The 118,191-nt window shown below is 37.9% G+C and overlaps 6 protein-coding genes across 16 annotated transcripts; 2 read left to right on the top strand and 4 right to left on the bottom strand.

Annotated features, from left to right (window-relative positions):
* Nucleotides 1–8,360: 8,360 nt before the first annotated feature.
* Nucleotides 8,361–9,197, bottom strand: gig2o (grass carp reovirus (GCRV)-induced gene 2o). Its single transcript, XM_056245002.1, has 2 exons — nt 9,169–9,197; nt 8,361–9,061 (listed from the first exon to the last, which is right to left on the bottom strand). The coding sequence occupies exon 2, from the start codon at nt 9,058–9,060 to the stop codon at nt 8,407–8,409; it is 654 nt and encodes a 217-aa protein (XP_056100977.1). The 5' UTR covers nt 9,061; nt 9,169–9,197; the 3' UTR covers nt 8,361–8,406.
* Nucleotides 9,198–9,862: 665 nt separating this feature from the next.
* Nucleotides 9,863–16,111, top strand: pou2af2 (POU class 2 homeobox associating factor 2). Of its 2 annotated transcripts, none has more exons than XM_056244993.1 (5): nt 9,863–10,197; nt 12,257–12,357; nt 13,486–13,528; nt 13,661–13,971; nt 15,312–16,111. In XM_056244993.1, the coding sequence occupies exons 1-5, from the start codon at nt 10,185–10,187 to the stop codon at nt 15,726–15,728; spliced, it is 885 nt and encodes a 294-aa protein (XP_056100968.1). In that variant the 5' UTR covers nt 9,863–10,184; the 3' UTR covers nt 15,729–16,111. The 2 variants fall into 2 exon arrangements, with proteins under 2 accessions (XP_056100968.1, XP_056100961.1); XM_056244986.1 differs by lacking the exon at nt 9,863–10,197 and adding an exon at nt 10,404–10,747.
* Nucleotides 16,112–16,327: 216 nt separating this feature from the next.
* stk36 (serine/threonine kinase 36 (fused homolog, Drosophila)) lies at nt 16,328–27,462 on the top strand. The gene is made up of 20 exons (XM_056245028.1): nt 16,328–16,957; nt 17,445–17,585; nt 17,945–18,022; nt 19,908–20,038; nt 20,671–20,920; nt 21,112–21,205; nt 21,384–21,550; nt 21,823–21,962; nt 22,211–22,358; nt 22,462–22,581; nt 22,670–22,846; nt 23,034–23,125; nt 23,366–23,429; nt 23,567–23,677; nt 23,845–23,919; nt 24,711–24,828; nt 24,925–25,045; nt 25,172–25,346; nt 25,456–26,820; nt 27,107–27,462. Exons 1-20 carry the CDS (start codon nt 16,871–16,873, stop codon nt 27,224–27,226), a joined length of 3,774 nt encoding a protein of 1,257 aa, XP_056101003.1. The 5' UTR covers nt 16,328–16,870; the 3' UTR covers nt 27,227–27,462.
* Nucleotides 27,463–30,342: 2,880 nt separating this feature from the next.
* atf5a (activating transcription factor 5a) lies at nt 30,343–35,274 on the bottom strand. The gene is made up of 4 exons (XM_056244943.1): nt 34,677–35,274; nt 32,822–33,067; nt 31,293–32,505; nt 30,343–31,031 (listed from the first exon to the last, which is right to left on the bottom strand). The coding sequence occupies exons 2-4, from the start codon at nt 32,961–32,963 to the stop codon at nt 30,845–30,847; spliced, it is 1,542 nt and encodes a 513-aa protein (XP_056100918.1). The 5' UTR covers nt 32,964–33,067; nt 34,677–35,274; the 3' UTR covers nt 30,343–30,844.
* Nucleotides 35,275–39,954: 4,680 nt separating this feature from the next.
* Nucleotides 39,955–84,964, bottom strand: phldb1a (pleckstrin homology-like domain, family B, member 1a). 10 transcript variants are annotated; one of them, XM_056244842.1, is made up of 25 exons: nt 84,807–84,964; nt 75,179–75,283; nt 71,268–71,391; nt 70,133–70,303; nt 66,779–66,904; nt 63,444–64,651; nt 57,974–58,210; nt 56,912–57,049; nt 56,438–56,575; nt 55,684–55,812; nt 53,829–53,984; nt 53,587–53,697; nt 52,567–52,653; nt 51,975–52,094; nt 50,649–50,768; nt 50,179–50,337; nt 49,786–49,929; nt 49,400–49,492; nt 48,574–48,643; nt 48,199–48,418; nt 46,696–46,786; nt 46,195–46,341; nt 42,902–43,121; nt 41,632–41,717; nt 39,955–41,331 (listed from the first exon to the last, which is right to left on the bottom strand). In XM_056244842.1, exons 2-25 carry the CDS (start codon nt 75,236–75,238, stop codon nt 41,191–41,193), a joined length of 4,296 nt encoding a protein of 1,431 aa, XP_056100817.1. In that variant the 5' UTR covers nt 75,239–75,283; nt 84,807–84,964; the 3' UTR covers nt 39,955–41,190. The 10 variants fall into 10 exon arrangements, with proteins under 10 accessions (XP_056100817.1, XP_056100824.1, XP_056100789.1 ...); XM_056244849.1 differs by having other exon boundaries at nt 75,179–75,280; nt 84,807–84,958; XM_056244814.1 differs by lacking the exon at nt 84,807–84,964 and adding an exon at nt 79,303–79,485.
* A 10,243-nt stretch (nt 84,965–95,207) lies between these two features.
* On the bottom strand, nt 95,208–117,896 carry arcn1a (archain 1a). Its single transcript, XM_056244956.1, has 10 exons — nt 117,734–117,896; nt 102,639–102,902; nt 101,975–102,154; nt 101,398–101,597; nt 101,146–101,310; nt 99,678–99,843; nt 99,228–99,375; nt 99,008–99,116; nt 98,651–98,855; nt 95,208–96,732 (listed from the first exon to the last, which is right to left on the bottom strand). Exons 1-10 carry the CDS (start codon nt 117,734–117,736, stop codon nt 96,643–96,645), a joined length of 1,530 nt encoding a protein of 509 aa, XP_056100931.1. The 5' UTR covers nt 117,737–117,896; the 3' UTR covers nt 95,208–96,642.
* Between the last annotated feature and the right edge of the window lie 295 nt (nt 117,897–118,191).

Genomic DNA, 118,191 nt, shown 5'->3' with positions numbered 1-118,191 from the left:
GTTTTAGTGTAGCCTATAAAAATAGTGTGTACAATTTCACAGCAGACCAACAGACACAGTGATAGCTGCCATTTGGCTGAACAATTGAAAACATGTTTTTTTTTCACAATTACATTTTTTGCTGGTCTGGTCATTTCATGGACACACCCTATTTACACTTGACAAAACATGTGTCTGTGTTCCAAAAATAGATACTATTTCTGATAAGGCTTTGATGTAACACTGAATATCTGGTTATTCACAACCAATAAAAGAGTAACATTTCAAATTATTTTTTACATAATATACAGAGGCTGTGGAGCCACCACCAGCATTCTGACTGTTTGAATTGAGTGTGACCAGAAATGGTTACTGAGTTCTGACTAGCCCTGTGTCAAAATTAAGTGTTATAATTCTGTTTGCAAATTTGAAGTAAAACACCTTGTCAATGCCATTGTCATTTGTAGTATTATTCTTGATGTTACCTAAATCAATAAAGAAAAAATGCTTTTTTTGAAGATGGGGAGCACGTTGAAATATAAACTATATTATGCCATCTTTATTTAATTTATCAGGGGTAGCATATTCTGATAGACTAATTATGATTTTTGACGATCAGCCAGTGTCCTGACGGCATGACCAACAGCAAAGTTGCACAGATTTATGGGCAGGGAAATGGACAACGCTTGTGGAACACGCACATGTGCAGAACCCGGGAGCATAAATCGACAGAACACCGAAAAAAGTAATTTGGACAACCTTACTGATAAAAATCTACAAGAAGTAGGCCCTACTAGTGGCAACATTTTTTCTTCATTTGTTGTAAACTGTATAAATTGTTTGCAAAAAGTGTGGTCCTCTCTCGATGGTGATTGTCTAAATGCATGAAATCTCCCGCTGGCCCATCACCAAAAGTGACGTTATGTCATATTTTTAATAAATTACCACTTGTGCATTATTTAACAATGTGCACCCTAGATGCCAATTGCAATCTTATGATATTCAAACATTAACTCACGAGATATTATCGACTTTTTCAGCCTAAAATGCATTATTAAATTGTGCAATTGACAAAAAATGCAACAGTGCCATCATGTGATGAAATAACAAAACAGCAAGACATATTGAATCACTCCACTGAAGAGAACAAATAGGACATATTTTTTCCTCTATATTAGTATAACAGTATTAACAATGCAACATACAGGAATACATATAGTCTATGCTTACAACGCATAAAAATACAAACTGCAAATAGGAAAGATGAAAAAGAGAAGATTTGATGGTTACTTTCTAGAGGGGAGGTTAAAACTATGTAAAAGTGTTTTGCCTCAAGGAGTTCATTGAACAGTGGTCATATTTCTAGAATATTTTCACACTTCCTTTTTAGTTTGATTTACAAAAGAGCCTTTTACAACTTTGGACATAGACATCATATCAACAAAGCTAAAGTAGCCTAGTGTTTTTTTAATAGTACAAACTTCTCAGCTGACATAACTTACAAATTTAAGCTCATTAATATCTTCGAATAAATATCCATTAGATTACCGTCCTTTTAAATTTCTATGTAAAATTAAATTTTACAGCAACACTTTTAATGAAGGCTCAAGGCTGGAGCATGTAGGCCTGTACACACTCCAGTCCAGTTGGTGGCGCTAATGCACCTCTCAGCTAGTTTGCCAACCGACAATAAAAATGAAGAAGAAGTCGAAGTTTGAGAGAGAAAAAAAAAAATCAAGGCTGACGGCGATGGGCTTATCGACGACGTTGTGCACTGACGGAGTACCCTATCCACATCCACACACGTAGCTGTCACACGACAGTCTCCTTTGTTAGGTTATCTGTGGCACTGTCCACTCGCCATATACGTCTTAACGTCTGCACGCCTGCACGTCTGCCCGTCTGCAACGATCTAAGTTTACAAACGTGACTACGTGCGTCTGCCATACGTCTGGAGATATCTATTTTTCCTGATAGATCTTTTTCCTCATAGATTTACTGTTATGAGAAAAATACCAAGTAAAACACACATTTGTAAATATTTATTTTAATGTTTCTGTAATGAGCAGTCTTTAGCTTTTAAAAAAAGAATCATTAGAAAACCAGAATGCCTGTAAATAAACAATATGTTAATGACATTTCATAAAATAAAATAAATAGTTCCAAACAGCACCACAGCAGAACAATTGCAATTGTCTAAAAGGAGTAGTTGTGTGGATATTAAATATATAGCCTCTTTGTGTTTTTGAAAGAATAGGTTGAACATTAACCAGTAATGTCAATAGAACAGTGTCTTGCCGCCATCTACTGGCGGTTTTATATATTTATATTTAGTAGTTTCATATTTGTTTGGCCGAGCTCCTTTCATTTCGGCATTTACAACTCGGTTTAAATGAGCTTGCTAGAAGTTAGAACGATTTTTTATAACATAGAAATTCAGAATATATTTCCATCCACTGCCACTCTACTATACATTTTTTTGTATTATTATTAAATAGCCTATTGCCTATTCCCATGCATGCTCGTGCATAATTGATACAAAACGAAATTCACTTTAAAGAAAGTCTTTCTACAAAACAAAACTTAATGAAGTGGTCAAAATCATGTCTGACCCACTTCGTGTCTCCCGTCATATTTCGCATCCTATGATGTTGCTCTCATGCTGTTCACTGTTCATAATCAACATAAATGAAATAAAATAACAAAACCCAATTATAATATTTAAACAAATGTGAAACTGGCAAAGTGCGGATATTGAGCGGACAGTCACGGTGAAAAGTAGCTAACTTGAAACTTGTTTTTAAATGGGAAGCGCGTCTTGGTTCACCCTCCGCCTGTCAGAAAATTAATATGCTTTATTACACAAAACGAAACGTTGAAACATTATTATATTTATAAATGACTGCTACAGATTGGGGCTGCACGATATTGAAGAAAAATGCGAAATATTATCTTTAAAATAGGCTATATTTAAAATTAGGCTATATAGCCTAACCCATATAGGCCTACGTGTTTCACAATCTTTTTGTGCCAAGAAAACATCGCTATAACTTCTATAAAGTGAACATCGGAGTGTTTTATAATAAGAAGCACTATTTTAACATCAATGTAAACCACGGGGTTTGTTCAGGTTATCCTACATTAGGGATATTTAACAACAGAAACTGAATCAAATGTAAAAAATAAAAATAAAATAAAAAAACACATTAGTTTTCACAATTAAATATAGGCCTATACTGATTATTATTAAAGCTACAAAAAAGTTATTCAGCCAAGAGCAGTGATTTTCTCTTGTCTTTTGCTCATATTGCAAGCCGTTGCGATATGCATATTGCGAAATAGTACATTTGCGATATTTCGATATATTGTGCAGCCCTTCTACATATGTAGGCTTCATATTTAATTGCTATTTGGTTTGTATTGTTTTTATCATTGTGTTGTTGGAGGAATTGAAACGTTTTTGTTACTCATTTTTATGAAGTAGGCATTATGTAGCATGCTATGCAAAAGGATTGTGGTCTAGTTTGTATGATGGACTATCTAGCTACTTCATTAGGCCTAATAATACAGGATCTTATTGTTTTGGTGAGAAGTCTGTTTCTCAGATCATAATAATCATAAATGCTTGCCCCCCTATATGAAAACGAAATGAGTAGCTATACAACATAGTCCTACCAACGATAGAAAACCAGAACCCTTAAGACGGATCGCCATTCAGATCGACAATCTATACGTCTTTCCATCTACTTCATAAGATGGGCTGAACTTTGAAGAAAAGGCTGGGGCTGATTATAATATTATACAAAACGCCGCTTTTTTTTTTTTAGCTTGGGCGCCGCGGACAGACGCCGAATGGCGCCGCCGGTGTGTGTACACTCATAGAGAATAATGTGTTCGAATTTTAAAGACCTGGCGCTGCGCGACGCGGCGCTGCGCTTCTCGTCCGGTGTGCGACCCCCTTTAGTGTAGCATCCCGATGGAAAATGAAGAACTTCACTCAGGGTCTTAAGATTTTTAATTTGTTGCATTATGTGTATTTCATGTGCACATTGTCTTCCTTTGCCATTTCCAGCCACAGTTGTTTAGTAAAGTTTGTTGCTGTTCTGGTGCTTTTGATTGGTTCTCATGTTTGAATATGCAGCACTCAATTAAACTGCCTCTAAAGCTGTGTTTTTAAAATGGTTAACCATTGAAAAACAAAACATTAATGGCAGCATCAAAAATGAGGAAAACATTGATGTAAATAAAACATGTAGCTTGTTGTTTAGCTAGTTTTTAGTTTAAGTTAGAGCTATAGTCTATTAACGAATAAATGTAAAAACACACTCAATGTAATATTTAATTAAGTAAACCCCACAATTAATTGAGTTTTTGAAGTTTCTGTTGTAACGTCTATTGCAGTTTTCATCCACTAGATGGTGCCATTGTCTTTGAATAGGCCTTGTGATGAGTGTTTTTAACCATTTGATGTGTATGTGAGCATGGCAGTGTGTTTGGTTTGTGTCACTGAGTGTGATGTAGTTTTAGTGTAGCCTATAAAAATTGTGTGTACAAGTTCACAGCAGACCAACAGAAACAGTGATAGCTGCCATTTGGCTGAACAATTGCTGCTGCTCATTTTCATGAAACGTTTTTTATTTTTTTATTAGAAATTGTATTAGCATGAAATTAGTATGTGTTCATTTTGAAATATTAAATAATGTTTAACGACATTGCGTGTCTATTTTGAATTTTTTCAAGTCTTCATAGTAAACTTTTGTAGCCCACAATAAAATACGATTTAAATGAGTATAGCTGAATACATAACTATTGATTTAAAATAAAACATGTTTTTTTTTTCACAATTACATTTTTTGCTGGTCTGGTCATTTCATGGACACACCCTATTTACACTTGACAAAACATGTGTCTGTGTTCCAAAAATAGATACTATTTCTGATAAGGCTTTGATGTAACACTGAATATCTGATTATTCACAACCAATAAAAGAGTAACATTTCAAATTATTGTTTTACATAATATACAGAGGCTGTGGAGCCACCACCAGCATTCTGACAGTTTGAATTGAGTGTGACCAGAAATGGTTACTGAGTTCTGACTAGCCCTGTGTCAAAATTAAGTGTTATAATTCTGTTTGCAAATTTGAAGTAAAACACCTTGTCAATGCCATTGTCATTTGTAGTATTATTCTTGATGTTACCTAAATCAATAAAGAAAAAATGCTTTTTTTGAAGATGGGGAGCACGTTGAAATATAAACTATATTATGCCATCTTTATTTAATTTATCAGGGGTAGCATATTCTGATAGACTAATTATGATTTTTGACGATCAGCTAGTGTCCTGACGGCATGACCAACAGCAAAGTTGCACAGATTTATGGGCAGGGAAATGGACAACGCTTGTGGAACACGCACATGCGCAGAACCCGGTAGCATAAATCGACAGAACACCGAACAAAGTAATTTGGACAACCTTACTGATAAAAATCTACAAGAAGTAGGCCCTACTAGTGGCAACATTTTTTCTTCATTTGTTGTAACCGGTATAAATTGTTTGCAAAAAGTGTGGTCCTCTCTCGATGGTGATTGTCTAAATGCATGAAATCTCCCGCTGGCCCATCACCAAAAGTGACGTTATGTCATATTTTTAATAAATTACCACTTGTGCATTATTTAACAATGTGCACCCTAGATGCCAATTGCAATCTTATGATATTCAAACAATAACTCACGAGATATTATCGACTTTTTCAGCCTAAAATGCATTATTAAATTGTGCAATTGACAAAAAATGCAACAGTGCCATCATGTGATGAAATAACAAAACAGCAAGACATATTGAATCACTCCACTGAAGAGAACAAATAGGAAATATTTTTTTCCTCTATATTAGTATAACAGTATTAACAATGCAACATACAGGAATACATATAGTCTATGCTTACAACGCATAAAAATACAAACTGCAAATAGGAAAGATGAAAAAGAGAAGATTTGATGGTTACTTTCTAGAGGGGAGGTTAAAACTATGTAAAAGTGTTTTGCCTCAAGGAGTTCATTGAACAGTGGTCATATTTCTAGAATATTTTCACACTTCCTTTTAGTTTGATTTACAAAAGAGCCTTTTACAAATTTGGACATAGACATCATATCAACAAAGCTAAAGTAGCCTAGTGTTTTTTTAATAGTACAAACTTCTCAGCTGACATAACTTACAAATTTAAGCTCATTAATATCTTCGAATAAATATCCATTAGATTACCGTCCTTTTAAATTTCTATGTAAAATTAAATTTTACAGCAACACTTTTAATGAAGGCTGGAGCATGTAGGCCTGTACACACTCCAGTCCAGTTGGTGGCGCTAATGCACCTCTCAGCTAGTTTGCCAACCGACAATAAAAATGAAGAAGTCGAAGTTTGAGAGAAAAAAAAAAAATCAAGGCTGACGGCGATGGGCTTATCGACGACGTTGTGCACTGACGGAGTACCCTATCCACATCCACACACGTAGCTGTCACACGACAGTCTCCTTTGTTAGGTTATCTGTGGCACTGTCCACTCGCCATAACCCTACCCCAGACCTAAACCTACCCATAACAGTGCGTGTTATATTGACGCTAAAGGATGCCATGTGCGTAAGATTTCGACGAAATGTCATATGGCGTCACCTAGATGACGCCAAAGGATGAGAATGCGTTGGGGTTTTTTTATGTGTTTATTATAGGTTGAATTAATATCAAAATCTGCCAAACTTCCCATACTACTTCTGAATAGGTTGTCTACTTCATAAATTGTATAAAAAATGTGGAATATGGTTCAGATCACTCAAACCACATATGGAAATGGAGGCGCCCTAATATGGGCAGTAATGGAGTCTGGTTGTGACCTAGTGAAAAAGTTTGGTACTGCGCCCAAACAAAATCTTACTGAAAGCTCTTTTTTTAGATATCAACCTAAAATTTGAAATACAACTTGTTCAGATTTTTGGCTTTGATTTTCTTGCAGTTTTAGAGTCGAACATGTTTTGAAAATATAGATTTTATATAAAATATAATTATTTATTTTCATAAACTCAAACTTCTATAACTTTTTTTCTGTTTCAGTTTCTTCATTTATTTAACTTCTACAAGAATCTGCCAAATGCCTTCTTTAAAACAAGACCAGCATTTTTGAATTACAACCATTTAAGTTCGGAATGGGGGGGTTGTTGTCAACTAATAGTGACAACATTTGGAGAAAACTTACCGTTTCAGAGAGGCTGTGTGCAGACTGAGCAGGTCACAGTTCCTGATCATTAAACTATATCCGTGTCCACATTGTTTATCGTCATGTAGATGTGCCCAAAAGCTGTCAATTAGATTGTCATTATAACAATATTATCATTAAATAAAAATGGTGTTTGCCTTGCATGTCGTTGCTATCGACGTTTGCAGTCTGTCTAATCTACTTCACTGTAATTGGATTAACATCTAACAAACTGTCCACCTCAGACTAGACTTCAGTCATTAAAACCCGACTGAACGGCGCCCTCTTACTGCAGGAGCTGTGAAGTTCAACAACAAAAATACTCAAGGACAAAACCATACTTTCTTTCTACTATAGGTGACAAATTATAATAATAATAATAATAATAAAAACAGTTTGTCTTCATTTTAAAATGTTTTGTCTAATCTCCACTAGGGCCTACATTGAACAGAAGGCCTATTTTGGCCATTTAAAAAATGTTAATACATTTTTTGATAATGAAAAATCATAGATTCAGTTTATTTTTAAGAAATAAAATATTTTCTAAAACATTTGAAATGTTAAATATTTAGATATATAGTAGACAAATTGCCGGAATTAAATGATTGATTTTGATAAAATCGGCTGTAACATTAGGATGTAAGATTATTAAAGAATTTATAAGAAATGTACAATTTGATATTACATATATATATTATATATATATACCGTATATAGGCCTAGTCTAGTTTTTATAGGCTAATTAAATAGGCTATATTTTGGATTATAGGCCACTGATATTTTGTTTGTTTTTTTCACAAAGAAAAAAGGCCTATATACAGTCTAAATATCCTTATGAGAAATACTGGCCTAAATAAAATTTAAATCTTAAACAAATAGCCTAGGCAAATAAACAATAAATAGGCTAAAGTTTAGAATGGCTACATTAGATCATTCTAAATTAGCATATTGCATTATTTAACTGATCAATTCATCAAAATAAAGTAAAATACAAGCCTAATGAAACTTTTAATGATAAATGAAACTTTTATTATAGGCCTAAATATGGTTAGGCTACAGAGGGTTAAAAAAAAAAAAAAAAAAAAAAACTCATATGGATATAGGCTACAACCTAAAATACATATGTCAAAAAATCAAGGTGGTCTGGGAACCCCTTCATAATCTGAAGTTAATTTCAGATTCAGTCTCTTTCTCTGAACTTGCTTTTGCACAAGTGTTTTCCCTGAAAAGAGCAGATTTGTTTCTTGCACCCCCAGCACGGCTGAATATCATGGTCTCCATCAGAAGTGTCGCGATGACAAAGATCGCAGTCTGAGCCTTTGTTTTTCATTTTACTGCGAACCAGCCGTCGAAGCTCCCTGCGTTTATCGTTATCCACACAGCACGCCACGTCGATCACCTCGATGCGACTAGGGTCCCAAACGCAGTCCTCCTCGCGACCGGACTTGATGGTGGAGATGTTGCTGTTTGGCGGAACCCACGCGCAGTCGTACCCGTTGCTGTGCCACGATTTCTTGAGAGGATGACTATCACAGTCTATTTTCTTCACTTTTCCAATACGCACCCGCAGTTTGAAAACAACTTTGTCGTTGACGTCAGTCTTGAGCGGGTAACACTTGGCTTTATCAATGTTACGACTGACATAAACCCCGGGGCCTAGCATTCCATCTTTAGAGGGTATAAATCCTTTATTAATGATAGCTGTTGCGTTCTTCAAATGTGCTCCGTGAAACATTGTGTATACACGGCCTGACCTCGGTTCCTGGTTCTCGGACAGAGACTTACTGCGGTCTTTATCAGCTTCCCAGCCAGAGAAAGACACTTCTCTCTCCATTCTAAGATTGAATACGTAGATTGAATTAGTATTTGGAAGCACTAAAACAGACTTTTATGTTTAGCTAAAATCCACGGAAATCATCATCAAATGGGAAAATGTGCTCACCTTCTCCGAGATCGTATAGCCTATAGCCTACACCCGATAACTTTTTACCTTCGATTTCGTTACTTGCAAAATAAAAACCATCGCGAGATTCCAAAACCTTTAATCGTCATTCCCATGACAGCTTTCTATTTTAAATAGGCGTGATATAGGCTATTATATAAAGTAGCCAACGCTACATTGTTTTTATACAGGTAGCCTGTTCCAGCAGCATTTGCCTTTGATGCACTGTAAAAAAAAAAAAAAAAAAAAAAATCTATCTATTTAAATCTATTTCTATCCGTAGGCTGGGCCTAATATTTGTTTCCATCCAATAACTTGACACTTAAAGTTTTGTCAATTTGAGCTCGTAACACTTTGGTTTTGATTAAAAAATTAAGACGGCAATAGTTTTTAAAAACTTATATTCTTTAAATTTAGTGGGTTGATTTTTTTTTTACTGTGATCAAAACATTAATTATCGCTTAATGGGTTTTAAGCCTATACAGTCCTTACACTATCCATAGGTTACCCCATACTATAATCTCCTCTAAAAAATTAAGTTTTTGACGCAGGGCCTCTAAATGAAAAACAGATTTATATACCGTACGTTTAATTTATATATTTTCCCTTGACTTCATCTTTTGTGTTTAAATAAACCATACTGTTAGGTAAATTACTTTTCTCTTTTTTCTTTATCATTTTCCTCGCTATCATATTCAGCTTTTAATGTCACACTCTCCATTTTTTTCAACAGTGCAGCCTTAATAGTGTACTCTGATCTACAGTAGATGCAAATCATTAAGAAACGTCTCCAAGCCAGTTATTTGCATTTAACCAAATGATGAAGGCTTCACAAGCGAAACCATGTGAAGGGTATGATTAGAGGTGCGTGAGCTTGACCATAAGCGACATACTGTATGTCTACTTGGGGTTTTAAATCTTCTTTCTTCCTTGATATAATGAACGTGGTATGAGTTCTGCTGGAATAGGAATCAAAATTGAAGACCTGAGAAACCTGGCAGCACTCGGCTAAAATTATGATGGAGACAGGTGAGAGTTTGTGAAAAGTATTTTAGTATTTTTTAACATAAAATGTGTTCGCTCTTTCTAGGCCAATACCTAAAGCTAACAGTTGTGAACGTCTCACTTTTTTTTAAAAGAACCTGGCTTGACCCTGTTTTAGAACGTAAACAATAAGTGTGCAAAATCTGTATAGGCTAGCCTACTGAAACGTGAAAATTAAGTGCTTTGAAATACGGGCTCTTGTGATAGACGTAATTACTTGTTAAAAGCTAACAGAAATATAAACAAAATATCCAAATGTCTGCACCTCAGCGGGGGTTTTGGCACTAAGAATGATTTAATAATTTGTGCGATAGGTTAAAAGTGCCTGTTATCGACACGTGACTATATCAGATGCCTCAAAATAGTAAATACATACCTAAATATAGTCGTATCTTCTATCAAAAACAGAACAATATTTAAGACCCCTCTTTTCTCTTTCTATGTCAAGTAGCCTACCGCATTATGACTGTTAACGGGTGGATTATGACATCAGGCTATGACTGTGCGTGCACACCCCAGACCACAGATGAGACAGGTGTGTGTCAAAGAGAGAGATAGAGGGAGGGAGAGTAAGAGAGAGAAGATACGAGTCTACCATTGAAAACTGATATTGGCCATATTAGAAGAGAACTGAGGTAAAATTCCACTCCTAAACGAGAAAACAGCTGTTTGCCTATAAGGATCTGAATTTGAAACCTATAAAAGCCCAATAATAGGCTACTTTATGTTAAATTGTTTGTTTAACAATAAGTATTTTGCAATGATTTTTCCTCATGCATTGGTGTGCAACATGGTTCTCAGTTATGGTTAAACAGAGATGTACAGCTGGAGATCTCAATTCCTCAATATGCACATTCCTGCAAAGCTTTTGTTGTTTTCTATTGAAACTGAAGACCATGACTGGACAGTATTTGAATAGAGTTGTATCTCCAGTCACCAGGAGATGAACTCCAGCATTAATATTCTGATTAAATTATGGTGTAAAATTAGTGCATAAAATGTATTTGACTCACAATTCTGTTTCTACCCCTAAACCACATCATCTCTCATTAGGAAAACATAAGGCCATGATGAATAATTTCTTAACTAGTAATACCACAAGTAGGGACTAGTTACTGAGGTACGTTGCGTATATGGTCAGGTATAACAATTCATGATTCATCAATGATTTAAACGATATAACGTATAGACTAAATAATAATTTATCAACTATTCAAATAACAAGGACCGGCTGTGAATGGTATAAAGTAAACAGCGATTTTTTTTACAGAGTCTGCAAAAAAAAAAAAAAAAAAAAAAAACTACATTATCAAATGGCTGTGAAACTTTTAACGGCTGTGAAAACTGGGAAATTATGCAAAAGATACTTAAAGCAACCTATTGTGAATGCAGAATGTATTTAATTTTTTTATTTCTCTTTATGGTTTATTCTATCGATAGATATATGTCCATGTGAAAAAAGACTTGTAAATATCCACAACAAAGCAACAACCGCCAGTGTGGATATTAAGTATTTTTTGTGATAAAACGAAGCACTGTATCTATTGATAAATAAACCATAAAATAAAAAATAAATAAATTCTGCATTCACAATAAGGTTGCTTTAAGTATTTTTTGTATAATTTCCCAGTGGTCACTGGCTGAACAATAATAAACAATAACTAATTTCTTAGTCATATTATAATATCGATTTTGTTTTGCAGTCTCTTCTAAAAAATGATCACTGTTAGGCTATTGTTGCTTTTTTTAACTGTAAAGTCACTGCTCTGAAGTGTAAAGTCACTATCCATGTGGAAAGCTTTTGGGAACATACTTTATTTGCATGTCTATTATGAATGTTCATTTAAATACATGTAGTAAAAAAAAATATCCTTACATTAATTCATGACAGGTTACTCCAGAAACATCAGATTAACCAGGGGATTTTTTTTTTTTTTTTTTTTTTGCTTTGCTAGTGTTTTTTTTTTTTTTTTTTTTTTTTAATGCCAGATATTTATCAAAAAAAGACATAAAACATATTAAATTTATTTATTTCTCCCCACAGAGTATTCCAAGAGAGTATACCAAGGTGTCAGAGTCAAGCACACGGTCAAAGATCTTCTTGCAGAGAAGCGATTACGACAAACAAATGCGCCCCGATACAGTGTAAGCCATCATTCTCACTGTCTTGTTGTCTGATGTTCTTAAATATTAACTTGATCATCCCATATCCATAAGTGTTTTACTTTGTATTTTGTCTATACAGTATCAAAGAAATCATTGACAATATACAAACAAACAGAAGTATGAAGTGTAATATATCTCTCACACAGCAACAGTATTCAGAGCATCCATGCTAGTCATGTCCTTGTTACTTTTAAGAGATAAATATCAGGCACACCTGCCAAAATCAGATCTACCTTCCTGAAAGGGGACAGACAGGCATTGTTACAAGAGACGGTTAAACCCAAGCCTTAACCGAGTCATTACTGAGGGATTTGCTAACAAAATACAAAAGAACAGACAATCCTTGTGCTCAAGTGAACTCCTGCTGCAAGTTGTTGTCTGCTTTTGTGTCCTTTACTGAAACCAATGGACCAGTCGGTTCATGCAAATGCCTCAGACGGGGTGGTTGGCCTCAACATATCTCTGAACAATGGTCTAGCAAAGACATACCCATTACATATTCTACGAGTTAAATAAAAAGCACTGATAAAATATATGAATATAAACTATAAGAATTCCCTTTGTTGAAAAGGGCCTCTATGTATGGCATGTATTGACAGCAAGTCTCTAACAAAGAACGATATCCACTAAACAAATGAACTTAATTCCACTGTGTACTTCCGCGGCACGTCGCGGAGTCAACTGGGATATGATCCCAGTCATCCAATGATTTCTTTAGATCCTTGTGGCAAAATCTCATGAGAAGAGTACACACTCCACCGGAGGCAAGTGTACACACGGAGAGCAAGGGGGGGGGAGCACTGTTGTGACACTGGCAAATCATATTCAAATATCCTCCCGCATGATTTGCCTGGCTTTCAACAGAACAAGCTCTAAAACTTGAGCCTTCCTGTCTTTTTCTCCATATTCTCACTGGCTGCAAGTCAGGCAAAATACAAAGCAGCCCAATGGGGGGTTCTGCTTTTCTCTTTGCCTTTATATTGTAGGGGGATTCATGCGTTTTCATTACACGCTGTCTTCTTAAGTGAAGTTTACGAGAAACACACACACATAGACACAACTGTGTTAGTGTCAATGACAATGACTCTCTAACATTTTTGTTTTCAGACGAGCAGCAGTTCCTCTCAGCCAGCTTTTGTGCCAATGCCCGGTGAGTCCGTCTGGTAAAGCTAATCCACAGCTAGATCTAATTAGATATGTTCAGGTCTAACAGGTGTCCTCAGTGAGAGGCTAATTCATCTTGAATCATGGAGTTAACTGAATTTCCTGCTTCCTCTTGCAGGGTCACACGTGCTTCCTGGTTACTACAGCATGCGAAGATCCTTCCTCCCAGACTCAGACCTCTGCCATCCCATAAAGCAGTACTCATCACCAGACACTTACTCTTCAGCACTGGGAAGCAAGGCCTTTTCGTACGACCACCCCTCCACTTACCCTTCCTTCATTGACAGCTACTACACTCCTGATTCATATGGAGATTACAGAGGGCCAGCGTCTTATACCACCAGCGGAGGGTCACTGTTTCCACCATCTACACTACCAACACTACTACCAACTCTGTCTGGTGGAGAGTCTTCGTCACACTTGCTCTTGGTATTCACACTTCCTACAGATGATATTATTTGGGTCATTGATGTATAAGTGTGTCCATGATAAAGAAAAACACAAATTTTACTCCTTTAGATAAGAACACAATTCTTAGAAATGTTCAAGTTGGTTTCATGTGGTTTTAAAAAACGTTTATAGCATTTTCAATAAAAGTTTTAATTCAGTAACTCTATAAACGTCCATCAAGTCAAAAGCAAAAACATTATTATCAAGCTAATTATAAATACATTTTTCATGGAATTTTTTTTTTATATATATATATCATGAATTTAATAATTAATCTGTAAATATCATTCATGAATATCATACATTTTGGGTGAAGATTTGGATCAGTATGATTAAAAAAGAATAATACTTTTATTCAGCAAGGACATTAAATTGACCAAAAACATTTATAATGTTACAAGAGATTTATATTTCTAATAACTGCTTTTCTTTTGAACATTATGTTAATCAGGATTTCCACAAAAATGCTAAGCAGTACAACCATTTTCAACCTTGATAGTGATAAGAAATGTTTCTTGAGCAGCAAAATCAGCATATTAGAATGATTTCTGAACGATCATGTGATACTGAAGACTGGAGTAATGATGCTGAAAATTAAGCTTTGATATTACAGGAATAAATTGCATTTTAAAATGTATTGCAATAGAAAAGATATTTTAAATTGTAATAATATTTCACAATATTAAAGATTTTACTGTATTTTTTATCAAATAAACGCAGCCATGGTGAGAATAAGAGACTTCTTTCACAACATTGAAATATCTCAAACTTCAAACTTTTAAACAGTAGTGTACAACCTGACATAATAATTGCCGTGTCATAAAAAGAGCGACTTTAAAAAAGGTTGTACAACATGATTTTGTGGACAAACGGTTATTTTATTATTAATAAAAATAAAATTAAAAAAGATTATGCCAAACTACTTAAGTTTTTTTCAAGCAATTTATTCTTTTAATTAGACTTTTCTTCTTCATTATGATATCACCCTGACATTTTCGACACACACACACAAATATATATATCAAAATTAATTTTAATACAGAAATGTATTTTTGAAAGATTAACATAGGACAAAAAAAAAAAACGAGTGTCACGTCATTGTCCCATTTTCTAACCATAATAATGAAAAGATGAATAAGCAATGTTGTTGTTTTTCAATAAGGAGTTGCATTATTTGTTTGTTTTACTGAATTTATTGTTTTGTATCATGTCTGTGTTTCTCTATTTTGTCTCCATTTCCTGTTTTTGTGGCACTTTGGGAATGTGAAAAGTGCATTATAAATAAAATTAATTGTAATAATTATTTCTCTATGCTGCAGAGAGACCCTTGGGATCAGCCATCAGAGGACCCAGTCAGTCAGTCAGAAGTCATATGTCCTGAGGGTCCAGTCCCCGTGGCAGAATCACCATCTCTGGGAGGGCCTGACTCTGGCGGTTCCTCCCCATACCGTCTATCCTCGGGGCGCAGCGGGAGCTCCATCCCATCCAGCTCTCAGCCTTATACTCTACAACCCCTGGAAGATGTCCCGTACCCAGCAGCATCCTACACCTCTGCCTCCAGCTACTCCTGCCCACCGTACATGGTGACACCTGGAGATCTGGCCGTGGTGAAGATGACAGCCGTAACCTCAGAGGAGACTAGTGGTGGAGTGGTGTCTCTCAGTGACACTACATCATGGGCTAAAGATGATGGAACTGGCTCCTGGTTGTCATATGAGACTAGGAGGGCTTTTTGAAAGGCTTAAATGACAATACAGAAACTGTGGACTAATCATTTGCACTTACACAGCCTCTCTAATCTTATACAGAAGGAGATTATATAACTTACATCCATCATAAAGATGACCTCCTCAAGAAATGATGATCACAATTTTTAAACTGGTCATATTGCGTAAGCATACAACAAAAACATGGGCTGATAGTTTAGTTAATTCAGGATTTAATTATGCATTTTACATGTCCAAGCGTTTTAGAATGAATTAGAAGCAATGCTCGCTTTTTTCCCTCTTTCCTACATGTATAATTCGCCAATAATACCAATGAACACTTAAAGACAACGATGTTAGACTTTTGTCAGGAATGCCATTATATAAAAATAAACATGTTTTGGCTTAAAGAAGGTGTGTTGTATTTACAGAATAGAACAGAACAGCTTTTCTAAGGAACTTACCTCTCGACATGAGTACTGTAGTTAGGACGCCACTGCGTTGTTAAGTTAAGGCCCCCTTAGTGACAGGAGTGAATGAGGACACGAACACATCGCCTGTTCAAATTCCTCCCCCTTCGTTTAATTTATCTGTTATAACTTATAAGTCATGCATTTTTCAAGCAATTTAACTATCCCGCTAATAAACAAAATACGAATGTACAGTCAAAAATATACTAGTCAAAATAAGTTATTTAAATTTGCACTAACTTTTATAAGGGCTTCTATTTGTGAGCCACCACGTTGCTAGGCGCTTTTTGTTTTTGTTCTTCTGGAGAGCAGCGCACGTCAAACTTTCGGAAGTTTATTCTTGATGTATCATGTAACCATATTTCTTTTCAGAGACCATTTTTTGATTACAATTACTTGTACTAGTTATAAAGTCAACATTATTCACGGGAGTATGAATCGATTATACTAGGCGTTGTTTCGCAGTTGCCGTAAGGATCAAATGACAAAGTCCATCTAATAAAAACCGTGCTGTAGCTAAGCCTAGTTTGTCCGTGTCGCAAGTCTGTCTTGCTTTCCTTATACTGCAACTCTTACAGTTGCAAAAACAAGCCACGAGGAGAAAACTGCCTAAATGATATGCTTACGTGCGTTGTACTGAGTTTTTACTAGCCTACCTGAAAAGTCTCCGGACTCTTCCTCGTGGTCAAGGCTTCATCGCTGATGATGGATCAGTATCATATTTTGGAGGTTATCGGGGAAGGGTCATTCGGGCGAGTGTACAAAGGCCGCAGGAAGTTTAGCGGCCAGGTGAGCACTACATGTGCACCGCGGTGTCAGAAAATCCTATTCTTTACCCCCCTGGAATTGATTTTAGGGATATGTATACGAGGCCATATATATTTTCTTACCATATAATAACACAGCATTTCCTATATTTAAGTTAAAACTCAGTCTGAACAGTAGAGAGAAAATAAAACCTTAAAACACCAGTCAGCCGATCAGAATCAAGCATTTTATGATATAAATGTGAATAATTTGCTGGTCACTTTGATGGATTATTCAGTTCTGTGTCTACCTTACAGCAAATTGTGATATAATCTGGATGTTTTCATAATTGTCTGTGCTAAAAAAGAAAATAAAAATCCATCAAAAAACATGTCATATTAGCCACACATTCAAAAACCCTCACCTCCAAGACATTAAATACAAAGAAAACAACAAATATAATCTAAACAGACTTTATTGAAGACAGAATCCCTCTCTGTCTGAGTAACATCAACACTTTTTTTCCTAGGTCGTGGCTCTGAAGTTCATTCCCAAAGTTGGCCGCTCAGAGAAGGACCTGCGCAGTTTGAAAAGAGAGATTGACATCATGAGGGGGCTTAAGCATCCCAACATAGTGCTGCTTTTAGACAGCTTTGAGACAGAGAGGGAGGTATGACTGTCACAACCTACTCCCAAGTCATGCTGTGTTTTTCACTGTTCCTACAGTATAACCTGGTGCTTCCAGTGTAACGGCTTGTTGAATGAAATTTAGCTCCCAGGGTTCACAAATTTAACATTCAAATTTCTAGGTAATAGTTCTCGTTGGCAAAGTGTAGAAATTTTTTAAATATTAAGATACTGGTGTGGGTACAAAAGCAGTGAGCTTGTGACTTTGATCGTCCCATAACCTGTGTAAAAGAAAAAAGGATCAGTGAGAAGAAGAAAAACAGGGCTGAATTTGTGTCAGAGGAATAAAACATGGCTGAATTTGTGTCAGAGGAATAATTAGAGCATGTATTCCTCTGACAGGTGGTGGTGGTGACAGAGTATGCAGAGGGTGAGCTGTTTCAAATCCTGGAGGATGATGGCAGTTTACCTGAAAATCAGGTACATCAGTAGTCACACTGTTTTATTGTAACCGCCAACTCAACGTATTAGATAATGAATGTATCATACTGGTGTATGAAGCTAGAACTATCTAAGACCTGGGGGCCGGTTTCACAAAGCTATTTTAGACCGGTCTATAGTGTTAGACAAGTCTAAAATTTGCTCATAGACTAGTCTAATGCAAGTTAGACTGTTTCACAAAAATAAAGACTGACTTTAAAAAAAAAAATTAGACACCTGTGCCCGGTTGCATAAAGTACCTTAAGTTTTTCCCTTAAGTATGATACTTAAGGGGCGATTTACCCTTACCTAAGAGAACAACTTAAGAGTGTTGCATATAATCTCTTAAACGGTTCTCTTAGGTAAGGGAAACATTTAAGTGTTTCACGACAGCGATCCTGGATTCACGTTATAAAAGTCTGTTGTTGCCATAGATACGCAAAACACTAACATGTCGGAATATCACGTGTCAGTCCAGTGACGCTATCATGCAACACCGCGTTAGCTCCGAACGTGGCGGCAGTTTGTGTTGTTCACCGTCTCATGCTTTGGCATTTGTTTAGGTTTTGTGAATGCACTTCTGGCTCTGTGTCTCGAAATACAGCTGAGTATATTTCCATAGCATACCTGTTTTCTTCTGTCATGATTCCTTTTAAAACACAGAATCAGCTCGTTCTCCTGTGATTTTTTTGTCGGCCACACACTCTCCGTGCGCGCACTGACTTAACGTTGTGATAGTTTACATGCGAGTCGCGTGTAATGACAGACAGACAGCCGTCTAGTTTGATAGCGATGTCAAATATTGCGCGTCGATCAAATCGGTATTCTTGCAACAGTTTTTCATGGCTAAATTGGTCCAAAGGGTTCTCCCTATTCCCTATGATCTTCAGCTGGTTTCATAAATTCAGCCATGTCGTCTTATTTTTGTCCGCGTTACTCTTAAGGTTACGATTTCCAAACCTTAAGTTATACTTAGGGAAATTACCGTTAAGGGGTTTTATGCAACACTTAACGATTACTTAAGTGAAAAAACAGCATTTAAGGGAAGTTCTAAGTGTTTATGACGTTTCACTTAAAAAACCTGTTAAGTAACACTTAAGGGTATTTTTCTGCAACACCCTTAGGTTTAAGGGAAACATAAGGGCGACTTTAAGGGAAAATTACACTTAAGGTGCTTTATGCAACCGGGCACTTACCCCCAGGCTAACTTAGGTCTAAGACTCTATGTTACCTTGGCAACCAGCAGTAACAATCAGTTACATTACAAACAGCCAAAAGAAAAGGGAAAATGGCCCTTTCCAAATTTAACATTTCTTCTTGTTACTACATTCTCCGCTAAATCTCCCAAGTAAAATGTCCTTGTGACTGTTATACTCCTCCAACAAACACATATTTTCCGCTGGGGTAAACTGCACTGAGCTGTTGAATGCGCTTACTCGATCCGCCATGTTTTTTGTTTTGAAAAGTGTCTTATTTTACCCAGAATGCATTGCAGTGTAGTCCTACTTAAGATTGTCAGAGTCTTAAGTGCTTTGTGCAACAGTCTGATTTAGATGTCTATCTGAAGTCTGACTATCTACTATATCTAAGCCATAGTCAAAGTCTATCTTTGTGAAACCGGCCCCTGGTTTACATTTAAATCTTTCTAGACTTTAAAAGCTAATAATATCATCAGTGATCAATATAAGAAATTTAAGTATGTCATACAAATTAGAATAAACATTGTATGTAGCCTAAGGTAAATGTATTTTTGGAAAATGCATACCGTTTATCATATAGTTCATCACTTTTATTTCTTTGACTTGATGTTGTGCTGGATTTTCTGCTGCTCAGACCTCTTAACTGGGACACACTCACCTGCTAACCTGTTATCTTACTTGTGTAGGTGTGTGAAATAGCCTGCCAGCTTGTTTCTGCCCTGTATTATCTGCACTCCCATCGTATTTTGCACCGTGACATGAAACCACAAAACATCCTGCTGGGAAAAGGAGGAGTAGTAAAGCTCTGTGACTTTGGGTTAGTATTGCCAATTGGTAGTTCAAACTACTTTAGAAACTGTATATATATATATATATATATATATATATATATATATATACAGTCAAGCCAACATTTATTCAGACACCTTTAACATTTCTCATGTTATCAACATGTTATCACAGTTGATATTTTACTGTGTTTTGGCCATCCTTCTGTTAGACTGTCTCACAAATGAATTAGGTTGAATAGCTGTCAGTTGTCAGCTGTTAAATTTAAGTACACAATTAGATAAAACCAATTTAGGTCAACCAATTACCAAGCAATGCTTAATTTTGTTAATTCTGTGGTGTAAAAAGGTCGCATTGGCAATTATAGAAAAAACACTTTAGCAAAACATGGTCAGGTCAAAGTGTCTGAATAATTTTTGGTCCCAAATCTTTATAAATTTTACTGGTAGTCCACTGTATGAAGAATTTTTGGGTATAAAATGTCACATAAATGAACTATAGTGTCCTGTACCCACTAGTATAAAAAATATTTAAAAAAAATATATATCTGTTGTCTGAATAATTTTTGGTTTGACTATATATATATATATATATAAATATATTCATCTTAATGTGATCTCTAATAGCATAATGGTGTCATATTCTCGTGACTCTTCACAGATTTGCTCGTGCCATGAGTGTGTCCACCTTGGTGTTGACCTCTATTAAGGGGACGCCTCTCTACATGTCTCCAGAATTAGTGGAAGAGAAACCTTATGACCACTCCGCTGACCTTTGGTCTCTGGGCTGCATCCTCTATGAGCTCCACACGGGGGCGCCTCCGTTCTACACCAACTCCATCTTTCAGCTGGTGCAGCTTATAGTGAGAGATCCAGTCAAATGGCCAGAGAACATGAGCCAAGACTGCTTGGTACGGAGTAGTTACTTCCCACATGAAAACCCCTGACTCTGACTTTTAAATCAAATTAGTCTGATTTTGATTAAGTGTTTGACACACAGATAAAAAAAAGTGTTGCTTTATGTCAGTATGCACTGGTTAAATAGTACCAAGTTTAAAACCCTTCTTTTCAATTGCTCTTTCTGTGGGTTCTCTTAATTTAGAGTTTTCTGAAGGGGTTGTTGATGAAAGACCCAGAGAAGAGGCTGTCATGGCCTGACCTGCTTCGTCACCCTTTTGTTGCAGATGGAGTTTTAAGTGAGGACTACTTACATTTTTATCATCCTATGAAATGGTATTTTCTTTGTACACATATCTGCAAAGTTAAATAATTAAAAAAAAAATGTTTTAATTATAGTAATAATGTATTAGAATGAAAATATGTTATTGTTATTGTTACTAAAAGGGTGCCTTGTGCTGCTCATTGCTTTAACAGTGGTGTCAGATGAGGGTTCGAGCAACCCCCTTACAGTCCCACCCAGCCCAGACCGACAGGCCCTGAAACACCAGCAGGCTGCAGAGAAGACGACAGCACGCAATGGAGAGGGCAAACTACTGCGCAAAGCTAGAGAGCTTCGAGAGAAAGAGAAGACTAACAAACGGGTAAACTCATGCTAACAACTAAGACGTTTTCTTCGTTTTCTGTGTTACGAGGTTATGAATCTGTCTTTTAGATGTCTTCCTGTCTGGTTTGTTTTATTTTTGCAGTAAGATGAACTTTATTTAAATTGTTGTTGGTGTGATTTGTGAAAATTCGACTATTTACATTATTATGGAATATGGGGAAAATGTGGAATCAGCTGAGAAGGGCTTTCAAAGTATTCATTTCTGTGGAAGGGGAAATAATACAATTGTGTTGGATGTTGTTTTACTAGAGTCAGACACGCTGTAAAACAGCTTCTGCTGGAGGAGCCCCCACCACTGGCCACTCATTGGGCAGCACCTTTTCAGTGTATCAAAATTCATCTCACCCAGGAACCAATCAGCATCAAGCAAATGACAACAGTGTTACCAGGTAGTATTCCCATCTAGAATTTGAATTTGAAAACCTGCGGGCCTCAACTTAAAAAAAGGGCATATTAACAATGCTGCTGTGACAGTGAAATTGATGTTTTTGACCAGCGTGAAGGAATGAATATATTATAAATCCAAATGTAGAGAAGAGAAATAGTCGAAAAGCCTGTTTAATCCAAGGGTAAAAGATATGGTGAGGAATCAGATTTTTCAAATATAAATTGTTCCCGTGTTCCCTTTTGTTTTTAGGGTTCGCTCAGCTCCACACAAAGGCCAGATCAGTAGAGACTACGAGAGGGAGTTCCCTTCTGTAGAGGTGGGACCCCGGCAAGTTATGAAGCGGCCTGGGCCTGGACATGTGCGGACCAGTCTGGCTTCTGTCAGGATGGACAGTGAGGTTGTTATTTGAATCATTTAAAATTATATTGTGGATTTAGTTGGAGCACACTACTAATGTCAGATCCGTCACACAAGGTTTTTCCACTAAATATGTTCTGCAGGAACAAGATATCGACAGTGATTCTGAGTGGCAACAATTGATTGAATTAAGTGATCAGGGCCCTGTGAACACCTCTATCCTTCCGAGGTTAAAAACAAAACTGCTCTTAGCCAAAAAACAGGTAACGTTCTGTTAAATGTCACAAGAGCAGCTATTTGAACTGGGTAAGTGAGTGATTTAGTGTATTAAAGACTCACTGATCTGTCTAGCTATTGGTCAGGAAAGGTGAAGAGGCCTCTTCAATTCTACAGCCACTAAAGATCCTCAGGAACATTGTTCAGAGCTGTCAGTCCGGGGATGTTGAAACAGTGAGCAAGGAGTTGGAACTGCCTCATCTACTGTTCAGCCTGATTGAGGACATCCTGAACATTCCAGATCTAATGCAGGTCAGACACAAAAATGAATATGTATCTTCTATTCATCTGATTATTGTTTTAAACATATATTTTAATAATATTTTATTTGTTGTTTTAAACGATTTTATTTATTTATTTGTAAATGGAAATGGAAATTTCTTCTTTTAATAGTTTCATTAATCATACTTGATTTCTGACTGATTATTATTTGCTAAAGGAATCCCAGGGTGAGATAATATTAGAAGATCTGATGAGTGTTCTCATAATGTACCTGGAAAAGAGCCCGGGCTGGGAGATAAAGGGCAGGAGGTACGGATTTATGAATCGTTTTTAATGTACAGAGTTACAGTACAGTTTTTTTCTCTCCACTGAAATTGTTTTTACTTTCATTACTTCAGTAAATTTATTGTTCCTTTTTTAAAATGAAAGAATATTTAGTGTTAATTGCAGAACTCTTTGTTAGGCTGTCGTTATCTCTACTGCTGCTGGGCTTTTAGTGAAATTTTAATCTTAGTGTTATTTTATGAAAAATATTTTTTTTCTCATCAGAGCTGAGGATCTCTGTCAGCTATTTATTTCGGTATTTCTCTGTCGTGTCCAGAAGCATTCAGCGGTAAGTGCCTCTATATGAACGATTTTCTCCCTAGTTTGTGTCAAATGCAATTTTAATCTGGAAAAATGAAGTACAGTAATTGTAGCATGTCTGGTTTCATTTGCATTACGCTTGTGATTTTGTGGTCTCTCCTACAGCTTTTGGCAACAGCAGTCTTAACCTTGTTCACTCACCGTGGTATAGCTGTGAATGTTGGTATAGAAAGGCTTACAAGCTTTTTGGGGAATATTTTGACAGACACGGCAGAGGTATAGTTCCATTATTTACACTGTGAATAAGGGTTAACCCTGTTTGGAGTAATTCATGTCATTGATGTGATGAAATCCAGTGTAGTCATTCCCCACTCTTTCTCTCTTTCTTTCTTTTCCTCTCCCCCTCCCACCATCTGTCTGTTCTCTCTTTTTCTTTCGCATAGGCACACAACCCCTTACCTGCAGGTTGGGGAACATGTGACGGCCTTCTGTCACTGATTCTCCACAGACTGTCCGAGGTAATTCCTCTCACATTAATTCCCCTAAAATCTGTGCTGTGTTAATTAGAGATAGACCAATAATCGGTTTGACTGAATAATTGCTTTTCAATAGTTTAATATTGGATCTATAATAAATAACACCATTTGAAGTCTCTTAGGAGCAGCACCCATTAACGGTATTTACAGATAAAGAAGCTAATGTATTACTTAACTTTTTTTATATTATTATAATATTACATAAATATAACAGAATGTGATTGTCATTGATAAGTACTAATATCACATATTGTCCTATTTGTTATTGTTGTAATGTAATGATCATTGAATTATTATTAGTTATTTAGTTAAGCCAGAAATAAATCAACAATTAAAACCAGTTTGGCATATTGTTTATGGGACTCTAAAAAAATTACTATTGGTCATATGTGTTAATGTCTAAATGATATGCAAGTAGGGACACATTTTTTCTTCCATATTGTGACATACATCCGAGTGTAGTGGATTAAAGAAGAAAAAATTTAGGGAGGGGACTTGGTTCTTTCCATCGATTGTTTATTTTGAGATGTGGGCATTGTACTCGAAAATGAAAGCGAGTTTACTGTCGATTGCGGAGGGGCATATGTTACCACAAAGAAAATCGAGTTATGAGATTTTGGTTACAAGGTCGAAATTAAAAAAGAAAAATGAAACGCATCCTCAGAATCATGATCCATAATATGCATTTACAAAATAGATGAATTTTAGGGTGAAAAAGGTGAATTTTCCGGATAAAGAAATAAAATGATTTATTTTTCCTTCACTGATGAAAGAGTGAAAGCAGCTCACTGCTCGACTTTCAGGACTCAGAGCTTTGGCCCTGCTTGTGGGCTAAAGTGAACACCACACTGGAAAACACAACATCCCAGAGATGCCATTTCTCTCCTAATGGTACTGAACACCAAGAGAACATTCACTTATTTCTTTATTGTAGCTTTAATATACCAGTAATTTAATAACATACATTTGCGTCTGTTTTTCTCACAGGTCTGTATGTGTTCCTCTCTCTCGCTTTATTGGTTTTCTCCAGCGATCCATACAACTGTGTGGCTCTCCTGTCAGATAACTCCTGCTCTTCTGCCCTCAGCCACCTTCTCACCACCAGTTGGTGAGCACCAAACATCACCTTAAAGCCTTACTATGGTGTCAAACAGTTTCTTTTTTTAATATTAGTGCTCATTTGAAGTGCATCTCTCAGTAGTTTAAAGTATATTTCTCATTTTATTCCTCACAGCAGCGCTGCATTGCTTGAGCACGGTCTTTTCTGGGGTGACTCAGAAATAAACAGCATATCAGTGATGAGCTGTCATCTTCTCTGCATCCCCTTCTCTTTGGAGTTATCCTTAGAAAAACTTCTGTCTGTTCTCCGATCGTATCAAAGCGCAAATATTGTGGCCGGTCTAGTGCAGGTATGGTTTAAAAAAATACTAGTATTTTCAGATGGCGGATGTCTATTGGAATATCGGAAATGGAATTTTTGTATTTATTATTTTTCTGCTGACTTGTCTTCTTGTTCAGATGATTCAAACTCTTCCCGTTGCCCTGGTGGAGCTTCCGCTGTGTCTTCTGAATCGTCTACTGCTATCTGACCCACAGCACACCGCTCCATGCCTTATCACTGCAGCCCAGGCCTCCGCTTTCCTCCCTCACAGCACAGAAAGCCCAGACAATGGAGCAGACCACACTCAGTATCAACTTAACCACTTCGGGAATGGTGTGGAGCAATTTAAGAGCAATAGAATTGCAAAGAAAACCAAGATGGATCAAATCAAAGGTGACATCAATTCGAAGAAGAGCTTACCGCGGCTCAAAGGCTATGTAGATGCATCTAAGGAAAAAAATGATTCCCTAAAGGCTCAACACCAGCCATCCAAAAGCAAGACTGAAAAGTTCAGGGAGGTGCAACCAAAAACCAAAATATATCCGCAGAAGACCATGGAACATCTAAGAGAGAAAATCAAGCAGCAGAGCGGTTGTAAAGAGGAGCTCATGGACAGTTTGGAGATCCATGGCAGTTCTGCAGGACGTCTCCAAGATCTCTCAGCTCAGCAAGGGTGCAGCATCAGCTGGCTTATGGACAGTCTGGAGGAGTTAAGGAGAAGTGGCGATCACCCCAAGGTCTCCACGGCTAAAATTCGATCCTCACCAGAAGAGGTCAGAACAGCAAGTTCTCTGTTGGCTGTGCTGCTACAAAGTGAAGTTCTCTGTGGGTGTGCAGTGGAACTTCTTATCCTTCTCTCCCAACTAACACTTCATCTCACCCATCAATCTTCCTTCTTTATTCCCGTAAAAATCACCCAACTTCAGCTTGCGTTGCGCCACCAAGATGATGGAATCCGAGCCGCATGCTGTGGCTTGCTGGGCCGCCTGGGCTCAGGTGTCCGGCAGGTCATTAATGAATCAAAGTTTGACCTATTCCTGGACCTGTTAGGTTGCCTGTGCGATCCTGCTTCATCCGTTCGTAGGACGGCCTCCAAGGCGGTGGGAAACTGGCTAAGTGTAACGGGAAGCGATCTAAATATTTCCAGTAAAGGTTTCAAGAATACAACTGACATAAATGCCTTGTCGGCACAAGACAAATCAAGGAGGACACCAGCAATGGAAGGCGTCAGACATAGTGAGGAAGACGTATGGATGGAGCTCATCATAGGAGCCGCCCCTCCCCTCGTGTCACTGCTGTCAGATGCTGATAATGTCATTCGACAGCACTGCTGTGGGGCCTTGGGTAACCTGGCTGCTTTCAGCGGAGGGGATGGAGCACTTCTTAATGTAGATGCTCCAGGCTTGATTCTCCAAACTGCCTGTAATGATTCCCATCATGCAGTGCGACGGGCAGCTCTGGCCACTCTGCGTGTGTTTAGCCAACAAAACACATTGCTACAGGTAAGAGCAGTGTGAATCGGTTTTGACTAACACATTTAGATGTTTTCTATACCCTCCAAGAGAATTAAGAGAGTAATGGGATTCATTGCACTCCTGTATAGTCAGACAAAGAGTTCAGTTCTTGTTGAATTGTATTTAAACACTGAAGCAAAATTAATATAGAGCTGCTTGTGTGCTGTATTGCATCATTTTGACAATTGTGCAAAAAAAATTGAAAGACAGACAAAGCTGGTTGGGGAAAAAATCCTTACTGTCATTTTCACATTTTCTCCTTCCCTTCCTCAAGGCTCTGAGGTCTCTAGATGCAGGAAGAAAACTCTGTCGCACATCCCAAAGCTCTTTATTTCAGAGGGATTATCAATGGCTTGTCAGCAAGTTGGACGGGTCAGTTGAAGGAAAAACATAAATGTCAGCCTCATAGTTTGTGTGTAAGAGAGAGGATGTAATTTCACATTATCTAAAAATGGGTTGCTGGCTGCTTCTGTGGCTGGGATAGCTTTCTTTTTGTCTGTATTTATTTGATCTGTGATCAAAAGATTTTGACGGAATTTGAATCTGTTATGTATTTTGAGAAAATGGCAGTGACTCAGAAACACCTTCAAAATAAATTAAAATGTATTTAAAATATAAGGGTTTTTTATTATTATTCAGCAAATGTTTGCATTTTTGATTCACATAGCCTACGTTATTTAAAAATGTTGCGATGGTGATTGTTTGGTCTTTTTTTTCTGTTTATAATAACAAAACTTAACTTCCATTTTTATGTTTACTAATTTGCCAGCCTTACTTGTATTTATTATTTCAAACTGTTTTATATAAATTTACCTCAGCTCAAAGTTAATTGTCTGTATCGAAAATCCGATATATATTTCGGGCTATCGAAAGGCTATCCAAATGTAATCTGTACGGGGGAAATATTGTGAAATCCATTTAGTCAGCTTAAATGAATAAATTGATAGAATTTCCTAAAATTGTGTCCGTCTTGTCTGTTTTATGTGTGATTTTTAGTTTAGTTTTTTTTTTTGTTAGTTTTTTTGTCTTCACTGGATAGGTCTCACCATGTCAAAATTTGTTTTGTTTTCAAGATGGCTATTTTATCGGAGATTTATCTGAGACGACTTGAAACTTTTTCACTCTTCATACGTGTTTGTCACAAGAAAAGCCTTTTGACTCGTAAAAAAACCTGTTTCCAGTAATTTCCAGTATCCTGACCATATATATATATATATATATATATATATATATATATAGCCTATATTGTTTGTTTTTTTGATGCACACAAATACAAAAGTAACTTACCAGTGAAAAATCAGGCTGTTTGACAGGCGTGAGAAAAGACAACGAACACTAGAGTAAAATATTAAATAGCGCGCAGATTTGTTTTGATTAACCTAACTTACCCGTTGTAAGAACACTTAAAAAAAATTGAATAAATTTAATTAGGCTATTTTTTTATATTGTGTGATTATTTAAATGCTTGTTTAGGCTACTTTAATTTAGTAGCCTAGCTATCGGATGATTTGTGATCGATGTGATTTTATTTGGAGAGATATTGAACAATAAACGAGACTGATCGGTGTTCAGAAACTATAGCCTACATTTCCTGTGAACCGTATAGCCTACCCGTTAAAACGGATATTACATAAATATTAATTAATTGCGCTACACAGAAATAAGACTTTTGACGGGACGAACAAATATGATTTCCCTATTTTCTGCTCTTTGTACATTTGGTTCTGTCGGGGTTTTATAATAATAATTATTCAATAAAAAACCTGGGTGTTTAGGACTTTCGGGATACAAAAGGCAGGAGTGAACACTACGGTTAATAATAAAAATAAAAAAGTAAATATTTTAGACATCCTATGTTGCTATTAGAATTGTACTAGGCTATTTTTTTCTCCTTCTCTCTCTCTTACTCTCACACACACACACACACACAAGTAACTGACACTGTCTATGAGTTTTCTATGTCATTTGAGTTTCTTTTCCCTCCACATCGTGCATTAGTGAGGCTATGGGAATAGCTCTACTCCATGGTTTGCAGAGCTGTTAACAATTTTCCGGCCAAACAAGGGATCAACTCCGTTTATCCGTTAAACTCAAGATCTACATATTAAGCTCTAAAAAATCTCTTATGAAGCCATCATCGCCAACATGCAAAGTTGCTGACATAAATCACTTTATTTGAATTCAATGGAATAACAGGAAACACAAAGAATTAATCGGAGACGATACATCGAAATGCCTGGTACAAAATGACTAGTCTTAGTATTATAGCTGGTGTAAACTCTTGGAAATCTTGTGCCTTAATTTTGGGTTGTAAAAAAAATCTCAACTTCACAAAATGACCGTATAACACAGCGCATAATTAGCTATATTTCATAAACATGATTGTATACCGCCAAGGAAAGCATATTTCGATATGCTATGCTCTCTCAGTATCTAGGTTGCTTAGAGGACTTAAATGATATTTGTAATATTGCTACTTAGTATTAAGGTACACACGACACTTCGGTAAAAATGCCCTCAAAGGAATAAATAGGAAGAATAAAGAGTAACTAATCAAAGCCTGATTTGCAGTTGATTTCTTTTCGTTATTGTTGTAATTATGATAAATGCATGTCTCCTATTTGAGCAAGTAGAAAATCAGTCCCTAAACAGGTTTACCAGAATAAACTCCTGAAATTGACTAAATTGTAAACATGAAAATCATAACATTTGTCAAGGATTGTGTATGATCGCAATTGCAAAAAATTCATAACTTGAGTCATTTACATTGTTGATGAAATATTGCTAAGACGCTGGGAAGTCTGCAATTCTAACGCCACCACAATCATTTCAGTGATTATATAAAAAAAAAAGCTGTATCACTACAAAGATTTTACTTTCTGTCCCCCAACACACACTTGTACATTAGAGCAAACAAGCTTTATAAAAATCACAAACCCTGATTGTAGTCGCAATAACAGCAGAGACATTGAGCCAAACAGTAGTTTGTGAATCAAATGCAACTCATTCATCTCTAATGAAATGTGTTAGCCAAGAGAATATAAAATTGGGCTTCTTAAGCAAGAAAGACTTTTGCAGTAACATGTCATTCAGATGAAAGAAAAACAAACGTTCTTTGTAAAGAGCCATGAAATCTTCTGCATGCAAGAATCAAAATACAAGAAATCAACACACATAACATTATTAGGCAGTGCCATATCTTCAGCAGTTACAAACTGACATACCTCCATGACTTTGGACATAAATCGTATATACCTGAGCTGCAGGACTAATCTAAAATTGGGAATTCAAAAACACATCTTCAGGTTCATTATTCCTGAGGGAAATTCGTTTTGATAAGTGCTTCCCCTGAAACTCAATATATAAGAAACAGATTGCTTTTAATATCAGTGCTCATTCCTTATTTAATATACGGAAAAAAAGGATAATATAAAGGAAAAAAAGGAACTACCAATGTTGTACTAATTGTGCATCATTAGTATAGTACCATAAATGTTGAAACTGCTAATAAATACATTTAACAAAAAAACTCTGTATAAATTAAGATCAATGCAGGTCATATGCGGAACTTGTGATATTACCTTACAGCCTTTTCTAAATAAATGAAGATGCGTTCAAGTCTATCTTGCGTTATTCTGTGTTTATTTCTGTCAATCGTAAATGCTCTGTTGTTAAAGCTCATTCATGAAACCGAGAGGATGAGTCGTCTAGCCACTCTTGAGAAAAGCAAGAGAAAAGAAAAAACGGCTGTCATTACAGTCAAAGACATAATCACAGTGCATATTAACTGATTTGGAGTTATTTCTGAGAAAGTGGATGTCTATGCTGCAGCTGTTAATGGACTTTGTCAGTTTGTAACGAAAATGAAATGATTGAGTAACGTGCAATAGTACAACCTCCACCACATCCTAAAAACATTCAGTCAGAAAACATTCCAACTCAAATCTCCATTGCCTATCAGACTGCTTACAATTCTACTTGCAGGACCATCGTCAGGTGGTCGAGCTTTTGGTCAGGCGCTGGTTTCCTGCTTGAGGCGTTGGCTGCGGGCCTTGTACACCTCAATCAGGAGGTCTTTCACGTACTGGATCTCCCGTTCCACCGATTCTGCCTTGTCCCGTAGCTCACGGTTTCTACCCTCCAGACCATGAAGCTGTTCCTCCAACGTGTCCAACTCTGCTCGCTTCCTTTGACGATACCTGTTCAAAATGATTAATACAGAGGAAAGTCAGAAATTGTCACACTTTTCCTGTTTACTTACATACGTAATTGTGGGCTTTTTTTAAATCCCACAAGCAGCTACATTGTAATGTTCGCAGGCATTGTAGTCTGAAGCATAATACAATTCTGTTAAGGATTTTGTACTTTCACAACTAAGTGTCACTTCAAAAAGCCACCAACTTTTCTATATTTGCTCATGTAGAATACATTTGAGATCATTATGACTGAAAATACTATACCTGTGAGCTGCAGTCTTGTTCTGGTCTCTCTTCTTCTGTTTGCGTTGACCGTGGTTCCCTTCGATTAGTGGCTCCTCAAGGTCTGGTTTCACAATGCAGGGGTCGTCTTTCAGCACACAGACTCCTCTGGCACACGGGGACCCCATTTCAGGTCCGTGGCGGTCACCGCTCAGGCAGTCGGGGCCTTGGCCTTCAAGAAAGCTGCAGTGGAAGTTATGTTGCCGGTGAATCTCTACGCTCTCCGCCTTTACTGGGTCACTGATGGCCCCGAGGAAGCTGTGGTAGGCCTCTTCTTGGGATGTACTTTGGATGAAAGAGCTTTCATTGGGTTCGGACTTCCAGGGGATGTCGGCCTTCTCGTCGCTAGCACCATTCTTCACTTCGCCCATCATCTCCATCTCTGCGCTTCCTCCTATGCCGCTTAAATTGACTTCTCTGACACCATACATCATCATTTCGTCTTTCTTGTGGGGAATTTGAACGGGTCCGCTAAAGTTGTACCCGCCGCCACCGGCTTTGCTCGCACCGCCGGCCTCTTCCGTGTAGCGGCAGTTCTTCTCCTCTTTGGGTAAAATGGCGCACCTCCTGATCTCCACTGCACTGCCTAGGCAGTAGCCTTTGCCTACCACCCGTTCATCTTCCGCACAGCTGTAGCTCCCACCAGGCGCAACAGCTGAGTTACCTGAGGAATTTCCTTTGGAACTCCAGATGCTACTCTCGTAGCTGTCACCCACCCTCACCCCATCGGGAACCCTCTTGCGGCTGCAGACGTTGCTGTTGGGGCGGCTGCAACTGTAAGGGGCATGTCTAGGAATCTTGGTACGGCCAATGGGACCCCCACAAAAGCTCAGCAAGTCAAGTTCCCCAGTTGCCAGGGTAACAAGTAGAGGGCTGGATTCGGATTGGTTGGAAGTAGAATATGATGCGTAGGGCAACTGGTAATACGACGGTGGACCAACTGCCGTTGGACCCTTGTCGCATTTGCCCAGTTTGGAGGCTTTTTCTGGGAGTGGGTCAGACAAGAAGTAATCCTCCAGCTGAGCAAGCTCCTCTTGCAGCAGAGAGGTCATGACCTCCAAATCTGAGGGCACCTGGATGTCATGCTGGAGGGGCGAGGGGGGAAGGGATGCATTGGGGGAGGGAGAGGAGTGAGGGGTTGGGAGGTAAGAGGAGAAATCTACTTCTTCCGTCATCCAGTCACTAAGACCATCACCTATGGGGAAAACAGAGTTCAACATGTTAATCACTGGCCTAGAGATTTAATGTAGCACAATTATTTAAACCAAATAAACAACTATACCGGCAGTATTTTAACAACACGTAAAAAAAAAAAAAAATCGAATTACATCTCAATGCGCTTACTAAATCCAAATGTGAATGGCAGCATTAAACTAACACGTCATCACAAATAATATAAAATAGATCCACGTTGGTAGTTTTACTCACTGTTCAAGGAGAACGAAATGTGCTGCAGTGCGGTGCCCACCTGAAACTGGGAAAAATAAAAAACTGTATTCACTGCAACTCACCAATTAAGTGCTGGTTCTCCTCTGGCCCCTCCCCTCTGCGCCCCTCCGATTGGCTGTGGTTAGCCTGTGGGTGAGAGAGAGTGAGGGGGTCTGCCGGGCAGACGAGTAGAGTCTTCCAAATAGGTGCTGACATTGTCATCATCCTGTCCGTTGATCCTACGATTCAAATGTCCGAGCTTACAGTGCACGATAGTGAAGTTTGAGAGTTGAGCCACAGAAAATAGGGCTGGGTGAGCATTATGAAACCTAAAAAAGAGGGAAAATATGATGAGGGACGGCGTGTTAAAACGCATTGTCTATGGAGGTTTCGGTCTATCTGGTATTGAGAAGACACTATCACACCAACATAATTCTTTAGTTGCTAAAGTAGGATGGAGGAGAAAAAAAATCATTATGTCCTATTTGGTGGGACTTTCCATTCTAAACTTATCCTGTCTCTTCTAAAATATCTAAAAATATCTCCAACTCACCATGAATTCATATTTTTAGGTTGTTAACAATGAGAGATGCAGTGTAAACTGAGTAAAATAACCATAACCCCCCAATATTCCTAAAGCATCAGCTAAGACACACTGGTGATTAGCGAGGGACCAATTTAGAAAACTACCACTCTTCCATCCATCAAAGTCCCTTGTGCCCACTTAGGGGAGTTCTACTGAGATCCTAGAGAAGCAGGCGAATGCTCTACTTGTGGGAAATTTATTAGCAGCCTAAATACACAACACACACACAAATGTAAAACTTCTTCAGATCATATTTTGGATCATGCCAATAATAAATCACAATACCAAGAACTTTTAAACCGTTTCTTTATCTATATATCTATATAGATAGATAGAGAGATAGATAGATAGATAGATAGATAGATAGATAGATAGATAGATAGATAGATAGATAGATAGATAGTGCATATTTCTATAAGTTATCGCCACTATCTTTTGTTTGTATGATGCAACCTAAGGTAGTACCTCCAAACGCCCCAATAACCTTTGCACCTACACTGACGTCCAGTTTGTTTACAGTCTAAGGTCAGACACAGGACAACATTTTATGCTGACAGAATCATTAGAGACAACTCTGAATAAAATGGCAAATAGCAAAACAAAGCCTTTTCTTTTGAAATCAAGTATTAAAAAAGTTATTCTTTCTAGCAGTATGGCAGATGCATACGATGCAGACTCCTCTGAACTGGATGTCTGAACTTGGCCAGCACGTGGGTTACAATCTATGACGTAATGCGAAACCAAAGATAGCAAATCTTCGTGAAAGCTTTGAAAACGACTCATGCTTTTTCTCAAAGGCAATTTCTAAGAAAAGAAAAACAACATCTGCTGCATGCAACATGAAATACAATAATGTGGCAGATATGGATGACGCAAATGGACAAAAGAACAACTTTTGCTAAGACATAATGGCAGAAGAACCTGTGTAGCCCTGATAACTATTGTTTAAATAAACAGGTAATGCATCTGTATAATATTGATAATCACTCTATAAACCCCTCAGACACGATGTTCAACAAACAAGTATCACTTCAAAGTGCGTAAAATAATGGATTGTGTCTCAAAATAAATTCAACATGTGAACATGCTAATTAAATAGGTCAAACTGATTATTGTGTGATCACTCCTAAAGTTGCAAAACTGTGTAGCAACGATTAATACAGCTAAAGTGAGTTTCTGAAACTTTTCTAATAAGACAGCAATGTGCATAAAACATCGCCTGAAGCGCTGTTACAAGTGTGACAACATGCTTGACAACAGTTAAACAAAAGCAATACACCCAAAAAGTGCAAGCCAAGAGACAAAACAACAAATGTCTGACAAAAAGCAGTAAAGTAATAAGTTGTACTTACTCCATTCTTGCTTAAATGTTGTGGGTTTGGGGTGCGTTGCAAGTGCAAAGCACGGCGTTTCTTTAGGATCGAAGACTTTACTAAATTAAAAAGCCATGTCTCCTCCGGAGTGTCTAGGACTGAAGTGCTGTTGGTCTTGCTTTGTTGTGATGGAGTTGATGACTGAGAATCGGCTAATTGAGTCAATGCATCAGGTCACCCACACCTAGCAACCAGCTGCGTCACGCGGTCGGTCAGCCCCCAGTGCTATAGATTCCTCCGCCCTATGGATGTATTGGTCGAGATAATTTTCACACTTCGTGCCGGTGAAAACACCCACAAGATTTAGGACTCACTTTCTCAACAACTTCCGAGAAAACACAAAATCCCGTTGGCATGTCCTCAACTTGAACATACTACGGTTGTAAAGCTCTGAGAGAAGAATATGTGATGAAAGCGGCTGTTCACAAGAGTTTGGATGATTATCATACAGTTGCAGTATCTGGTTATGCATGAAAAATTCATATCATATCACGCATAGCATACACTGCCGTTCAAATATGTATTGTTTCACGGGGACTACTTGATTTCTTCTAGCGAGGAAGAACACTTTCTGCTACCCAGGAGATACGTGGCTGTTGTTGCAGCTTAGTTGCATCAGCGCTTCAAGCTGCAAGTAGATTCGCTGGACGGACTGAACCTGTCGTGCAGCGATTGGCTGGAGAGGAACTGTTGTCTTCCCTTATTGGCTCCCGCTAGAGAGACGTTGCTTCCCAGTGGTCTTCGGTTTTCCACTCTCCGTGCACATGTTTCACGTAAACATCCCGAGAGCAAATTCTGAAAGTGGTTAAACTTTCATGTCGCGGAAGGGCAGTTTACGGAACTTTACTGACAAAACATTGTAACATTTGTTGTGGCATTTGCTGATACGCGTTTTGGACGGTTCCCACTTAACTTTGAACGCTGTATTTAGCGGTTCAGTTGAGTTGTAGCCTAAGTTCTGTAAGTTCATTTCAACTGTAGGGTGAATCTACATGTCGACTGACTTGGTGTGTGGACAATTAGCGCAAATAGGCTTATGTTCAGGTTTATTATTATTATTATTTATAAAGCTGATAGCTTATTTAACGTTACGTGTTTACATGTTCCCTTAATTAACTGACATCGTAGTTACTGTGAAGAGATTTAAAAACATTCATTTTCTTTTAAATTAACACTATTTACATTCTAATGTAGTGTGTGTAACAGGTGGCGTCTTTAACGTCATTATTTCCTCTTCAGCGTCTGCATAACTGCCATTGGGAAAAGCGCAAGTTGAACTCTGCGATCGAGCAAAACTCAAACCCTATCTAGCGGGAGAAAGAAAGTTTCATTCATTGTTTGCCATCTTTTGATCATTCAGTTTCAACTTCAGAAGGACCGGCGCCACATTATGCTGAGCTTCATTTAAGTCATGCGCGGCCACAGAGACGAGACAAATTACCCTCAAACTCGCAAACTTAATTCCCGTTAATAACGGTTTTTCATAGAATCAAGCTTTGTTTTCCCCCCTCAGCAAATCCTAAAGCTGATTGAAGGAGCTATGTCTTCCTGTTGCTATAGTAATAGCGAACACTGCCCCCTATTTTAGACATGTTTTCTGGTTGCTGTTGCCATGGGATTTGCAACGAGCGTGCTCTCGCTCCCCCTTTCGGCCCGTGTTTTCCCAGTTTTGTCTCTGTTGAGTAAAAACGACATTCCCTGCAAAGTAACTTCAGTCTTTAACAAACACAACTGCAACAAGTGTCAAGGCTTAGCCTTTTTCATTGAAATGACTTTTTCGTCATAATTAATACGCGCTCTTCAGTCCATAGTCGCCACAAATGACACAAGTTGAGTCGTCAGAAATATTGTGTTTATGATGATATGTAATAAAATTGAAAAGCCCCAATCATCTTGCCAAAATATGGGAAACCTGAACAGACAGAGGAAAGTGTAAAACTGCCAGAAGGAATATGCCGTAGCTTTAGCAGAATGTTACGTCTTCCTCGACTGAGGAGAAATTGATTTTATTTACACTTAATAGCCCTGCATGAACCGAGATGACACCTGCTTTCTCGAGGAGCAGTCAGAGAGCGACGGGATCAAAGAGGGGCTTCTGAAGGTACTGTGATACTGTAATTCCTCTTGTGAGTCGGCTCAGCCTCGCAGTTGTAGAAGTGAGGCCTGATGCAATCTTCGTGACCGCAGTCGTAACGTTGAAGAGACTGAGATAATAATGGTTGTTGAAGTGTGGGATCTCTCCCAGGAAAGCGCTGACTCTCCCAACTCGCCGTGTCTTAATTGGTCCGTGGGGGCGCCCTGTTTGCGCAAAGCGTGAGAGAAAGTCAGCAGTACACACACACACACACACACACACACACACACACACACGGGCAACTTAGCCACAGACAGCCCCAGTGCTGTTGGGCCATCATACTTTGAGTTTCTGTTTGTATTGAGATTTTTTCCCGCACCTTAAATAGCTGATGTTGCAAGAGATGTAGGTCCAGGCCGTGGCGTTAATTAATCACAGCTTTTTTGAGGATTAAGAGCGCTGGTTGGAGTGATAAATCTGTTCCTCTCCATAAATCCAACTGTCCATATGTGAAACAATTAGCTCATTCAAACGTGAGATGCAGTTTTAGGGTGCTGTCTATCGATAAACACTATTAAAAACTAATCTTTGATTTTATGTTTGTTTATTTCTTTCATTCACTTTGTTTTGGCCTCTTAAAGCCCCCCCTCAGGCATTCTGTATGTTTGTCAGAGAATAAGTAAGGAGTGGGTGAGAGAGCAAACGCATCATGCCAAGTTCATGTATAGCACACATTAGTAACAGTTACATCACAATTTCATCACCATCTCCTTCTGTATTCATTGTTGTCTCTTTTCTTCATTCCCCTGCACGAGCGATCAAATCGTTTCAAGTTTCGATTGCTGTAACTTAAAAAAAATTATAAGACCCAATAGGAGTCATCTAGTAGAAATCTCAGCAAAATTGCTATTGTTCATTTCCCACTGCACTGCAGCACCGTATCGTGGGAATCGGGATATCCTTTCAACAGGTTTCAAGAGGTTTGACGCCCCCCTCCCACACATATAACCTATTTAGAATAGGCCTAACAAACGTGCAAGATAAAGATGTGTCTAATGACCCATGTTGCGTTGCGTGGCATGAACTAACCGCAGTCATTTCACTGACTGTTCCTTAGGGAGCGCGTGGCAGCGTTAAAGTTGTTTGATTTTGAGAAAGTGCATTTGTCGCGCGCCTCCCTCCCGCGGGACGCCGCTGTGTTCGGGTGCGTCTCGCATCTCAAACTAAACACGAGCCACTCAAGGACAAACTCAAGGAGTTATTGTGTTGGAATTTCCCCCGCCCCTTGTGTATTATTACATTTTTGAATGGTTATTATTTACGTTTAGGCTATGTGAGTTTACATGTGTAAACATTGAAAGCTCTAGTGTGTTTGAACGAGTGCGCGCGAGCGCAGCTCCTGTGTGAAGATGCGCGCTGGTTCTCATGGTTGGATTAGGTCGGTTGATCACGGCTTCAAAGTGGAGGGCTCTAGATTCCCAAGTGGCTCCCCTCAAATGTCTCCGACTTGATCTTCTGCACCGGCTCAACAGTTGATCATCTCAGCTCAGTCCCTATGATTCTAAGGCACAAACCTTCCCCTCTTGCTTTGATATGGGACACGACTTCTGCTGCTCTTTGAAACTCAAAAGATCGTATAGGCTATAGTTTAATTAGTCTTTGTAGGTTGTTTACACGTTACATTTTTTAACTAAAAGTGTCGTCCTTATTTAAATTTGTTGTCTCCCGTTCTTTGCGTTTATTATGTTCGTTGAGTTAGTTCCTTTTGCTTTTATGTTGCTTAATTTTAAAGTGAGATGAATTAGCATCAAGTGATAAATTAATTGGTGCCTCTGCTGGTGTAGACAGATGGCATCATAATAACGCTGATGACATTTGTAGTTGCATTTAACTGTTATGGTAATGAATGGGTGCGAGGCAGAGAGGAAAACAAGCTCAGGGCCCCGGGGCCTCAGCAGAACACAGAGGGGAACGCAGATCCAGCCCTTGCATCTGGAACATGAAAACACGCGCTGAAGCGGCGAGACATGACGAGTTGCGCCCTCTACCGAGCACATTGGGTAAACCAACAGACCGCTTCGCCAGCGCTCTACTTTTTATTCTCCACGGACATTATCCCTGAGAAATGCAATGAGAAGTGTTTTGAAAAAAAAAAAAAAATCCAAGTAAAAACAAATACACACACGTTTGTTTTTCATTTATAAACTTTATTGTTTATACTGTGTCTGTGGGACTGTCTTGGGAATTTCCCTGTCCATTAACGGATAGTTACAGATGTAACTGATGTCTGGCTCAAGAAGTGTGTTCTGCGGTTGAAGCGAAGAGTCCGTTTTACAGAACCCTCACTTTACTTACAGTACATGACTCCCTGATGCATGCATTTGTTTTGCCAGTTATGTTTTTTTTCTTTTAGGCAAATATAGCACTGTTTATAGCATAATGGTTTTGTGTCATGTGAACGATATAAACACTTTTAATAGAAATATTTTGAGAAGATCTATTTCTCGTTTAGTTAAATGCATGGATCAAGTCGATTATACCACTATGATTATAGTGTTATTTTTTTTATCTGTGAACCTCATATACATAATTTCTTAGGGGAGATAGGGGCTAGTTATCACACAGGGAAGTTGTCACAATGGTTAAACGCAATAACTATAACGTTTTGAGTTAAAAGTCCAATTACAAAATGTTGAAGAGTTTTCTCTTCAAAACTTTTTATATTTTAGTTACAGCTGTTTGGTTAACAAGTGAAAAAAAACCGCACACAATGCGATACATTCAGGTAAACGTCTATACAGCAAAGCACAATTTTATATATTTACAATATTTGTTGTTCAAAACAATTTTTTTCTTTATTTTTTGTGCTACCGTTTGCTTCTTTCATGTTCCATGAATTGTTTTGGGTTACACTTTATTTTACAGTGTCATTGTTACATAATGTTACATGCAGTTACTATAGTAATTACTATACATTATGCATTATTACTTGCAACTAACCCTAAACCAAACCAAACCCTATAGTAAGTACTTGTAGTTACTTAATATTACTCAGTACTTAAATGTATAATTACAGTGTAACAATGACACCTTAAAATAAAGTTTAACCTTGTTTTGTAACAATTGTTTTGGTGTTTAAATTTCATCCCACTACTCATCCTTAACGAACTGCAATTTTTTGGGGGCTGGGAATGGGCAAACATTTTGCAATCAAAACTTTAAGGTACGTGTTTATAAAAAATTGATTTTTAAAAATAAACCAACCCTGAGAAATATTCACTGGAGTAAAAGGTGTGACAACTAGCCCTGCTCTATGTGACTACAAGAAAAAATTGTTTGTTATAGACTTTTATTTTCCTTAGAGTATATAATACTTATTTATGTCAAATGAAAAAAATGTTAATATTTAGAAATACATTGTTAGTGCTATGACACTGAATTATCAAAAGTTCACACTGTTTTTCTCATTGACTTAGAAGAGGTCCAAGAGGATATCAATAATCTGAATAGCACAATACACAAAATATCTGATAATAAATCATAGAGGCACATCCATACATTTTAAAAACCCTGAAATAAAAGATGTGCAAATTAGAGTACACATATCAACACGGGTGAAGCTTTGGCAAAACAAAACCTGTTGGTACAAACGTACCAAGACCTTGAAAACAAAAGTGTTTACTGCAATGGTCCCCTACCAAATAATCTCGTATAATAAAGTTACAAATCAGGCAGCAGGCATATAGTTTTTAGTTACATGTCTGAGCACCTGGGCCATTTGTTTAAGAATCTTTGCAGCAAAAAAGTTATATAATTATATATTATACAGATAAAGACAACATATGAAATATCTTTTAAAGCAATTAAAAATATGAATTCTGCCTCCCCACCTAAAAAGATATTATGAAAGCTATCAAATGCTATTAAGTTTAATCTCATTGTAATCATGTAACTGGGCCTAAATAACTAAAAGTAAAGATAAGTGTTGGTAATACATCGACGTATATACACCTGAAGACTTGGCACCATAAAACTATAGAGCTATTAAATAAAAGTACTGTGCATATGATTGATTTGAAATGCCATAAAATACTGTAAGCTCTGTAACTGTCTCTGTATTACAATAATACATAGATAAACGCGCTCCCTCTCTCTCTTTCTCTCTCTCTCTCTCTCTCTCTCTCTCTATATATATATATATATATATATATCAGCTTCTCTTTTTAGTAACATCAATTCTGAGCATTAGTTGCACAATAATATGTCATCGTCATCAGGCCGGCCTGAATTCAGTTCTTCCCTAATCATGATGACAAAGAAGTCAGTCAGTGCCGTCTGAAGGTTTTGACACAATTCTGGATATGTTACACATCCTGGTAAATCTCAGATCACTGCAGGGAGAATTGCATCCGCTCTCCCTCAGGTCATAAACTGCGTGTAGCCCTCGGCACCCGTTACTATGACGTCCATCCAAATTCGCATGGCCTCTGGAGACGGTGCCACCATGAAATAAAGTCGATCATGAGTCTTCACGCAGAAGGTTAGCGAAGGATTTGGACTCTGTAAGGACAGCAAAAAGACACAGTATGCATTAAAGTGTGAGAAGACGGAGAACAGCAGGGCAGGAAAAAAAGGCATATGTCGCTGAAGTGAAAAAAAGCAAGCATGACGAAATGTACATGAACATGAAGCCGCCTTTGATCTCTTTGCCTTCTGCTGTAAGAAATTCTCTTTATGAAAAGACGCCTGTCTGTTTAAACTTTCACTGTGTGCTCAAAGTTGGTGTGAGCAGTATGGAGCTTGATTTGTTGATGGTAAACAGGAGGTGTTGAAAAAGCACGGCATCAGTTCACTCATTACCTTAGTTGCGCTGCGCAGGTGATCGTAATACACCTCCTCTATGGCTTGGAAGTAGATGACACCCTTCAGTTTGGTCTCGTGTTTATCTGAGTACAAACCATAAGGAAAAAAATTAAGGAAAATAACAATGCTATGTATAGATTTTTTTAATGAAATTATTCTACAGATCAGGTTTATTATTTATTAAGAAGAGATTGCATTTGCATTATACAAAGAGTCTGTTGTGATTTGTTTTAAGTGCCAGAAATAACTTAGATATTGGAATAAAAAATGAACGATTCTTTTTAAAAGGTTTTCCACAGGGATTAAACAAGCACATAAAGTAGAAATGAATTCTAGCGCACAGAGCGATTCACCTAAAAGCATTGTCTGTCTCAATTTAACACTGTCTGCCACCCACTGTAAACAGCTCCTATAACAGACGTTCCTTTTCGCTACTTAGCGCAAATTAACATCTCTCTTCGGATCGATTCTTATCACGTTGATGGTTTGAAACCACTGTTTTAAGCTTGTCAGCCTCCAGTGAGCCCCCTCGCATCAGTGTTGACGATTAAGATTGACTACTTTCCCTTTTGAAAGGTTTCTTTTTTTTTTTTTGGCTCGTCTCTGTTCCTTATACAAATCTGCTTAGTAATGGGATAAATTGTTTTTGTGTTTCATGTTTTTGAAGAGTTAAGTGCAGTATTGTTACTCAGAACTGAGCCAGGGGTAAGTCTACACCCCCATCCCTCACAAACGCTGGGCTAGAGAAAGTATTGCAGTTTATTTCATCATCATCATCACCACCATCATCATCATCACCACTAACATGGGGAGTGAGGGGGTGAAAAGGCTACACACATGAGCAAAGCGTATGTGTGCGAGAGAGAGAGAGAGAGAGAGAACATCTAAAAGAAAGACAAGATGATCGGAAATTGAGCGAACAGAGATAAAACGTTTCACCAGAAGTTGCCACTTTGTAAGTGGCGTCAAATTTTTTTCTCTCCAGATTTCTTCTTTTTCCACCTTATATATTTTGACTTATACTAAGCAACACCAGAAAAAGTACGTGCTCTCCTTTACACTTTCTATATCAATTTGTCAGGAAATAAATTGAGATTTATAAATATACACAGTATGCTTTTTGAAAAATGTCTCAAAATTATATAAACTGTATTGTGAATTAAAAAAAGTAAAATTCAAAATTTATCACAAAAACTAAAAAAAAAAAAAAAACACAAAACAAATTTGCTGACCATTTAATCAGGCATAAATACAACAATTATCTTACCTACGTAATAAGAGAAGGTCCTTTTAAGCCGATCAAAGACAAACCAGCGTTTTTTCCAGGATTTGATCTTGCCGCCCATCTTCACAAGATGACCCTTGCACATTTTCTCTGTAACAATGACAAACGGACATGTGTCCACGCAGTGGCCTGATGACTCCACATGAGAACGCAGGTCGAACTCCTCTTTTCGAATAGGTAGGTAGCGCGTCATTGGCCGAGCCTGAGGAGGGTAGAGCTCAGATTAGCTGCTGTCTCAAATATTTCCATAAAAATGTACTTGTCCAGGTACACATAACAACAATAAATTTAATGGAAATATAGCATGATAATTTGATATTGTGATCACTGTAATTAAGCAGGGAAAATGTATCAGAAAAATGCACACAGTGGTGAAGATCACGGGTTGAATCCATTGTTTTGGTTGTGTCACTTATCAGTGTTTAAAACATTGCTGTCCTACTGCCCTGCCCTTCCTTGCCTCTGCCTTACACCCCCTCCCATCTTATCTTCTTTCTGCTGTCTCCCTCTCACCATCTGTCTGCGTGTCTCCTCTCATCCACCTGCTGTGCGGAGCTGCTCTCTGTGCATTCATGCCTCCCGTCTGGCCCAGTCAAGCTGAGCAAGTGACCTCATAAAGACTTTTAAAGAGCAAATCCAAACATTCACTGACCTCAGAGCGGCACCGGTGAAGCGCACTGCTGTGTTCAGAGTTGTACGCAGACATTGAAACTGTCTGTACAAGTGAGAGCAGGCGCTGCTCCACTGTGTATACATCCGTGTGTTTCAAACGCGGATTTATAACTAACCTGATGTTACATATTTATATACACACATTATATTATGCTAAACATTATTAGTTAAAGGGTTAGTTCAACCTAAAATGAAAATTCTGTCATTAATTTCTCACCCTCATGCCGTAAGACATTCGTTCATCTTCAGAACACAAATTAAAGGGCACCTACTATGCGAAATTCACTGTTACATGGCGTTTGAACATAAATGTGTATTGGCAGTGTGTGTACACAACCACCCTATAATGATAAAAATCCACCCAGTGCTTTTTTTTTTTAATCCCCATAAATCAAAAGCACGTTCTCAGATTCGGGGCAATGTGACGTACTTTTGCACAAGCCCCTCCCGCGACTGTTGATTGACACTGCAGTTTGAGCGTAGACCCGCCCTGAGTGAGCTGGACACAGTCCACCATTGTTTCTACGCCGGAGCAGCTGTAGACAAGAATGTCTTCTAAAGCTATTGAGGTGTTTTGTTATAAGATGTAAGAATGAACATAGCAGTCTTCATTTACTCTCGTTGTTACTCGAGGAGGGATCAGTACAACTGTTCGTGATCAAGCTTACAGTCTCCGGAGCGACAGGCCTAACGTTACTGATCACGGCAGAAATGGAAGTGAGAGCGCGCACTTTATGACAGCTCATCGAGTCGTTTTACAGATATCAAGTTTACCAGTTTATTAAGCACCCCCTGAAAAGGTGTGTATATATTTGTTTACTGTTAGTTGTAACGAGTGTTTTGTGTACTTCGCTGTGTATGTTGATGATAATGAAAGGGAGAGAGAGAGTTTATGGATAAGACTTTAAAGCGCACTTCTTGTATGCGCGCTTCATCTTTTGTGTGATGTACAATAAACTTCATTGAACCCATCAATATTTCTGGCCATCATTCGGACGCAGTCCGCTACAACAGGCTTGTACTAATAGTGGATAAAAGCAAGATGAAAAATAAGTTATTAACGGTAATTAAACTAGACTATACCTGTTCTATCTCCATACAGCATATATTCTCTGGCTCTGTGGGGATTATTGTACGACTCCGGGTCGAAATGAACACTACTGAGAGTTTCTGTTTTAAGATTATCATTCTGTGTGAGATATGATTGTTCTGTCTCTGAGCGAGGTCATGAGGCTCCGCCCTCTGGCCCGGCAGCAGCAGCTCATTTGCATTTAAAGGGATACACACTGAAACTGTGCGTTTTTCTGAGCCCCAAAAAAGTGACAATTTAAACATGCTGTAAAAATGATCTGTTGGGTATTTTGAGCTAAAACTTCACATACACACTTCTGGGGATATCAGAGACTTATTTTACATCTTGTGAAAAGGGACATAGTAGGTGCCCTTTAAGATATTTTTGATGAAATCCGAGAGCTTTCTGAACCAGCCATAGGCAGCAACGTCATTGCAACTTTCAAGGCACAGAAAGGTAGTAAAAACATCGTTAAAATAGTTAATGTGACTACAGTGGTTCAAATGTAATGTTATGAAGCGACGAGAATCCTTTTTGTGTGCACAGTACAGCGCTTCCGGGTTCTACGCCAGAATGCCGGCTAATTGTTGGCCGACGCTGGTCATGTGAGCGCCACGACACATGCGTGTAATGCTGATGCAGGAGCTGGCCAATGGTGAGCCGGCATTCTGAACCCGGAACCCGGAAGCACTGTACTGCGTTTACTACACGAATAGTGAGACACAAAAAGTATACTCGTCGCTTCATAACATTACATTTGAACCACTGTAGTCACATGGACTATTTTAACGATGTCTTTTCTACCTTTCTGGGCCTTGAAAGTGGCAATGACGTTTGCTGCCTATGGCTGGTTCAGAAAGCGCTCGGATTTCATCAAAAATGCGTTTTGAAGATGAACGAAGGTCTTACAGGTTTGTAACGACATGAGGGTGAGTAATTAATGACAGAATTTTCATTTTTGAGTGAACTAACACTTTAAAATATAACTTTTAAAAGCCAAAATAAAAAAAATAAAAAAGATTATGCCATGCTACAAGCTAGCCAAGATTTATTTTAAGAAGACTTTTAATGATCTTTTTTACAATTGCTTGACAGTTACCCCTAGACTCATTTTAAAAAATGTATTGAATAATAATCTAAATTAAATAATAAAAAATGTAATTAAATAATATTTATTTTAAAAATCACAATAGCTTTGTACACTCTTTATGTAAGAGGTGTATTCAAGAAGCTTCTTAGTTTTAATTATATTTATGAATAACTTAAATGTGCCACATCACTGACCTATATTTACATTCACATATATAAATATATGAATGTACATGGTCTCTTGATCTATAAAGCATTATGATTATTATTATTAATACTTATTCATGAGTTATTAATGGAAGCCTTATTATTTAGTATTGTCCCTTTTATCTCACTGGGAAACGTGATGATTTCATGTCCGCCTAATAAAAGACTGGGAGACTCTATAACTCTATTGCTGATCTGAGACCAATTCATTTAGGTATTCTCCAGATGCACTGACCTGAGAACACTGTTTCTCTCTCATCTTGACCTCTTCCTCCACAAGTCTCTGCCTGTGCACAGTCTCATCCATCAGCCTCCTCTCTACCTCCTCTCGCCTCCTCCTCTCGGCCTCCAGCAGCTGCTTTCGTGCCTGGACTTCTCTCTCCTGACGAAAACAAGACAGACAGACAGACAGATTAAGACACAGTGAGAAAATTTAATAGGCGATAGGGAAAAATACATACAAATACATAAAATACACAGTGCAGAGTGACTGGGGATGCATGAAAAAATAATTCAGCAAGAGATTGTTTGATTGAGTATTACTGTCTGAGAGCTTGTTAAGATCCAGCCTTTCATGTCTATCACTCTTTGTAGGTAAGAAACAATCTTTAATGCAGTAATGCCAAAGGGACCAGGGGCTTCCTTTTTAAATTCATGAAAAAGATCTCTTTTATATGAGAGACAGGCTGTGGGATGGATTATATTTCACAGACAATTAAAGTTTAATGGTACTCACTCGACTCTCCACCAGTCTGGCTTTCTCCTGCTGGGCCTCCTTCAACATCTTCTCCATCTCCTCCAGCCTCAGTCCTGCCAGCCCATTGCTGCTAAGAGAGAAACACACGGTTACGGTTGATGTGGTGTTTCCAGTGGTAGAAGACGACATTGGGCCCAAATGCTCACTCTAGACAGATCATTGCTTTAAACGAAACTATACTGATTTCTAAATAAATATCAAAAAATACTTTAATAACAACAACAATAAAAATATATGAAAAAATATTATATTAAAATTATCGAATACGTCTACTGACAAATTATTATTAAATGATTCTTAAAATAATATTTAAAACATTTTATAAATAATTACTAATAATTTTACGGCATTATATACACTACTAAAAAAAATTTTAAAACGTTTTTTAAGCTCACAAAGGCTGCATTTATTTGATCAAAAATACAGTAAAAACAGTAATTTTGTGCAATATGGTTATACCTTAAAATAGCTGTTTTCAATCAAAAAAATATTTACATTTTTTAAATTGAGGACCATTTAAGGGGACCTTGAGGGCCCCCTTTCCTGCAGAGTTTAGCTAAAGTGTCATTTATTCCTGTGATGGCAAATTATTATAATCAATGTTGAAAACAGCTGTGCTGATTAATATTTTTGTGGCATTAAAGAATTAATTTGAAATACATTTTTTTTGGTAAGAAATTAAGAGTATTTACTCTCACTTTTGGTCAATTTAATGCATCCTTCTTGAATAAAAGTTGTAGTTAAAAAACCTCAAACCCTGACCTCAAACTTTTGAATGGTAATGTATATTTTAAAAAGTTGTATAGTTATTGTGAGTAATATGACTTTTTATATGACTTTTTATTTTCTAAACCTTCATAATGCTGTTTTTTTAAACTCTTGGTCATGTCTTATCTTGCCTAGGTCCTAGACAACCAAGTTTTCGCCACAGGTTAAAAAAAGAAAAAGTACATTAATTTGCTTGGTTGAAGAGGATGTGATTTTTTTTCTATTTCACTTTCAAATGAGGACCTTTATGCTTTTTTTGGTGGGCCTCTTTTACCATCTCAAAGGAAAAGGTTGATCGAGGGTGAGGTTGGCTGTAGGAGTTTAAATTAAAACTGCTGAAACATCTAACCGAAATGTAAGAATGCAAGGTCAAAGATTCTTGTCCAGACTATCGATGCTGAAAAGTAGGGCAACATCAAGAGAACGTCTTTTCATGACTTCAACATCTGACTTAACACCTGAAGCTTCCCTGGATCCAAGGAGCACATACTTTAAAATGACATTCTGTGCTTGTTTTGCCTCGGGACTAGACCAACTTTGAAGATGAGAAGAATAGCATGTCTCTTTGTATGGACGTATGTGTTGTCATGGAAACAACCCAGGAACTATTCTGGGAGGAGGATGAAAAAACATTTATGGGGAAATTGGGCAGCGTGACCCGTTGTCAGGGGAATGGAGGCAGATTGAAGGGTTCCCTTGACAACTGCACCTCACCTTTCAGGTGAACAGGCGGAGTTGTTGCCGGTAGATACGCTGGTCTCCACGCTGTCGGAACTCTCCAAACTCAGAGTGTCATACGTCGACTCTCCTGCTGGGGGTGCTTGGTGGTGAAGAATGGAGTGGTGTACCATGGGAATTCCTGAAGGTGGTGCCCCCCACTGGCTGTGTTTAGGATCCGTAGGCCTGATTCTGGAATCATCACATGTATAGAGCCCTGGAGAAAAACACCCAGAGCAGATCAATAAAAACACTGGACTGTACAGTATGTCTACAACCATCTTTAAGTTACATGTAGCTGTGTTAGCAAAACAACATTAAATTATTCAACACACGCTGTTTACAGTCTGATAATAGTGAGTGATGGACTACCTCTGCCCTGTAGATCTAACTGTCTCCTGGAGTCTAAGTCCAAATAAGCAGGAGATAGGTCTGGGAGACTCTGAAGATAAAATAGAAAAGATAAATAGAAAGTGACACGTTTAAAAACAATATATGTGGAGTTATAATGGAGCTACAACAGGTTTTCAGTTGAGCCAGTCTTCACCTGTCTGTCCACGCCACATTGCACATTCTAATATTTTAAGGATTAAATACGCATCATATGCCACCCTTGTCTTTGAAGTAAGTGCACAACACCAAGGTTAAATGTAGTCCAAATAATGTGTTAACATGTTGAATGAAGCTAAAGCCTGGCCCACACTAAAAGATTCTTATCAGATTTTCAAAATGTGACAGACCACAAACATGACGATAATTATCTATTTTTTTACAGTTTTGTTCCAATAGTGTGTGGACAGAACACCACACACTAACAGATTCAAACAACCAGATTCCCGGCTGTGAATACGGGAAATATCGCAAAATCTCTTTGATTTGGTCATTAGCGATGTTTTATGGGATCGTTGCTCTTTCCTTCTTTAAAGCTAATAATAACACGTGTTTTTTATCCAATTATCAAATACTTTTTTGCTTCAAATCAAGGTTTGTAATGTGAATCACCTCGTAGCAGGTTGGTCTAGTTCATGGCTAATAACTCTTTTTAAGGAGTTTTTTTTAATGCCTATGGGAAAAATACTTCCACGGCTGCTGAAAAGGTGGATGAAAAATGTTGCATTATATATTTAAGCACAGCTAAAGTTGTATAAAAAAATTGTAGACTTCATATTGTTGCCTCTTACGTTATAAACCATCTTACTTTGGTGGGTGTGTTTCTGCCTGATGTGGTCATGGAAGGCAGGGGTGTAAAGGTGCCATTGGTCTGTCCCAGCTCTCCATCCTGCTTACAGATCTGACGACAAAACATCTCAGTGTTCTTTATCCCTTCATCATTCAAATCCTCCATCCATAATGACAACTATGGCAGCTTGCCCCCAAAGCGAGGAAAAATACAACACCAATGCAACCAGGCACCCGGCAATATAGACGCTTTACATAAAAGTACAGCTTAATGAGTGGTTGCAGAAATAACCACTTAAAAAATGAGTGGTTATTTCTGCATAGATTGAATCAAAAGGACAGAGAACTTAAGGACAGACAAAGGATGCAAGCAGAATAGAAGACAGACAAAAGAAGAGAGTTTACCTGCATAGGTTTACGTGAGGAGAGACACTTAGCAGGCAGAGGGGGAGGACAGGCATGACTGGACTCCCCAGCTGCCATGATTTCCTGGTACCAGCGCTCTGAATCTAGCCTGGGGATTGAAGGCCTACTCCATGCAGGCTGGGTCTGAAGTGCAGTCCAGGTAAAGGGAGGATAGGTGGGAAAAGAGGAAAAATTGATACAGGAAGAAAGGAAAGAGGAGACATGCATTGAAAATATGAAGTGGTATTTAGATTAGAAAATGTAAAAAAAAATTGTCTCAAAACCAAAAGCTTGAAATCCCACTTTATTCAACTCAGATTTCACATGGACAAGCCAGTGAGTGCTATGGTAAATACAATCATGAACACATCGACACCAGGAAATAACACACACCTCAACAGGAAGTGACTGGGAGGAGCCACACTGGGATGTGTGGCTGGAGTGGACAGGATCAGCGACAATAGCTTGGAATGATTGGACGGAAGATGTGGGGGAGGGGTCAACTTTAGGCATCCCGAACAGCTGGTTTAACTGACTGACTGTCACATACTCCTTTATACAATCAGCCCATCACACACAAACACAAACACAAACATAAAATGTAACGTGGGCATTTTAGGTTTAGAAAAGCATAAAGCTAGCACAGCAGAGGCAGAGGATACAACAGCAACTAAGACACTAAGACAGCTGGGAAGAAATGAAAAATAAAAGTTTCAAGAGAAGACAGCCAGTGCGTTATTCTGACAGCATCATAAAAGAAAAGCCACAAACTAGACATAAATGGCACTGGAAAGGGAAACAGGAGGTGGAAAGGCAAGGAAAAGATTCTGTCATGGATGAAAGAGTGAGTGGAGGAGTCATACCTCACGAGGTGTGTCTGATGTTACAGCCAGCGGTACACAGAGAGCGTTAGGGAAAGCAGTTTGGGAGGGGATACATCCGTTCCCATACATCTTATATACATCAGAGAGTTTGAGGTACTCCTAAGCACACACACACACACACACACACACACACACACATCCATTCATCCGTACACACATCCACATCAGATATCAGTTCATATTTCAAACAACTCATGAAGAACTGCACCATAAATCTTCGTGCACCCACTGGAAAAAGCACGCTTATGCCCAACACATCACAAACATGCCAAGCAACATCTCCAATATACACACATCCAGAATGTGTGGTACAGAATGTCAATGTCCGCCATCCCAGTACTACGATATGTAACCACAGCAATCATCAATGGTCTGAAAACCATTCATGCTGGATTGAGGCAGACAACACCCACAATGTGCACAGTGAATTCTCACACAAAATGCTAATTATTTGCATTACAACTATAGCTGTTACCAGTACAATTAATGAATGCTCAAAAAAAACCCGAATATCACATACCCAACAACTCAAATAAAATCCTGCAAATATTAAAGGTATGATATACCACACATGTGTCTACTGTTCAAAGGTTTGGGGTCAGTACGATTTTTTAAAAGAAATTCTTTTTTCATTTATTTAGCAAGGACACATTCAGGATCCAAAGTAACAGTAAATACTCTTACACATTGTAACAAAAGATTTATATTTCAAATAAATTATGTTCTTTTGAACATTCTATTTATCAAAGAATCCTGAAAAAAAATGATCACAGTTTCCAAATATTATGCAGCACAACCGTTTTCATAGATAATAATAGGAAATGTTTCTTGAGCACCAAATCAACATTATCATTATAATTATTTCTATAGTAATTTCTGCTGAAAGTTTAGCTTTACCATCACAGGAATACATTTTAAAACATGTTAAAAAAGAAAATTTCACAATATTACTGTTGTACTGTATTTTTAACATATACACTCGCACCTTGGTGATATAAAATATTTTACAAATCTTGCCGCCCTCAAACTTTTGAACGGTACTGTAGGTTATGTCCATACACATCAGTAGGGTTGGGAACTGAGAACCGATTCCACTAACGGTTCTCACACATGCATTCTAACAGAATCATTAGTGGAACTGTTAAGAAACTGAAATCATTCAATTCTATACAATTTCAATCCCTTCTCATCAGCCACATACTGTAGTAACATGTTATGAACGGTGAAATGACTGAGTAAGTACCAATGACAATGTTTTTGTTAGTTTGTAAATCCCCCACAGCTGTCCTGGGGTAATGCTTTTACCTCCTGTTGCCTGTTAGAATATATCTGAGTGGTGGATCTTTGACAACAAGAAGAAGGGAGCAGAGAATTCTGGGAAGGGAGCTCATCAAAAAAGTCAGGTTCATTGATGTAGAGCACTTCCTGTTTTGAATATGAACACCAAAGTCAGAAAACACCACCAAGACAGTTTGTGCGCAGTGTTGCGCAAACCATGCCAAATAACATTTTTATGACATTATTTGTCTTATATCAAACTTCTTCATATTGCCTCTACATATTTTATGGCTGATCAAAGAGGCATCGATATAAAGCGTATCGCTGATGGCGATAACCCAGAAAAAAACGTGCGCATTACTTCTAAGCAGGAGTGGAGTGGATCCCTACAGACACTACCACCATCAGGATGTACACAACGATACGGTTATTTCAAACCAATGCACTAAATACTGAGATATTAATTGATTTATTATTACACTTATTCTTATAGTTATACATATTCTTTAGATCTGGAGGCCTCTGTATACAGTCTGTTTACTAGATTAGACAGAGATAAAAAGAGCAAACAAAAACAGATCAATTGGCCATTGATCAGTACAGTCATGGCTGGTGTTACCTCCTTCGTGCTGCTAGGCTTGGAGAAAGTATTTCCACCAGTTAGGCTCTGGTATCTCTTCTCCAGGGCAGACAGTCTCTCCTTTTCCTTAAAGAAAAATATATCAAGGGTCAGATTTACCATTAGGGAGTATTCTGGGTTATATATAACCATACTTTTTAGTCATTTTGAGGTTTTAGAGTTTATGGCGTTACATTGTCATGGCAATGAAGTTGTAAAATTGGATATAACAAACTAAATTGAGTTGAATAATGACACTAAAGTAATTTCATAATTAATACATTTTGCAACATTAACACTGTTTTTTTCCTGTTTATAATTTTGACGCTGCTAAATAAATAAATGTGACAAAAAAAAGTTACTAACTTATTTTTTTATTCTAAAATCTTGGTAACATATTTTCTTGAGTCAATGATATTGAAACAGAGAGTATATTAAAGTTGCTATGAAATGGAAATAGCAACAGATCTTTTATTCCGTATTGCGATGTAACGGATTATCGGCAAAGAAAAAACGTAGGGCGGGGACTTGGTTGTATCACATGTTGCCACACAATCGATTGTGGAGGGGCAGGTATAAGCAAACTAAATGATTGGATCTAGGAAACCTCACCGGAGGGAAGTCTGCCATTTTCATTGGAAGATCCAATTATGACATTTTGATCAAACATTACGAGTTCAAAAACATAAGTGAATTAAATTAAATTAATGAAAAAATATAGAAACAAAATTTAAAAAATTAAAAATATACATGGATGAATTGTTCACAATAAGATCAATAACATATATTTACATAATTAAAACAATTTTTTGATTTCATACCAACTTAAATGTCCCATTTACTTCCATTGTAAGTGTCTCACTGTAACCAAGATTTTGGCTTACATTATGCCACAAATGTCGTTGACTGTGCTTGACTTGTATTTAACCTGGAATATTCCTTTAAGTATCAAGCTGTATTTCTGTGGTGATGAAGACGCTTTGCATGAAGTGTAAATAGAGATTAAGCTTTGTTCTCAACCTTGTGGAGCATCTGCAGGCCCAGTGTTCTATCTTTGGCCATCATTTCACAATCCTGAGCTGCCTGAAGTCCAAGTTGGTTAGCATGGATCTCCAGAGCTGCCATTTTCTCCTACACAACCAAGAGAAACGTTTCAACGGAAGCCGAGCTCATTTGTCATTCCAGTCTGATACAGGACTCGCCACTCATTACTGACTTTATGAGTCCTTTAATAGAACTGACCTGAGATCAGTGTCATTTACCTTCCTTTTAGCCACACTCCGGTGATACTCTGCCTTCTCTTGCAACAGCTGCCTGCTGACTGTCTCCTTCTCCTCCTCTATGCCACTCTCTCGCTCCAACTGGCGGAACTCCAAATCCTCAAAGCGCTTAGTGGCCGACTCCAGAGCCTCCACCTTCTACAGACACACACATGCACAGATGGACAGAGAGACGAAGAGGGAGAGGGAAAGACAGAGGCAGACGAACAGATGGGAGAAACAAACAAGCAGACAGACAAATGTTTCTCAATGACATGCCGAAGAAGATCACTCTGTCTGCCAAACAATGTTTGCTGTGTGGAACATGTTTTTTAGGTTTTTTTTCAATGCATCTCCTAAAAAAACAAAACAATTTTACACACATCCTCTGCTTGGTGATTATTGGTACAAAGATAAAGAAGAGTGAGGTGATTCGCTCAGTTCATCACCATATCAGTGAATTAGTGAGGAGATTTAGTAAAATAAGCACTTAAGCAAGAGTGAAAAGCAAAAGACAGACATACAAATAAATGAATTTCATGCATTTTCATTCCCTAAAAGAGCAGAGGTGCATCATAACGATCATGGTTGTTCAGTCAGTGTGTAAACCCTTTATTGCCATGAGCATAATGTGGCTCGAGAGGGAGCGCAGACACACAGCCAACACACACAGCCATAGGATATTTGTGCAGATCCAGATTCTAACAAGCTGTCCAGTTAAGGCTGTTGTATCATATCATGTGATTTGCCCATTAATTGCTGGTGATACTGGAGGGTGATACATTCCAATAGTTATTTTCATAGATTGTCTTGTGTACAAATGGCATTATATAGGAGTAAATCTACATCAATCTAATTGGCTGTTCTCTGATAATTTTCTTCTTTGACATTTTATTTTATAATTATAGAGGCAGGCTGACATTGGGTATTCAACTGTGCATGTTAATTTCCCTTTTTTATATTTAGATTTGCATTGCTTTAATTCACCATTTCCAACACATCAATCATCTTAGACTACATTTTTCATACTATGCATTATGACAGTGAAATACCTACATTCACTTAGCATTTAAAACAACTGATAACATTTTTTACTCTTTTATTTTTCATTTATTTAGACAAAATTATTTAAACAAAATAGAATTGTAATATCAGCCAAAATTTCTGTATTGGTGTATTCAAAATTGTATATATTTATTCATTGGTCTATTTATTAAAGCTGTCATGGTTACTGTGTTAAATAATAATTTCATTAATTAAATGTTTATCACAGTTACATTTATAAGTTACAAATTAAATTATCTAAATATAAATATACATAATTTGACCGTACAACTGCTTCATGGTGTTTTGTCTTATTTCTAAAGACTGGCAGGGAAAAGAGAAAAGAGTGTTCTTGTAGCAAGGCTTTCCTTTATGCTCCTGTAAACAACAGAGAAAGGATTTCTTAATAGCCAATGAATTTATAAATTTGATCCACATGGGACAATTAACAACATTAAAGTAATTTATTTTATTTTATTTCATTTCATTACTATCAAAGCTATTATTAAATATGGTGAGCGAAACACACCAAGGCCACTGGACGGATGGCAAAACAAGATTTGTTATATATATTATATGGTTATAGAAAAAAGACTTCTAAATTAGAGGGAAACTGAGAACTCGCAACTAACTGTGCTAACTATTTTTTTTTTTTTTTAAATCATGAGATCAATCGGTATTCATTTTATATTTTAATGTCCTGACAATCCACCTATACTTTCTTTCATTTCTCCTGCTCCTCTTTAAAGTGAAGCGGATGTATATGTTCGATAATCGCTGTGACTGTCACGGCAGTATCAAATCGCACACTGACCCTGGTCAGTTGTTCCTGTAAGTGCTCCCTCAGTGATTCTGGGCATTTATGAAGCTGGCCCTTCAGCTCACTGTACGAATCCCTCAGTCTGGCCAGGACATCCCGCTCAGTTGAGACTTTTGCTCTCTCCTAAAAAAACATTACACACACGTAACATACACACAAGTAAAATACACACGCAGCAAGCCAGTGATGCCGGAGAGAGGTGAAAACAAAGAGGAAACTGCTTAGATAAAGACACCATGCTGTGTTAAAACAGAGGTTTAGATATGGGGTTGCCATGGCAATCAGAGCCCATATTGCAGCAGACTATCTGAGCAGAATAAATATTCATACAGCAGTCAGCTGTAGAACATATAGTATTTACAGATAATATTGTATATTCTATCTCTATTTGATTGCCTTTATGGTATTTTCACCGATTTTAACATTTATCGATGTGTAAATTTACTTTCGATACATTTTTATCATACCTACAGAAAACTGACTCTTCTTTATGTTGCGGTCTGGAACAAAGCGGCTTTAATGCTTTATTGCAGATTTCATTCCAAATGAATTGATTTTTATCAAAAGACTGATATGAAAGTGCCCATTGAAACATGCAATATAGTCAGTGTAATTTGAATTAATAAAAAGTTAGATGTCAGACTGTTAGAAACTAGCATGGTAGTAAAGATGCATCCACAAGGTATTTCAGGAGAAACCAACAGGAAACAGGGAAGCATGCTTTATAGCGCGTGTTTGTTGTCGGTACCTTCTCTTTCTCCTTCTGAGTTGCATTTTCCACTTCATTCAGTTTCAGCTGAAGTTGATTGATGATCTCCAACTCTGTCTCCACTTGATCAAGCTCTGCCCTCCGTTCTCCCTGCAGTAATGCTCTCTCCATCTCTGCCTGCCAATAAAACGAAACATTCAACAGTCTGTTCACTTCCATATGTTTCTGTTAACATGAAGAGCGCTGCTCTGCTGATCAGGCAAAATCCTGCTTTCACATCGATTTTAATATGCAACACCAAAGATGTTTCTATGCATGGCAGATGGTGATGCACTGATGTACTGTAGATGAAGACGACTAGTGATTGAGCAGGCTTTACAAGTTTTGATGTGAATATCTACATCTCTCGCTCTCATTCATGTGGTTATGATGGAAGTGAAGGAAGGTACATGTACTTTGTGGACACATCACACAGGCAACGGTCTGTAGGTTTAGGACTAGGTTTAGTCTAACCTCCTGTCTGGACTCCTGTATCTGCTGTTCCAGGTCAGTGACACGAGTCTTCAGCTCGTCCACCCGAGCCAGAACCCTGAGCCGCTCTTCCTCCAGATACGCTCTCTCCTGCTGCCCCAGCACTGAGGAATCTTCATGCTGAAAAAGCATTTGTCAATTACAACAAATTGTGTTTGTGTATGTGAGTGTGTTGGTGAAGCCACTCAGACAATGTTTGCAACAAATAAACTCTACATGGCCTTCTAACAGTGACCTAAATGAATGAAAACCATTTTTATCTAAAGAAAGGGAGAGAAAAAGGCAGAGAGAGAGACATAGAAGAAATATTCAAATCTAGGCAAATTCAAAAGGGACTAGCAGACCATAAGAGGTAAACATTTACTTATTTTTCCACATGAAGTGCATAGGAACTTCCACAACTACAAAATTGGATGTTTTTACAAAATCTCACATAAAACTTCAAATTATGGTCATATCATGCATAATAAAGTGTGTGCACAAATATGTCCACATACTCATTCAAGCAGTTTTTGTTTTGTATATAATGAGGTCCAAAAATCCCAAAATGCAAACCTATTTGGCATTTTCCTAATTTAATTAAATTGAGAAATTAACACAAATTTCTTAGTATTTATTAAATACTATATATTTTTAACATGTTATATATTTTTAGCATATATTTTGCTTTAATGACAGCTGCACGTGAACTCCACAAGTTCATGTCAAACCTAATGATCATGTTCTCCAGCACGATTTGAGATCATCCAAAGAGCATCTTGTGCTTTAGTGGAAGCAAGAACATCTGACCATCTTTACAAAATTCACATGATCAAATGTCACAAATGTACTTATTTGACTAGTGACCAGGAAATAGCGCAGAATCTTTCATTTTTTCTTATTAATTCATTTTTTCTTATTAATTATGTTTATTATTAATTATGTCACAATGTTCAAAACCCAAAAACTTCCTGTTTATTTAAATTCGGTTCAGGTATCAGTGTGTTAGTCTAATAGTGGGAGAATCACTCATAGTGTGTGTGTGTGTGTGTGTGTGTGTTGTACCTCCTGGTGCTGGCTCTCAGTGCTGCTACACTCCTCTTTCAGGTTCTCCTCCTCACTCTCTCTCGGTCTCTGAGAGCTCTGGGCCGGCACACTCGCCGGGACAGGGCCGGGTCGTCGAACAGAGACCTCCTCCATACCCGGGAACTGACACGCCCTCCCTGCGTCCAAGCCAACCGGAGGATCACTCTTATTATACTCGGCACACAAATTCAGGATGGTCTCAAGCCTCTGCCTCTCCTAAAAACACAAAGAAGGTTTTAGCTGTACATACAGTTTTAAATGGCACAAAAACTCACACACAGGTCTAAAATGGTGTAAACACATGAAGTTAACACTCTTCTAAGAGCTTCAAGTCTGTATGTTCTAAACTAACTGCAACCTGACACCAACATTTCAAAGACCACTTACGGCACTGTGTGACTCCCATAACATCCTACAGCATCGCTAACACATTAAACAACTCAGTATAAATGTAAAAATCCTGAACATCCGCAACAGTGCTTGAGGTCTCATAAAAATTCTCTTTGTGAAAGTTTCCCTTCAAGCCAGTTACTGACCCGCAAACCTCTGAGCACACTCAAGCGACCTCTCACCTGGCTGTGATAGTCAGCTGCTGCCATCACTCTACATACACAGCGTGTGTGTGTGTGTGTGTGTACACCATCTACATACAGGCTGCCAGAGTCCCGGTCTTCTCTCGCAGCTCTAGCTGGACTAACTAGCGCTCTAGGCATTGGGGCTCATTATATTTTATATGGACAATACCCAGCTCAGCTTGGCTAGATGACACGAGTGACATTACTAAAATAGCATGGCAGAGAGCACAAGTAATCTACAGCCATCCATTTCGGCTAAGAAATTTTTATTTTGATGAACTAAGGAATTATTTACACAAATAAAAGTCAAGACAGGCCTGAGACTCTGACCTCTGAAAATGCACACAGTACAAGATAAATACAGCATATTTTTTTTTATTTGTAACAGATTGAATTTCGTGCTCTAGGTGTTCAGTGCTGTAAAAGTCTTTTTCACTGAGCCATTATCTCACAAGACCAGCCAATAGAACGTCTCAAAGCATATGCTCTTCCCTTTTAACGAGGTCTCCCCTGTCAGGAGAGTGCAGACAGAGTGCTGGAACAAGGAAACGCTAACTGATGGGTAACGTAGCAACAGCATTCTTCTTCAACAAAAGGTTGTCAGCACAGCTGGTCTGCATGCTGAAGACACAGACCAACACAAAGCACAGAGCACTAAACCTCTGTGTGTAAAAGCCACTTTAAGACACGACTATCCTCTATTTGGGCACAACAGCCAAGATGGTAAATTAAATTCATTATTAGGGGCCTGAAAAACAGGTTTAAACAAGGTAGTTAAGTGTAAAATGTATTCTATAGAATTTGCTCTGGGAAATTTTTGTGTAAAGGTCTGAAAACCAAAATGCAGATTTAAAAAATACTTTCCATCTTTTTTTTCCTCTCTCTCTCCAGAATGCAAAATTCTCCAAGCATCGATATAAAATGTAAGAGGTGGTTTAAAAGAAGAGATGGTTAATTTAAACGTTCTTAGACGCATCTATGGAAAAAAAAGTGTAATTAAAAACTGTACATCTGTATTTAGGGTATACATCTATTAATTGCAGTGGAAAACAGTGCGTTTAAGATTTTTAGATGTTTTTAATCTGGTAAACAAAGAAAAAAAGTTCTTTCTTTCAAAAGTTGGTGCCATATCGCCCTCATGTGGTTCATAGTATGAAATGCTTCAGTTCTCTGTAGCTTCCACAGACACAGAAAGGAACAAAAGGAAAATGACCGTTAAAACTTCAGTGAGCCAGAAGAGACACATCTTTATGGATTTTGAAGACAAAGTGCATGTGTTTGTGTGTGGTGTAAAACAAGTTATTTTCTGGTGCATTGTGACCAAAAAATAATAAATGCAACAAGTCATATAATTTTGCAGCTATTATAGTAAAATAAACAGATTTTTAAAAGGGAGGTGAAAATACTTCCTAACTCTTACATCAAAGCCTATCAATCCAATTTCAGTATTTTGCCACAAATTCACCTGTCACTTGGTCATGTGGTTCATAATAATAAATTATTTGTCCAAATATTTGTTCCATCTATTATGCTGGTAGCCCACAGTTTCTGCTATTGTCCGTGCATTTACACTTGTAGTTGTTCCTATTCAGCCTGATGTCATCTTTAAAAGTTTGTGACAAAATTAACAGAAAACCACTCAAAAAAATGTTTTTTTTTTTGTATTATTATTATTTTTTAATTATACTTTTATTAATCTAAGTATCCTGGCAAATATGTATAACCATTTCCACAAAAATAGTAAGCAGCACTATGTTTTCACATTTGATAGTAGTAATGGCATTATGGCTGCTGAAAATCCAGCTTTGCTACCAACAGGAATTAATTACATTATAAAACATTAAAATAGAAAACTGTTATTTTAAATTATAATAATATTTTACAATTTTGCTGTTTTTACTGCATTTTTGATCAAGTAAATGCAGCCCTGGTGAGCATAAGAGACTTCCTTCAAACCCCAAACCTTTTAACATTTTGCTCAAAAAATTTTTTTACAGAGTTGGGTCAACAACTGATGTCAAATGTAAAATCTGGTTCCTGAAGCAAAACCAATTGAGATCCACTGTTGTTGGGAATAGAGACTGTGTGTCTGAGATAAAAGGTGGGCGGAGCACAGCAATGCTATCATTGAACAAAGAAGAAACACATTTTCAAGCCAACTGGGCCATGACCTAGAACGGAGTAAACATAGACACGTGAAGGGATTTGAAAGTAAATATGACATTACCCCACGAGCCATTATCTCTTGTCAGGATTAGAAGAAAAGATCAGATTCCAAAAGCTTTTTCTAGATCTCTTCCTTCTCGCTTGTAATACACTTGCTCGCTTTTGTCTTTTTATCTTATCTCCCAAATGCTTTTCCGGTCAAGAACCAGATGAAATGTTCCCCCTTTCTGAGTGTATATCACTCCTGCCCATAAGCCCAGAATGTGTGGTCACATGCGGCTTACAACAGCGTGCTGCGAGGTCACACCTCTGAAATACCATTTTTGAAGCTATAAATGTCTGTGCATTTGATGACATTAGGAAGGAGATTAACGTTAAATACAGCTCAGCTGTGCTTTAATGTGGCACAAGTTCTTCCAAGGGTGATACTAACCTGAGAGCAGCATTAAAAAGGGCAGTCCGCCAATTTTGGACAAAAACTAGCACTATCTTTCAAGTTGCCACACCATTGGATAAAGCTGTGCTGTAACCATGACAACAGTGCCAGACAGACCAGAGACCATAGGACAAAGTTTAACCCAAACAGAGTTCTCTTGTTCATAATAAACCTAATGTTCCTGCCATTGTCTCGAAACGCTAACAAGAGACTGATATTATGGCAAATGACTTACTATCCTCTATTAATTTAGTTCTGTCTCATAGTAAATGGCCTAAAATAGTTTTTCTCAAGGGAATAACAAGAATGTGTGGCAGCCGCATATAATTAGGTTTGTGTGTGCAATGTGCATTGTATTTTTAAGAGAGGTTACAGTACTTCATCATAAAAATGCCATTAAGTGAGCTGGTTAGAGGTACAGAAGATGTATATAATTTCAGGGATAAATAAGATGGTGAGTAAGAAAGATGATGAATGGCAATTCCATATGGGAATTTGAGATGCACCCAAGCAATGTCTGGGGTTTTTAATAGGTTTAAATGAGAGAGATGATGTCTGTGTGTGGTTAATTTAGGGAGTAGAGAGACTAATTTTTAGACTGCTAAAGGAGGACAGTATGTGTGTGTGTGTGCATATGAAGAAGAGGGCAGCTCAAAGCACTGAGATTGTGTCGGGTAAATATAGTCTTCGGGAAGCCACACGTTCTGCACAAGCTTTTAAAAGGCCTCAGGAATTTACATCTGTGTGTTATTCCTGACTGTTCTATGTCTTGACCAGAAAACTCTCTCCATATAAACTCCACCCGCTCAACCTCCAGTGCTGAGGCCACTCCAAAAGCCAATGACACAATGACAAAAGCCTCATCACACAAATACTCTCATCAGTGCTCTACAGCAATCTATAGCTTCCATTTTACTTCCCAAAGACAAAAAAGCATCACTTTAATTGTACCAGAACTTATATTTAGATTGGATTTGAATTGAAAGTGAAGAAACACAACATCACTGAGGCAATTGAAACAATTTTTCCCATTGAAAACACCACATCTGTGTATGGAACCTGTTAAAAGTTTGGATACTATTGACTCAATTTCAATTTCTCTCATTGGTCTCATGATCTTAAATACCATTTGATCTAAATCATGTTTTAAAGATACATAAAAAGCTAAACAATAAAGGACCTGTTTTCACCTGGTCACTTCATGCGTTTTTACTGATCGGATAGCTATCTGATTTGTTAAAACGATTCCATTTAAACCTGCAAAACAGACATATATATATATACACACAATCTTTAATTCCAGCACTATAAGCAGGAGTTCACATCAACGAAAGCAACAGATATGAGCTGCATTTTATTTATCATCAGCTAAATTCAAGATCAAAGACCGCAATAGGAGAAAGAGCAGTGATCAGCACTGGTAACGTGTTATATAGCCTATAACATGCTCTCACACGTTTATTTATTTTTTTACCATTTCGGGAGGAGTAAAATTTACAGTAAAAAGGAGTAAAATGTGGTTTCAACAACCAGATGCATTTACATTTGTCCAGTTTCATCTGGAATGTGTCTCAGACCACCTCCTGAAGGGGTTTGAGTGATCGGGTTTAGGAGAGAATTTACATAGCTATCCGATCAGAGAAAACGCATGAAGTGACCTGGTGAAAAAAGCCCTGATAGTTTTGACTTAACCCGTTATTGCGCACTACATGATTTCCATACACTTCTGTTTAAAAGTTTTACACTTCTGTTGAAATGTTTTCAAAGTCTCTTAACACCAAGCCTGCATTTATTTGTTTCATTTTAAAACATTATAGAAGTTTATCAATTAAAACATGTAATTGTAATGTAAATGTAAAAAACGTGTCACTTGATCCTTTAGAAATCATTCTAATATTATGATTTGGTGCTCACAAAAAATTATTATCAATGTTTAAAAACAGTTGTGCCGTTTAATATTTTTGTGGAAACCATGATACATTTTGTTTTTCAGAATTATTTGATGAAAAGAAAGTTTTAATTTGCATTATTTGAAATGGAAATCTTAAGCAACATTATAAGAGTCTTTACTGTCACTTTAATGTCATTTTTGATCAATTTAATCCTTCTTGAATAAAAGTATTAAAAACTAACTGATGCCAATCTTTTAAACAGTAGTGTATCTCCATTTTTGTTATTTCATAGTTTGATGATAAAACTAGTACATAATAATAAACGAGTAGGTGTGTCAAAACTTCTGACAGGTACTGTAAACACACATGCTCAGACATACCAGCCTCTCCATTTCCTGCTCGCGCATCCTTTCCTCTCTCTGCCAGCGATGGTACTCCAGTAGGTCTTCCTCTTTGTCGCTGACCTCTGAAATGCTGTTCTTGCGTTCCCGTGTGCGCGTCTGGACCTGCCGAGGCTCCCTTGAGTTCTTTCTCTGGTTACGGGGACTAGTGAGAGGAGATGCCCCTGTCTGAGAGCCAAAAGCTGGGTTGAGACCACCGTTCTGCTTTCCGCCAGGCTGGTCCTTCAAAAGAGCTGATACAGGAGATGGACTTCTGGCGTGCAATCTCATATTTCCTGCTTCATCCTCTGCTGTGGTTCGTCGTTGGAGACGAGGACTCTCTGGTACAGTCCGGCCACGAGAGGTCAAAGGAACACTAGGTAGAGCTCCAGGGAGAACAGGCACCCCAAGGACACCTTTGCGTGATGCAGAGGGACTGAGAGGAGGAAGTTGACGCATACTAGACAATTCTACACCACGGCGGGACGACTGGGGACTGTCTGGAGGAAGGAGTGCATGAGAATGGGACTGAAGACTAGAAGAATTTTCTTGGACTGATGAGCCAACACTGGATCGAGGGCTAGAAGATGCCGGTGAGGATGAGGAGGGGAGTCTGGTATTGACCTGTCTGCTTAAATCTCCAGATGCAAATGATAGTAACGAAGAGGAGGAACCATGGGCCAGGTGTGGATTCTCACCTCTACGGTTTGTAGCAGGGCTTGAGGGGGTTTCAGTCAAGGCTTTTTGAAGCCTGGGACTTTCTTGATCCTTTAGTCCCCCATTGGAACTGCTGGCCTTGGATGCAAAAGTGCGTGGTTGTGGCACCGGGGGCTGGACGGTGTGGGTGTAGCTGGTGGAACGGGTATTGGAGGAGTCCAAACAAGCCCCTGGACTGCTAACCACAGAGGAGGTGGAGATGGGGGAGAAAGGAAGACTGGTTTTTTCATAGCTGGAGCTTACTGAAAAAGCACCAGGACTGGTTGGAGGTGAGACAAGACTGTGGCCACCCCCGTTGAGCATGGCAGACTGTGAAATGGGGTGGCGGGCTTTTTTACAGTGCTCAGATGAGGAAGTCTGGCCTTCATCCATAGACAGAGAATTCATAATGTCTTGAAGGTCCTTTTCAATAGACCGCACAAGAGTGCCATGTCCAGGACGAGATCGATCGTTCACAGGAGGATGGTTTCCATTGAGCTGCCCATGGGTTTCTGTGGAGAGTAAAAAACATCAATCGATTACCTTAAGTATTAATATATAATTAATATGTATCAAATGTAGAAGACTCATACAAGATATAGACCAGGTTAACAAAATGTAGGATATTTAAAAAATATATATACACTACAGTTCAAAAGTTTGGGTCAGGAATGTTTTATTAATATCTATCTATCTATCTATCTCTATCTATCTATCTATCTATCTATCTATCTATCTATCTATCTATCTATCTATCTATCTATCTATCTATCTATCTATATATCTATATATATATATAAGACTGGAGTAATGGCTGCAGAAAATTCAGATTTGCCATTACAGGGAAAAAATTACATTTTAAAAAAACTGTAACTGTAATAATATTTTACAGTATGAGTGTTTATACTGTATTTTTGATTAAATAAATGCAGCCTTGGACATTTTTTAAAAATCTTACCGACAGTCAAACAGTGAAACAGACAGTGCAGTCAAATGTCCAGGTCTGGTGTGTATTCTGTTTAAATGAGTGTTCACTCGCACATGCTTGTTGTGCTTTGTGGAGTTTTGACGTGTTTTATAGACATCTTCCTGCGCCCCTGGTCAGAACCATATTTCACTCATACCACTTGTGCTCTACATCCATGCAGGACGTGGCTGGGCATAATGCATACAAACCCACACCTCCCCCTCCCTTACACATATGCTCTACTGGGTGTGTCTCTCAGACTGCGGATGGCATGAATCCCACCCTCGGCCCAAAGGTCACAGCAGACAGAGGAGAATAGAGGCTGAATTACGGCATGACTCATTTTGCGCACTCAAGACCAGCTGAACGCACTCAATTCTGTTCACTCTTTGCAGCCAGGGCCACTGGTGCACTAACCACACAATAAACACATTATTTTATGTAAGCAGGAGCTGCTTTTATGTGCTCACATCACATAAGTTAAGTGACCCTTTTAAGGACAGGTCATTTTATTTTAAAATATACAAGAAGAAATGTTTGTTACTGTAATTTTACCAATCAAACATGTAGTTCTTTAGATATTTAGGGTAACACACTTCTACTGTCCACCAGTCAGAGCAGAAGTTGCACTGCAAGTTTGCTTTTTTGAGAGGCCATTCAATTATGTTTTGTTTTTTTTATCCAGTGATGAAAGTGGCTAAGAATTGATAAGAAATGAAATATTTTAAAATTGAATTATTAATAAATCAAGTGAAACCTGAAAATAAGATGAATTTCATGAGAATGTCAAACTCTGGAACACTACCTGAATGATGGTTACAAAGATAGATGTGGCAGAAACATCAAAAATGAATAAAAACTGTAAATAAACAATCAACCACTAATTGCCATCGTGTTATGATGAATTTGAATTATAATCAAAATGTACAATACATGATTTCCAATTTCCCAAGTATAGATCAGTATCCTTACATCAGACCAAAGAACATGTCATTTCAATGTTTGTTTGTTTTTTACAATACTGAATGAAAGAGCTTTAGGGTCACTGACAAACTCTGATGCACCAGGCCGTTACCCCAACACTAGCCTCACAACAATGTGATATTCATCACTGTCATGGGTCACGTTCCTTTAAATGTCCAATTTGGTGTTCAAGGGTTTTAAACTAACAGGGTCAAAGCCAGGGTCTCTCAACAGGGGCTTTCCAGCAGTTGACAGAGTGCCTGTGGCAATTTAAATTCCCATTCTTTTCAAAGAAGTTGTTTCTCCTCCAAGGATCTCACTTCCTGGTTTCTAGACTATTTGAAATGAGTCATTGCTGAATGAGTGAGAGCAGGGTTTAAAATGGGCAAAGATACAGCTGGAGTTTTCTCCAATAACATGGATATTAAAAGAGGCAGGATTAGGCCAAGTTATTTTAGGCAGATTTGTGTCACCTGAGCAGTGTCTGGAACTTGTTATAATTATCTAGGGTACAATGCCTCTCTGTGCCCCTTTTGCCATAACGTTTAGGAATTAAATCAACGGAACGCATACCATTATTTGCAAATGTAGCTCTTCCTCTCTTTTTCTGAGTGCCTTCAGCAACTTTAACTCCCCACAGCACAGTATCCAGAGCAGTTCTTATACTACCAGATTTTAGGTCAGTGTAATTTTGCTTCTGCTTAAATACCTGAGTGGTTCTTGTAGGTACTGGTAAATCCAGAGCTTCCACCTGGCATCAAACTCTTCATCCTGAGGGCCTCCTCTGGGTGGTTAAAGCGGAAAAAGGCTGACTGACCAAAACACAGCATACACCCTGAGAAAAAGAATCATGTGTGGTAGATAATCAAAAAAATGCTTTATGATGAAACTTCTAAATGAATTGGTTTCATTCAAGTTCACAATAATACTTAAAAAAAACTACTGGGGATTTAGATCAGTCTTTAATTCAGTTTTTTTTAAAGGAGTAAAAGCCCAAAAACGGAAACTGTTGTAATATTGGTGATATTTTCTGTGACCTTTTTCACCAACCCTGAATGGAGCATGGGCATCTTATATGCCTCTAACTGCTAAAATTGTAATAATATCTTCATAAATATGACTTCATTCTTTCAAGGTAATCTAGAGCATCTGAATGAAACAAAACAAGGGTGTGGATGGAACAGTAAAGCCAAACAAAAATCAATCAGTACAAGTCACACACACAGTGTTTGACTGGCCTGAACCATGTCCTTCTTTACATGCTTTATTGAAACTCATATCACGGCTTATCTTGCCATATCACAGGAGTTCAAACAAAAAGATTAAACTGAGTTTGTCTATTCGTAGCAAACACATATATACCTCCTATACATTCATATTACCTTGTCCTCTGCCCTTATGAAATTTCTGTGATTAATGGGGCAGAGGGATCAATGCAGACTCAGAGTCGTCTGTCAAAATACCAATGAATTATGACCCAGACTTCCATTTCATAATGAACATTGGCACAGAAAGCACAGAGCGAATATAAGATCAGTATGACTCATTGCTGACTTACAGCAGAGTGGAGGACAGGATATGAAATGCAACACTGTGAGCTCCACTTAACGCCATGCCGTTATTCTAATGAAAATGCAGACCCTCTTTTTAACACTGCTCACCTCTGTACCTATACCACTATGTCTTTGTTTCTGAATTGTCAGTCTTTTCTAAATGAAATAGTTTTCCATATTATGATGTCAAAGCTGAACCTACAGTGCCCATGTTTTGTTTGTTTTTTCCCACATATGGGCACATAGGCTAGACGAAAACAAGATGTAGCGACATATTTAAGAAAGAACAGACTGTAATATTTTAGGAATCAAAATAACCTTCTAACAATTCAGCACTAACATTAATACTGGGGGCCATTAATCACAATATATCTGGTGGTTATGGGCCAGCCTGAGCATTCACTCAGAGAAATAAGTAAATATATAAAATGTATAAAATATTTGTGTACAGTTTGTAATCTTTATTAAAAAAATGTGGTGGGTATTATTAGGGTATCACATTATTAGGTCAAAGCACTGACGACAGACTATAACCTCTATTATTTACACAACTAAAAGACTAAACAATCACACAGACATATGGCACAAGGGGGCATCAGAGGGGTCATGCTGGGCATAATGAGGTCAGAAAAGGGTTTTGTAGTAATCAAGGAGATATGACAGGATAGGACAGATAGCACAGTGCTGTTTTATCATCACTATTATAAGTCTCATAATAACAAGGCTGACATAGTTTTAATGCGTTTTGATAGCGTTCTCAGAAAGTTCACGAAAGCATTAATAATAGTCTGTTTTTAAGCAGAAGTGTGTGGAGAACATAAAATAATATTTCAGTTATATCGATCATAACTCTATTTACTACACACATAACTGACTGAAAAATGCAAGTTAATACGGCACGATATACAATTAAGGCTATTGTAAAGTTAGGCTATGCTATATTTAACACAGTCAAATAGTTTAGATGTTTGATAAATAAAATCACTTAGTTCCATATGTCTTTCTTTGATCAGACACGTACTTTAACGAACACAACGGGATTAGTAAACGTTCGTTGGTTAATCAATAGACTACGGTGTCTTTGGAATAGGCTAACAGCAACTATACAGCTTAACAAGCAAATAATTTGTAAAATATTGAAGATAAAGCCATTTCACCTACCAGGTTTGGGACACACAAACTCAAACTGATATCCAATCGTTTGGAAACCGCTGAGAAACGGTGGACAGTATGTTGGTGGACGCACTCGCACGTCGCGCGGAGTAAAGAGCGATGAGCGCGTGGGTCTGTCCGCAGCTTTTGTGATGTAAATGTCAAGCGCTACGACAGCGCGTCCACTCACTGACTTCTATTACAACACAAAACAGCACAGCTGTCACCTGCCCGACTGTCATCGCCAGTCCAAAGAAAACGGACAAGCAGTTAATACAACAAAGTGTCCGACATCCGGGGAATTTAAGATAGGCTATAGCCTAACTTTCTTTCCTCCTGTGGCGAAAATCTGGACTTCGCGGATGTTCAAGTTACTTTTAATGCAACTCGAAATTTTAGTTAATATGAGAAGAAAAAAAAAGGATAGGCATTAAGCCTGTTCAGGACTATAGACCCCTCATCAAGACAAATGTATTGGAAGTCGCATGGGTGGCACGTTGGACAGCTGTCCTCGCGCCGGCTGTCTCAAGTTATTGTCATGCACAGATCGCGATCAGGGGGGCGTACTGCAAATGAGCTTATCTGGATGACTATCCCTTGATCACTAACGGTCGAACTGGTTATAAATAAATTAGGTGACTCTTAGCAAAAGTAAAAAAGAAATGCTTAGTTGTCCCATAAAGGCTTGAAATAAGCTAACTTAATAGGCTACATTTGTTTAGGCTACAGCTATTGTTGACAAGATGAAACTTGGAGAGAATAGAATCCAAAATAAACAAAATATCACATTTCTCTGTTAGAATCACACTTCCCCAATGTATAGAATTAATACAGAGCAATGAGATTCAAGAGTGCCTGAAATAGCACAACGTACTAGGGCAAGGTCAAGTTCTTCAAATGGAAGTTCAAACAAGTCCTCATCATTATCATCGTGCAATTTCCTGGCCCGTGTATAACACAAATACACACTGATGTGATTCCCAAAGTGGACAGCCTGAAATAGCTCTAAAGAGTAGCATAAGGTCAAGTTTTTTTAAAAGGATATTCAAACAGACCCTTATCATTACTAACACAAAGTGGTTACACAATTATATTTGTTTTGAAAATGCAATCTTATCCGTGCTAGAAATGGTTAATATCTGATGTAGTCAGCTTGCGTTTCATAGAAGGTTCACTGAATTAAAGCAAAGGCCTCTGTTATTGATTTGCAGGCTGAATCTATTGAATAACTGTCAAAAGATTTATAGTGAACCATCAGCTGGACACACTGTTCTTTCTTTCTTTCCCATTTTGTAACCTATTCAACATATATTGAACTAATGCTGGGGTAATAGCAACTTTAAAAGCCCATTGCTTACCTTGTGTGAGTCTGACAGGTTTGGTAACTGCTAAGCCATCCAATGAGCACTGATTTCCACAGGGGTACAGGGTAATGGCTCTCCCCACATTTTCAATGTAGCAATGCTGAGCAGTGACACCGGGACCCTGAATATTAATGTCTGTGTTCCCATGGCCGAGTGTAGTCTTCCCTACAACAACGTGATGGAGATTTATTAATACTGATTATTGCTACATTGCTGTACTTTAATTAGTTTCAAGAATTAGAAAAAAAAAGCTTTTTTTCATGCATATGAAATGCTGAAATGCTTGCAACAAAAAGGACACATGGTTTGTGTTCCCTTCTTTAACAAAGACAGGACAGCCCCCAGCCCCCCCCCCCCCCAACATTGTGAAGCAACAGGGGGTTGTCAAAGTCAGGTCATATAGCCCCATAATCCTGTCTCTTGTTCTAAAGCCACTGCCATCATGAATGCAATTTACAAGATACAGCTGAAACCTCAATACTCCTCAAAAAAACAAAATCATAGATCCATCATATATGTATGTATGTAAGTTTGTATGTTTACAGTATAATTAATTATATAGGCTACAATAATTAAATCCATCCATATTTAATTAATTATATAGGCTACAATAATTAAATCCATCCATCCATCCATCCATCCATCTATCTACGTGAGCACAGGAAATTGTGTATTCAATCCCCTATAAAATGATTCGCTGATGAATACTGCACTAAATTGACTTCCTCTGGGATTTATACTTGAATGCTTGCTCTCATTCTTCCTCAATGTCAGGGGATGAGAAGTCCTCTATTTGTCATTCTTCATGAGATGAAGCATAGCCAAGCTTTGAGGACAGTGCAGTGATATTTGTCCTCTCTCATGAACTTCCCACCCATTACCACATAAAAACACAAATTTACTGATCTTAATTTGGAGTCCCCAGTTTTTCAATTGGCATCCCTTCTGTCTGTGTGATCATATAATTAGGTCTCAGAATTTGAAAGAATCATTGCCACTAAACACAAATTCCACAGCTAACCACATCCTTAGTCAAACGACCATGTTTGCAATTTAGCAGATAGAATCTGCTGGGGGATACTTCATGAGGGTATTATATTCAGTTACTTTTTAAGGTGACTGAACTTACCCTCTGGCAGGGGCAGCAGAGTTATAGCCGTACTCAGACGGCCACTTCCCAAGCTGACAAGATGGGGCCGTTCTGCCTGGACTTTGAGAGTCTTGCCTGTTTCAATCAGGTCCAGCGATGTGCTCTGTGAATATATGAGGACAATACATTAAATCAACAACAGGGTCATTTTTTACAGCCTTTGATCACCATTAAAGTGACTTGTACTTTTTGGACGACTGCTCAGGGTTCCCCAAACAGGATTAGTGTAATTCAATTAGGACCATTGAGTATTGCAGCGGCAGGGTAAGAGGCTAACTGGCTAAACGGGTTTAGCTCCATCAGGTACCACCATGCAGGCTAAGAGGCTAACAGGATTTAGCTGTTAGATGAAAGACAAGGGACCAGGCCGATAAATGACCAAAGGAGGAACATATTTGGCCTCAGCATGTCACAGATGGAGGTTCCCAAGGGCAGCACAGGGTTTATCAGCTTGGTAAATCACACTTTGATATTTGAGAGAGTGACGAGGCACTGCACTACATCAAAACAAATGGTAGTTCTTTTTTTTTTTTAAATAGTATCTTTAGATGATGTCAGAAATCATACAGGCTATGATGCACAGGATTTTAGAAAGGAACTGAAGAGCAACCAGTGGCTGATAGGGTATGGAAATGTCACATCCATCTCTTTTCCACATCTGGGATGTAAAACACTAAGTGCCAATAGCGCTGAAAAGGCATAGAGAGTTATTTTTGCGGTTGACTTTATTGTATGCATTTGTTAGAGTTTCCCTTTTCCTACCAAAATTAGTGGGAGGAGAGTATTTAAATAAATCATGCAACGTGATTTAGTAAGGTTTGCGCTAGTCAATTTAATGGTATTTGCGCCATTATTTACTGGCCAAAATAAGCATGTCTTAAACCAGATGCTAATTTGCACTGCTCTTGATAGATTGCGTTGGTCATTAAGGAAATGATCCGGCTGTGTCTGTGTTCTTTAATTTTGCTCGTTGTCAGTAGATCACGTCAGCATGAACTCTCCACTCCCATCTGCGCTTTTTTGGAATTGCGCTAATTTGCCCCGTTTAGTAAATCTGGCCCTAAATTAACTAGAAATGGACTGGCCATAGGGAGGATGTATGCAGTGGGCCTTTCTTAAACATACTTCTATACAAAATGAACATTTACAGATTTTGAAAAAGTTAGAAATTTCTTTTCTTTTTGAAAAAAGGGAAAATGTTCTGACATCATCAGGCCTACCTAATTTAAATTACAATGCAAAAACTGATATGTTTAGAAATCAAAATACAGTCAAATCCAAAAGTTGCATTGAATGCATATGTAATATATATATAGTGGGGAATTATGGATTACACGGGTTGTGATTGTGATACAGGCATATGTCCTTGGTTGCTTTTCTGTCCCAACCTAGCCCTGGTAAGAATGGACTTCACCCCTCTTTTGAACTTTCACACCATTCAAATAAAGCTTTTACACGTATTTAAAGTGTCTTCAGATGTCATCTTTTTAGGGTCTAGCGCTAGCGTCCATAGAAATAACCTTTAAAACTGAACATGAAGCTTTCAATAACAATGTATAAATTCTTTTTAAAGTGATTAAATGTCAATGTAGTTTGTTTTAGCTTTCATATCTTATCCTGTCATCTCCTGATAATAGGGCTCCATATAAAGCTGCCACACAGTTTCCATTGTCCTCTGACATTTTTTTTCTACACACAGCTCAGTTGTTTGTGTTTCTCTCTCTCTCTTTCTCTCTCTCTCTCTCTCTCTGTGTGTGTGTGTGTGTGTGTGTGTGTGTGTGTGTGTGTGTGTGTGTGTGTGTGTGTGTGTGTGTGTGTGTGTGTGTGTGTGTGTGTGTGTGTGTGTGTGTGTGTGTGTGTGTGTGTGTGTGTGTGTGTGTAAAATCAACTTCACTAGTGAAGTTTTAACAGGTGCATTGAACTAACTTAGGCTTGATGTTTTTGAGACCCTGTAATGTTTGATATAGGTGGAACACAGTGCAGTGTTTGAGCAAGATTAAATGCAGACAGAAAGGCTGGACTCAGCCTCTCGGATCAACAGTGATGAAAATTAACCCTATAATTAGGGAACATTTCACCTCTTAATTTCAAAGTTCTGCAGACTCCACTTTTAGGTGACAAAACCTAGTTATGCATGAACTATTTGTCTATTGCACCAGATGTACTATAACGAAATGACAAAATAAACTATATTCTGCTTTTAAAATATTTTAAAGACAATTAAAAAATTAAAACAAAAGTAAATGGATTTTACACACCACTTTTCAAAAGTTTGGGGTTAGTAAGATTTTATAAAATGAAATTAATAGTTTTATTCAAGGATGAATTTAACTGACCGAAAGTTACAGTAAATATATTTATAATGTAACAAAATATTTTTTATTTCAAATCAATTCTGTTCTTTTTCTATTTGTTAAAAGACTTCCACAAAGATAAAACCTTTTTCAACATTGATAACAATAAGAAATGTTATTTTAGCACCAAACCATATTAGAATGATTTCTGAAGGATCATGTGACAATGAAGACTGGAGTAATGATGCTGAAAAGTCAGCTTCGCCATCACAGGAAAAAAAAATTTGTTTTACAGGTTTTTTTTCTCACTCTATTTAGATCAGTTCTCAAATGAAATTCAGAATTCTGAGCAATTAGTTTCTTTTTTCTGATTTAAGCAAATTGTATGTTTTGGCACATGTGTGCAAAAGAGCAAGTATAATTGTCTACAGTTTGCACAATAAATAAATACATGGCTTTGTTGATCAAAACTGATTAGTTGATTAGTGCAACTGTCAAACACTGCCCAACTTCTAAACATTCCTTGATTGTGTGAGCCATCAAACTCAAAATGATCCATTCATTTATCAAAATCTGTCAGACATGCATGTTTATTCCATAAATATCCGACATGGAATGTGTGTACTGTCTGCTAAATTGGCAAATGGCCTTCAATTGGAATGAAATTGGAATCACAAACTTACCAATCAACCAATAAAGTTCGGAAGCATATGGATTTGCTCACAGCACAATCACTACCAGTTTTAACATGGAGGAACGTCACAACCCTAAACAGCAGCTACAGCAGTACTTTAAAAAAAAAATTCTAGTAATGTGTTACATGTTAACTAAAAATTCTCAGTTGCTTGCCATGGAAGAGCAAAATAAGAAGATATAAGAAGGCATGGTGGTGATAGACATAAGTGTAAAAATTAATAAGCAACTGTGAATTTTCAGTCTCATTTCTACAAAAATATACATAAAAATAAATACACTGTATAAATAAAAATGTTCATTTTCTTTTTGTGCACTACAGTATTGACTTTTTTTTCCTGTTGAAATGTGTATCTAAAAAAGCTCAGTGTGATACACAAGTGCATTCAGCTATAGACAAAACTGGCATTCTTGTATAGTAAAGAAAGCAGCCAGTCAACAAAAATATAGAATTTTTTTTTGAATATATAACAAATATTTGCATGGCGAAAAAACATCTAAACATTTTGACCAGTGTGGCTCAAATGACAAAAACACTTTTTATTTTGATGGCATTGGCCACTTTACTAACACAATAATATAGGGTTTGAAGGATGAATGAAATGTTTTGGACGAGTTACTACATTTTGCAGACATGCTATGAGTTCTGATGTTGCAGGAAACATGTTGGATTTACAGTCTAGAGAATATTAAGACTGTTTCGAAAAATGTGCCAAAGCGATAAAAACACGTTTTTTTTTGTTTTTTTTACAATATTACAATTTACGGTATTTTTTTTAATCAAATACAGCCTTTGTGAGAATATTAAGAGACTTCTTTACAAAACCTACAAAAAAATCTTACAGACCCAAAACTTTTGAACAGTATTGTGAATGTATGTATATATACAGATCACACACTCACCTGTAAGACCCGATGAGTCAGATGACCATGTTCTGGAACGTTCTGATTCAGCCTGTCCATGTCTATGGAGTTATCAATCACTTCATGACATTTGTCAAGATCCTGCTGGAAATACAGAGATAATACAGAGTTGTATAATACAAACCCAGATAATACAAACACACACACCCAGACTCGGAGTGAACAGATGCAGCCAATTATCTATGGTAGACACAGGCACATTAGCGTGAACAAACTAGAGCAGACCTCAGGTCAGCACACTTCACAGCAGATCAGTCATTTAGGAACATCCCTAACCTGAAACCCCCCTCTCCCTCCTTCCCTCACCTCTTTTACGTCCCTGACTCATGCCACTGTCTCTCAGACAAAACACATTGGGAATCACAGAGAAACAGACCCACAAGACAAACTGAACATCAGGTTCTGTGTGTGTGCGTATCAGTGTAATAATGGCCAATGAGAATCAGTGAGGGGAATTTTCAGCTATAATAGGGAATGTCCTCTGAACTTTGGTTCTCTCAAACATCAAGGTCCTCTCAAAGTTATGAACAAACGTTCTTCTAGTAACGTTCATTCAAAGTGATCTTTTCTTAAATAACATTATCAAAGAAAAATGATAAAATAGAGAAAAAAGTCCCTTAATGTTTTCTCTAATGTTCATATAATCAAGAAAAAACAAAAAAAATCAGTTAAAAAAATTGATGTTTTGAATGTTCTGAGAACATACAGAAATAACGTTTTCAGTCATAAATTAATGGGAACATTAAACATCCTTGGAACATATTTTGTTAGCTATTTTGTTAGGTGACCACTAAAAGTAGCGAAGCTATTAGTAAAAGGGGTCATATAATGGTACATGCACTTTTACAAGTTGATTGTACTGAAATGTGTGTTGGCAGTGCCTGTACACAACCATCATAAAATGATAAAAATCCATCCAGTGTTTTTGTTTTAATCTCCTTATATGTTTTCCCCTGCCTCAAATTGAGCCGTTCAATTTTGTGACGTCACACGCTCGGAAGCCTCGCCCACGATTGTTGATTGACAGGAGCGTTTCAACACAGACCCGCCCTCGCTCGTGAGGGAGCTGTCAATCATAGTCTGCGCGGACCGGCGCGGTCATTGTTGATATGCTGGAGCACTGTCTATGAGCAGAATGGCGTCTAAGCGATTGTGGTGTTCTGTTCTTGGGTGTAATAACGAACACACCAGTCATTTTAATGTTCCTAAATCCGAACCGCTGCAGACGCAGTGGCTGGGTTTGTTTTCGAAGGGAATATTCCCCACGAGCAACGTCAATCCTTTCATGTTTGCGCGAATCATTTCTCACCAGACTGCTTTATAAACGAGGGTCAGTATAAAGCTGGTTTTGCTAAGAAGCTGCTCATGAAAAAAGGATCGGTACCAGCTATTCGTGTTCCTGCTGAACCTCTAGAACAACTGAAGTGAGTGTAACGTTTTATTAAACTTTATTAATAATATTTATATTAATCTTTGCAAATCGCTTGCACGCTTCACAATGAATGCGTCTAAGGTTTACACTTAGGGTACATTACGCCATGTTTTCTGATGTTCTCAATATAATTCATAATCCCACGTTTATACTGAACAACGCGTTATGGTTATTGTGTTATTGAGTTACAAACGGTGTACGCACAGAACAGAGAGGCGGAGTCAGCAAAGCTCATTATCATTTAAAGTCATATGCACTGAAACGGCGTGCTGAAAACAGCTGTTTTTGACCAAGTAAAATAAGTGTTTTCTTACAATACTAATGAGAATTTTTAATTAAAGTATATAACAAACTTTTAATTTAGACCCTAAAGAATCATACTAGTTTGAACAAAATGGCATTATATGACCCCTTTAAACTACATTTCTCAGTAGCAAGGTGGTGATGTCACTTAAACTGTTTTAAGTGACACACACACTGTTACGGCTGTTTACAATCAGAACAAGTGACTCAGATTCAAAAGAGTCATTTATTCAAAATCAGAATAAGCTTGTTCTGATTCTAAACATCCAACAGAAAATTCTGTAAAAACTTTAAGCGATTCGGAATGACTCTTTTAAATGGGTTCTTTTCAACCATCCGAGTCATCGAAATCACAAGTAATCAGTTTTATCTATAAGAAGCTTTTAGCTTATAGTTTTCATCTTAGCTGAGCTATAGAGTAGTTTGTAGCTTAACTACATTCAACATTTACAGTCTGGCACACCAAAACATCAAAAACAGAATTTTCCGTATGTGTTTGTATCTTTGTACATAATGGTCATTGAGGATCAGTGAAGAACAATAACGTCAGTAAAAGTAGCAAAGCTATTGAACAAAATTTCTCAGTAGCGATGTGGTAGCAACATTATTCTTAAAATCATGTAACTTTGCGACACTATTTTATTGATTAATAATTTGATTTGGCAGTTTATAATCAGTGCAAAATTGCTTGTTCTGACACTAAACAGCCAACAGAAAATACTGTGTTGTAGCATTTCACCACACTACATTTTTCTTGACAATATTAAACAATAAAGACAGTATTCCTCTGTAAGTGCTTTTGATTTAAAACAAATTAATCTTTTGGATCGTAATCACGTGTTCTGATAATTGTAATACGAAAATTTATATTAATATATTCGTTTGTTTCTCCTCGGTTAAATTTTTTCTTAACATCAATGTAATAAAAACAACCGTTTACATGAGTTGTTGTGAGAGAGGTTATCCTATGGGTTTGAAAGCCAAAACTGAGTGAGTTTAAGGCAAGGCAAACTCTTTCCTCTGCTGGCATGTCCAGTCAGGGAAACGACTGGAATGTGACGCTTCGCTTCTCCAAACAAGCGAAGACAGGTTATGTGGTGCATGCATATAGATTAGGATGATGATGGACATTTAGTCTTTAACTCAACAGCTGGTACAAAACCAAACTTCCTCTTTTTCTCCTTCCCCTAGCTAACCTCTCTCTCCCTTTCATTCCTGATGTCATGTTTGCAAGTGCAGCTGGCAAGTGCTGCAGGCCTACCGCCTCTCACAACCACGTCCAGTGTGTGACAGAGGGAAAAGAGAACAGAAAGCCTCTGTCACTATACTGAATATGGTCACTGCTCCCACCATCACACACACACACACACACACACACACACACACACACACACACACACACACACACACACACACACACACACACACACACACACACACACACACACACACACACACACACACACACACACACACACACACACACACAACTGGACAATACAGACACACTGACATTAATGCATACATATACAGATTCCTTGATTCAAATATACTTGCACACAAATAAACATAACACATAAATATACACTTGATATCAGTTCAACTGGAGCATTTCATACCGGTAAGTGGCATGCCTCTGAAACGTGTCATTAAGACTGCAGTTATGCCACTGTGTCCTGCCCTCTGCAGCAGAAAATAGACTCAACCACATAGCACAAACCACAAAGCTCCTCTTACAGGGGTTATAATCATACAGGCTACACACACACACACACACACACACACGTACACGTGTAGCAGTATGTTAGAGTTACGGTAAGTAAGGAAACCACAGCAGGAACATACAGCTAATATAACAGTACAGCTAAATGTAGCATGAGCAGTTGGTGAATCTGGGAAGCAGAAATCAAAAACTGTAAACTTGAAGGCCTAGCGACTTGTTAATCCTCTGAAAAAAGTTAAATCACACTGAGATTTAAAAAATCTTTTATAAGAAAATCACAACCAAGAACAAGAAAAATAAAAACAGTTAATTATCCCACATTAAATAAATTAAATATATATATTCTATTATTAAAATATAGAATTTTTATTTAAAATGTTTTTAATAAATTAAATAAAAAAAATTATATTTTAAGTTTTTTGATTATATGGAATGTATAATAATTTTGAGTTACTTTTGCACTCGGCATTAAACTGATAAATACTAAGCAATTGATATAGTGAAACATTTACTCTACATTTCTTGAGTCATAGCAGCCAAAAATCAATGCAGTAGTAAAATCAACCAAAGAAACTTATTTAGAGTTTGTAGACATACCAAATACCAAGTTCTTAAGAACCCATAGGCAACATCAAGCCCACTCACCATATTTTTAGCCCAAGAAAGACCCGCTCTGTTGCTGCATGGCCTTGTTTACTGACAGTCTCTGTGCTATGTCCTGTTTTTACGCCTTTGAGCCTTTGGTTGACCGTCTACAGTCCAGCTCTTGCTGTTTGTTTGTCTCTGCTGCTCACTCATGTCTCTTACTGAATGTTCTGAAGTTTCTGAGGACAGAATTAGTACCGCCACAGCTGGGACAGAGAGAGAGAGAGAGAGAGAGAGACAGAGATGGATAGAGATAGAAAGCACAGGAAGAGGAATCCACATAAAAAAAGTCTGTCAGAATCCAGGTGTGCGGTCCGTCTTTCCAAACACCCCTGAATAATCGTCAAGTTTATGTCTAAATTTAGAAAGATAAATCACGAGTGACTTTACAACGTCTATCTACAACGATTTATCTACAACGTCATGCAAAGGTCATCTTCTGTGAGCTTATCTCCCCTGTTTACTCGTATGCAGCTTACTGCTCAAAAACATGCTACACATACTTTTATACTATTATTTTCTCACCCTCATGTTATGAGTTTCTTTCTTCTGTGGAACATTAAAGAGGATATTTTAAGAAATCATTGTTTGTTTGTTTTGTCCAAAACTGGTTACCACAATTCTTCAAAATACCCTCTTTTGTGTTTGTGTTTTTCGGGTAAACTATCCCTTTAAGAATTATATTTGGATGTTAATGTCATGTTTTCATTTTAAAGCAACCGTTAGAAGACAATAGGAAACATCTGATGCATGTGTGGTTGCTATTTTTAAAGAACTGCTGGAATAGTATTAAAAATTGTCAGATCATCATCATTGCAGCAGATGGACTCATTTCGGACAGATTTGAGTTTACATGCACTAGTGGAGGATGGAAAAGTCCTTGATATTCCAGGTGGAGTCCCCCTACTCACTTCCTGTTCTTCCCTCCTCCACAGAGGCAAAACAAAAAATGGTGTTTTCCATTTGATGTTTAACAGCTGCAAAACTGCTGATGTGAGTCACTTTAAGAGTATGTGTTACATTATTAGATTCATTTATGGAAACAAGTTTTTTTTTGTTGTTGTTGTTGTAGTCAACAAAGTTGTCATGGAACTCCTACGCAAACATTTAAGCTTTGTCTCTTAGTCAACATACAACAAAGCAATCCATCACACAGCGAGCCAGACCGATTGGTAATAATCCTAAGAAACATGGGAAAGCCATGAATCAAAGCGCTAGAGAAAAACTTCTGTCTGGTGGAGGACGAGAAAGAAAGACTTTTTTTTTCCATGGCCATTGCCAGTGAGTAAGACAGATGTCAAAAGAGTCCAAACACATAAAAAAAAAAAAACACAAACAAATCTGAACAGCAACTAGGCAACCACAGCTGGAAGATGAGCAGACTCTTCCGGTGTGGGCTCCTAAGCGGGGACTCTTCCTGTAGGTTGACCCTATGATCAAGCTACTCTCTGGGAATAAACAGTCTCCAGCTGCCCCCTTCTCACCCACAACTGAGTAAAAAGGTCAATATGCCTGATAATTTAAAGCAGTCCTCTGTTAAGTGCCTTACTGTTGAGCCAATTTAAGTTATTTATTTGTTTGTTGTCCTCTGGGAGTTAAAATTCCAATGACTTTATGTGAGAAAATGGTTATTCCACCAAGTAGCTTCTAACATTTACGTGTAAGGCATTAGGCTCAGAAGTCTAGAGTGACTCACATGTGAGGCTGCCATGGTCAACACATGGCAAGCACACAAGTTGGAAAGTTAGCTGCTAGATAACTTTCCATATTTCCATGCTGGAGTGCTGTCTTTGACACATGTGATATCAAAGCTAAGCATTTTGGTCTTACTCATAAATTCTTTGACGGCAGGGACATGCTGCTTTAATCTCTTGCAGCATTTTGCAACAGTCTAGTCACTTATTATAGTATCAGAGTAAAGCAACAAGGCGTCAGAAAGATTGACCACAGATCTCACCCCAGAAAACAGTCACGGTGCTTGTGTGGCAGAAATGCCTGAGATCAGAATACTGTTTATAGCAGTGTGTTTGTGAGAGAGTGAGAAAAAAGACTGGATTTGTTTCATTGGCACAGTCGTATGAGAAAATGTCTTAATGTTTTTCAATGCTATCCAAGAGGGAACATTCTTGCATATGGTGCTTTTTTCCTTTTCTTTTTTTAATTAGCAACCATTTAGACTTAAAATATACACATTCAAGTAAGCATTTCCAGTCTCAGGCTGCCTATTTCGGCCAAATATTTCACACTTTTTCACCAGCACATGTTAGAACTGAGTGTGACATCCACATCTTCCATCACACCTGCACTCATACCACTTATTAAAGTCACCATGAAATGAAATTTCATGAAAATACATGTAATAGATCTTATTGTGAATGATTGTGAATGATAAGGTTAATTTTTTTCATGTCATTTTAATTAAAAAATGTTATATAACATAACTCAATCTTAGTGAAAACATCAGACTACTTTTTGGAATGACATTGATAAGACTGAACAAACATTTCAGTTTCAATCCCATGTAAGGGGGAGAAAATCTGAGATCTACTCAGTTTGCATCCCTATATTATCATTCCATGATGTAGTGTTTGTAATTCCTCAAAGGAAGGGAAATGTGAACTCAAGTATGATCGAATAGACAAATTCATGGGTCACTGCAGGTAAAAGAAACTGGATTTATGGTTCAAACAGACAGAGAAAGTAAAATCCCTGAAACTTTAGCAGTAGCTCACATTTGTGGGTTGCCTATATTGGAAGTGCATTTCCGTATAACACTGTGGAGAAGGTAAGCAGCACCTCGAACAAAAGCTGGTGAAGACTGGCCGAGCCAGACTTTTGATTATTGGCATAAATCGATCAGTGAAGCGACTGTGGGCGTGCTGTCTACAGGTGTGAGCTAGAGGTGTGAGCACTAGGAGAAAAGCTTGAGGAATTATGCCATGGTCATTGAATCCTCTTTGGCTCTTTTTTCACCAAGTCAGTGCTGGTGTTCAATTCCCCTTTTTTGTTCCTCCTTTATGTTCTTTTCATCCACTCCCTCTTACCTTATCTCCTTCCAACATGCTAGATTTTCAAGTGAACTTTTATGCGCACGTTTTTTGTATGTTTGTTTGTTTGTTTTAAACACACAATTAGGCTACACTTCCAGCAATCGTGGATACATCAAACTCTGGGTTGGATTCATTCCACTGCCTGGCGTCTCACGTTATTAAATGCGAAAACGCGTTCCATGTGAATTATCCCTAAGAAAAGAGAAACTTACTGCTCCAAACAAAGTGACTTTGTTTGTGTTTGTTTGAATGAGTCAGTGTTTTGAACGAATTGGTAGATTGTTTGATTCAAGGACTCACTCAAAGGCTATGTCCCAATTCAAAGCCTGCATCCTTCAAAGGACTCCCCGTAGCCATAGCCCACTGTTTTTCGCCTACTATATAGTAGGGAAGTATCCAGGTTCATTCCCTCGATGTCATAATTACCATAATGACGAGATTTGAAAAAGGTCGGTAAAAAGTGTCAAAAGATCCCAACTCTGACTTGTAGCCTACCATGTGACCGCTATACCACCTGACCGCAGCAGATTCTTTTTGGTGTTGATAGTTTGCCATACAAAGGCATTATTACGAGTCCGAGAACAGTTCCTATAGCTGAGTAGAACGTCATGTGTTGTGATCTCTTAATTACGGTAATTACGCTGCATTCACGTGCTACCAGAAATTTCCTATACTTTCCATTTCTGATGTCGTGATTACGAGCTCGTTGCTTTCAAGTGCTTTGTCAGATAGAAATCATGGAGGACACCAGGTTTATTCTAGCCTATTTCTTAGGGAAATCTTATTAAAAGCCAACATGTACTGAAGATATTTACTTTTTTTGTATAAAATGTAACATCCCATTTGTTGATGACCATTCATTGTGCCATAATCAGCTTGCTGACGATTCTGAAATGTTGGTGAAATACGTGCTATTTTCGTTGCGCGAAAAATTGTTATTCATGCCCAAATTAAACAAGACAAGGTGAGCTGTTGTCAAAAAAACTAATTAAGAATATCAGTCACAGGAGCAATTATTCTCCCCTCCGCCATCTTTAGAGTTTACGGCTCGTAGGAAATTTCCAATAGCATGTGAAGGCAGTATTATATCTGAGTTCCAGTAAATATGACTTAAGAGGGTATTCATGTCCAATTTCATATGAAACTTGTATTTATGATCATTCCGATACCACGTGTGAAGGCAGCATAGTCGCCACCTACTGACATAATGATGTAACCTTAAGAAAGTCCCTGAAAAATCCTTGCAATTCAGACAGACTGGAAAGTGCAAACACAAACAAGCAGTTGCTAGAAGGTCGCACAGCCTGTCAAATTCATGGACTGGAACTAAATGTTGTTGCCTATAATTTATGTCACATGTGTAATATCTAGCTGTGTCAAAAATGTTTAATCTATGACTGTTGCATTGCAGGGGTCATACAGCACACAGGTGGCATACAAAAGAGGTATTGAATGTGTTTCCACATCTCTGCACCTGATTAATTAGACAGTGGAGTCATTTGACTGACAGGCAAGGAATTTTTCAAACCACCTGTTAGTCAGCCTCTTTTAGTGAAAGCAGCATTGATGGTTAAAAAAAAAAAAAAAAAAAAAAAAAAAAAACTGTGTCAGCAGACCAAGCACAACCTTCCTGCACACTTCTCATACACTGGTGTGCAGTGCTGTCCCCACTGGGACAATAGTCTCATTGTCCATTCTTTAGGTCAGGGCCATTATTCCCATCCTTGTCCAGTGCGGCCCATTTTCATTCTCTCATATTTAACACAGTAGACTAGTCTCCATTACTCACACACACACACACACACACACACACACACACACACACACACACACACACACACACACACACACACACACACACACACACACACACACACACACACACACACACACACACACACACACACACACACACACACACACACACACACACACACACACACACACACACACACACACACACACACACACACACACACACACACACCTTACCTAAAATGAAGAAATGCATTCATATGAGGTAATTCATAACTCATACTATGACATCAGGTTGCAAAGACTGTTACACTGTTGTTACTTTTTAAAGACTGCTTCCATTTTAGTTATAAACTGAAGTCATTTTTTTCTTCAGAAATCTGAAAGTCCCATTCAGTTCCTCTTTCAATGATTCATATACTAATTCTAATAAAGATTGCAAAACTTTTACAAAGTTTTGAATGGGTTACCATAGAGACAAACAGACATGTGGTACTATTTACAGTTATGTTTTTTTAATATATATATAAAATTGATATAATTTTTACAAATTAATAATACTTAATACAAAATAAATAACTTTTTTGGGGGTGCATAGTAGCTTAACGGTATATTATTATTATCCACACTACATATGATCACTCTAAATGCATTCAGAAAACTTCATCACAAAAACCCAGCTGTCAGTCAAGGCCTTACCTGAGTTCAGATCCTAAGCTCTGTCAGTCCCACATGTAATCCTTAGAGCTGGAAACTCGTGCTCACTTTAAGACATCTTAAACTCTGTGGATCACCACAGCAGGATGAACAAATCATTCAGAACTAAAGATGAGAGAGAATGAGAAGTATCTTCCCTCATCTGTCTGTCCTGCACTGTTCCCCCACCTACATGCTCTCTCTCTCTCTCCACCCCTTTTCCTCTCCTTCTCTTTTCCAACCCTCATAGTCTCTCACACACTCCTTCCCTCCCTTCTTTTTTTCATTCTGCTACCACAAGGCAGTCTTTTATTCTCACAGCTGAAGAGCTCCTCACTTGTTCAGCCTCTGGAACGAGACACCCACCCTGATCCCAGATCAGGAGACAGGCCAAGAGAGAGAGAGAGAGAGAGAGAGAGAGAGAGAGAGAGAGAGAGAGAGAGAGAGAGAGAGGCTGGAATACAATAGAGGCAATTTATCACCACACTGATGTAGAGATTTCAGAAATGGTGTCTCGTAAGATTAGATTCGTAATATCAGCATATTGTGGAAGCAAGTCAGGTGGCTCTTTTGTTGGTCCTCACTCTCCCTGATTCTCCCACGTCCATTTGATTCTCTGTATAAAGAAATCTAATTCCCACAACATAGTTGAACTCTGGCCAAGTCAGATAAGCAAAATGTGAAATTAAATTCAATTACAATAAGCCAATAAAGCTGCCCTCTAAATACGTTAAAAGGCCCTCTGTAAAATTTCTTAGGACAACAAACGGAAGAGAAAACTAAAATTCAGATAATTGAAGGCAAGACTGGAGGAGTTTGTGGAGATGACATTTTTGAAACAGAGAAATGGCTGTTGTGCTACTCAGAATAATGTCTTATTTTAGTGTCCAAATGTTAAACACCCAAAATACACACACATACGCAATAGTGGCTCCCCGTAAACCCAACCCATCTCAACTCATGAGACATTCCACCAACGCATGTCTGGAGAGGACGTTGTGTGTGGGTTGGAAGAGGGTTGGAAACTTTGGGGAAGCTAAGAAGAATGTGAAGTTGCAAAGAATGCCAACTTAAAAATCTGTTTAGAAATATTCAGTGGGATGGGATATTATCAGATAAGTAATAAAAGTGTAAAAAAAAAAAAAGGTGAAGGCTGCTGCCTAATATCATCTCCAGGTTAACTTGAAAATACCAAGCAAAAGTGTATGAGGGCAGGGGGGTTCTTAAATATTTGCCCAATGCCCATTAAAACTTAAAAAAAATTATTAGTTACAATCCATACTGTATGAGGTATCAGTGTGCTATGGAAAGCCTATGCACTTTTGTGCTTAAACACCCTTTTACCTCGTTTCTCTTCATCTTCCTTCCATCTCTCTCTGATTTATCTAAAATCCACACTCCAAATTAAACACTAAAACGTTAGCTACAGTAAATAGGATAGAAATATCATCGCTGCAAAAACATGTTGTGTTTCACAGCACAGGGGATTTTACTTTTTTAAGGATGCACAGCTCAATCAGAGTGGCTGTTTCCATTTATAAGATTCACACCATTACACAGAGAATAGAAGATGAAGTGGAAGAAATGATGACCTCTGGTGGTTGTGCACGTTTCATTTTCATCTACTCCACTCAGCAAGCTCTGATAAAAGACAGCAGGGGTTGTTTTGCTCTCAGAAAACAAAATTTACAATGCATTTGGGCTTTTCAGCAAAGTTCAAATAGATATGCCTTAAAAAAATATTCTAAAATGTAGCTAATTTTTAATTTTTCCTCAATTACATATCAAAAGCAGCAAAAGAAAACTCTTGGAAATGGTCTTAAAGAGTGGGATCCAGAAAGATCGAGATGAATAGCTCTCTACGTAGCTCCTTCAGAAATTCAGCTGGATCCACTGTAGGAGATTGAAAGAGAATCCATCAGAACAGCGTCTGTGTGTAAAACAATTTCACTTGCTCCGTGGCTGCACTCTCCAGCTGACCAGAGGTGGACAAAGTAGCCTACACAACTTCCTTAAAGTACAGATAGGCCTACTACTGGTCAAATATTACTCCGTTACAAGTAAAAGTTGTAAAAACCGATTTTTACTTAGGTAAAAGTACAGAAGTAGCCTACTTGAAGTATCAAAAGTAAAAGGTAAATGTCAATGCATTGTTTTATAATTGTTGCATTTGTATGTAATACCTTATGCCTGAATCTATGCCTGCCTACCCTCATATCAATATCAAATTTATTTCTAGAACACAGTTTCAGTAGTGGGATTGAATGTGAGATTGAATAAGTGCACTCAATAACGTCCACAATGGTTTTGGACAACCAAATGGTTGTTCCCTCAAATAGTGCCCTATTTAAAGTTTTTTTGGCTTTAAGTATGAATATGTTAGCCTTACTGTTATCTATAAGCTAGTGTGCTGCAAAACAATGACAAAATTCGCATTTAGAAGACCAAACCCAACGCTGAAAATGAAAATCAGGTTGATGTCAGAATCCAACGCCAGATTGACATTAATCTCCAACGTTGGACAGACGGGTTGACGTCAGAAACCAACATCAGTCGGGTTCTGACGTCAACCCGACTTTCATTTCCAACCAAAATGCAACCAAAATCATCCCCTGACTGAAGTTACTACTTTCTACTCAAGGAACTTGACAGAATTGTAGTGGAGTAAAAAGTATGATATTTGTCTTTCAAATGTATTGAAGTTAAAGAGACAATGTGTACTTTTTTATGTATTTTATTATTTAAAATCAATATTTGTATTCATAAATATGTCCTCAATGGTGTACAAATACCTCTGCCAATTATCTGACTTATCCTCGTAAACGAAGAATTTATTATCTTTGTATACATGGCACGAGTAGGTCCACGGAGGCTTCCATGTAGTTCCGCAATCTTGAAAAACTATAACAGCAGAGAGGGACAAAAAGTACTAGGCCAACGCGTTTGTACAGGGCCCCCCTCATTTCAACGGGAGCGGACTTTTCACGAGAGATGATATTACTGCGCCGAGTCGAAGTGCTCCCAAGCACTTGCTATGGTATTCTGCCATACAATATAGTTATCCATTTTACACGCTTAGAAAAGGGCAACGTTTTATTTTGTGTCACCGTTCTTGGTCGAGTTACACTACTCTAGTAACTGTATTTAAATAGGGAAAACGTGGAGGTGTTTGGTCGCTTCTCTTCTTGGCACGTATTGAATGAACAGGGCTGAGATAAGATCTAACAAAGTTTCGCCGCAAGACAGCGATGTAGTGCACGCACTGAGACGAGAGAGGTATGTATCAACTCGTCTTAGTTAAGGGAACAACATAGTTTAATATGAAAAATCAGTAGAGTATCCCTTTAAAAGCCTGCATTGCAAATCCTCGTCGCCAGAAAAGTCCGAAATAGATCGTAAAAGGAAACGTGACCGGAGATTACAAAAAACACGAGTTAATGTCGGGATAGCTTTTTCCAGGTGGATAGAGCTAATGCAGGAGAAAGATTTCAAAAGAGACGCTGAAGTTGCCTGCTTTCTTCTCGACAGGTAAGTCAATGTTACAGTCTTAATTACAAGCTTTTTTTCATTGTTTGGTTGTGTGCTTTATATTATAGACAGATGAACATTTATAGTTAAAAGTTGATGATGATATCTAACAATGCACGTACTTCAGAAAATATAACGAATAAAGAAGGCATAACTACTTATTACAATAGTTCATGTTTTTCACAGTCAGTAATTCATACTGTAACATTCGTTTGTTCGTTGTGTCAAGTTGCTGTTTGTTTGAAATAACAAACCTGTTCACCTGAAGGAAGGAACACTCGACGCAGTGCTATTAGAAGACATCCTGTCATAGCTTTTTGGTACATAATGGCTACCGTAGATGCAACGCGCATTTGAAAAAGCGAGGCGCTGAGCACAATTCGTTTGAATGCAAAATACATTTTCACCGCTAGATGGGAGAAATTCCTACACATTGTCCCTTTAAAGGCACAATATGTAGGTTTTTTCGCCACAAGAGGGCGCAGTTTCCAACAATAGCAAAGGCGTAGGTTGATGACGCAGTGGTGAGCTGAATGACTTGCTGTCAAGCTGATGGATCTAATAATGTTTATGGATGAGTGCAAACATTCATGTTTTTTTAACATTACAGTGGTATGAAGCAGGTCGCGATTGCTAAAGAGACAGATATCACACGCGAGTCCCGCGGATATAAAGGAATAAGGACATTTAATTCTACCGAACTACCCGCAAGTGCTGGATTACTCACAGGTCAGTTTATTAGACGAATTAAACTTGTGAGGTAACGCAGCGCTGCTTCACTTGGTCTAACGTTACACTATCACACTAAACGGCATTTAAATGTGTGTTGAAAGTTATAATGTTATACTACGTGTTAGTTCGTTTGCTATACGAAACTAGCAGTAAGCTAGATCAACATTAGAATAACATACTGACCATATTCTAACATTTCATCATGTTGAGCTAACGATCGATTTGTTTTATGTACATTTGCTCACCTGTCTAATAAAGCTGTCAAGTCGTGACTCGTGAAGCTCTGTCGAGTCCAAGTTAGTCGCGGACGTGGAGCTCTCGGCATCTCAAAAACGCCACGCTGATATTGATCCTCATTTTAGTTCTCCTTGTTTGTCCCAAAGTCTGCTTGCCATGGTCTATGTTTGAAAGAAACAAGAACTGCGTGCAGCTAAAAAATAATACTCAAGTAAAGTACAGATACTCAAAAGGTGTACTTAAGTACAATAGCTACTCAAGTAAATGTACTTTGTTACTGTCCACCTCTGCAGCTGACTCTTTAAAAATAAAGGTCCACAACTGTACAGTATTTCTTCCAAAACATGATGGATGAAAAAATAACTCCCCTTATTCCTAAGCATGACTTGACCTTAGATTACATTTTTTCTTCTCCTCGGTTCATGTTTTCCCAAATTAACATTGACATACAGACAATAATAATTTCTCAATCACATAGCCTACATGCCTCAATCCAGTGCTCGAATTGCATCAAGTCTTATGGGGGGTCCCCACCATAAAAAAAAATGTCACCATAAAAAAATATTTTTTGGGCGGGGGGTTGTTTAGTTGGTTAGTCTCGCAATATACAATTTATACAAAATATACAATATATTTGATCATAATATGCATAAATATATACTATTTATTAAAAACTACGATTTTCAAAATATTTTTAAAAGAAGTCTCTTTTGCTCAAAGCTGAATTGATTTGACAATAAAAAGAATAATATTGTGAAATATTGTGACTGTTTTCTATGTGCATAAATAGTCAAATGTAATTTATTCCTGTGATCAAAGCTGGATTTTCAGCATCATTACTCCAGTCTTCAGTGTCACATGATCCTTCAGAAATCATTCTAATATGATGATTTGATGATCAACAAACTTTTATGATTATTATCAATGTTGGAAACAGTTCATATTTGTGTGAAAACTGTCATACATTTTATTTTTCAGGATTCTTTGATGAATAAAAAATTCAAAAGAACAGTATTTATTTGAAATAGAATATTTTGTTACATTATTATGCATTTACTGTCACTTTTGATCAATTTAATGAAACCTTACTGAATAAAAGTATTAATTTCTTTCCCAACATTTTTTAATATAAATTCTTACTAACCGCAAGCTTTTGAATGGTAGTGTATAATGCTACAAAAGTTTCTATTTCAGATAAATTTTGTTCTTTTGAACGTTCCATTCATCAAAGTAAAAAAAAAAAAAACCATCAAAATAAAATTTTTTTTACACAACTGTGTACAATTATTCAACGTTGATAATAATCATAAATGTTTGTTGAGCATCAAAGCATTATATGAGAATGATTTCTGAAGGATCATGTGATGAAGACAGAAGTATTGATGGTGAAAATTCAGCTTTAATCACAGAAATAAATTATATTTTATTGTATTATCATTTTAAATTGTAATAATATTTCATAATATTATAAGATTAGTATATTTTGGATCAAATCAATGCAGGTTTGGTGAGCAGAATATACTTTTGAACAGTAGTGTACATACAACAGAATGATTCTAGCTTTATTTACCAATACTTACCCTAGAAATAGCTGGATGATAATGTGACACTGTGATAATAATGCTTGTTCCAAAAGACTTGATTAAATGCATGAAACTAGTTTATTAGATATTAAACATAAATTGTGACCATACTATGGGGTGATTTTAGTATCAAAATGATTAACACGTGCAAGCACACTTATCAATGAACTTGATACATGTTGCAGAAATGTTTTATCCATGCCTTTCAACTTGTGTGTGCAAAATTCAAAATTGAATGAATGTGAAGCAATTTGTACAAATAGAGACATTTTTGTGAATACAAATGTTTTCCTTTGTATTAGTGTATCATAATTTGCACATGCAACACAGAAGACGTGCATGTGTGGATCAGGTGACCCGCGTGCATTCATTGACTCGTTTCATTGAGTCGATCCTATTTAATTTCATTTGGATTTTGAGAGTTTCATTTCGCGGTTTTCGCCTTGCACGATCCACACACAGCTGTCTGAGAAAAGCTGCTACCACTAGATGGCAGTATTCTGCTAAAACAGACAACGGCAGCATAATCAAGCGTTCTTCCGCATTTAAGACGCTTAATGAGAGTGATATTGAAGCACCAAATTTAGTACACAATAATATAGGCCTACCCTATTAATAAAGCATACTTTATAGAGGCAAACATTACGTCAGATTATGAACAACACCCATAGAAAACCATTATAAAACGCTTAACGTGCAATCGCGCGTTGCATGTTCAGTAAGGTGTTTTGGCTACTGAGTTTAAATATCACCGTCTTACTGCATTGACGTTAAGCTTTTTCTTTTATAATATGCTCTATGGGAGGAAAACTATATAGCCTACAGACAAGAGACTACATGAACGCAACGCACGGCGTTTCAAGTTAATAACATTTCCTTCCTGTTAAAAAAAAGGTGAAATTTCGCAGTTGTGTTCATATTATATGCTTATTTTTATCTGACTACACATTGTGTACATAGTATACAAGCAGGTATTTGAAAATGTCTGTTTTTAAATATTAAAGACGATTTTCGCAGTACATTTGTTTTCCCTTGACCCTTAAGCCATAGGCTATAGTCTTACTATAGCACGATGAGTTTTAACAATATGCAACCATTGTATATCGACATGAAATATTAATTGAAAATCAACTGGCGTAGCGGGCCTGTAGCTGCATATTTCTACATAAGAATGCTTTGACGCGCTAACCACAGCTCATGATGCACAAGGGAAAGTCTGCCAATTCCACTAACTGCGTTAAAACCACTGATCTATAATGTCATTCTATATAGATCAGTGGTTAAAACGTATAATTTGTTTTAATTCAAATTACTTTTTAAATTTAATAACAGACATTTTCAAATTCCAAAGCTCGTAGAAGGTTTCTGTAAGACTGACTTAGAAGTAAAATTTGGACAATACTTCCGTTCATGTAGCCTGTATTCTGCAGACAAATACTGTAATTCACCAAAAGGGTTTTTTCATGTTCAAAATGGTTGTAGTATGTTCAGTGACTAGACTGGCTTACTACAGGTGAAATTGCCCCAATAACTCCCTTCATGTAGCGTATTTAGTAAACAATTATTATTTTATAAAAAAATTACTGTAATTAACCAAACGGGTTTTTGGTGACTTACTACAAGTGAATAATGTAAAATTTCACCTGACTTGTCACTAGGAACGTACTACAACCTTTGGAACATGAATAGAAAAATAATTTACAGTAAATTAAACAATTGTAGGCTACTGTTCAATCGAGATATTGGCTGGACATAGTACAGTAACAGTAGGCTAAGTCAGTCTGCCCACTAGACTTCCAAGGTTATAATATAACCTTGGAAATATGTTCATTTGAATGAATGACTGGACGTTTATATTTTTTTGACTGTGAGTGGAGTTTGCAGATGGTCCCTTTATAAAATGAGGCGAATATCAAACCTAAGACTTACTTCACTGCACTCTCGGACCGGTTGCTCTCCCATTCACATGCAAAGTTAAACGCAACTGCAGAATTTTTATTTCATGTTAAGCTTTTTCTTTTTAACAGGCTCGGGAAGGAAATGTTATTAACTTGAAACGCCGTGCGTTGCGTTCATGTAGTCTCTTGTCTGTAGGCTATATAGTTTTCCTCCCATAGAGCATATTATAAAGAAAAAGCTTAACGTCAATGCAGTAAGACGGTGATATTTAAACTCAGTAGCCAATACACCTTACTGAACATGCAACGCGCGATTGCACGTTAAGCGTTTTATAATGGTTTTCTATGGGTGTTGTTCATAATCTGACGTAATGTTTGCCTCTATAAAGTATGCTTTATTAATAGGGTAGGCCTATATTATTGTGTACTAAATTTGGTGCTTCAATATCACTCTCATTAAGCGTCTTAAATGCGGAAGAACGCTTGATTACGCGGCCGTTGTCTGTTTTAGCAGAATACTGCCATCTAGTGGTAGCAGCTTTTCTCAGACAGCTGTGTGTGGATCGTGCAAGGCGAAAACCGCGAAATGAAAGTCTCAAAATCCAAATGAATCAAATAGGATCGACTCAATGAATCGAGTCAATGAATGCACACGTGTCACCTGATCCACACATGCACGTCTTCTGTGTTGCATGTGCAAATTATGATACACTAATACAAAGGAAAACATTTGTATTCACAAAAATGTCTCTATTTGTACAAATTGCTTCACATTCATTCAATTTTGAATTTTGCACACACAAGTTGAAAGGCATGGATAAAACATTTCTGCAACATGTATCAAGTTCATTGATAAGTGTGCTTGCACGTGTTAATCTTTTTGATACTAAAATCATCCCATACAAAACAGCCTGTGTTTTGGTGGGGATTTTTCAACGATTTCAGTACATACGATTTTTACATAGTTACGTCCAGTAGGTGGCGGGAAAGGGCTGTTATGAGTAAGTCAGTCAGCAGACTATTCAACCATTTCAGTGAAAGAGCCTGCTTTATTCAGGAACAAACAATGCTATGGCTATCAATGTCAATCATTGCTCTTTCAAGAGTGAATCCCGCATAAATGCGGATGTAACGTTAACTCACAAAACTTTGCAGCGTGTACGTGTCCATTGGTTCTTAGCAGGATGAAAAACAAGTTTTATATAAATTCTGAATGGATATTAGAAAGCATAGAAAGCGCACAACGAGCGCTCCCTTTATAATTAACTTACTAAAAAGCCTTTACTCATCTTCATCGAGATCTCTAGCACTAAGTTATCGTAGAACCAGGACTATTAATAATGGAAAATTAGTAACGTAAGCCTAAATGTTTCCAATTTATGCAAGGAATACAAAAGCCCTGACATGGAGTGGATAGATATAATAGGAAAAAAATATATATAGATGGAAAATTACCCCTCAAAAAAATCAGTAAGAAGCTTTCTCTTACCGACTGCGAGTGGAGGTTTATTCTCCATTTAAAAAAAAAAAGCTAAAATTAGCTTCAACGGTCACCGATGTCATGCGCACAAGCGCTCTTTAGATGTGGGGCGGGCGGAGCGTTTACATTTTAAAGGGTAACTAAACACTAAAACAACTTTTTTTAGTTAATTATCTGTAAGAATGGAGCTTCATAAATGCTGTTCATTGATTCGAGTACAGTTTTTGACATTTGGGTATAAAGTGTTTTAATTTTCAAATATATGGTGTAAAAACGTCTGAGTGCTGCCCTCTTCAGGTTAAACGGAAAGCTCCTGCAGTGGAGCTCACCACACCCTTGGCAGCCCAAAACATTTAATACGCCCTTTCCATGGCAACTAGCCAATAAACAAACTTAATATAAATTATTGTAAATAATTCACGAAATTGACCGTATCCATTGCATGCATTTAATCAGATTTGTAATTATTATGTTTTACTAAAATAAAAATATCTGAGGGACCCCCCTAAGTCTTTTTATTTCTGGGGGATCCCGGAGCACCCCTCCCTCCCCCTCAATTCGAGCACTGCCTCAATCTACTTTCAGTGCTTCTAACAAACACATATGAGAAAAGTCCAGCCTGTAAAAACTTACCTCAACTCTCCACGTTAGTTTTAAGGTGAAAAAAAGAGAACAAAACAGAAAAACATGATTCATTCAGTATGGCCAATCAAAAAACTGACTGGTTCACGTGACTGGGTGACAAAAATAGTGTTGCTACATTGGCTTCATGCAAATACTGATGGACTGATATGGCTTTGTAATGTTTTATTATAAAATCAGATGCTCTTCAACATATTTCAGCTTTCCAGACCATAAATTATTTTATAACATAACGTTGTTTACATTGTGATAAGTATTCAAATAAGACACATTAACTGCAGAAAAAAGGACAGGTCACAAAAGATCCTTTTTAGACTCTTTATTGATTTTTTTTTTTTTAAGTTTACACTGGAATGTTCTTTAACATGAATCCCTAATTCGTTATTTTACAAGATTACAAAAAAATCTCTGAAGTCTTTATACCATTCCCCCAATCCACATTATGATTCCATGAAAACCAAAACATTTAATACGCCCTTTCCATCATCAAAATATGCAGAGACATTCAAGGCATTATTTGGAACCAAGACAGCAAGGGAGGCCTCTTTTCTTCAGTGGGGGCATGTGGGGTTGAGACTGAATTTTGGGATGATGATTTGGCAGGCTGGGAACCACTCTTAATGCTGATTTGAGACCAGAGGTCCCTCCCTGAAAACCCATTCACAATCACTGACAGTCAAGAGACACAAATGATCCCGATCCTCCACTGAGCGGCTCTATCTACATCCAACACATTTCAGATAAGAATGAGCAGGTTGCCTTTTAGCAGTATGAAAGTCCAAGCCTGTAGGTCCTGCTTTCAATAGAAAACATGATATAAACCAGACAAACTGAGCTCTCATTTTTGAAGCACCGCAATGCTTTCAGCTTAAATTAAACTACTCGCTGTACTATATGTTGTTAATGGCTTTAAAAGTTTTTTCCATTTTAATTGTTTGTCAAATTGCCCTCAGATGTCCATGATACTGGAAACAAAGTTTTGAAAATGAATACTATATGTTCCATTTCCTTACAGGTTGGCATTACTACACTAAAGCAACGTAAAGCAAGAAAACAGCGAGTTAGACAAAGATCCAAGCACAGATTTAGTTCTTAAACATGAGAGATGTCAAACAGGAGACTGAAACGGGAGATGAAATATATTTTAGACAAAACAAGAAGTATGAACGACATAAAGAAAGACGAAACTATGACTACAGACATTTCAGGATATGGACGAAAAGGCTATTGCAAGCAAGGGACAACAATCTTCTAGTGTTTCAAAAAAGTTAGTTCACAGCACAATGAAAAAGAAACTTTAGAAAACCACAAACTGAAAGAAATGACATGAGCAACTTGACCCTTACAGTGAAGGTATATGAACCATCAATTCAAATATATACTGCCATGATGGCATCAAATAAATAAAGCTCCACCAGCCCACCTCCCTCCTGATAAAGTCTCCATTTTAGCCCCAACCCTCGCTGATACTCACTGGTCTTTATGAAGAAAGTTACTTTGTGAAACAAATTTGGTACAAGTACAGCCAATATTGCCAGCAAAGTCTAAAATGACTTCATTTTCTTTTTGGGGGATAAAAAAAGTAAGCAGAATCCCATTAAAGTACTGCTGAAGATGATAAAGATTGCATCGTCCCTCCATTTGTATGTCTCTCCCTTCTTTTATTTATATGAATGTTTTCAGTCCATTTATCTGCTCTTCTGTCAAGTTGGGTGGAATTTTGTTAGTGAAGTTTCCTTTTATAGTATTTCATACTTGTCGACCACAAATGATGTTTCTGTGGAGAACCGAACCGGGCTGTCCCCATCCACTTGAGAAACCTTAGTGACCTGACAGGAGAGAACATGAACAAAGAGAAAAGAGGGAAAAAGTGAGTTTTCAACAAAAAAAAAAGCATTTAAAGGGGTCATGAACTGCATTTTTTTTATAACTTTGTTTCCTAAGGTGCACGTAGTTATAATGTTAGTATGATTTATACATAATTTTTTTGGTCAATTTAGAAATAAAAGGCCATTTTCGACCCTAGTTTTAGCCCTCTGATTTAAACGGCGTGTCTGCTGTGAGACTTCACTGCTTTGATTGGCTAACATCTTTGCATATGAACTAAGTTTGAGAGAATTCCACATGTAATGCTATGTTTTTACTATTACAGCTGTCAACATTATGTCAATGTTTACAACATTATATTTAGATCATCTCCCGTGACATGAAAGTTTGCAGCGATGAGCATTGTGGCCGATGACAGACATGTCTGTTGAGCGCATGAATGCAGTGATCTCGTCATTGCAACTCGATTTCTGCACTCTCACGAATGCTTTCATCATAACTAAATGAAAACACGATGTAAATAAGAGATTTATTGTGCAGTGTAGACAGCGTCATTGATTATAACGGGAGTTTTGGCCAGAGTCACTGATAAACTCACGCTGTTTGATTGACAGCTCCAATGATTATAACGGGAGCGTTCTTTGACCGCTTTCTGTATATAATTTGATCACAATTTAAAATAACATTTTCATGCTACTACGAGAAACAATGTGAAGTTTACCATTTAGTCACTGGCTTGATGGTGACGCATAAACGGCAATAAATGATTTTGAGACAAAGAACGTCTGACTGTTCATGAATCATTACATATCAAAAATCACTGATCACATATTAGGCATTAGAATGACCATGGTTTCTTGCATGTTGTGGCATTACTTCCGGGTCCATATCTTACAGTCTGTTTGCAAAGCCTGCACCAAAATGCGACTGATTTGCCAAAGAATCGACAGTGAAATGTACCAAACAAACAAATATTGCTCCACTGAGACATTCACATATTCGCATAAATTACCACTTTCCTAGTATTAGGATCCTTTGGAAGATAATGTTATTTTTAGTCCAGTGATCAAACATCTCTCTTCTCTCCTTCTCATCTCACTAACGTGCCTGTGGGTGGTTTGACGCACTATTACATTATAATGTGACAAAATCCGATGAGAGTAATTTTTGAGAAAGAGCTTGGTTTCAATAAAAGCTGTTTTTGGACTAACAAGAAAGTTTTGAGTTCTGAAACTTCCAGGATGTTTTTATAGTACAATGACCTCTTATATGTCAAAAGATCATTTGAAGAAAATTTTAATCCCTAACCCAGGGTTTAACAAACTTTTTTGATAGCCCCCTCAGGGCTCAACAATAAAGACTGTCACTGTCCTGATCGGGCCAGTGCTGCATCGTCACGAAAGTTTATCATTAGCATGTGCTTTTAAGTCTTCCAAAATTAAACATTTAATTGCAAGAAGCAGCGAAAGAACTGTTTGGTATTGCACACTGTGTGAGAAGTCAACCTTATTTATTACAATGCAAGGTTGCATGGGTCAAAAACAATGAAAACAACAAATATTTTCCTTTTTTTTTTTTTTTCATTACTTTTTTGTGGTGGGACAAATAAAAATTTGATCCAACCAGGCCAGTAGAAAAAAAATCCTTTAGAGTTGAGCTCTGCCCCCTATGATTTAAAGGTAATATTTAAATATTTTAACAGCACATTCATGGTTCTCTGATTTCAGTTAATGGTCATGCATGCAGGTAAAAAGTTTTAACTTTTTAGCGGGTGTTATCGAAAATGATTTTATTTTTAAATAATTTATTTTACATTTAAAATGTTATGATTGTATTGATTATTAACTTGTAATTAGTTCATGAACCCCCTGCAGCTCCGTAACAAAACATGGTTTGGGAAACCATGACCTTTTGTTTTACCTGAATGTCACAGTAGCTTCCCTTGGAGACAAAGGAGACACTGACAGGGAAAAAGTCATTGGGCTGGCCATTTATGCTGAACTCCATGCTACCGGTCTTATTCTTTACATCGATCACGGGAAGAGACCACTCCAGGACATTTCGTCTGTTGTCATGGCGATATTCTCCATCTAGATCACCAATCACAGGAGCTCCTACTCCAGACCTGTGATGAAATAGTTTCAATGGAAAAATGTAAATAAACCAAATGACCCCAAGATGCTTCATTACAAACAGGAAAAGCAGAAGGTACTTTAATATGGAGTATAATGTGAGTGAATTAGGGTCCCGAACTAAATTCAATGAACTTCTACTCACGGTACAGGAATAGAGATGGCTACATCATTGAGTTCCAGAGTTTCATCCTGTAGCTCATACTCGATGTTTACATCACAGCCGGTACCACTCTCAGAGGGCCAGCAGTTTACTGCAGAGATGAAACAGACAGGAATTGGATGAGAATAGGTCATTTGACACTATGGGTGAGACAAACTGTTAGCTTTATTGGTATTACTGAAACCAGATGTTTAAGACTGACTTGTTAGTGGAATGAGAGATTCCTCTGTGGTCTGTAGTCTCCACTTTAGCACACCGACGTCAGTTTTCAGGGGGAAAGATTTGTCAGGGTTTTTCAGACCAATCACGGACTCCGCTGTGAAAAGTTTTTTGTCCACATTGGGATGGGTCTACAAGAAAAGAAAAAAAAGGTTGGAAGAGTGTTACACACTTCTATAGTTTTCTATTTTCTTTTCTTAGTAGTTTTAGAATACATAGAAACATTTAATAGTTTTCAGTTTTGGTTTGTGTTGTAGTTTAGTTTTATTTCATTTCATTTCGGTTTCATTTTTTATTCGTTTTAATAGGCCTTACTCGTTTTTTTTGCACTACAAACCAATGACTATACCAATACATTTGATTTTTTTACAAGAAGCATCATATTCAGAATTATTAGGATGTGCCAATGCTGCTACATTTAGAAAAACGTCACCTGCAACTGGACGCCTCTCTTGTCATCATTGCTGATATTTAGCCTAATTCGCCCATTCTTCTCATCAGACACTCTGAGGGTAATCATGCCAACCACTTCCATGTTCTGGAGGCCACCATCACGGCCACACGTCAGGGTGATCTTTTCCTCCACCCGCATATGCACACTGAAAATTAGACAGAAATTGTTTAGATAATTGTAAAATTTTGTTGCAAAACGATCCTATCTTAAGACAAAACTTAGTCCTGTTTCACACATTATGTGTTTGCAGCATACCGGTGCATACAAATAATGTGGCTTTATACAAAAAATAAAGTGATTTCTGGGTTATTATGGCACATTCTTTTTCCTCTGAGAAAAGCAAAAAAACATAAAACCGGAGTGGGTCATTGAGAATTATTTGATTATCAAACTCAAAATCTAACTTACATGAGGAATCCAAATTCAGTTACTCTAAGAAAGTTTTTCTTATGTGCCTTCATTGTTGATGAACAGATACATTTTCACCATACGTTCTGCTGACTTCAGTGTGCAATATGCAGCAAAAATAGGCTCAGTGCTGAAACTCTACTTGACATGCTGCTCAATCGTACAGTGTGAATACTGCAACTGTTAAAGGCCTTGTCCACACTAAGATGTCGTTTTTATGAACGAAAACTAAGATTTTTGAAAACGCTCTCCAAAGTGGATAATTTTGAAAATGCCATCTTTGCGTTGTAGTGTGAACAGTCAGGGTTTTGAAAACAATGCCGCATGTTTAGTCATGTGACGCATATTGTAAAAATAGATATTCATGTTTATATAGGTATTGTGCCTGTTATGCATTCACTTTCACGCAGTTGCTAAAATATGTTACTTTGCACACTCTTCATATCACAGTCCGGCAAAGATGACAGAAAATTCAGTTGCATTTGCTGTCCTGTGGCAAAACATGAGAGCAGTTGCATTTTAATGGTGAGTGAGTGCGACCTGGATGCATCAGTGAATAGAGAGATATTTTGCTAAATAAAATGATCCTGTCAGAAGAATTGCGTGATAACTTTAATATGTCTTGTTCCGTCATTGTATCATCAGCTTTTAAGAGGGGTTTACGCATGCACGGTTATGTGAATTTGACATGTCGGCCGACGCTGAAAAACTGCCCGACGGCCTATCGTCGGGCTAGTGTGTCCAGGCTTCACATGCTGCTGATCTGAGATGTGCGAAACAGGTCTTAATCTGAAACCAACTAAAGTAAGTAGTACATAATAAAAAATAAAAAAACTATTTCCTTGTCTAACTTGCATTTGTAAAGCCTCACAAAGACGACAATACATTTACAAACCCACAAATGGACCTTTAATGCATTAATGAACAGTAGTGCAATATAAACAGTGATTTTAACCGAATAAGATCATACACTCCACTAATGTTCTATTGATTATCCTCAATCTGATTCTAGCATAGCAAAACAGAGACATATCATTACCTCTCTGTGTGGGTTGGAGGAGGCAGAGATTTGGACGCATCTGAGGGTCTTTTGCCTGTGCCAGGCAAGATGATATTTTCTCCCTCTGACTTGAGTTTGTCCACAAAGTCATCCACCTCCTTCCCCTTGCCAACCAGTTTAAGTGCTTTACTTGGACCACTGGACCTAAAACAAAAGGGCATTAAAAGTGCATCCTGCTGCTTTTTTATACAGGTTAAGGATCACTGTACTCCATTAAGATTATAGCTGTACCTGACGGGTGCAGGGCTGGGTTTGGGTTTCTCAAGCTCGATCAGAGTGTCTGTGATGATGGATGTGTTGCTGCTGCTCATGCCCGAGCTGCCAAAACCACCAAAGCCCGGACCCTTCTTTCCACGCTCTGAATCACGCCGTATCTGCTGAAGTTCTTTAGCCTTTCGTCTCATCTCTGCCTTAGCTTCACGCTCCTGAGTCTGATGAACAATTGAGTGGTTTAGAGTGAAGAAAAGATAATTGACAGTAAAGTGCATCATAATTACTAAGAGCCCTTGCCAGTAGGTTATTCATAAACAGCAAACATATAGCTGCGATTAGGGATGTTAGATTATGAACTCCACACAGCACCTTGTTTCACACATTAGGAACATATTGATCCTCCTCATTTGCATCAATGCTTGTACCTAAGCTATGCAAGTCTAGCAGACGGGAGAATTTTCTAGAATGTCATTAAATGCTGTAGACTTTTGTGGAATTGCCAAATTCAATAATTAGAAGAGGATAAGACAATACTTTAAGAGATGGATGGAAAAAAAAGTTTGCTTTGCTATTTCTCAAGAAATGTCTTTCCTACCTCTCTGACGGCACGGAAAACCTTTTCCTCATGAGAGTCCATTTCTGTGAATGTCCGGATCTGGGCCAAGTTGACATTTTCTCTATAACCGAGTGCAACAATCTCATCGAACGCAAAGATGAGGTCAAAGCAGTGCTCCGAAATCTCACTCTCCTCCAGGACACGGCAATATTCAGGAATCTACCAAAATAAAAGTAAAATGAACAGAAAACAAATCAAGTTCATTTGAAAATTCTGATAGTAACAAAACGATTTGTATTGTGAAAAAGTTGACAAAAGTCAATTTTATTTAATTGAACAACCTAAGATGAACATGTCTAAGTTTCTATTTTGCAAATTAATTAAAACAAGGTAAGATCTACAGAAAAATACTTTACTAATTTCTTTCATTACTAAAACTGATTTTTGGTTTATTTTACAGAAAAAATTAAATTTGCTATTTTATAAATTTGTTAATTGTAACTAAGTTACCTTACTACGTCCAGTGAAAAACTGTAAAATGTTATTTTACACTATCATGTCAAATTCCCTGACTTATGCGCTATAAAAACTGGTTATACGTTTTTTTATAGTGAATTTCAGGTAATGAAAAGTGAACACTGATGTGCATCAAGAAGTGATGAAAAAGTATTTTATTCCACCGTGTATGCGTTTTCTTTCGTACCACACGTGAGAAGAGACGCAGTGTCTCCAGGTCCTCCAGTATATTACTGTTCTTGGTGGTGACCAGCACCATGTAGAGCTTTTCCAGAGGCTGGTAGACGTAGCGCACACTCTCCGTCTCCACAAATGTGTGCTGTTTGCCTGTGTTCATCAGCTTGGGAAAAGCGGCCAGCAGACCCTCCACTCGCGTCCGTGTCATCTCCACAAACTGCCGCGACACCAGGGCCTTACCTGCCTTGGTGCAGATTGCTGCAGCCAACAGCACCTGGAGAAGAGTTATTGAACAAGAAATTTAGGGAGCCATTTCAACAAAAAAAATTCAAAACGGCCGTACGCATGGATTTATGCCAAAAGAGTAACACTTGAACTTGACGCACAACGTAATGACGGCAATTGACCATAGACAGTAAAAGAAATCGACACAGCGACCCCATAGACTTCAACGGAGAAAAGTGAAGTCCATTAGAAGCACTCACTTTCTGATGGCTGAGCGCACTGCGCAGGCTCCAACTGAGCTTGACGACGTAGATGTGACGTGAGCAACCTGTCTCACAGTTGTCCGTCTTCTAGTAGCTGTGCCAAGACAAATCTGAATCATTCCCTTCCGAATCTTGCAGAGACTGAGAGCGTGAGTATTAGCTGTCCATGAGCTGGCAGCAGGATCAACTTTATGACTCTCTATGGGCTTCTCCCTTGACTTTATCGGACGTTATGCCTCCACGTCCCCCCGATTGCCCGCGAACTTCTCCTGTCTATACGGTAATTTCTCTACTGTGCGACAGAGTCGTGTTGGTTATGACACAATTGTTAGCCTATTTTTACAAAATCTGCTTCTACGGGCCATACGTAAGATACAAGGTAATGGAGCATTTTATATATTGTCGTGTTTCTTTATAAATAAACAATGGACAAATGGAGTCTTTAAACGCCTCAGATGTAAAGTTATTTGCTGTCAAAGTGACGCCAAAATGAATGGGAGTCAATGGAATGCTAACAGCAGGTGAGGGCTTGCTAATCAATGGCGGCCCCCAGGGAAGCTTCGGTTTCCGGCTGATGGATTACCCCCTTGCAATTGACGCCTCTCGCGGTTCAAACAAACAGGGCTGGGCATTACTTTGTGAGTCAAGTTCAAGGGTTACTCTTTTGGCGTAAATCGATGCGTACGGCCGTCTGCCGGAAGATAGTTATTTTAGTCGATAAAGTATTAAATATGGATATTTTTCTTACACAAACCCATCGCTTAACTTCAGAAGGCCTTTATTAACCCCAGGAGATGCGTGGAGCACTTTAATCATGAATGCATTCGCTTTGATAGACTTCCAAAGACATACACCCATTCACTACCATTGTCAAGCTTGGAAGAGCCAGGACATTTTTTAATATAACTCCAATTGTATTCGTCTGAAAGAAGAATGTCATTTACACCTAGGATGGCTTCAAGGTGAGTAAATCATGGGCTAATTTTCATTTTTGGGTGAACTATCACTTTAAGAGTAAACATTCACACGTTTTCCAGCACATCAAGCTCTAAATATCCAATTTTAATTTTAATGTGAGGATTTGAAAAAACTAAAGGTTTAAAGATGTAGGAAAACTAAATCTTTGTGGCAAACAAACAATTTGATTAAAAAAAGACATGAAATTACAACCAGCATTTGGCGGCAGAGGAGCACTTACTGACTTTTTAGCCATTTCCACTCCCTAATATATGGAAAAAAGTAGGAAGTCTCAAAGTCTCATGAACAACAAAAACTTTTCTTCAAACTGTAACTGAATTACACAAAAAACTAGTGATGCACCCGATTCCGAGACCGTTTTTTTACAAGCATACTGGCAGATTCCGATACAGATTTCTGTGGTGTTGTTTTTTTTCTTTAACCCTCTGGGGTCGGCTATCGCTCCGGCGCAACGAGCTCACTTTTTTCCTTATCAGTGCAAAAGAGACTCAAATTACTCTGTTGATTTTAAACTTACATATAAGTGTTCTACATAGGGATGCACGATGATATCGGGACAACATCGGTATCGGCCGATAAAAGCTTAAAATGACCATCATCGGTATCGGCCGATATGAATATTTCTGCCGATGAGCCTTGGCGATAGGGTGACGTGTTTCCTATGCGCACGTGACGACCGTGAACGAAGCATGAGCACCAGCAACTTAAACGTCCAACTAGGGGTGTGCGTCTCACACGGTTTTTGATCGTGGATGATTAAAATGTCTCCACGATCTGCTTTTGAAGAAAAATCATAGTATCGTGCATTCTATCAGTTCAATTCTGGCGCCTTCATCTCAACATACTGTACAACGCGACGTACATTCACATCACATCACATGATGTAAACATAGAGGTAGAGTTACACTCACGGGACACTGCAATTCACAAAAGTTCATTATTTGCATGTGCGTCAAAGTCTTGCTAGTTAAACATGTCATTCACGTGCTGATGCGCTGTTCTAACATGCACTTCTCTGAGCGCGTTACACCCGACACTCACAGGAACTAAAAGGCTGTCACAGCGCCTGCATACTGGACTAACGTTAATCTTTCGAGTCTTATTGCGCTGATAATGTCAAATACACACAAGATTTACATAAACAAAGTTGGTTATGTCTAAAGTGAAAGCAAACTTTCTGTGTGTATATTAGACGCGTCGCATGCAGTTATTAAAGAGACAGTAATAATATGCTGCCGCTTGTCCTTAAAGAGATACTGCACCCAGAAATAAAAATTCTGTCTTCATTATTTACTCACTCTAGTGTTGTTCCAAACCTGTATTCATTTCTTTCTTGTGCTTAAATATACTATGGAAGTCAACAGCAACTGTTTGGTTAGCCACATTCTTCCAAATAACTTTTATTTTCAACAGAAGAAAGAAACTTGAGAGAGTAAATGATGACAATTTAAATTTTTGGGAGAACTATCCCTAATGTTAATAAAACAACAAAAAACAGAGGAAATCACTCACTGCTCTTGACTGACAACTTTAATAGAAGCTTTAATAAGCTTTTTTTGCACTTAAAAAAATCCAAATATATCGGTATCGGGCAAAACTAGTTTGAAAATATCGGCATATCGAATATCGGCCAAAATCCAATATCGTGCATCCCTAGTTCTACATCATTATATCCTGTTAAGTGTCTATTTTTTTGTGGATACTCACAATAAAAACAGTGTTCTGATTTTTGTCAAATAAAGAAAAATAAACATGATGCGAATTTTGCCTTCTCTCTGTAAGTGAAGTTCATTCTGAAACGCGTCCCAAAATGAACTAACTCAGTAAATACTTGTCACACAGGCACGAAAGATTTTTCGTTATGAAGCTGAAATTCTCTTCTTTTAAATTAAGTAATTTTTATAAAAAACAAATATTCTCAGTTTATGTAATGTGTATGAAAAGAGAGAGATGTCAGTCTTTTTCCTTTCAGCTAATTATAGCGTATGACGTGTTAATGTGACCACGCCCACTGAGAGCGTGCGCTATTCAAACGCAAATGTTGAGGCAAGCCATGAAAACGCCCACATCAGCTGGATAAAACATCCAGTTTAATAAGAATCTTGTACTTTACCTCGTCTTGCTGCGCTGTGAGGAATAATACTATCGTAATAATCCTGGAAAAGTTACCTCAGAAGTGCTAGTAGTTACATTTCGAGGAGCACGGATCCAGCTGATGCAGTAAGTTATTTATTCTTAAGTGCTTTGTTCTAATCGCATTATTGAATAGTAGGGGTGTAACGATTCATTCGTTTTCTCGATGCATCGATTACAAATCCTGATGATGCATATGCATCGATCTTGAAACATGTATTTCGAATTGTGAATCGTTTATTTCGGTCAATATTCGATTTAAAATGCTAAGAATCGAATAATTTGCGATTCTATATCGATTCAGTCCTTTAAAACATAAAAACAGTCATTAAATGACTACATGCGCGAATTATGAGGCGTTGTGCGGCGTCATTTCGCGTCCTCACAGCTCTCACACATACTCGCTGCACTCTTACCATCTTTCACTGGATTTCGCTCGCGCTCGGTCCCATATAGCTCTCATCTGCAGATTTTTGAGCAGTCCGTGTTTGAGCTCTCCTCAGGACAGCCATTGGTGTTCACATGAGCAGATGACAGCTCTCTATCGAGAAAGCAAGCCATTGATAAAGCTGCCATATCATTGCGCGGTCACTGCTATGAAACAACGCGTTCGTTGCGTGGAAACGTCACCGTTATTTTCTTTAAGATAAGATACTGAAGTTTTACGGAAATGGGTCATACCCGTCCTGAGCAGTTAAAGTAAAACCCCACTTATTCAAGGGTGCGCATTTATTACATGGAAAGAGAAAACGTATAATAGGTGTCTAAAATGTACACCGATTAATCATGAATGATGAATGAAATGTAACTTAATGTCATTAAACTGAACTGATGAAATAACTACAACATTAATTACACTGAAATAAGAGCGCGTGGTTTATCCATCAATCAGATGCGCATTAAAGTTGCATTCGTAATCGTTAATATAGCACAAGTAGACAGCCGGCGCGTTTTCTTTCAGAATCACAAGGAAAATGTTCAGTCGGATAAAGAGAAAACAAAGAGTATAGCTATTCCATGAGGAAACGTTAGTTAAGCTTTTAGTTGGGAAAGTTCATGGTATTTTTAGTCTCACAATGGAAGGATGTTTAATGTTGGAACACTTTAAGGTTGTGTATCCATTCCTACAAAATAGTTAGCATGATGAACTATACTTTTAAAGCCTTTTTAAATCTTGGTTTACATTTTTACTAATGCTAATTTATAGGCTTTGGAAATATTTTTTATAAGAATAGATTCATTAAAAACTAACATGAACTAACGTTAACAATAGACAAAATGTCGTTGTTTTTCTTTTCTTTCTTTTTGTTCCCACTCTCTGACCCCCGAAGCCAGCTGTATAATTCACACCCTGACTAAGACCCATTGGGGGAAGCATTTAAATAATCCTATGAATGCATATAAAAAATTAAGATTAGAATCGAATTTTAATGTGAATCGCATCGAATCGAATCTTTCTGAATTTGCAAAAATCGTTCTTGAATCGAAAACCTATGAATCGTGAATCGAATCGATTCGCTGCCTACCCAAAGATTCACAGCCCTATTGAATAGTGTCTGTAAACTGCACAAAGACTGTTTAAATATGAATTGAGTGTCTGTGTGTGAATGAATGAATGAATGGCACAGACGCACGCAATGTTGTTTACAGATGTACATCGCATCTGTGCGTTCATTCACTCTCGCTCCTACATTAGTAAACGTTATTTTTACATGAACACATCCAAACTATATTGCTATAGCCTACTGAGATTTGTTCTAATCGCGATATAGAATAGTGTCTGTAATGACAACATTTCGTTGACTAGTTTTGGATAGATTATAAAGTTTTTACTCTAAAATAGACATCAAATAAGTTTTTGTTAGACAGTTTCTGCTCATATGTTAAATATATAGTATGTTTTGTCAAAAATAAACTAATCAACTGTTATAGTGTTTGTTCCAATGCAAGCTAGGCTATATCAAAATAATGAATCCTTAACTTTGAAATATGTATGATAAAATGTATTAGCCTACTTTAAAAAATAATACTTTATAAAGACATTTATGGAAAAAGACAATTTTCTTTTCAAGATGTTTCTAACTCTAACTTTGAACCAATTCTATAGAATGGCCCATATAACCGATTTGTTTCCAGGTATGACTAAAAATGTGCTTTTGACTTTCATTTATATTTAGATTTTATATATATATATATATATATATATGATCACGGTTTGGAGTAGGGCTGGGCGATATGACCAAAATCTCATATCACGATAGAAGTCATCTCATATCCCGATAACGATATATATCACGATATACTGTAAAACATCAAATAATAGCCCGGGCTTTTATTTTCCCAAATCGCCGAACTGCACCGGCTTGTATTTGAGGCAGGCGTCTATGAGACAGGCCTTTAATTTAGTGTAGGCCTAGAGATAACGAAGATTACGTTTTATTTATAAATGTGTTTAACAAATCCGTTAATCTAAGAATTAGCCTAGGCTACTTTATTATGTCTAAAGGGGGTCGCTCACCGGACGAGAAGCGCGCGCGCCGTGTCTATAGCAACTCGAGGTATCGCACACCGGACGCGCGCTGTCAGTTTATGGCCAGCAAATTGTTATGTTTAAGGACATTATGGAATTAAGATCATGTCTGTACTATGTTATGATAGTACTGTACAATTAAATACAATCGTTGCTTAGTCTGCAGTCTGAACACTTTACCTCAGAGCGTCCGTTAACTGAATGAATTGGGAATATCACCTGAAAATCCGATAACAGCATCAATTTGAATTCAACCAGCTGATTTCTGTAAATGAATGTACAACTAAATGTATGTTGCAGCACAGGGTGAAGTCAGTATATACATAACGATAATTGTACATTTAATATAACCATAGCTTTTAGATTATTGGCAGAATAAAAAAAAAACGAAACGATGTGACAGCCATGGGCTGAACAATACATTACTGGTAATATCCATCGAGCCTATGAACTTGTTGCCCGAAACACATCAACAAGAAAGAATGAAGGCTATACCCTGTAAAACGATCTCCTTCTCTCTCCGGCCTCCGCTAACTCTGCTTGCGCTAACAACTCCGCCCAGATGCGCGCAATCTGCACCACAGAACTGGTTTAAACAGACGATCTGACGGGTTTTAGAAGATTAAATACAAACCGAAACTAAAAAACAGACCAGGCCTCTATTTGAGACTGGCGTTTATTTATCCAAACCACCCTAAAATGGTCAATACAACAAATAGAAAGTTAACCAAACCATCTAGCCCCTCGTTTAGGAACGAGCTCCTCGATTTGTTCTGGCTGGTTCTTCTCCTGCTCGGAAACACCCGGTTCTGTCACCCCTTCATTCATGCTGTTATTCACGTTTCTGCCTGCATCCCCATGTGGCGTGAAAGATTGCAGTCATCCAAATTTTTGCCGTAAACAATGTTTTTTTGCGACACCACGATATAAACGATATGGCATAATATGAAACGATAGGCTTTTTATATCGTCCATCCGATATATATCGTCATATCGCACAGCCCTAGTTTGGAGCACAGTATGTTCTGTCTCGCATGCGCGTTAGATTCCGGGAGATTTGAACTAATTTCAGGGAGCCGCTATCAATAGAGACTTGGGATGTCTGCGTACCATATAACTCCCACAAGTGCATACAATTCGACACAACTACACAAGCATTTTTTAACCTTTTTAACCGAACGTTAACGTAACTCTGTCAACAGCCTATTGTCTAAATTACCGAGCTAACAGAGCTACGTAAACAGAGCGAACATGAGAGCACCCAACTGCAGACGTCAATAATGCAGCGTAATGGAATAATCTCCCGATCAAACTCCGCTTCCCGAAAGTTATAAACTGCCTCCGGAACCCAGTTAAGGTACAAAAATCTATTCAACAAAAATAGTGATGCAGTTAAGTGTTTTTTCGCTCAGCCGAGCCCTCTCTGTTGCTGTGTCTGTGGAGCAGCCTGTGTCAGTCACCTCTTCCTGAACGTCACTCACTCACTCACTCACTCATCCGTGCATGCACTGCGGTCTCGTGAGGAAACGCAGCTTTTTGATATAAAGTTTTTCTTGTTCCCGAATACAAATATTTTTTTTAAGTATTTGTTCGAAATAACTATTCGTAAAAAAACGTTATTTGTACTTTTCCGAATACCGTATTCGGGTTCGGCTCCACCCCTAATATATATATATGTGTGTGTGTGTGTGTGTGTGTGTGTGTGTGTATTAGTGATCGACCGATATATCGGCCGGCCGATATATCGGGCCGATATTTGCGTTTTTTACGTGTATCGGAATCGGCCGATACGCGGCTGCTGCGTTCGCCGATAGTTTTTTCCCGGCATTATTTATAGACAGGCGTCCACAGGCAGCTCTGTGCTGCTGGAGACGCTGCAGTTCACGTGCAGACCCTGCACTGTCCCTCCCCCACTAGCAGAGTGCAACCTGCGCTTCAAGATAACGGTAACTTTTAAACTTTCAAAGCATCTTTTAACTGTTTGACTGCTGAAATATTGTCAAACACTTTGAAAATGGAAACACGTTGCTCTATAACTGTTATGTGGTTGCAACTATATAGCTAAGCAAGTTTGTGGGTCCAAATGGAAAACGCGAATGACTCGTCTATAAAACTGCTTGCTTGCCATTGTATTTAGGGAGCTGCAAATAGCTAAGGTGTAGGCTATCCGTTCAGTATGCATTAGGGCTGTCAATGAATATTCTAAATACGAATATATATTCGAATAGTTTAAAAAAAACTGAATTTTGAAGGTGAAAATTAATATTCGAATGTGGAAAAACACGCCCGCGGTGGCAGACTAACGTTACCACAGCACAGCTCGCTCGGAGCGCTCAGTGTCGGTTCTATGTACTGTGAAACTTCAATTAATGTATTTGTTTCAATCACTGAATGAAGCCTGCTATATACCTTAAATTGCTTGCACAAAACTCTTGATCAGCACTCAACATTTGTTTGTTGTTGTTCATTTAAACCGGTATGCGCGGAGAGCGTGAGGGTGAGTGCGAGAGAGAGAGAGAGAGAGAGAGAGAGAGAGAGAGAGAGAGAGAGAGAGAGTGCGCCTGCGAGTCCGGGCGAGCCAGAGTGAGCTCTGCGGTCTTGGCCATTAGTTGATTTACTCGGTTTTTTTTGTAGTAATACGTTGTCAAATATGTTTCAACTCAAATAAGCTACTTAATACTAGTAGTTATGTCTCTTTGTATTAATTTGTCCTGTTATTGACGTAATGCGCGTCATTGACCAAATGCACGACGATATGTTCAAATATGTTTTTTTGAAGGGAATATACAAACGCCATTTGAGCAATTTTGACAGCCCTAGTATGCGTACGGTAGCTGTTACGAACACTGGTCATAGGATTAAGTAATACCAACGTTCTTCTGTGCTTTTTGTGGGAGATTTATTCAGCGACCACCTGGCTGAGGTTTGGACGCGTGTGGTGTGGGTCTCCCTCGCCATCGCAGTGATATTAGAGACTAGACATGCTCATTTTATTTTATGTAGAAAAATTTAAACCATGGCAGTAAATAGTTTGTTACTTTTAAAATGAAGTACAGTGTGCACTGTGCACTTTATTATGCTGGTTGCTACTGTGTGCAATAATGTAATTATTTTATGCCTAAATATTTATTTTCAGCAGTGAACTTTTTTTTGTTCTAACTCATGTTTTTAATATTTGTTAAATATAGTTTATCTACTTGTTCTTGTTCTACCTCACATGTTTTTACTATTTGTTAAATATTTTTTTTTTTACGTTAAATAAATGTTACTTTTATTAAATTGAGACCTGTAACATTTGTTAACATCATGTCATTTTTGACAATGACATGATGTAAATTGAGGGAGCAAAATGTATCGGCTCCAAATATCGGCTCAAGAAAATCGGCAGCCCGTATCGGTCATCGGCTAAGGCTGATGGGAAAAAAATCGGTATCGGTATCGGCACTAAAAAATCCATATCGGTCGATCCCTAGTGTGTATGTATATATATATATATTTTATATATATTGTCCTTGCATTCTTTCTTGTGTGACACACCTGAATGAAAGGCTCATTATGCGGGTCTTTGTCTTCTCAGGTGTGAACTACGTAAATATTCATGAGGGAGTTGGGCCATCCACGCCCATTTGCATATTGCCTTTCCAAACAATTTTTTTTTTCACAATTTAAAACAATCTATTGTTTTATGTGAATGATTAGGCAGGGTGATTTTCAGATCATTTTGAAGCAAAAACTCTAGGCGACAACATCCATTAGTCAAAAGTCTTGTGGACACATATTTAGTATGTTTTGTGGCCTTATTTCAGAAACTTTAATTTTTAGTTTTTTCAATAACCATGCATAAACAATATTCTCTCAAAAATACAAACATGTACATTAGGGGTGGAACGGTACATGTATTCGTATTGAACCGAAACGGTACGGGCGTCACGGTTCGGTGCACGAATTTGCACGCAGAATACACGGTACAAATAAAAAAAACCTCTTAAATAGCGATGAATTTCGCTCTATTCGCTTTTGGTGTGACTGTGAACGCAGCAATGAACAGGCTGCGATCAAGATTGCAATGCAGGAGTGTGTGTGTGTGTCTGTGTGCGCGAGAGAGAGAGAGAGAGAGAGAGAGAGAGAGAGAGAGAGAGAGAGAGAGAGAGAGAGAGAGAGAGAGAGAGAGAGAGAGAGAGAGAGAGAGAGAGAGAGAGAGAGAGAGGCGCGATGAACAGTGTGTGTGTGTGTGCGAGAGAGAGAGAGGCGCGATCGAACAGTGTGTGTGTGTGTGTGTGCGCGCGCGTGCGAGAGAGAGAGGCGCGGTGTGTGTGTGTGTTCGCGCGCGCGAGAGAGAGAGGCGCGGGCGCGAATCGCGCGATGAACAGTGTGTGTGTGTGCGCGCGCGTGCGAGAGAGAGAGAGAGGCGCGGGCGCGAATCGCGCGATGAACAGTGTGTGTGTGTGTGTGTGTGTGTGTGTGTGTGTGTGTGTGTGTGTGTGTGTGAGTGTGTGTGTGTGAGAGAGGCACGGGCGATCGAACAGTGGAAACGTAAAAACATACTCCGTCATTTTTTTCATACAGGACATCATTAAAACTGCAAATTGTTTACTTATATTTGTGTACACTCGCAATAAAACACAACATTGTGCTTTTGTCACACTCTAAACTCTTGTCAAACTGTAACCTACACCTGTTAACAAAAGTTTTTATGGTAGTATTATTTTATACGGAAATCAATTATTTATAATTCAGATGAGAATAAAGTTAGTTAATTAAAATGAAGGAAAACAAATATCTTGATCTGAAATAGCAAATTAATTTTAAATTCATTCAGGTACAATTACCAAACATATCTCAAGGTCTTTTCGTCTTTTTAATAATTTAATTAATAAACTAATTATATAAAACTACTGTCAGTGCACTACAAATAAACTGGTTCTATGCCTTTATTAATAAAACTTATTTAAAAAAATACAAGGCTTAAGACATTTATAAAAATGCCTTCTGCATTTTTGCTTTGCTTTTCACTCCCTTGTACCGAAATCGTACCGAACCGTGATGTCTGAACCGAGGTATGAACCGAACCGTGACTTCTGTGTACCGTTCCACCCCTAATGTACATACATGTTGCTCACATATTATGGTAGCCCTGTTTGTGCTAAATAGAGTGTAATTTCACCTGTGCCATTAAAGACCCACTCCGATGAAAATAATGTTTTTCTAGGTGTTAACATGTTCTTGTGGCATTTTTCTGATGTTAGAGGACATACCTTGAGAAAAATAAGCTCAAAGTTGTATTTCTGAGTATTTCTACATTCAAATGGCTGTGAATCAGTAGCAGACGATAAAATGCCGGCTAAAATAGACTGGAGTTGTGACGTAGTAACTCCACTGGGCGTCTCCACACGCGACGTCTTGGAGTGAAATAATGATTGGTGATCGGTGATAACTTTGATTAACTACGGATAATAATAATTAACGTGTATATAATACTGTTGCCCCACCGGTATTGGGGGTGTAAGCTAGCGGGAGAGACAGACCTCTCAGCAACGGGAAGGGGGAGGGTCGTCTCCGTGCCAACGGCTCCGCCCACAACGCAGAGGCGAATTGCTAATGAGCTACTGCCGCTCTGCTGAAGCGAAGTCCCAGAAAACGGCACAGGTTTTGTGATTTTGGCTAAAAATGGCATAATCATAATTTAAAGACCACTGGGAATGTTTAAAAATAGCTAAAAATATGATCGGAGTGGGACTTTAATGTTTATAAGCAACTGAGAAAAGTACAAATGTCAGGGCATGTCAAAAAATCTCAAGGACCCCAAAAACACCTTAGACCCCAGAGGGTTAAGCAACACACAAGAAAGAATATAAGTATACATAAACAAGATGTTTATTTGGTATTTAATTAACAGGCCAAACAATAACTGTAACCATCTGAAATTAACGGCAACAACTGCACAGTTCACAATCACACATTCAACAATCCAAACAAAGATGTTTGGCTATTTAATCAGCATTTGTTTTTGTTTTTAAATCCGGTGTAAAGAAAAAAGGTATTTATTTACCAGTGAAATTAAACAAACCCCCCCCCCAGGTGCTTTTTAAATCAAATTATGTCAATGTAATTTTAAGGTAACATAAAAATTATCATCCTATACAGAACTGACGTTTACTTCAAGATTTTCAAAAGTGCATGCAAGTTTTTCTTTACATAAAGAAGCATTTCAGCTTTGTCACATGTTTCGTTTCTCATCAACACATGAGAAGCTGAGCTGAACATACAAACGTTCACTGGCTAGTGCAGGACGCGGACAGGTAGCCTACTCTCGAGCAACTTCAGCGAGCGCAGGAAAGCGCCCACTACACTAACGGCTGCTCGCTTATCTGTGCCTCAGACAGGTAACGGTTACCTCTGCATTTCCAGTACAATGCTTCCAAACAAATGACATTTTCGCGAATGATTTCAAAGTAGTCCGTGCACGGCACGCGGGCGCACTTCCGGGAAAATCGGTTCCGATATATTACCAGTCAACCGGTGCATCCCTACAAAAAACAAGTAAAGAGCGCTCCTTATATAATTACTGAAGCTGTCGGTCAGTTCAGTATGATACTATAGAAAAACATTTATGTACATTTAATAAGTCGAATATTTAAAGGTTATTTATAGGTTTTCGAACATTACTGTGAATACTGTAAAACATTCATTTGATCTGGATCTCAATTCAAGCTCAGTGCTTTACTGTCAAATATCCAATTAACAAACATGTAATATTGTCAGTAACTGCCCTTAGCAATGCAAAACAATAGTCATTTTATAATTAAACTAATATTATGATTAAAAATCCCCCCAGCGCTACTAAATCAGGTGCTGCCAGCCCCATCTGTAGAACTTAGTGGCCCCAATGCTACTGCTCTCAAATGTTAGTCTTGACTACAATTCTATATTTACATTCCTTCCAAGAGCAAAACAGACAACTTTATTTGGTGCTAATGTTTGCATGTACTAATTTATAGTGTTTAACTTAGGATAAATAATTCTTCATAACAGCAAAGATAGAGCCCATCTTTTACATTATCAGCTGTCAGAACACATGCACGTACTACTGTAACGAAGGCTTTTGTAAGTAAATCAGAGAAACGCCTAATAAAACCAACAATGTGATTACATATCATGCAGGGTTCCCACACATTCTGACCAGTGAATTTCCATGATTTTTCCAGTCAAGTGTGATGACTAGACATGATTAGATAAAGTTAAAGAGCTTACACACACAAGGTGTTATTTCAATGTGTTGATGTAATTTCTACTGAAACAGAGGACAGGGCAGAGAATATCGAACAGCTCTTACACTTTTTTTTAATTGCCAATAGCATTTAGTTTATATCACAGCTCTGCCAGAGCTGCAGTTTCCTCCTAAACTCTAACCATTTCTCCTCCACTTCACTTTAAAATATAGCTTTCTGTTCAGAATTCAAATGGATCCGATACGTTTTCTGGCATGCGCCGACTATGATCCGCTCTGTGCTATCGTGTCTCTGGACCAGAGCAGACTGTGTACGGCTGTACAGCAGCTCTAGAAGTAAATAGAAAATGTTGCTGTTGATTATTGCTGCTGCTGCGAAGCAAGTACAGAGACTTGCTACTCCCTATCATAGACACTGCTGGAAGCATTTAAGACATGCTGCTGCTGCACAAAACCACTACAGCAAACATTGACCAACTGTTTGAGCAACAAGTTCATTAGCTACAGATGCAATAGAAACCTATCACCTTGTACCATGTAGTTAACCCACCAGTCTGCAGTCTGCACCATCTAGAGTTTTATGACAGAACTTGGTATTTAGTTCCATGACTTTTCCAGGTCTGGAAATAACACTTTTGAAATTCAATAATATTTCAAGATTTTTCAAGCTAATGGAAACCCTTATCATGAGACAGCAAAACCAGCCAAAGTAACAAAGTATGAATGGGTTTATTTTATTATCATAAAGGAATCAAAGGGGTGAAGAGTTTTGTGGTCTGTTATACCCGTAAATTACACAAACTTCCCACTCCATTCATTGAGTGCATTTCTGACTAGACAGCTGCACACTTCAAAATACTACAGTGCAATCCTCTATGACCTAAGCTAGTCCACATTACAAAAGACAGACCAAATGATTGTTTATGGGATTAAGATATCAACTACTTCCATCAGCATTTCCATAAAACAACTTTACAAAAACTATCAGGCAATAAATGACAGTATGCCTATCCATCTACCCTTCATTTCTGCATGTTCCCAAACCCCTGAGCGGTTTCTTTTTCTTTCTGATGCTCTTGGTTATTGGGAAAATAAAATATTCCAATTCAGCTAACAGTTACATTTTATAGAAAAGCCTTGAAACAATCCATCCTGTTACAATTGAGCATCAGACAGGTCAACATGATCTACAACTGATCAACGTGCTAGTTGCAAATTGACCAAATTAAACAAAGACAAAAACAGTCTGAATTGTTCTGTGGTAATGCCAGCACTGAAGTCAACACAATCTGACCACGTCAACAGATGCTTCAAATGGGCTAGTTATTTTACACACAAAAAAGTCATGTAGAATTAGCCCACATTGTCCTACCAACAATCACAACTTACACAGCTGATTTGTTATCACAGACACGTATAATAATAAGCTGATAGGGAAAGTTACAGGCCTAACTGTACAGCGAGTATTTGTGATGTTGCTGCTGATGTAGCAGCTCATTTCTCTTATATTGACAACACACCTTACTAGCGAGTTTAACAGCTCAAGAAGTGACATTATACGTAGACAGTATCACTGAACTGATTTACAATTTTACTATACGTTAATTTCAAAGTCTCTCTTGAATAAATATCGAGCAATAAATCAGTCTGCGGTTCATTTCGTTAGCTAGCAGTATCCTCTCATGTAAAAACCGGAACCCGTCGTCAAAATCAGCCGTTTGTCCATAACCGAATTAAGATGAACTTACCATTTTCACGGTCTGATATGTTTTCTGCGTTTAATCTTCTGAACGCCGTTTGTGTGGTTGTATAATGCTATGTGGAGATAAATAAAACTGTTATTTGTGTGCAAGGCGGCTCAATATGGCAGGAGTGTAAGCCACGTCTCCAACCGGAAGCAGCTCGTCGTCAGGGGTAAAAGGGCAGCACGGCATATGTGGAGGATCCAACATCAGCAGCAGCACTGCCCAACCCTCTCTCTCACTCACTCACTCACTCACTCACTCACTCACTCACTCACACTCACACACACACACACACACACACACACACACTAACTATTCTTATGGAAAGAATTATGGAAAGTAAACGTATGTTTATTTTATTTTGTGATATGGGGGTCTGGAATAAAGAATTAATATGAAATGGTTTTCTAATTTCCAAAGACATAACAAAAGTGTAACTTTTTTACATTAACAAAAAGTTG

Source organism: Rhinichthys klamathensis, unplaced genomic scaffold (genome assembly GCF_029890125.1).
Source record: "Rhinichthys klamathensis goyatoka isolate OS25496 unplaced genomic scaffold, OSU_Roscu_1.1 h1tg000028l_1, whole genome shotgun sequence".
NCBI classification, from domain to species: domain Eukaryota; kingdom Metazoa; phylum Chordata; class Actinopteri; order Cypriniformes; family Leuciscidae; genus Rhinichthys; species Rhinichthys klamathensis.
The sequence above is the reverse complement of the archived record's forward strand: the minus strand, read 5'-3'. Positions and strand labels throughout refer to the sequence as shown.

Coding starts and splice junctions, on each gene's coding strand:
- stk36 (XM_056245028.1), top strand. CDS start 16,871: ATGATGGATCAGTATCATATTTTGGAGGTTATCGGGGAAGGGTCATTC. Junction 21,206..21,383: donor TGTTGCAGATGGAGTTTTAA/GTGAGGACTACT, acceptor TTGCTTTAACAG/TGGTGTCAGATGAGGGTTCG. Junction 22,847..23,033: donor ACATTCCAGATCTAATGCAG/GTCAGACACAAA, acceptor TATTTGCTAAAG/GAATCCCAGGGTGAGATAAT.
- phldb1a (XM_056244814.1), bottom strand. Junction 70,304..71,267: donor TCTGCTGCCCCTGCCAGAGG/GTAAGTTCAGTC, acceptor ACGTTGTTGTAG/GGAAGACTACACTCGGCCAT. Junction 41,718..42,901: donor GACCTTCTCTTATTACGTAG/GTAAGATAATTG, acceptor GTTTGTACTCAG/ATAAACACGAGACCAAACTG.
- pou2af2 (XM_056244986.1), top strand. CDS start 10,675: ATGACTGTTAACGGGTGGATTATGACATCAGGCTATGACTGTGCGTGC. Junction 12,358..13,485: donor CAAATGCGCCCCGATACAGT/GTAAGCCATCAT, acceptor TTTTGTTTTCAG/ACGAGCAGCAGTTCCTCTCA. Junction 13,529..13,660: donor AGCTTTTGTGCCAATGCCCG/GTGAGTCCGTCT, acceptor TTCCTCTTGCAG/GGTCACACGTGCTTCCTGGT.
- arcn1a (XM_056244956.1), bottom strand. Junction 101,311..101,397: donor CCCAGCCCTGCACCCGTCAG/GTACAGCTATAA, acceptor CTTTTGTTTTAG/GTCCAGTGGTCCAAGTAAAG. Junction 98,856..99,007: donor GCCATCTCTATTCCTGTACC/GTGAGTAGAAGT, acceptor ATTTCATCACAG/GTCTGGAGTAGGAGCTCCTG.
- gig2o (XM_056245002.1), bottom strand. CDS start 9,060: ATGGAGAGAGAAGTGTCTTTCTCTGGCTGGGAAGCTGATAAAGACCGC.
- atf5a (XM_056244943.1), bottom strand. CDS start 32,963: ATGATGACAATGTCAGCACCTATTTGGAAGACTCTACTCGTCTGCCCG. Junction 32,506..32,821: donor GGAGAACCAGCACTTAATTG/GTGAGTTGCAGT, acceptor TTTTCCCCATAG/GTGATGGTCTTAGTGACTGG. Junction 31,032..31,292: donor AACAAGACTGCAGCTCACAG/GTATAGTATTTT, acceptor CATTTTGAACAG/GTATCGTCAAAGGAAGCGAG.